This window comes from Phodopus roborovskii, unplaced genomic scaffold, assembly GCF_943737965.1.
Source record: "Phodopus roborovskii unplaced genomic scaffold, PHOROB, whole genome shotgun sequence".
Classification (NCBI taxonomy): domain Eukaryota; kingdom Metazoa; phylum Chordata; class Mammalia; order Rodentia; family Cricetidae; genus Phodopus; species Phodopus roborovskii.
Genome location: NW_026125562.1, coordinates 2,875,549 through 3,019,727, shown reverse-complemented (window position 1 = coordinate 3,019,727; position 144,179 = coordinate 2,875,549). Strand labels below are relative to the sequence as shown.

At 42.8% G+C, this 144,179-nt stretch overlaps 3 protein-coding genes across 3 annotated transcripts; 1 reads left to right on the top strand and 2 right to left on the bottom strand.

The window, feature by feature from the left end:
* The first annotated feature begins 6,702 nt into the window (after nucleotides 1-6,702).
* Nucleotides 6,703-41,688, top strand: Aknad1 (AKNA domain containing 1). The gene is made up of 12 exons (XM_051177702.1): nucleotides 6,703-6,786; nucleotides 10,514-11,612; nucleotides 12,809-12,848; nucleotides 12,992-13,137; nucleotides 13,422-13,484; nucleotides 23,163-23,281; nucleotides 31,373-31,470; nucleotides 34,395-34,517; nucleotides 34,610-34,717; nucleotides 37,532-37,610; nucleotides 40,634-40,763; nucleotides 41,428-41,688. Exons 2-12 carry the CDS (start codon nucleotides 10,623-10,625, stop codon nucleotides 41,560-41,562), a joined length of 2,031 nt encoding a protein of 676 aa, XP_051033659.1. The 5' UTR covers nucleotides 6,703-6,786; nucleotides 10,514-10,622; the 3' UTR covers nucleotides 41,563-41,688.
* Nucleotides 41,689-50,583: 8,895 nt separating this feature from the next.
* On the bottom strand, nucleotides 50,584-96,394 carry Stxbp3 (syntaxin binding protein 3). Its single transcript, XM_051177701.1, has 19 exons — nucleotides 96,226-96,394; nucleotides 86,635-86,684; nucleotides 86,076-86,157; nucleotides 84,064-84,140; nucleotides 79,982-80,060; nucleotides 79,294-79,394; nucleotides 75,650-75,804; nucleotides 72,665-72,755; nucleotides 69,528-69,652; nucleotides 65,068-65,163; nucleotides 64,900-64,957; nucleotides 60,977-61,042; nucleotides 59,792-59,872; nucleotides 58,449-58,587; nucleotides 57,788-57,894; nucleotides 56,398-56,490; nucleotides 54,724-54,809; nucleotides 52,092-52,243; nucleotides 50,584-51,247 (listed from the first exon to the last, which is right to left on the bottom strand). Exons 1-19 carry the CDS (start codon nucleotides 96,272-96,274, stop codon nucleotides 51,153-51,155), a joined length of 1,782 nt encoding a protein of 593 aa, XP_051033658.1. The 5' UTR covers nucleotides 96,275-96,394; the 3' UTR covers nucleotides 50,584-51,152.
* Fndc7 (fibronectin type III domain containing 7) lies at nucleotides 96,347-142,489 on the bottom strand. Its single transcript, XM_051177778.1, has 11 exons — nucleotides 142,301-142,489; nucleotides 141,779-141,797; nucleotides 134,331-134,585; nucleotides 133,039-133,299; nucleotides 129,321-129,575; nucleotides 124,870-125,124; nucleotides 123,292-123,549; nucleotides 121,907-122,161; nucleotides 119,357-119,611; nucleotides 114,067-114,327; nucleotides 96,347-96,504 (listed from the first exon to the last, which is right to left on the bottom strand). Exons 1-11 carry the CDS (start codon nucleotides 142,487-142,489, stop codon nucleotides 96,347-96,349), a joined length of 2,421 nt encoding a protein of 806 aa, XP_051033735.1.
* Nucleotides 142,490-144,179: the final 1,690 nt, after the last annotated feature.

Sequence of the window (144,179 nt, the reverse complement as noted above, 5' to 3'; positions counted from 1 at the left end):
AAAATGACTAAAAGCTTAATATTCCTATATAATAGATACATTTTTTGACAATGGTAGGGATTAAATTTGTGGTCATTGGGATGCTAGACAAGTGTTCCTACTGCTGAGTCATACCCCCCCCAGCCCTTTTTAATAGCTTTTTTTGTTATACAGTTTAATTCATTTTGCTCTGTGTGCACACGTTGAATTGGTGGGCACCCCTGTGCCATGACACCTGTGTGAGGGCCAGAAGACAGCGTAGAGAAGTCTGTTCTCCTTTCATAATGTAGGATCAAACTCAGGTTGTCAGGCTTGGCAGCCAGCGCCTTTATCTGCTGGACCATCCCATTGGTTTCAGTTACTATTGTTTTAAAGCTAGTATTTATGAGACATTATATGACAAGCACTGCTCTAAATCCTATGCGTGTTAAAGCTAAAATAGACACAGCCCAACCCTAATGCACTACATTAATTTGTTTATAATGTTCCCAATATGTGGCTGGCTTAGGATGGCTCACGCTGGGGCGAGGGTGAAGGATCAGTGAGACCAGGACTTTGGCTCTGTAGTAGTGGCTTCCATTTCTAGGTATGACAGATAGTATAGGAAGGAAGCACACTTTCCTCTTTTATTCTTAGAGGGATTGTGGGGAGCAGAGGAAACCCTGAATGTGTAAAGGACAAATACCCCAGTGCTTCAGACCCTAGAAATTGGTAAAGCCTTCCTCTGATCTGTGTGGGAATGTTGACAGTGCCCAGGTGTGGCCTGGAGCTTCCTTCCCCAGCTGTTCACAGCCTGAGTGATCCCCTGCAGAGACATTGGAGCTAACCCTCCTGTCCTGCACACAATCAACTCATGTGCTCATTCCTGGCTGCTATGCAGTAGGTGCAGTCCACACAGTCCCAGCTTTTCTGTGTCTGTCCTTCATTCCTGCAGAACCTCTGTCTGCTTTCCAGGACCAAGCTATGCAGGACTCGGCCAAGAATCTTTGAAGTCCAGCTGTCACTGTCATTTTATAAAGTAGAAAAATAAAGATCAGAGAATTTAGGTAACTTGCACCACATTTTAAAACTAGAAAGTGCTAATAGCGGGGTCAGACCCTAGTCTGGATGTTCCCAGACCCTGTCTGTCTTCCTTGAACAGTGTTTTTGGCAATTGTGATGTTTTGAGTAAGGAAGAATTGATCTTATGAAGTTGACATGTACACTAATGGAAGCCAGGACATTATCAGACTTTCACCCCTGTAAACAAGGCAGCGTAGCCTCTCAGGGGGGAGGTTTCTTCTTCCAAGTATAAAGATCTTAAAAAAAAAAAAAACAAAAAAACTGAGGCACCCTTCTGGGGTATGCACACATAAAGACAGACACCTGGTCAGATCAAGCTAGATCAGGCGAGGAGAAGACCATGCATATATTGTATGTATTTCAAGACTTTGGGGTGGCTGTCCATTTCCTAGAACCATGCAAAGGGACCCTTCTCTCTTATTTATTTCTTTTTTGGGACAGGATCTTTGAGATCCCAAGCTGTCCAGAAAGTCAGATTCACTTCCATTCAGACTCCATATGTCTGGGATGGGGAGCTAGTTCCGGGGTTAAGAGCACTGGCTGTTCTTCCAGAGGACCCAGGTTCAATTCCTAGCACCCAAACCAGGAGGGTCACAACTGCTTGTAACTCCAGTTTCAGGGACCTGATGCCGTTTTCTGGCTTCGAATGGCACTGCATGCAGGCACACATACTCAGGTGTACACACACAACAACAGCAACATATGATTTTTTTTTAATATGTAAAAGACACAGGGCCTGAAGAGATGGCTTATAGCACTGACATACTCTTCCAGAGGATCAGGGTTTGATTCTCAGCATCCATATGGTGGCTCACAATCATCTGTAACTTCAGTTCTAGGGCATCTAGCACCTTCTTCTGATCACCACAGGTACCAGACATGCCCTGTATACAGACATACATGCAGGTAAAACATCCGTACACATATAATAAAGCAATAATGAAATTTTAAGAAGGTATAGCTTCAGGCTGGGCATAGTAGGTCACACCTTTATTCTAAGGAGAGGTATGCAGATCTCTGGGGCCAGCCTGTTCTACATAGTAAGTTCCAGGATAGCCAGAGCTACAAAGTTAGAATATATATATGCTGTCCAGGAGATATGCTGTGTCTAAAAGTCATCCTGTGATTGACTTTTGTATTTGTGTTTTTGTGCTAGTGTAGGGCTGAAGATGTGGGCTCAGTTGCTAGTGGGCACAAAGACCTGGGTTTGATTCCTAGTGCCTGTAATCCCAGCACTCTGGGGGTGGAGGAGGAGGATCAGAAATTCAAGGCATCCTCCGCTACGTAACGAGTTTGAGGCCAACCTAGGACACATGAAACCCTGTCTCAAAACAATGTACAATTTTAATTTTAAAAAGTAAACCTTAGTCGACCACAGATGTGTTCAGCACCTCATACAGAATATTCTAATGAAGGTGAAATGCAGATAATCTTTTCCTAGGGTGGTGTGCCATGTGCATTTCTCTTTCTGTTATCTTTTGCCCTTTGAGTTCATTTTCATATCGATTTGTGTGGTCCATCTTCATTGTACAATACCAGAAAAATGCGGGTGTGGCCAAGGAGGCAGGGTTCATTTCCCCCTTTTCTCATACAAGCACATTGCCTGTGCCTGTTGACTTCCTCCCCAAGTTATTTCATATGTATTGGACACATACACTTTAGCTTCTCCCCAAGTTATTTCAGATGGATGGAGGAACCCAAGTTATCTCGCAAATAAAGACTGTTTTTGCATCGAAGTTGGTCTTGTGGTGGTGATTCGGGTTCCAGACTTTGGGTGTAACAATGTCTTATGTATTGTACACATGTACTTGTTTTGCTTCTCTCCAAGTTATTTCATATGCATTGAACACATACACTTTGGTTTCTCCCCAACTTTTTTCTTAAGTACTGAATGCACCTCTTTAAGCCTCTGCCACTGCCCTGCTGGCTTTCAGCTTGTTTATACTCAAAGCTCTTTCTTATCTTCAGGTCCTATACTTGTCACCTCAGCCCGGAATAGTCTGTCTCTTTGCATAGCTGACTTTGTGTCTCTCTGGGTCCTCGGGTTCCAGCCTAAGATGCTGGTCCTCAGAGAGCTCTTTCCCACTTCACAAGAAAGCCCTTCCTCTCTTTCTAATGTGCTTTTCCTCAGTAGTCTTTCCCTAACCTATTTCCCACAGCACTCACCACCATTCACAGTAATATATAACAGTCTAAACTCACATATGATAATGAAGGTTTGTAAACTCATTACAACAGTATCAGGCACATAGCTATATGGCAAGAGATTTAGTTGGTTGATTTTTATTTGTTAAGATGGGGTCCAATGTGCCCCAGGCTGACCTGAAATCACTCTCTATATATATATAGTACAGGATAATCCTCTCCTCTCTCTCTCTCTCTCTCTCTCTAGGGTTTCTCTGTGTAACAGGCTATTCTGGAACTCACTTTGTAGACCAGGATGACCTCAAACTCATAGAAATCCACCTGCCTTTGCCTCCTGAGTGCTGAGATTAAAGGCATGTACCACCACTGCCCAGCAATCATGGATAATCTTAAACTCCTGAGCCTCCTGACTTCACCTCTTGAATGTTAACACTACAGATACATGTCACCTTGCTCATTTGATCCTGGGGATCAAACCTGGGGCTTCATGAATGCTAGGCAAACACTATACCAACACTCCTAGAACATACAGGATTTCACTATGTAGCCCTGGCTGACCTGGAACTTGCTATGTGGAACAGGCTTGTTTCCAAGTTGTGATCCTCCTGCCTCTGCCTCCTATGTGCTGGTGAAGTATCTATCAGGCCAGTGACAGACTCTGTCTTAAACTAGTGGAAGGTGCCTGTAACATTCATGCACGCACACACACACACACACACACACACACACACACACACACACACACCCTCTGTACCGTGCACATCCCCTCATATGAATCTATGTATACCCCATAAACATAACTTTATCGTGAAAATTATTTTTAGAAAATCAATTGCTTTCCAAGTGTTCCTTGAGCATGGTCAAGGCCCATGGGCTATGGTTCAGGTTGGACCATCTACGGTAACAACAGGGCTACATGAACAGGAAAATAAGATAAAAAGACAGCAAAGAAAAGGTGTCTCCAAATGCTGGTTTGCTCAGTTTCAAAGATTTTCAAAATATTCTCCAGACAATGTTCTCTAACAGCTGGTCACCACACTCATGCCCACTCATGGAATGACCATGGCCCTAAGCCTGACTATAAATAATACATCCACCTGGCTCTCGAGGGAGGATTGGATTAATCTGTTGTTCCATTGAAGTTTCCCTGCTGTCATGCCACAATGACAAGATGAAGCTGGGCCACCACACAGAACGAGATACAGTTACAGTTATAGACACCTCATTCGTGGGCAGCCCATAGGTCTGAGATCCACTTAACTGGTCAGATTACCAGCTCGGAATCCAATGCAGACCTCACAGGGAAGGTCTCGTCACATTACCTTTGCAAATATTTTTATCTTAGAAACATCATAGACTGGCACAAAAACCCCTGACTGTCTGACCCCTGGGTGTGGACTGGGACTTATTTTTGGACCAGCTGACCTTTTTCCTTCATGGATAAACAGAAATCCACAGCTAGAAATAAAGGCAGAGGACATAAAAGTCTAAGAGTGAAACCAAGCGTTTTTCTTACTGCTCTTAAAAGAAGGACACAAAGTTTAGACTGCATCAGAAGTTCCCTGTGGCTTTTCAGAGCAATCCCTTGCTTAAAAGGACACCACAGTTTTGAAGGGCAGCGTTTGTTGTCATTCAATTGCAACCAACTTTCAGTGATTGAAAGAAATAGAATATGATTTTGAGTTAAAGGCTGGCTCGTCTGCATTGCAAGGCTCTTCACTGTGCGATGTTGGGACCCCAAGATGCAGGTGAGTTTCTCTTGCTGCCACCCTGTTTTCCCTCTTGGTGGTGACTGTCACTTTGCTTCCTCTGAGAACAGGGAAGCATGTGTCCATCACAAAATGTGATGGAACAGGTCCTCAAGGCTGCTGATTCTAAGTCTGTCACATTCTAAATGACAGTATAGGAAAGAGAGAGAGAGAGAGAGAGAGTGTGTGTGTGTGTGTGTGTGTGTGTGTCCATCACTGCCTCCAATAGTTAGTCTTATTTTACTTCAGTCAGCACAGTTGACCTCAGAAGTGTGGGTTTAGGATCATGAGGGGGCCTTGGCTGAGATAATGGGTATCTTATAGGGAGGGGAGGAGGGAGATGAGGTTTAAGTAGAAGTTATTCTGGCTTTCTCTTCCACAGCTGGGCCACAGACATCTTTCCATCTACCTGGCTCACAAAGCAGGGAGTAGGGGTTACTGAGATCAAAAGATGGCCATGGAACTGTATCTGGTGGTATAGGGCCATGTTTCCAGCTGTGAGGGAGGCTGAACAGGAGAATCACAAGCTCAAGATGGTTGCAGGTTGTAAAATGAGTCCCAGGCCAGCTGGGTAACTTACTCAGACCCTGTCTCAAAAAATAAAATGAGGGCTTGGGTTGAAGCTTTGTCAGTAAAGGTGCTGGCTGAGTATACATGAGCCCCAGGATTCCATCCCCAGCATAAATTTGTCATGAGGTGGCACACTTGTACTCCCACAACTTGTAATCCTCCCAAAGTGGGTGGAGACAGGATGTACTGGCTAGTTTTATGTCAACTTGATAAAAGCTAGAGTCATTTCGGAAGAGGGAACCTTAAGAAAATGCCCCGGCTCGGTTGTCCTATGGGCAAGCCTGTGGTGTGTTTTCATGATTGATAATTGATGTAGAAGGGCTCAGCTCATTATTGGCATCTTTAAATATTGTTCTATTGCTGCAAAGAGACACCACAATCAAGGCAACTTATAAAAGAAAGTATTTAACTGGGGGCTTGCTTACAGTTTCAGAGGGAGAGTCAATGACCATCATGGTGGGAAGTATGCCTCCAGATTCTTGCTGTGAGTTCTTGCCCTAACCTCCCTCAGTGACAGACCGTGACATGAGATTTATAACATGAAATAAACCCTCTCTTCCCACAAGTTGTTTTTGGCCATAACAAAGACAGGGGAGAAACAGAAGTTCAAGGTTATCCCCAGCTATGAAGGCTGGGGATATAACTCAGTGGCAGAGTACTTGCCTAACACGCACAAGGCCCTTGGTTCAATCCCCAAGTACTACAGTACAAAACAAAAACAATAAACCCATGACCTAGTGATAAAAACAGTCCTCCCAGGACATGAAGTTATGTTATATTAAACCTACCTAGGAAACAGAAGAAATACTACTTGCCAGCTGGAAACAAGGATCAGCGACCAACCTTTGCCTCTACACTAAGTAGTCCTCTGTCCCCAAATTGAAGATACCTTTGATTCCTCAGAAACCAGGTAATCTAGCCATCCTCTCTTCTATGGGCAAGTTAGTGGGCTTAGGCCAGCATTTCATCCAGTTTAGATTTTTTTTTTTTTTTTTTTTTTTTTTTTTTTTTTTTATGCTGTAAACCACACTGGGAAGAGCACATACACAACTCTGCTAAGGGCTGGAGAGATGTTCTCACAGGCAGGGGCACTGGGGCTCCTGTGTTCCGTAGAGTGACTATGAGCCACCACTGAGCTCACAATGCTCAGGTCACCTGTGGGGACAGTTGTGGCTCCACATGTTCTGTTGGGTTCTGATTAAAATCTCTCAGAAGACACCTTCAGATTCCAAGACTGAGCTGGGTGGTATCACGAAGATGTTCCGGTTCTTTCCAGCCACCTGTAAGGGTCTTGTTGTGATGCTAAAGCAAAGGATGTGGGGTGTCTTTGTCTAGGAAAAGGCCCTGTGAGGTTCTGGATGTGCACACAGGCAAACAACAGTAGTTCTGAAGCTGTTTTTCTATGTATAATGAGGGAATTCCTTGGGCTTCTGGCTCATCTTTGTGAGGTCTTTCCCTTTTCTTTAAACAGTGTGTGTGTGTGTGTGTGTGTGTGTGTGTGTGTGTGTGTGTGTGTGTGTAGAGAGAGGGGGGGAGAGAGAGAGATCCGTGTGACTGGCTATGTTGTGTGGAGTCAGAGGACAAATTTTAGGAGTTGGTTTTGTCCTCTTCCATGTGGCTCCCAGGGTTTGAACATGGGGCTTGGTGGCAAGCATCTTTATCCACTGAGCCATCTCATCCACCCTTTATCTTCCTTATTGTTTATCATCCGACTGTCTGCCTGCCGTCCTGCCTACCTGCCTGCCTGTCTGTCTGTCTGTAGGGTCTCTACGTTGTACTGGAACTCACTATTTAGATGAGTCTGCTCTTGAACTCAGAGATCCACCTCCCTCTGCCTGAGTGCTGGGATTAAAGGTGTCCGCCACCACACCCATCACCTTTTATTTTTATTTTTAAACTTGAGCTTGGTGCACACCTCACACGCCTTGTATCATGCCGTCATCTACAAGTCCTGTGAACTAGGCACTCTAGTTTCTTTCTTTCTTTCTTTCTTTCTTTCTTTCTTTCTTTCTTTCTTTCTAGAAGAAACAGATTCAGAAAAAGTTAAATAAAAACCAAGCAGAGTCACACGCCTGTGGACCCAGCTACTCAGGAGGCTGAAGCACAAGGACCAGTTAAGCCCAGGAGTTTGAGGCCAGCTGGATATAAAGAGTTCTTATCACAGGACAGCAGAGAAGGAGGAAGGAGAGGAGAGGGAAGTTAAACACCTCCAGATGCCAGACAGCTAGAGAGTGGAGGACAAATCCAGGGCTGATTTCAGCTCTCTCATTGTGTCATCATCTCTACCACGGAACATTTCCTCCTGCCTTCACCTTGGTCTGGAGTAATGTGGAATTCTGCTTATACAGATGTGCCTTCCCTCACCTGCAGCAAGCACCCATCTCTATATAAATGACAACGTAGCCCTATGGTCCTGTTCTCTTCCTCCCCTCCCCAAACCAGTTTTCACTTTTTAAAATCTGGGCTCCGTAACACTGGCATGCAACTACAAACTATGATTTTTGATGTTTTCCAGATGCCTTAAGCTTGTGCTCATCTTTTAGGGAAACTTAGTTCAGGTTTTTTTTTTTTTTTTTTTTTTTTTTTTTTCCCTAAATGTGTTATTTCAGCCTTTGAGGTTAACTAATAAATCACAAGTTCTTGGACATAAAAATCTGGATGCGGAAGGACCTCAAAGATCTGTTCACCTAACCCCATCATCAGATGGGTGGGGCCAGCCAGTGGTTATGGTTACCCTTTGTCAGGAGAACTCAGGACCTGACTGGTGATTTGGGAGCAAAAGCTGAGGTGGTTTTACTATTTCTAAGGTGTTGTTCACCAATCAAAAGGAGCTGTCTTCTAAATGGATGTTGCAGAGTTTCTTTAGCATAAAAAGGGATTTGTACCCAGTGGCAGCCAGCTGTGCCCTGAAAATTTTTCAGAAATATCCCCCAAGACACTTGGCAGCCACCACTCTGCCCTCTGGGTTGTAGCGGCCGCTAGGGACTTGCTGAGGCAAAGCCTCACTGGCAAACCAAACCTTCTGCCCGGGTCCCAGTAGAAGAGGGATGTTTGGCTATGGCCTGCCTTCCAGGGTCCAAAAGACCTCACCTAGGCATTTTTCTGTCAATCCTATGCCAGTGGTTCTCAACCTTCCTAATGCTGAGACCCTTTAATACAGTTCCTCATGTTGTGGTGACCCCCAACCATACAATTATTTTCACTGCTACTTCATAACCATCATTTTGCCACTGTTATGAGTCTTAATGTAAATATCTGATATGTAGGATATCTGATATGTGACCCCCAAAGGGGTCGAGACCCACAGTTTGAGAACCACTGTTCTATGCTCTCGAAAGACACAAGAGGAAACCTTTGGGAGACGGCACAGTAGAAAGAGCACGGAGACATATGTGAGGTGAAAGAAGCCAGGCACGGAGAGACAAGGACTTGATCCCATCCGCATGTAGAATCCAGAAAAGCTGACCTGAGGCAGGGAGATGGCTGAGCCTGTAAAGGTCCTGCTACATGGCTCGAGGACTTGAATTTGACCCCCAGCATCCATGCAAGAAGCCAGGCATGCTGTAGTGTCCTGCAGTGCCAGTGCTGAGGAGGCAGGCAGCACGGAAGGATCCCCGGGGCCGATCGCCAGCCTGTTCATCAGCCTTGAGCACCAGGCTCAAGGAGAGATCCTGTCTCAAAAAACAAGATAGAGAGTGGTTAAAGAAGACAACTGTGTTATCTGCTGGCCTCTACATGCATATATATACACGTGCAAACATATCCCCACACAAACATATACTCATTCAGTCAGTGCACACATACACACAACACATCCACAACACACATACACACACAACACACACATATATAACACACACATACACACAACACACATATACACAACACACACACACAACACATACACATACACAACACACACATACACAACACATACACATACACAACACACACATACACAACACATACACACAACACACACATACACAACATATACATATATATAGGCACACACACAATACACACAACACACATACACATACATGTGCATGAAAATTAAAAAGCTGGTCCCATAGAAGCAGAGAGCAAAACAAGGGTTAGCAGGGCTATAGCAGGTGTAGGCAGGACCTGGTCAATGGTTACAAAGTTACTCTAGGAAGGATAAGTCCTGATCTTCTATTGCACAATGAGGTACTTAACAACGATAAATATTTCAAAATAGAGGAGAAGATTTTTAATATTTTGCTACAGAAAATAATACATGTTCAAGGTGATAAATAAGTTACTGTTAGGTCCACTGTGGTGATGCATGCCTTTAATCTTACCACTTGGGAGGCAGAGGCAGGCAGATGTCTGAGTCGGAGGCAAACCTGGTTAGTATAGTGAGTCCCAGGTCAGTCAGAGCTAAACAGTGAGACCTCATATTTTTTAAGTGCTACTACTTCATATCAAAACATCACATTGTGTGCCACAAATATTTATAATGTGTTAATTAAAAAATAAAATACCACTTTACAAAAGACAATTGAGTGGAGAACTTGAGTGGCCGTGTGTGAGCTGAGTCAGCTTCCAGAATCACATGACTCGGAGACATCAGGAATGTGTAGATAAGCAATGGGCAGCATATGTCAAGTGACCTTTTACCTGTGTTTCAAGCTCTCACTCTGAGAGAACAAATCCACACTTGATCTTCACCAAAAGACTGAGAAATGATGAGAACAAATGCCAAATAGTACCTCCTGAGAGAGCTTGATAAGGATATATCATTAAGTACAGACCACACCTCCTCAAAATTTAATGGATAAAAACTATAACCTTCCCATCATTCTTTTTCTCAGTAGCATTTAGGATGAGTTATCCTTTGGCTGAGATTTCTGCTTTCAGATTTGTAAATGAATTTCTTTGAATGAAACACATCTGTTTTTGTTCCTGCATAGAAAACAGAGTAAGCATAGCTCCCCACATTATTCTTCTGTATTTACTAATGAAGCTGTTTTCTCTTCTGACAGCATAGAACACACAGTGGGGAACATTCAATGAAAACCAGGCAACATATTGTGACCGTTAAGAACACTGAGGCCAGGCAGCAGAGGACCACAGACATCAGCCCACAGCATCATGGAAGAGGCTGACTTTTCAGAAGACACAACCTATAAACAACAAGAGGACTTGCCTTATGATGGGGACTTCTCTCAGATGAAGACGTGCAGTTCTTACAACTTTACCTCAACAAATGACACTCTGGCTGTCCCAGAAGAAGTTGTTTTGTCAGAAGAGCCCCAGGAAAAGGGTGCATGCTGTGAAATGTGCCAGAAAGCAGCTGTGGTCATGACTTCCGATAAGATCACTGAAAGTGTTGTCAGCAACGGGCACCATAAAGATAAACAGTGTGCCTTGGCTTCTTGTGTCCCAGCTAGTAAAGGAGAAGCCTCCAAGTCACACATTTCAGATATTTTACTCCATCATCTCTCCAGGGAGTACTTCTTGAGGGGGCAAGGCATTGGCTATGAAACTCTCCCAGAGACCTTGAAGGCTCACAGTCTTGGTGGTGCGGCTATTCTTACAAACGTCATTTCATGTTATGCAAAGAATTATTGCCCCAAAGAACAAACCCTGGCATCCACTGACCAACCCAGTCCCAAAAGTGGTGCAGAAAATAGCCATAAGCCCAATTTCTCTCCAGGCACAGCAGGAGAAAGCACCTCTCCTTTAGAAAAGCCAGTGACTGCTGGGCAGAACAACCATCAAGAATATCCAAGCTTTTTAAATAGAAATAAAGATCCAGGTGATAAACAAAAAAACTGCCAAGGGCAGCAGAGACAGCTGACTGAAAAAGCAAGTTCAGGCACCCGGCTCAAATACAGCCAAGGTCAAGTGCATTACCAACTTCAAGACTTTTCTAAGGTTGCTCCCAAAGTGAAAATCCCTAGAAATGCCATAACTAATAAACTACTCACAATAGTTAACCAAGCCAAATGTTCTCCTAGGTTGAGAAATAAATCAATAGTTGTGCAAGACAATTTAGGAACTATGTCTGTGCCAAATTGTGTTGAAAAGCAACAATCAGAGCAAAACAGGAAATTTATTGAACTTTCACAACAAACTCAGGTAAATAAGAGTGGTCCCTATCAATACTGACCCATTGTGGTCATTCTAGGGTGGTCACCCAGGGTGATCATCCATGATGGTCATCCTAGGTGGTCATCCAGGGAGACCAACCCAGGGTAGTCATCCCAGGGTTTGCTTATACACAGAGCTTGGTTGCAGTTCTGAGGTTTCATTCATTAGGACTCTGGGTTATCCTGGGCAAGTGAACAGGCCTCTCAGAAGCTCAGTGGTAACCTCATGAAAAAAGAATCAGAAGCTGGATTCAGAAAAATAGGAAGATAAAATCCAAATTCCTCAAAGCTTCTTTCTTTTTCTTTTTCTTTCTTTGTTATTAGGTTTTTTTTTTTTTTTAAATTTGGTGTGTGTGTGCATGTATTTAGTTTATTTGTTTCTTTTTGTTTTGGTTTTGTTTTTCTGTTTTGTTTTGCCAAAGTCCCTCTATGGTCCTGGTTGACTTGGAACTCAAAATGTAGACCAGACTGGCTTTGAACTTACAGAGATCCTCTTGCCTTTGCCTCTAAAGTACTAGGAATAAAGGTACGTGTTAACATGCTGAGCCTCCAATATATTTCTTTTCTTTTTATTCCAATATATTTCTTAACTTCATCTAAATTAAAAAACATTGTTTGAAAGCTGCATATGTTTATATAATAATGGTCAGAGTCGATTTTGAACAGTCATTTATCTCTCTGGCATGTATGGGTTTCTCAGGACCCTAAAGGTGAACCACTCAAGAGTTTAAACCCCTGTCCAGTCATCCTGCAGCAGTAGGAACCATGGCCATCTTGATGAGTTTGTCATTAATGCATATTGTATTATCACTAGTTCGGCTGCTGTGTCTGGTATTAAGAAGAACACCAGCAACAGAGCTTGACAGTGGCCCTTGCCCTCATGGAGTTTATGTCTAGGAGAAATGTTGACATGTTCTACATGCTAATGTCAAACACAATCACAATTCAACAGCAGCCCCATAAGGCACATTCTCTATTGTTCCCACTTTACCGCCAGGAAATTTGTAGGTCTACAGTAATGAGCAATTGCCGGTGTCACCCAGTCAGTGCTACAGTGTCACCATGAAATTCAACCTCAACGTGGTGTCACAGCTTGGACCATAGCATTGTGCTGCCTGCATTCCGAACAACAGTGTCATTGCTTAGTCCCCACAAACAATGCCTTCTTACTCTTTAATTTTGCAGATGGAGCCTGCCACACACACCTGCCAAGAAGCTCTCACAGGTAGCAGCTTACACTATTATTTGGAGAAGCATTTTGAAACCTTAAAAAATTATGCTGATTGTTACAGACTCCTAGTTGTAACTTTTAATAAAACTGTGGTAAGTAGAAGTGAATGGTAGCCAAACTTAGCCTTTTTTGCATAGGAGTCGAATTTGAGAAATGTCACTTGAAGTCGATCCCAACAACCCAGAAAGATACTTCCCTAAATTCTTACATATTTCAAAAGATCTTCCAAGGAAAACAGATGTGCCAGAAACTGAAAGAACAGACTGACCAACTGAAGACTAAGGTAAAACTTAAGTGTGTGTGTGTGTGTGTGTGTGTGTGTGTGTGTCCTTACATCCCCATGTGCACGCATGCATATGAAAGTCAAAGGACAGCTTACAGGAGTTGGTTCTCCCCTTCCACTCTGTGGGTCTCAGGTCATCAGGTTTAGCTGAAAGTCCCTTTGTGCACTGAGACATCTCACTAGCCCCTGACACCTTCAAAGTCTGTCAATAGCAATAGAAACAAGGAACCTCAAACTGAAGAGGGCATACTGTGAATGAAATATTGCATCTTTTTCAACTGCAGGTACAAGACTTTTCCAGACGAATAAAACAGGACTCTCTCTGTCATTTGCAAGACATAAGACTGGTAATGAACTTAATCCAGTTTTTTAAATCTTTACTTGGGAATTCCAATGGGCAAATGCAAAGGCTCCCACAGAACTGGGTAGTCCGTACAGTGGTAGGAGAAGAAAAAGGGGAGGAAAATGAGCCTTTTCTGGAGCTTACTTTCTGGAGCTACATGGTTTAGAATTCTGTCTCCATATGTATTTATTCTTCTCTTCTTCTCAAGGAAGTTATACTTAGCTCTCCAGTCACCTTGTGATAAACCCGAGACCTTGGAATGTTCCAGAGGAGACCATGAAAACCACTATAAAGGGCAAACCTGTCCAGAATGGTTGGGGCCTGGTAAATTTCAATTGCAAAAATAGCTGGTATCTGGTAACTTGACATGGAAGACCGAAAACACTTAGAAATGAAGCTCAAATCTTTCAGATCCTAACCACATACTTCTACACCCTTGCCTGTTTTCACAGCCAATCAAATGACTAATTAGTGTTGTCACCATAACAGCTTTGTTGTCATAGGAAATGGAGGTGTAGCAAGGGGGCAAAAGTTGAAAATGGACAAAACACACGAGCTAAAGATGTGGAAGATGGAGTTTAGGCCACAGGGAACAACCAGAAGACCTAATGTAGCCAAATTCTGGGCAAACTGTGCTACAGAAACCCCACACAATTTATGGGCCAAACCCAGGAAAGGACCTAGTGATTATCTGTTTACTGATTCATACATTCATTTATTCATCATATTAATTAACTGCTCTGTCATTCAGAAAACACTTGTTGGAATTTTTTTTTTAATGCCCCAAGCACCTGGGAGTTAGAGAAACTCCTCCTTTGCAAGCGTCTTTTATTCTACTAGAAGCTGTTGGTGAAGAGACCATTAGAACGCAGCTTATGGGATGTGACAACCGATGCCATTGCATCCTAATGGAAGTTCATCCTTTGTCATTGAGGGAAGACTTTGGATGGTCCTCAAAGACACCATTTGGGTATTACAAGAGGAACACAGTGAGCTTGGCAGAACAGGGGCGAGAATCTTCCAGACCAAAAAGAAACAGAAAATGCAATAGCACAGGGGCCACACACAACTACTGTGAAGACCTGTGTCCCCCCCCCCCCACACACACACACACAACTCATCAGGTCAAGCTCAGAGTGCACACGAAGACTATCAGGACAGTCAAGTCCTGGAAGGGCTTGGATTGCATCCTGAGTTTGATGGTGGAGAAACAGGGAAGGACTTGAAACCAAGGATAGCAGGCACTATGGGCTGAGACTGTAGGTAGGGACTGGTAAAGAATAACTTGACAACACTGGGCAAGCTATAAGGATCTGAACCCATGCTGCAATGAGGATGGAGAGGGTGTGTGTGACAGAATTAAATGGAAAAAAACATCAAGAAAAAGAGATGTGGATAGTGATAGAATCCTGGTTTAGATAACAGAAGACAGAAATCAGTGGAGTAGCCAGTTTAGAAAGGGCATGGCAAGCAGGCCAGGAATTAAGTACAGCTTAGGAGGTTCGAGGTCCCCTTAAGGACCTTCAAATGAGGAGATCTAGCTGTAGGAAGTTAGAGCAATGGATCTGGCCCTCAGGGGTATTTGGGTCAGAACAGAGGCTTTGGTGGAATGGTTGAAGTTATGGTGTGGATGAGATGCCCCCAGACAACAAAGAGAGTCACGGGGTAATTGGCAAGGGCCAAGGACAGAGTTCCAGGTGACAGGGGAGCCTGGGATGAGGTGGGGAACAGTGACTCACTAAGGAGACTCGAGGAAGGACTCCCAGGGTCAAGCAGACCTGAAGGAATGTTGCAGCCAGGAGAAAGAAGGTTGTGAGAAGCAGGAAGTGGGCAACATGGCATCATGAGCGCAAAGAAAGAAGGAAAGTAAGATATGTGTGGGTTTAGCAAGCCAGATATCAAAAGGGCCCTTGCCAATCTTGGAAGCTACATCTAGAAGCCAGAGGGTGGGGAGCTAAGGAATAAATGATTGACAAAGGACGGTGTCCAAATGGAAGAAAGCAGACTTTTGTTTGTTTTTCAAGACAGGGTTTCTCTGTGTAACAGCCCTGGCTTTCCTGGAACTCTGTCTGTAGACCAGGCTGACCTAGAACTCACAGAGCTCTGCCTGCCTCTGACTCCTGAGTGCTGGGATTAAAGGCATGCACCACCACTGCCTGGACAAGAATGCAGATTTTTAAAGGATTCAGCAAAGCAGAACTTATTTGAGTCACTGGCCTTCAGGGGTTTCAGTTCAAGAAATTTCTTTCTGCTTGTACAGGCTAAACAATCCTTCCATTCCTAGTGGACATTTACAGCTATAGCTCCTCAGGGGGTCAGTCTGAGAGCTGCAGGCCACAGTATTCAGTGCTAGAAGAAGGGCTAAAGCCAACCTTCTCAGAACAATGTAGAGGAAGGCATTTGGACTTCAGATATATAATGTTAGGCATATGGTAGCATGTTGTCCTTAATCTCAGCACTGTTAGCAAATTAAAAGAGATAAATCATGCCGTCTTCTGAAATATGATTTAAATACCAAAACCCATTTTGAACTTTTAGGCCGAGTCTTAGTGTGTAAACCCAATAACCTAGAACTCATTGTGTAGAGCAGGCACTCCTTGAACTCGAGATGATTCTCCTGTCTCTGACTCCCATACACGGAGGACTATGGGCATGCACCACTATGCCTGCCTTCTCTTTCCTTCTTACCTTCTTTATTTTGACCTTGTCCCCTCTCATCGCTATCACTGACATTTTCCTGCTTAGAGTTCCTGATGGCTAGCCCTCACTCTTTGCCTCAGGGTCTGTGTTCATCTTGTGGAATTCACTGTGAGCTCTACCTTACCCCACGTTGATACTCACTCAAGCCTACTAGCCTTCCCTAATTCCTCACTTGGGTCAGACCTGTCCCACGCCTTCCACCTTCCATCCGAAATACCCCAGTGACCTCCGTGAGAGCTCACAGGATCAGTCAGCATCCTGTCAGGGACTGGGTGGTTAATAAAGGAATTGCTTTACAACAGCCTGGACAAGGCTAAGGGAAAGCCATGAAGAAGTGGGGAACTACTTCACACTCCCCCCCCACCCCCCCCACCCCCCGGCCTGAAGGAGCTGAGGAAATGCATGCCCCGGGGCCTAGGGGAGCAGCTGCAGCTACAGGAGTAGCTGAGGTCCGTGGGTTTTGGTAGAAGGGTGCAGCCAATGTGCCTGTGATGGTGCAAGAGTAGGAGAAATCAGAGAAATCAGGACTCTCCCTCATCTGTAGGAACTCCTCTCCCCTGCTGCCGTCTTCCTTTGGCTAAAAATAACTGAGGCCGGGGCAGAAGGTCCTGATATGGCAGTGCAGCCAGGGCCAGCCTCCTGCAGAGAGAGACACAGGGTGGCTGGCTATAGAGACAAGGGAGAAACATCTACCAGGTCAGCCGTTTGTGTGTCCATTGGTCAATAGGTTTCCAAAGTCATGTTTATTCATTTGCAGTAGTTTTTAAAAAAGATTATTTATTATGTATACATCATTCCTCCTGTGTGTATCTCTGTAGGTCAGAAGGAGGCACCAGATTTCATTATGGACCTTTGTGACCACCATGTGGGTGCTGGGAATGGGAATTGAACTCAAGACCTCTGCAAGAGGAGAGAGTGTTTTTAGCCTCTACACCTTCTCTCCAGCCCCAGTACTTTTTTTTTTTCCTTTGAGGCAGGGCCTCACAATGTAGCTCGGGCTGGCTTGAAACTTGCCGTACAAACCAGGCTGGCCTTGAACTCACAGAGCTCCATCTACCTCTGCCTTTAAAGTCCTGAGATTAAAGGAAGATGTATGCCACCATGCCCAGTGATTTCTATATTAATAGGAATTTATAATAACAGCAGTTTGACTTAACGGGTTTTTGACTCAACGTGATGTAAACATGATACCCATTCCATTGATGGCTAAGACTGAGGGTGAGGAGCCCACGGATCTGACAAAGGAAAAATGTTAAAGCTTAAACAATAGCCTTTGTTGTCACATTAGACACTTTGAACATTCATACTGAACTTTCCATTTTCTGTGGAATCATTCTCTTCTCTCTCCACTCTAAATAATTTTAAAATTCATTCCAGAACTCCAGGCTAAGCTTATTTTTATTCATTTCCTGGTATGAATTAAAGGAACCCATTGAGTAGACTTAATATCTGTCAGCTCTTTCCACTCATGGCATTTAACAGGAAATCTTGATGCCAGAATATTTTAACGACTGATGTTTGGAAACAGCATCCTAAGGTATTTTTCTCCAAGGCACAATTTTACTTTTTAGAAAAACAAATGAAAGCTATCTATGTCAATGCTGCATAATTAGGGTTTAATACTGGTTTTCTCACCAGAGGCTTGTTTTATATTTTTGTTCCTGGGGGAAAAATTTGCCACATTTCTGCTTTTTAAAGGAAATTAATAGAGTAAGTATATTTGTTTTCCAGGGAATCTCTCATTTTGACAGCCATTTTCAAGACAGACCTCTGTCTGAAATTGAGACCAAAGTTATACAATGTTTATTTATATCCTAGCTACAACCACACTGTGTCTGCTATGAATATAAATCAGAAGGGTTTGAACTGCAATTATATCCCATATACGGGAGAAGCTCTCTACAGTGGGATGAGGGAGGGACCCAGACTCCAGTCTTCCCCCACACTTTTTGAAGCCACATCAGGACAAGCAAGGAATAGCTTGAGATGGGCTCTCAGCCTCATCTGGGCTAACCCAACAATGGGTAGCACCCCATGCAATGCCAGGGTCTTGCAGAGTGCAGAACCTTAGCAGAGGTCCACCCAATGGCTAATGTAGATGATGTCTGTCTGCAGGGGCAAGAATTTGGTAAATTTGTTGAGAAATCACTTGCTCCTTCAGCACCTGTGCTCTTATTACCTTTTGAAGCTAGGTGTGATGCTGCAGCCTGTAATCTCAGCACTCAGGCTGAGGAGACAAGAGGATCAGGAGTTCAAAGACAGCTTGGGCTACATAGTGAGTTTAAGGCCAGACTGGGCAATATAGGATCCTATCTCTAAATCAAAATAGTTGCACATACCCATCACCCTGCATTTGGGAGAAGAACACAAAAAGATTAGCAGTTCAAGGTCATCCTCAGCCATTCTGTGAGTTCCAGACCAGCCTGGGCTACATGAGACTCCATCTCAAGTAAAGAAATGGATAAAAGGACTTTAAAAACAGGATGTATCTCAGTGACAGTGCTTACCTAGCAACACACACAGATTAATATGCAAAAATAACTGTGGATCGGATTAGTCTTGCTAGTTAGGATAAATCCAATAGGCATTTGTTTTTTACACATTAACAAAAGATACTGTAGTCAAGAAATTAGTCTACCTCCATCAATCTTTCGCCCCTGATAGTTCCAGAATCCAATCTTGTCTTCCATTTTACAGAAAAGATCATAAATCCCCTCCACAAATGTCTTTCCTATTAACTCCATGTCTTTCTTTATCACCATCTGTTGTCTCCAGGCATGTCCTTTACCCCCCCCCCACTTTATACTACCTCACTTTTTCTTCCCATTGGAGCTTGAATCCAAGGCCTCGTGTATGCAGATGTGGTGGTTTGAAGGAGAAGGTCCCTCATAAGTCCATGTATCTGAGCATGTGGTCCCTAGATGGTAGCTCTGTTTGGGGAAATTTAGGAGGTGCAGCCTTGTTGGAGGAAATATGTCATTGGAGGCAGGTTCTGAGAATTTAAAGACTTATATCATTTCCCATTCACTTTACTGTTGGTTTTTTGTCTTTGCTCTTTTATCTTCATGCTTGTGAGAGCTCTCAGTTCCAGCTGCCATGCTTGCTGCTTGCAAGCATGGACTCTGTCCCTCTGGAATTGTTAGCCCAAATTAGTCCTTCTTCCTGTAAGTTGTCTTGATCATAGTGTTTTATCACAGCACCCGAAAAGTCACTAATAGCCCAGACAAGCACTCTACCACTGAACTGTGTCCTCACTTCTTTGTCATAGGTGTAGTCTCTTCTTGCCCCTGATTTCTATATTTTTAAACTGGTGTGTGTGTGTGTGTGTGTGTGTGTGTGTGTGTGTGTGTGCGCGTGCACGTATGTATCGGTGTGGGTACATGAGTGTCATGGCATGCATGTGGGGGTCAGAGGCCAACTTTTGGGTTCTCCTTCCTCATGGTTGAGACAGGATTTGTGCCAGGCTGGTTATTCTAAAGGTTCTGGATGATTCTGTTCCCTCCCCCTCTCCCCCCATCTCACCACAGGTGCTCTGGGTTTACAGCTGTGAGCACCATCACATGTACCCAGTGAAGTCTCAGGTTGTCAGGCTTGCAGGACAAGTACTTTTTCCTAACTGAGCCACCTCACCAGCCCTGATTCCTTCAAAAAATTTCCTATTTAATCCAAAGTCATTTAGCTGAGTGTTGGATAAAGTGTGTTCTTATATAAACATGTACATATGTTCATAACAAACTTGTTAGATTATTTGTGGATTTTTGTTTGCCCTCCTATACATTCACATAACAATTAATTTCTTCAGAATCACAGCTCTTAGAACTGTGAGAGTTGGGGGCGGGGATGTAGTTTGCTTCTCATGCTCACTTGGGTTTGATTCTCAATGCAAAACTGGGTTCCCCTTCAACAACTCAGCAGGAAGACTTAGTGTCCAACTTGAGCACTCTTTCTTAGCAGTGGGCCAGACAGCTCAGCAGGTAAAGGCCTATGTTGTCAAGCCTGATGACCTGAGTTTATAACCTGGGACTCAAGGATAGGAGAGGGCCAGCCTCCAGTCCTCGGACCTCCACCCAACTGCTGTGTCACACTTGCACACAGATACAGGTACAAAACTTACATGTACAAAATAATAACAGGAAAAAAAAGCAAACATGAGTGACCTTGACATCATAAGGTCCAGAGAAGCAAGGTTAATCCTGCCAGGGTGGAGTAGAGATGTTGGAAGCAGTCAGTGAGGATTGGAGCCTGGACTGATGACATGAAACTCTAAACAGGATGCTACTCTAAACAGGGCAGATATGCATTTTCCTTTCTGCCTGGAGATACAAATGGCATTGCCCAGGGTCCTATTTATGAGCTGTCTTCCTTAGCTTGACTTAGCCTACTTAAGTACCTACTCAAGAAGTGGGCAGTGTAATCTTCAACTTGGAGATGCTACTAGAAGACATTAAAGGGAAAAGTGATGCACATGGGTGCCCTTGGGCCCCTTCTCTTTCCTGGTGCTCTCCAGTCATTTTGGATGTTGTGGCATCTGTATCCTCTTCAGCTTCAGATGACGTAATACAGTCGCTTACAGCCTAATGTGGCACCAGGAGAAACGCTGTTTATGTACATGTAGACTCTCAACTCTTGTGGGCTTGCTGGATTCTGTCTTAATCCTTGACTTGCCAAAGCCTCATGAGTCATATTGTTTAAAATGGAACCAGCTTTTCATGAATGGAAGCTAATTCGAGCTAATTTTTGAGACACTGTGTTAGTTTAGGATTCAACACTGCAGTTCAAAAATGACAAGCCCCTAAAGAGCTAGCTCTTCTGAATGAATAACAAAACTTCCTCTGTGGATCATGCCTGGATAAAGATTTTTTTTCCTCCTCATAATTTTAGGCTGCCTCTTTAAATATTATTTTTAATTATGTGTACATGACTGTGTGTGTTTGTCTGTGTTTGGGGGGGGTAATACCTGAAATTAGGCACTGTAGATGGCCAGAGGCATAGGATCCCTTTGGAGCTAGAGTTAAGGTGAGATACCCGATGTGGTTGCTGGGAATTGAACCCAGGCCCTCGGGAAGAGCAGCCAGTTCTCTTAACAGCACAACCATCTCTCCAGCCCCCTATAGTCATGCTTTTAAATAAATAAATAAATAAATAAATAAATAAGCAAGCAAGCAAGTTCAGTAAACTAGTGATTTCCTGAGTCCACTTGTGTGTCTGTCTCGAAAATTAAATTCGTTTGGATTGCCTATGTGTACGGCGGGTTTGAGAAGCAACCACCAGTAGCTTCCTACGCCTTTTGGTTTTTAGTTTTTGTACCACAAGTTCCTTATCAGTTGAGCCCTCGTGTTTAACTTTTTTATGACAGGGTTGTGCTCTATAGTCCAGGCTGTCCTGGAACTTGACACAAAGACCAGGTTGTCTAACTTGGAGTGGCTCCTGCCTCTGCCTCCCAGAGTACAGGGATTACATACATACATTACATACATACATTACATACATACATACATACATACATCAGCCACCACACCCAACCCAACCTTTTGTTTTTGTAGCCTCAATTATCAGACCAATTCAGACGACCTTAAGATGCTGAGAAACTGAGTCATCTAAATAATTGCCTTCGACAGACTCCTTAGTTTCATGCAGTATTAAAGACCCAGCCTGAAGCAGATATTATATTAACTCTTCCAAAGATGTATGTCTGCCTCCTCCAGGCTTCCGGGCTAAATCTCACTTATTCAAAGGTCAGCTTCAGAGGGATGCCATTGTATCTGCCCTGCACCCCCCCTCCACCCCCCACCCCCAAGCACAATTCCTTGCTCTAGCCTTTATGCAATCTTGCCTGTGTCTGGCTTGTTTTGTGCATTGACACCCTAAACACCTAACATGGAGTGGGGGCTCACATCAGAAGCCCTGAGCCCCTTGGATAACATCAATCTCAGTGCTGCCCAAGAATGCCACCACTGGTAGCATGGTACCCTGCTAAGCCTGAGCCTGATGTCCCACTGGGCCTGAACCTGAGTTAGCAGTGGGAAGGGCCTGCGTAAGCCCAGCCATTGCCCAACAAGTCTGCATTTGCTTTTTATTTGGTCCTAAATTCACAGCAACTGTTACAAAGTGATGAGAGCTATATACTCCAGTAAATAGTCCTAAGAGAAAGTCTACTAATAACCCTATTTGTTCAGAAATTCATTCTCTCTTTCTCTCTCTTTTATTTAATTTTTTTGACATAGGGTTTCTCTGTGTAGCTTTGTAGACAAGGCTGACCTCAAACTCACAGAAATCCACCTGCCTCTGCCGCCTGATTGCTGGGATTAAAGGTGGGTGCCACCCACCACCCAGCTTTAATTCATTAATTTTTATAGAAATTACTGGGAGACTCTAAGTGCTTTTGTAGGATTATAGTATAGAATGGAAAAATTGCCTGCCATGAGCATGCTTGTGCCTCAGTGAGGAAAAGTCACATTTACAAACTGAATCAGAATGACTACAGAACGATAAAAGGGCTTTGAGGGGTAATAAGACAGCCTGCATGACCCTGAAACCAGGCTGCCTTAGTTCAAATATTGGTTCTGTCATTTGTCAGCTTTGTGGTCTTGGGACAGTTATGTAACTTCTCTGGGCCTCCATTCCCTCCTCTGGAAAATGGGGATAACAATGCCTGTCTGGCAGGGTGGTTAGCACACCTAGGTGAGCTAATGTATGTAAGGTACTTAAAACAGGGCAGGGTTCAGAGTAAGCAAATCTCCTGGGTGTTAGCTTGTCATACCTATTAAGTAATGGACTGAAGTTAAGTGTGGAAGGCCAGCATCCTAAGGGACAGATGGTGGCCAGGGGCATTTAAACTGTCCTAAGGTGAGATCCCAGCAAGATGAAGAAACTGGAGCAAAGGACAGGAGGCAAAGACACCTTGGGGTGTTTGGGTGCTGACCTGATTGAGTCATTTCCTAAAGCCTACAGTCGTAATGGCTCCTTCTGTGTGTTCCTGCAGATGACCAAGGAGCACACTGGCTGTCTTCCAGGACCCTGGAGCTCAAGAAGTGGAGTGACAGGGCTGCCAAGGGCACAGGAAGTCACCTCCAAGGAGCTCAGTGAGCTGGCCCCAAAGATGTGAGTTCTCTCCCAGGCACCTCCATCACTTATCAAGCCTGAACTGGGACAGGGATGGGGGCTCTGCCTGCATCCATCCACACAGCCCAGGGGCACAGGGCAAGGGTCTCACACTGCAAAGAATGACAAAGGTAGAGTAGCTGTAGGGTATCCGCATGACATTGTCCATGGCTGTCTCCTTCTACAGGTTCAGGAGCACCGAACTAAATTCCCACAGGCCCTTCACCAGCTGGAGAAGGAAGTTCAAAAATTAACATGCACACTGCTTTTTCTTCCTTATTTAAAAAGCAAACAACACCCAAACCTACTTACCTAAGTAGATGAAGTATGGATCTAGCCGCCCAGGAATAAATGGATCACATGGCCATCACCTGGTTCTCCCTGCTGCTCACTCTTTTGGCTCCTTAGTTGAAATTCCTGTTGCCAGGCCTGTGGTGCATGCCTTCAATTCTAGCTACTCTGGAGGCTGAAGCAGGTGGACACAAATCCAAGGCCTGCCCAGTTTGCATGAGTTCCAGGCCAGCACCTACCTTGAAATTGCAAACAATTGGAAAAGACTGGGGATGTGGCTTGGGAGGGGCAGGGTAGAGCGCTGGGCTAGCATGCATGGAACCCTAGGTTTGACCCTAAGTGCCCAAACCCTCAAGCTCCATGGACATCATGATGGTCTAGGTGACCAGCTCACTGGCTTTCCCTTTTCCTTTCCTCCTTCCATCACATGCCTCTTCTCCCTTCCTTTCTCCTCTGTCCTCTTCTCCCTCTCTCTCCCCTCTCTTCTTTTCCCTTCTTGCCAGGGCTCAGGCATCCTAAACTCAGTTTGTCACTGAGCTCCGCCTCAGCCCCAGGCTCTGTACCTCTTGTGCAGCCTAGTGTTCCAGCTAGTGACATTGCTGTCAGTGATGTTTTCACACCCTTTCAGTTCTGGAGGGACTTGGGGTACCTGGACCTAGACCAGGGCTTTCTGTACTTAGGAGTCATCCCACATCTTACTGAAAGATGGGCATTGATTCAGTAGGTCTGCTATGAGCCTGTGCTGCTGTGGGTGGTACCCACAAGCTCCCAGGTGGTACCCATCTGGAGATGAGCATTTGAGTAAGCAGGATCCAGAGGTTATTTTACTGTGAGTGAGTTGGAAATACTTGGATTAAATGTTCTGGCTCTATATAATGATTAGTCTTCTATCGCTGTGATAAAGATTATGACCAAAAGCAGTGGGGGAGAGGCGTGCAGGAGTGGTGGTGGTGATGGTGGTGTAGGTGGTGGATGTGGTGGTGATGGTGGAGGTGGAGGTGAAGGTGGTGGTGGTGGTGGTGGAGGTAGTGATGGTGGTGATGGAGGTGGAGGTGGAGGAGGTGGAGGTGGTGATGGTGATGGAGGTGGAGGAGGTGGAGGTGATGGTGGTGATGGTGGTGATGGTGATGGAGGTGGAGGAGGTGGAGGTGATGGTGGTGGTGATGGTGGTGATGGTTGTGGTGATGGTGGTGGAGGTGGTGGTGGTGGTGGTGGTGATGGTGGTAATGGTAGAGGTGAAGGTGGTGGTAGAGGTGGAAGTGGAGGGTGATGGTGGTGATGATGGTGGAGGTGATGGTGGAGGTGATGGTGGTGGAGGTGGTGGTGGAGGTGAAGGTGGTGGTGGAGGTGAAGGTGGTGGTAGTGGTGGTGGAGGTAGTGATGGTGGTGATGGAGATGGAGGTGGAGGAGGTGGAGGTGATGGTGGTGGTGATGGTGGTGATGGTGGTAGTGGTGGTGGTGATGGTGGTGGTGGTGATGGTGGTGGTAATGGTGGAGGTGATGGTGGTGGAGGTGGTAGTGGAGGTGGTGGTGGTGATGGTGGTGGTGGTGGTGGTGGAGGTGATAGTGGTGGTAATGGTTGTGGTGGTGATGGTGGTAATGGTGGAGGTGGTGATGGTGGTAATGGTTGTGGTGGTGATGGTGGTAGTGATGGTGGTGATGGTGATGGTGGAGGTGGTGGTGATGGTGGTGGAGGTGGTGGTGGTGGTGATGGTGGTGGTGGTGATGGTGGAGGTGGTGGTGATGATGGTGGTGATGGTGGAGGTGGTGGTGGTGGTGGAGGTGGTGGTGATGGTGGAGGTGGTGGTGGTGATGGTGGTGATGATGGTGGTGGAGGTGGTGGTGGTGATGGTGATGGTGGAGGTGGTGGTGGTGATGGTGGTGATGATGGTGGTGAAGGTGGTGATGGTGGTGGTGATGGTGGAGGTGGTGGTGATGGTGGTGGAGGTGATGGTGGTGATGGTGGAGGTGGTGGTGATGATGGTGGTAATGGTGGAGGTGGTGATGGTGGTGATGGTGGAGGTGGTGATGGTGGAGGTGGTGGTGGTAATGGTGGTGGAGGTGGTGGTGATGGTGGTGATGGTGGTGGTGATGGTGGTGGTGATGGTGGAGGTGGTGGTGGTGATGGTGGTGGTGATGGTGGAGGTGGTGGTGGTGATGGTGGTGGTGATGGTGGTGGTGATGGTGGAGGTGGTGGGTTTCACCTCACACTCCATCATTGAGGAAGTCAGAGCAGGCACTGAAGCAGAGGCCATGGAGGAGTGCTACTCACTGGCTTTCTCCCCATGGCCTACCCAGCCTACTTCTTTATGTAACCCAGGACCTCCTGCCCAGGAATGGCACCTTCCCAAGCGGCTTGGCCTCCACATCAAGCATTAATCAGGAAAATGACCCACGAGCCTGCCTTCAGGCAATCTGATGGAGGCATTTTCTCAGTTCAGATTTCCTCTTCTTATATGACTGTAACTTGTGTCAAGTTGATGAAAATCAACCAGTACTAACTGTAATAGGCAGGAAATAATACTAATACAATAATTTGGTCGGGAGCTCTGCTTTATAAAGACTTTTTGCCAAAGAGGAATATTTTAGGTAGATGAGGCATGCGTGGGACAAATGACAAGAAACATAATAAAACCCAGGTCTCCCAAATTGTTTGAGGACATCTCTGTTCTGCTGTTGAAATGTAGTTTCAATGTTAAGTATAGGGATGACTCTGTGAGCTTAGCAGTAATAAAAGGGGGAAAAAAAGGAAAGTGGCTGGGGAACTATAAATATGAGAGCCAGACGTGGTGGTGCATGTACAAAATCCCAAGTTTTCAGAGTTCGAGGCAGGAGGATCAGGAGATCAAGGCTAGCCTGTGCTTTATGAAACCCTGCTGAGAGAGAGAGCAAACAAGTAATGTACTAATTATAAAAGTACTCTGAAATGATAACAGTACAAACAAATTTCCCACCAAGGAATGGTAGCACATCCCTGTAATCCTAGTACTTGGAACAAGAAAGATCAGTCCGTAGTGTATAGCCTTCCGGTCTTTGACTTCTGAATTTCATTCATCTCTTGTCAGGAGCATTATCTTGCTTGCTTCTGTCTATAGTTAACTAGTTTCTTAGAATCACATCCTAGCATTGTAGGGACTGGATCACACACTTGACCTTCTCATGAGGCAGGTAGGTGTCAGTGTGCAGGGCCCACCGCTACATGGGAATGCTAGGCTCTCTAACTCCAGCCCACTCCAGATAGTCTTTTCTTCCCAACCTTTGCTAGCCTGGGAAGTAAAACCTGGTATCTTCCTGTTCATTTCTGTTTGACTGTGAAATTTGCTAGTGTTCCGTTGTTTATTGGCTACTCACTTTTAGACACCAACCACATTTGTAATGGCAAAACCTCAGTTATTTATTCATTTTTTTTTTTTTGTTTTTTTGTTTAAGGAGACAGTTGGGAAAATAGGAAGAGTGTATATTGTTGGTGTGGAAATCTTAATTCTGTTCAGGGATCCCACAAGGAAGCAGCTTTGGGTTAAGAACACACTGGAGTGAGTCACACTGTCAGTTAAGGGTAAATGGCAGCTCAGCAGCTTACTGTTCGGTGACCTTGTCAGGTTCTCTTGTATAATAAATAGTATATCCATCATTAAAGTGGAGATGGCAGAGCTAGGGTGACAGAAAGTCACAGATAAGGGTGCATGAGGAGCATCTGGAAGACCTCATACTATCGGCATTTCTCTCCACACAGAAAAAAAAAAATGAGCAAATAGGATGTGAGCTAAAAGGTTGTAAATAGGAGAGGAAACTAAAGAATAACTGTAGGAGATGCGTTCGCCTCCTTTTATACTAGAAATTAGCACATATTGCCCCCACTCGAGGTTTTCACTAAGTTATTGAAAACATTTTCAGGTGATTATCCTTGATACTGAGAAAGGTGTGGTCAAGCTGAGCCACCCACATTGTTGGCAGCTGTGTAATCCAATCGTGAAACTTGTAGAAAGCAATCTGGCAAGTGTGTCATCACACAAACACGCTCAAAACCTTTGGCCCAGATGTTTCCCCAGGAAGTAATTCAGAATGTGGAAACCTCACGTGTTCAGTTATGCTTATGCCAGTATTGTCTGTAATGGTGGAAAGGGGACATTTTTTTCTGTTTACATGAAGGATGAGACCACAGTGAAACTACACGGCAGCTCTTGTAGTTAAGTTGTGCGATTGTATGTGTTTAAGGTGTTTGTGTGTTCCCATCACTTAGGCTATAAGTCATCCCTAGATCTCATAGTAATTCATGATTACATTTCTTTGAAAAACAAAACCCAAACCAACTTTGAGCTGGAGTACCCAGTAGTCAGACTGGTTTAAAAATTCTCTTCTAGGGGCGATACCTAGAAGCACTAAATGCCGACTTAAATGTGATCTCTGGAACCCACATTTAAGACAGATGGAGTGGCTCTCCTACAGAGTTGGGAGGCACGGGAAGGAGAGTTGCTGGTTAGCCTGGACTACACAGAGCAGCCACAGAAACAAGAGACCAGTTTTCGAGGCCAGCCTGGTCTGCACAGAAAAACCTTGTCTCATACAACAAACAAATTAATAAAAGAAAGAAACAAAAAGACCTGTCTCAGTACGGTGGAAGGTAGAATGTGTCTCTTAACACTTCTGACCTCCACACATACACTGTGGCAGGTGACACACGTGCACACGCATACATTCCAAATAAATAGCAAAACAGCATCTTCTGGGGTAGGGGTGTAGATCACTTCCTTGACATGCATTCATTCCATCCTTGTACCAAAAGAAAATCACCACAACTTCCCAGTCTGTTCATATTGGGGTGGTGGGTGGAGGACTTTGAAAATAAGGGGGAGGGAAAGTATTCTATCTCATCTGTACTCCAGATTTCAAAATGTTTTCGGAGGAAGAAAGAAGCATAAATAAGACTGCAGCTTCCCTTCCCCAAACCAGGCCACCAGAGGCTCTGTCCACAGCGAGAGACATCAGAGCCAAGTGTGGGTTCTTTCCTCCCATCCCCTTGGGCCCACTTCCTGTCTGTAAGAGCTACCTGGTAATTGTTTCTGGTCCTGATGTGGAGAGGTTGTCCCGGTCTGAGCTGTGTGCTGGGCTGCGCTTTGTGGCACAGGAGAATCCAAGCAGTGCCTGGGGAAGGCAGGCGTGTGCAGACATGATGGCACACCATCCACATCGTGCTTTCTGCTGCCCGCTCGTTGGTGTGTGAGGGCTTCTTGAGGATGGGTGGAAGGCTGTGATGAAGCGAGCATGTAATCCAGTGAGCATGGATGATAGCTAAACAAAGCCACTGGCTAGCTACAGAAACCTGGTCAGCCAGCCTTGCGGTCCAGTAGGAGACCCAGTCTCAAGGCTGTAAGGTGGCCAGCAGTGGTCTCTGCAAGCATGTGCATCTGCATACGCATTCATGTGACTGCAGCACACAGTCTTTCCTATCGGATCTCACTTGAGCCCCCAATCTCACGGAAACAAGCCTCATTCCTCTTCCCAGGGCAGACCTTTGAATTTGTAAGGAAGAAATCCTCTATCATTAACAAGCTGTAAGCTGCACAACCCCCATCGGAACAGCAGTTGGCCCGTGTGGTCTCAGGGTATTTGTTTGCGGCTCCTATCAGTTAGGAGAGGCACCACCTCTGAGTGCAAAGCTCAGCTGATTTACCAGGAAAGGTCAAGAGTCAAGAAGGGAGGGGCTGTTTTGCAACCACTATTAAAGTACATAATGGGCTCCAATAAGAGGATGACAAGGTCTGGAGGACGGTAACTTCCTGTTAGAAAGTGCTCCTCCATGTGAGCCACCTGCCACGAGTGCTTTATTAAGTTTCTGGCCCTAGAAAAAGTCAGCGCGGGGCTGGGCTACAAAGGACTGTGCATTGCCTGGGATGGACTGGTACTTCAAGCCTTTGTGGTGGACTGAGCCTCTGAACTGTCTAAGCACAGGATGCCACGGGAGCTTGCTCGCCTGCCCGGCAGCCCTCACTTATAAACTTGTGATCTTCAGTGTACTGAATTAATTAGCAATCCTGATTTGGGATCTTTTAAAAAGGGTTTTATTATGCCTAGTGAAATATTTTGACATTTAGAAAAGATTCTGATTGCTGGACCTGGTGACACACCTTTCATCCTAGGAGAGGCAGGGAGATCTCTGAGTTAGAGGCCAGCCATGTCTACATAGTTTCGTAAATAAATAAATAAAGTGTTAAAGTACCAAATGTTTTCCAAATTCCTAAGCTACAGCCTACAAAAACCTGTCAGTTCTGGCGGGGACCAGTGTTCCAGAGCGAGCATTTAAGATGGAGAAGGTGGGAAGAAAGGCACAAGCCAGTGTAAAAGCACTCAAGTAACTCGGCTGTGGGAAGTCTGAATACACAAGACTCCCGAATTGAATCTTGGTAACGTCTGTGAAGGAGGAAAGCTGTGAACTTTCCGTTAAAAGCCTTCTGTCCTTTATGAAGTTTGATGATACACAAATTGTAAATTGCCTAACTGTGGATACACTGATATGGGAATTGGGATTGGAGAGTCTTTGTCTTGCTGAAAAGCTGCCTTTCCCGGTAGAATTGCTCTTGGCTGCTCTGTTTGGCCGGAAGATCTTAGTACAGACAGGAGTCTAAAGGCAGCAGAGAAATGTAATTGATGCATTGGACTCTGCTCACTTGAACCACATCCAAGTTTTCCACCCGGAGAGCAGATGTTCACAGGCCCCAGAGGCGGAGGGTGGAGACAGAAAATGAGGTGTGAGAAAATACATGACTCAGGAGGAGAGCGTGTTTTTCCAAGAGGAGGAAAGGGCTGGCAAGGGCTTTCCAGTCCCAACCTCAGGAACCCCAAATGAAGTCCCCTCTCCACTACCAACAGGTTTAGGCACAGCTGGACCAGCATGTGTTTGCTCGGCTATGCTTCAAGCCTGTCCCTTGTGTGCCAGGATGTCCTGGACGCCAGGATGTCCTGGACACCATGCCTTTCACACTAGAGCACACACTTTCCTCCAGGGGCTGTTACTGTATCCCGGAGCTGAGCAAAAGCATTTTTAGATGCTATTAGCAATTAAAACTCTTTTGGAGGAGTTAGAATCCGGGTGGAGGGAGGCTGACTCAACACAGGCCAGAGAAGTCTCCCGATTGTACTTGTGTGTTTCTGACGCCCTCTGGTGGCCGTATGCTATTAAAGTAACTCCAGGCTCCCAGCCATTGGCTCCTCAACAAACACAAAACCCACTTTGTCTTGGACTTAGAGGGTCAGAGCGATGTAATCCAGTACTAATAATGTAAACACACTGTTTCTCCAGATAAGAACTGTTCTGAGACAGGTGAGGTGGCTTGGCCTGAAGTCCCAGTACCCTCGAGGTCAGAGGCAGGGTTACTGTTACTGGCCAGCCTGGACTAGTGTGCGATCTTGTCTGAAAAACAAACAAAAATTCTCCACCCCACCCAACTCCATCCCCAAACCTATTTGGGCATAGCATTATGAAGAAAAATCCAATTCTTATAATTCTATACTTCAATTTCCTTTTTAAAATATGTATTCTTTTAATATTTTAAAATTGTGTGTACGTGTGTAGGTATGTGTTGGGGCATATGTGTGGTCAGAGGTCAATTTTTAGGTATCAGTTTTCTCCCTCCATAATGTGGGGATCAAACTTAAGCCCCTAGGCTTGGTGGCGAGTGACCTTACCAACTGAATTATCTCACCGGCTTGGAGAAGAATATCAGAGAAATTTAGCACTTTAGTGTACCCATACTAGTACTATAATTTTGAGACCTCATTTTCTTTTGTTTCTTTTTTCTTTAGGAAACAGAAAGTGGAGAAAGGGAACCCCAAAAGAACCCACTGCATGAAGTTTTCCAGTGCCACCCATGTAAAAACACTGAACCAAGACTCACCTCTCGGTAAGCCGGAGGGGCAGGGTGCACATGGTTGGTACAGCTCCCCCTCTATGGGGTCTGCTCACAGTGAGCAGTGAGCGCCACCTGCCATCATCATGGTCATAGCTTGCCATCCACTAGGATGGCGTTTGTTTGGTTTCCCTTTCTTTTCCAAAATGTGAAGAGCTAATAATGGTTAAGCAGAGTGAAGTACCAATCCATGCCTCTAGATGGACTCTGTGCTAGTCATCTCCTCCCTCCAGGCAACACCCATGGCTGCCCTGGTATGGTTACCAGCCCCATGGGAGCTGCTGGCTCATTCATTTCACAGAAGCCAAGAAAGCTGGGGATGGGAACAGCTAAGAGAGCGAGAGTGTCTGAGCCTTAATAACTGTAGTCATAAGATCCTTGCTTCAAGTAGAGAAACGTACTCTGGCTAAACTGCTGAGGGTGACCAGGAGGCCTGCCTGCTCAGGCTGCTCCTGAAGTGCTGGCATCGGTAGAACCAACCATCCTCGTGAAGGCCAGAGGGCTCATTTGGCATGTTTATGAGCATGGTCCCTGATCCCAGAGCCTTTCCTGCCACTCCGCATTCTAGTAGTTCCCACTTGGTTCTAAGTTGACCTCTCTGAGGATGGTATGTTTTCAAATAATAGCTTTGGAGGGCTGGAGTGGTGGGTCAGAGGTGAAGACTGCTTGTCCCTCTTGCAGAGGATTAGTGTTTCCCAGCACTCAAGAAATCTAATGCCCTTTTTTGGTCTCCATGGACACTTGAGCACACATGTGCATGTGCACCCACACACACTTGCACACATGCGCACACACGCGCGCACACACACACACACACTCTCTCTCACATAAATGAGTATTTAAACAATAGGCTTTAGGAACTGAACACTTGCTAAACTCAATGCATATACTGAGAGTTTTCAAAGCCTTTCAAGGATGTCCTTCTTTACCCAACAGTATTGTACTATAAGGATAGAAGGCCAGCAATGTAACACGTCCATAGGGATGCGGTCTTAGAACTCAGCTCCCAGTACGAAGCCATACCTACCAAAGCATAAAATGAGGACACTCTTCTCACTAGCTTTGGGTTTTGGAAAAAAAAATTTTTTTTTACTTAAAATATACCACTCTGTTAATATAAGATGAATTCATTACTTTTACTTATTTTTCAAAGGGAAAGTATTGCTATGTTGCCTATGCTGTCCCCAAACTCCTGGAAACTCCGCTTCAGTTAGGTAGAGGGGATGACAGGCAGGTGGCCCTGTGTCCACTTCTTGCTGCTGTCACTGCTGGGGTAGAGGATCGAACCCAGGACCTCACGTGCTAAGTAAGGGCTCTGCCACTGACCCACATCCCAGCCCCTGTTATTTTTAGATAAAATAATAAAGTATTTGTAATGTCTGTAATGTCTTAGTTTAAACTGAAAATAATCCTTGGGACTAACTGTTCATTTAGCCTTAGGAAGGTCTGGACACTGAAATAATTTACACTTTACATATCAAGATACCTTTTTGAGTCTATCTGAGATGGGGGGGCTAAACAGTCTATGATGGTTTTTTTTACTGGGGAGACTTTTCATTTTTTGAAACAGGGTCTCATATGGCCCAGGCTAGCCTCAAACTTCCTATGTAGCTGAGGTTGGCCTTGAACTCCTGATTCTTCTGCCTCTTCTTCCCAAGTGGTAGCATTGTGGGCTTGAGCAACCATGGCCTGCCTTGGGGAGAATTATTTTATGGTATATAAAATGGTTCATGTTCTCATATATAGTAGATAAAAACCACACTAATAAAGTTATTTTTAGCACCCCCTTTTAAAAGACATATTTATTTGAGGCAGGATCTCTCTACATAGCCGTGGCTGTCCTGGAACTCACCATATAGACCACACTGGCCTCAAACTCACTGAGATCCACCTGCCTCTGCCTCCACAGTGCTGGGATCAAAGGTGTGCACCACCACACCTGGCTGATACTTGCTTTGAAAGGTGGCACTTGGGCTAGGGAACATTTGTATAATACCGGGGGTTCCATCTGCAGAACTACAGAGGGAAGGGAAGATCTTTTATTCTTCTCTCCTTGAATCTGGGTTCATATCTAACAAAATAAAGAGGTAACAACAATCCAATAACCTCTTTCTTTCTTGGGTCCCTTCTCATAAGGAAGCTGGCTGTCATACCTCAGTGACAAGCACTGAGTCTCCCTGTCAAGTACTATGTGAGTGATCCATTCTAGCTTTCAGTCACTCTCAGCCCTGACAGACATCCTTCTAGGGGACCCTGTGCCTGAACCATCCAGCCCACTTGCTCCCAAATGCCAGAGCCATATATATATATTACAGATAGAACAAGTGTAAAAAAATCGATGTAGACATTTTCAGTCACCACAGCTAATAATTGGCAGAGCCAGGATTCATCCCTAGGTCTTTAATTTGTGATTTATGCTTACAAGCTCTCCTGCCTGACCCTGCACTTCTAAACACCCTGATCTTCCCTGGCATCTCCACAGCCCACAGTGTGCCCAGCAGGTTCTAGATTAACCCCAGCTACAGCATGCCCTCTGCTCCTAACGCCTCAGGACAGGCAAACTTATCACTTGAATTTTCTTGTGAGTTCATGGATATTACATAGGAGGGAATTATCTTTGCAGCCATCCGGATGACAGAACAAACAGTCTTGGGCCTAAGGGGATCTGAGATGAAAAACTTGAGTGTATTGGGGACAAATCTAAAACAAAAACAAAAAATGAAAACACAGCTACAAATGTAAGAGGATCCAATAATCCAGTGGACCAAATTCTCACAATGGTTCGGATCTTTCCTGTGTGTCTGTATGGCCTGGCTATGTCTGGGAACTTCCATATCAGAAAGATCTCCGTTGTCAGCAGGGATCTGAGATGTTCCACACTTCCTGACTATGCCCAACAAACCTGTGTAGCCTCTTAGGTTCTGACCCGGGGCCCAGCTTCCCTCCTGATTCTGGCACTGGGCTACAGAGAAACAAATGTGAGGACAGTGGCAGTGAGGCTAGGAACTCCCAGAGAGTCTGCACTGAAGAACCACCAAGAGGCGAAACTGACTCGGGACTCCAGACGGGTGGGTAGGGACAGTCATCATTCCCAGGCAAGGGGCTGTGTTTTCAACCTTTCTCTTTTATTTAGAATTTCATTACAGATACGACACTCCGGGGCAGGATGACTTAAATCACAGTGGAGGATATACCTCTGTCCAGTCCCACTCCTTACATGAAAATAAAATGTCTTCATCTTGTAAGTACATCTCCTATATGACTCTATCTGTGACATCTCCTGTGTGGTCCTATCTGTGACATCTCCTGTGTGGTCCTATCTGTGATAATAACCGTGTCTCCCAGGGCCTCTCTAGATGACTGCATAGGCTTTCTGCATTTACTTGACACTTCCAAATTCAGGTCTGTATGTGGGTGACAAGAGGCTGAGCAGGGGCTGGGAACTGGGAAATGGTGGTGGAGGGCTGTGAAGTTAGTGACCACAGTCAAGTCAGTAGCAAGCAGATACTCTGAACCAATGGGTGGCTGACTCTACTATTACCATCCCTACTCAGTGTGCCCAGAGGTTTGGCACTCCTTAGACACACAGTTGTTAATTTCCAATGCAAATACTTGCAATCTTTGAGAAAAATTGAAACCCCAACATTTATTTATAAAGATGAATAAGGAAGGCACAGCACCTGTCTCCTAAGAAGGCCCTAACTGAAAGGGACTTGGGCCCAGTAAGGAAAGCTCAAAGCAAAGGCCGTAGGTGCTAAAAGCAAGGCCAAAGGATGCTGTGGGGACAGGGCACAGGGAAGAAGATGCATCTTGTTCTACTCCATTAGCCAGCTGTGACTTCTCTGACAGAGGTACATCTCTTGCTCCATCCCTCTAGAACTCTCTCTCTCTTAGGCAAGCCCCAGGTAGAATGTTTCTCGATTTTCGCAATTGCCAATGCCCAAGACCAAAGGATGCATTTACTTGAGATAATCAGCGGCTCCTTCCTCTCCCACCCTCCCCAGGAGACAAATCCTCCAATTAGATACATTCTTCCAAAGCGAGTCACCATGATTCTGCAGAAGCCACATCACATAGTGGATTCTTCTCTATCTTCTTGGTCTTTGGGGCTTTCCTCCTCCTCCTCTTCCCACCCTCCTGCTCCCCTCTCCCCCTCTCTTCTTCCTCTTCGATGGTGTCAGGGACGGAGCCTGGAACTTCACACATGTAAAACCAGCGCTCTGTCACTGAACTGTACATCCCAGCCCCGGACTTCTGATACACACAGTGGAATGCCACAGAGTCACTGAAACAGGTCCTGAACTCCCGGAGGAAACATAGCAGCCTAAGGGGACACAGCACAGGAAGGCAGCTTTCCTTCAGTCTTGGAAAGGAACCTTTCAGTACAGGGAGCTGTTGACAATGGCTGTCAGGCATCTCATAGGAGAGGTTCAGTGTCGATCTGCAGACTGGTCTAGAACTGAATCCCATGACGCTGTACTCATTTCAAATTCTATTTACAGTAAATTCCCAAGCTACATTTACAGACAACTGAGATTCCCCCATAAGTTATCATCTGTGTTCATGACCCAACACTGGTGGTCCAGCTGCCTAAAGCCGAACCTTTTGGCATTCACCCTGTCTCCCGTGTTCCAGGAACAGTCTGCTGTTTTCTTTGTCCAGTAGAACCCTCTGGAAGGGAGCAGAGCGTCACTATGAGGCATTAGCGACTAAGGCAGGAATGAAGATGAAGAAGGGGAAGGGCGGGGTTCCTAGACAACCGAAGTGTTAGCTACTTTTCTCACTCCCTTGAGGGAGGATTCATTGTGGTTCATGGGCTGAAAGGGTAAAGTCGACCACAGCGGAGAAAGCATAATGGTGTGAGTGGGGGAAGCCAAGTGCATCTTCAGAAAACAGAGCCCTGGCTGGAAGCAGAGCCACCCCTTACGCCACAGCATCTACCCTTCAGTGAGCCACTTCCTCCAGGCAAGTCCCACCGTCACTGAAAGCATCTCCATCCTAAGACATCCATCACCCGGCAACCAAGCGTGAAAATGCATGGCGCCTTACGGGTGGGGTGGGAGTGCATCTCGCACTCTTTGTAACACACAGTGCAGGCTTCTTTTCTCCCCGGACTCGTCCCTTCCTTGCCGTCTTCTTGGTTTCCACAGTGACTTCCCACGTTTCCCTTCATCATCAAGTTTTTCTCTTAATAATACAATCGTCAGTTTCTGACTCCTGAAGTTGGTGGAGGGTCTACAATTCGTTTGGGTTTCACCTCTTGGAAACTGTACCTCCCTGTGCACAGCTGGAAACAATGCCAGGCCGCACAGTGAGCTTCCAAGGAATATGAATGCCTGGTCTCTTACCTACTAATAAATGAAGAAATATGGTGTATTTAGTATTTTGAGGCAGGGTTTTACTTTGAACCCCAGGCTGGCCTTGGGCTTGTGACAACCCTCCTGCCTCAGTCTCTTGAACTCTAGTAGTTTTATGTCAGAGTTTCATGTTGGTTATCATGGCTCACACCTGGAGCACCAGCACTCAAGAGGACTGCTGTGTGTTCAAGGTCAGCCTGGGAAAGAGAGTGAGACTCTGTCAACAAACAAGAAAAAGGCCAGCAATATGACTCAGCTGGTAAAGGTGCTTGCTGCTAAACCTGCCAATGTGATTTCAATCCCAGGTACTCATATGGTGGGGAGAACAAACTCCTGCAAGTTGTCCTCTGACCTCCACATGGGTCAGTGGCATGTGTGCACCACACAAAATGAATCAATAATGTAATAAAAATTTAGAGATAAAGTTGTTTCATGAATTCAGAATTCTTGGAAGAATGCTTTCTGTGTTCCTTACATCACAGTTAAATTTTTATGAACTATTTCATCATACTGTAAAGTTGAGTAGGTAATATATTCCCCACCATTTGGAGGGTTTGTTTTGTTTTGTTTTTTTAGGCTCTCACTATGTGTCCCTAGCTGTCCTGGAACTTGTAGTGAATACCAGGCTGGCCTCTAATTCAAATATCTGTGGTGCCACCTTTGATACTCTGAATTTAATCGCAGCTAACATTTTTCAGCTTGTTCAACATCTAAGTGGACCTGTTTCCAGGGAGTAAACTCAGAACCCTTTCAAGACGAACATGATTCCACGACAGGGTGAGTAGTTTATTATTACTAATAACAAAAGTAGAGTCAGGCATGGTGGCTCACATCCATCATCTCTAAACTTGAGAGGACAAGGCAGGAGGCTTACCAAAAGTCTGGGCTCTGAGGTTGGTTTGAGGCCAGTGTGGGGTGCAGAGTAAGACTCTAAACACACACACACACACACACACACACACACACACACACACGAGTTTCATTATTCAGGTGCACATACTGTACCATTAACTACCTAGACAAGATTGCTTGTCCTACTCTGTTGCTGGTAGAGCTGGACCTATCAGGCGTTACTTCAGTCTTGTTTATTCAGCCAATGCTTAAGCGCCAAATGCAGAACATTGTGCTCAGAGCTGACACCTGGAAAACAGCAGCATCTGCCCTGGACCTCCCAGGCAGAGCTGGGAATGCCAGAAAGGAGCATGCTCGCAGTGCTGCTGACTTGATTTGGGGGTTTGGGAACCTGAGCTCAAAGGAAAAGTATGGATGAGGACATGGGGGTAGACGTGAAGAACATTCTAGACTAAGGCTTGTTGAGGAGAAAAGGCCCTTGGGCAAGTTCAGCAACCAGCCAGTGTGTCGTCTGTCAGGAGCCCAAAGGGAGTGGTAGGGCAAGATGAAGCAGGTGGAGGCAGGCTTCTTCAGGTTCTTCACAACAATAGGCAAACGAGGAGCTTTTAAAATTGGGAAATGTGTAGAACTGTAAGAGACCAGTGTAGAGTAGGCACAGTGGCTTGCACTTTCAGTAGGAGTGCTGGCTAGCCTGGGTAACGATGAGTTCCAGGCCAGTTGGAGGCCATCTCATAAAACAAAACATCAACAGTAAGAAATCACTGTAGCCATCCAGGTGGGGTCATGTAGGTCTGTCAGGTCATGTGAAGTAGGGACTAGGGCTTCTCTCCTGTCTCTAGGTTAAGGCAGTAACCCTCCATGGGGGATGTGTTCGCAAGGTGTGGAATTGGGGTGGGGGGATGGGAGGGTGGTCAGGGTGCATGTGAGAGGGCAGAGAGGGTAAAAGGGAGGGAGAGGGAGAGGGAACTGGGATGCACATGTAAAATAATAAAATAAATAAATAAATAAATAAAAAAGAAATCTCTGTAGCTAGTGAGAAATGAGCGGTAGGTTAGAGACACAGACACCAGAGCCCAGAGGTCAAAGAGGCAGCGAGGGGAGAGTCTGCTGGGATCATGGCAACTCGGCTCAGGGTGATGGAGAGAGAAACGGGTGTCAGGAGCCTTTTAAGTGGCAACAGTCCAGGCTCTTCATCTAGACACATCCAAGCCCGAGCCTGCCACCCAGAAAAGTCCAGTCATTTAAAATACAATATTTGAAGTCAGGCATGGCAGGGCTGGCCTGCAACCACAGGTCAGAGGCTGAGGCAAGAGCATGGGTGAGTTTGAGGCAAGCCTGGGCTACACAGCAAGCACCAGGGCAGACAGGGCTACATAATGAGACTGTCTCACAAAACAGACAGAACCACCAAAACAAGGGGCTGAAGCTTGGTTTCCAGGACCCACACTGGGTGGATCACAATAGCCTGAAACTCCAGCTCTAGGGTCCTCTTCTGGCTTCTGTGCCTCCCACCCCAACACACTAAAATAAATAAATAATTAAAAAAAAAAAAAAAAAAAAAAAAAAAAAAGCAAACCAACAAAGAATGTAGCTGTTGGAGATTCCTTGGGTTTATGTTGTGTTGTTTTCTTTGGAAAGGCTACTTACCCTCCCTGAACCTTTATTTTCCTGAATGTAAAAATGGGACCGATAGGACCAGATTCACCAAGACTACATGTAAAACACCAAGAACGAGACTTGACTTCAAAAGTCTAGTGCGTCTCAAAGTGAAACAAAGTGGGACGGGGACTTGGTGGTAGGGCAGGAGGGGGCTGATGGGAATGGCAGGGGACTAAGAGGGGGTAGAAGGACAAGTGTGATCAGAACGCATTATACAAATGCATTACGTACATGTATGAAGTCATCGATGCATTTTAAAAGACAAGTGAAGTAATCAGCAATACTGTTAATCCTGTTCAAGGCACTGGGTAACTCCATCTGGGGAGAGGACTTCAAATCCCTGTCCTCCCCACTACACCACACTGTCACCCCCTGCCCAGTGTTTTTAATTAGTTGGGGGACCCTGAAGCAGAATGTTTCTCATGTGGAGGATGCTCCAATGTGCTAAGTGAACTGCAGAACAAACTCATGTGCAAGTGACAGGGACAGAGGCTGTGAGGTGACATGCATTTGAAGTGACTTCCTGGAGATGATACTGCACACAAGGTCTTAGCAGAGGGACCAAATGCAGGAGGCGCCACAACAGACCTGTGTCCAGGCAAGTGCAGTGGCAGCTGCTCTTCACAGAGATTAAGGAAGCAAGCCACTCAGAGCTGTGCGGTAGACAACCTGAACACCAGTGGTCCTGTGCCATATCTATCACATGCAGACTTAGTGTTCATCCTCAGAGGACAGTAGGTAGTGTAGGGGCCCAGTGACTTAGAGGCACACTGCCTTCATTTCCCCAATGCTTTGGCTACCTTGCTATACACTATCACTGGTGCTTGAATGAACTCAAGCCAAGGTATTGTAACTGGCATTTTTTGTGTATCTTTATGAATATGCAGAGTAGAGAGTGGCCTCAAAAGAATGACAAGCAAAGAAGAATCTCTTTGGAGTCTTGGCTCTTTCTGTTCTGGAGAAATACACATGCATGCACACACACACACACACACACACACACACACACACACACACACACACACGCACGCGCGCGCGCGTGCAGGCACAAGCACATCCCCCCTCCCCAAAGAAGAGCAGCTCTGGAAGGATGTGCTTCATTGGCTATAGCAACCACTTTTTCCTGTGCTTGACCCCATGGACCATGAGTGCTATGAAAGGCAGGTCCCTCTATTACAAACACACACACACACACACACACACACACACACACACAGCTGTCCCTGAGCCTAGAGAGAATGCATGTGGGTGGTGCCATACACAGGTAACAATGTGCTTTTGTCTTCTAGAAAACATCCCAAGACTTACCTGACCTGTAACACAGACCCTGCAACACCCTCACCCCACCTCTGTTTCCTCAAGATTCCTGGGATCCAATCCTTATGTGATGGGAATAGCGTGGAAGAAACGGAATCTAAGGTGAGGAGTGAGAAAACCCTCGAAGTTCAGACGTATGGCCTTAAAGAGCACAAAAAGGCTAGCTTTCAAGCATTAGCATATGGGCTTTCAGAAATGTTCTGCTAAAAGCAGTCCTTGCTCAGCACTAACTGGAAACATGGGGCCTCAACAGCCACATGATTTGCATCATTCCTAAACAGGATCCAAAGGAATCTTCCTGGAGACAGCAGTCAGTGGGTGGTACCTCTGCTTCAGGATTCCCCTGGGCCAGCCCTGAAGGCCACAGTCAGGTTCCATTGACCTAGGCTAGGGGTACCAGCTGTTTCCTATGTTCAGACTGGTAACACCAGCCCCTGGGTTACTTTCATACACATGTGTGTCCCTTTGATGGCCCCTAAATTCTTCTTTCTCTCTGCAGCAGGAGCAGGCCAGCAGGCTGTTGGCCTCACCCTCTGATTCATGTTCATCAGTCACGTGTTGATTTTTTTTTTCTTCCTTCCCTTGACAAATACATTCCATCCCAGAGTGGTTTCCTAGGAGACCAAGCCTCAAAAACAGAAATAAACTGTGTGGAAACAGAATGCTCCAAAAATTCCATCTTGTAATGTTTAATAATGAGTAAATCCAATTATCAGAGACATCAGTAAGTTTTTGTAACTAAAATATGTGGACTTTCCCTCTGTAGATTTTAAACTCGGCTTTGGATCATGCCTTAAAGACAGCAACCATATTGAAAAAAACCACTGACCAAATGGTTAAATCCATTGCAGAAGACCTCGCCAAAGCACATCGATGCAGGTACCAACTAAAACCCTGCTAATGTGACCAAAGGTCATATGTTTGGTCTTCTTCTCCAGAGTATTTTACTGAGGACACAATGTAGGAAGATGGCCTTCTAGAAAAAACACTAAAACTGTAAGAAATGAACCATACGAAGGGCTTAAATGAAACAAAAAAAAAAAAAAACAAAAAACAAAAAGCAAACAGCCCTCTGGAATTTATATATTTATGTGAAAATAAATCTATGTTCCTCCTAATTCACAATACAATAAAAACAACAAAAGAAATATTTTTATCCATTAGTCTGGAAAGTTTCATAAAATTGGGTCAGTGAGATGGGAAACAGACACTCTCAAATGCTGCTGCAAGGCAACATGACACCATTCCCCAACTTACAATGGCTCACATCCTGATAAACCCATAATGAAGTCAAAGGATTTCAAGTAAAACATGCTAGGAATAAGCTGACTACATAATTGCTTAGGGACACTACGTAAAATACCCACTATTTCTCCTTGCTAGTGCACAGCTCTCTGGGAGTCAGGGGGCTGCTGCCCAGGGGCAGGAGTGTACTCTGCTGTTTTATCATTGGCCTGGGGAAAGATAAAAATCCAAAAGTGAGGGCTGGGGAGATGGCTCAGCAGGTAAAGGCATTGGCTGCAAAAATGTGACAACCTAAGTTAGATCCTAGGGACCCACTTGGTAGGAGGAGAGAACCAAATTCTGAAAGTTGTTCTCTGACCTGTGTAACACACACACACACACACACACACACACACACACACACACACACACACAATAACATTTTAAAAATTCAAATTAGAGAGCCAGGTGGTGGTAGAGCACACCTTTAATCCCAGCACTGGGGAGGGGAGACAGAGGTGGGTGGACAGATCTCTCTGAGTTTGAGGCCAACTTAGTCTAGAGTTCCAGAACACGTTCCAAAGTCACACAGAGAAACCTTGTCTCAAAAAGCCAATTTAAAAAAAAATTCAATTGAATGCATATCAGTTTTATACTGTCATTTAGTTGGAAAAAAAATTGTAAGTTCAACCATTGCTAAGTCGAGAACTGTATTTACCAAATTCCAAAAAGCACTTAGCTGGCCAGCAATCCATCTGCTAGGAACTTGTAGGAAAGTCACACAGCTCACAGCAAGCTACCAAACACATCCAAGAAGGGCCACCATTCACTCAGGGTCCTGAATGCTAACTGGGAGTTGTGGGGTCTTGGAACAATGACCACCACATCATCTTGGGCAACACAGTAAGTTGTACTTCTGCAAAGAGGTGTGTAGCCACAAGCCAAGCAGGTCTGTATCCCGTCCTGTCAGTCCTGTTGAGTTTCTATTTCTAACGCAAAGGCCTCTCTCAGTGGCCAGAGCTGAGCCCTCACACGGTGTTAACTAGAAAAGGGATCAGCCTAAAAGCAAAGTGTAAGGCTAGCCCAAAAGAGATGGATGCAAGGCAAAATGGCAGGGACGTGTGCCAGACGGTGTATTTACAAATTTCCTTGAAGGTGAAACTTCTCTGCATCATTCACCAGAAAGGACAGTATGTTTCCTTTCCCTTTCCCACAGTAGGTAAGGAGGGATACTCTGCAGACACTGGGAAGGATGAGACAGAGAGCAGTCAGTTGTGGTGAAGTGTGGAAACCTGAAGGGGTTGAGAATCAGCTGTTACTGCACCTGGGCAGGCCTATGAAGGCATTTTCAGAGACTGTGCTTAACCGTGGTGGGAAGAAATTCCCTGAATGCCTGGCATTCAGGGCCTTGGGCTGAGGAGCAGGAGCAGTCACCCCATTGATTCTTGGATGAGAACAGTGTGACCAGCCGCTGTCAGATGTCGTCCTCTTCCATGGTAGGCTGGAGCCCTTCTTACACCATGAACCAGACTACACCTTCGTACTAGAACTTGCCTTTGTCAGAGTGATGAGAAAAATAACTAATACAGAAACCAGGGACCGAGAGGCCGGGCTGCTGCTGAGGTAAACCTTTGGAACTGGTTTGAGAGAGGAGTGTGGAGTCTGGCGTTGTTGGCTACAGCAGCAATAGAGTGGGATAGCAGGGCTTGTAGTGTTCAGGTGGGCGAGGAAGAATCCCAGGATGCTGAGAGGAATGTGGGCCGTGGGGTTTCAGAGCAGATTGAGAGATCTTGTCACATTTGCTCTAGAGTCTGGCGGCATTCTTCCCGTGTCCCGAGAACGAGTGAGGTGGATGAAGGAACTGAGACACACTGTATGGGTTAGCCGTCCTGCGCTGTTTAAATGTGCCGAGAGTGTTCTGGGTGAAGAGGACTCCAGGATGTTTATTCAAGTGTCCTCCAAAGCTCCCTGGCCTGAGTCTTCCCATGTCAGTTAGACTCTCTAGAAATACTCTCACAGACATGCCCACAGTTGTCTCATAAACCATTCCAAGTCCTGATAGGCTGATGATCAAGATAACTGTCACAAGTCCTCCCTGGACAACGTGACACCCAAAACACTCTCTTTTTAAAGTATGGCATTCCACTCCTGGTCCCAAAAGTCTCATGCATTTAGTCCATTCCTAAACATCCCCAAACTAGAGTCACCTGAGAGGAGGCTCAGCTGCTGAACTGCCTCCATCAGATTGGCCTGTGGGCACATCTATGGGGTTTTTCTTGATTAATGTTAATGATTCATGTGGGAAGACCAAACGCATGGTGGGCAGTGTTACCCCTGGTCAGGAGGCCCTTCATTGTATAAGAAAGCAGGTTGAGCAAGCCACCAGGAGCAAGTCAGTGAGCAGCCCTCCTCCATGGTATCTGTCCAGTTCCTATCTCCAGGTTCCTGTCATGACTTCCCTAGAGACTGTAAGCCAAGGAAGCCTTTTCTTCCCTAAGTTGCTTTGGTCACGATGTTCATCATAGCATTTAGTGAGCTGAAGTAAGTTCACCAGAGAACACACATGGACGTTCTAAAAGCTGAATAGAAAGTCTGTCACCTGTCAGCAGCTGCAGGGAGGACATGCCCAAATCATGCAGCCCTAATCCCACAGCTGTCTTTTATACACAACAACTACATCCTGTGTGGCATGCTTCTGTTAGCAAGACGCAGAACTACAGAAACCAATAGCAAGGTTAGTACATCTAGGGACTTTCCTGGGTCCTGGAACCATGGACCAGGTCTTTGATGGATTGGGTCTTCGTTCCTGTTTGGGCTGGTGTTGGGTTTTAAGGTCAGAATGGTGTCTCTAACTTGGCATCAGTTATGGTAAGGTCTGGGGCCCTGTTATACTAGAAGACAACTGTTATACCCATTTTGCCCCTCTCCTCTCTTTTGGGATGATGTTTGCTCTACCCTAGTGTATACCTGAAGTATGTAACTTGCTTATTTTATAGGGGCTTACAGTTAAAAGAGATTGCTTTCAATCTCAGAGGAGACTCTCAGAGAAGCCCGGTCAACCCAAGCTGACAAGAAAAAGTCCCCTCTGCTTCACCACGGAACGACACTGGGACAGGACTTTGAGGGATGGACTAAATGCATTTTGTATGAGATGAACTTGAGACCTGGGGGGTCCAGGAATGTTCTGATTTAAAACAATGTGTTTGAGTGTTAGGCTGACAAGGGGCAGGCTTGTGACAGTCAATCTTGATTGTTAACCGACAGGACTTGGAACTGCTTAGGAGACAACTTCTGGGGACGTCTGTCTGTGCAGGCATTTCTCGAGTGTTTAAATGAGGTGGGAAACCCACCCTGAATGTTACCCCATGGGCTGGGGTCCTGCACTGGATAAATGGAAGTGCACAGAGCATCAGTAGTCATCACTCTCTGTTCCTGACTGTGGCTGCAACATGACCAGATGCCTCACATTCCTACTGTCATACTTCCTTGCCTTGATAGGCGAAATCCTCAAAACTTTGAACAACATAAACCCTTCCTTCCTAAGTTGCTTTAGTTAGGTGTTTTGTCAGGAATGAGGGAAAACAAGTAACTAACACAACAGCAAGAGATACAGGCATCTAACATCCGTGCAGGCTCCATTTTTTACAGGGCTTGCGAATTTTCTAGAATGATGCACAAAAACCTTAAGTGAATTATATGGAGTAAAACTGAGTTTGGGAGAAGAAGGACTTTCTACTTCCCGTCCTTTACTGTTCTGTGTGGGGCTCTTGTGTTATTTCTTTATTAGTTTGCTTTCTATTGCTGTGACAAAACATTATGACCCCAAACAACTTTCGGGTAGGGTGGGTGGATTGTTCATTTGGCTTACACTTCCCAATCACAGTGTTAGAGGTTAGTCAGAGCAGGGGCAGAGGCAGGAACTTCAGAGCAACACTGCTTACTTACTGGCTTGCTTTCTTAGGCAACCCTGGACGACCTGCCCAGGGGTGGCATCACCCAGAGCGGGCTGGGTCTTCCCACATCAACCAACCCTCACAAAAATGGCCCACAGACAAGTCCATGGGCCAATCTGGAGGAATTTCTCAACTGAGGGCCCTCTTTCCAGGTGACTCTAGTTTGTGTCAAGTTAACAAAAACTAACGAGAGCTATGTTTATGATATGTTTATAGTAGAGGCGTTTAATGATCTCTTGAACTCAAGAATATATAAAGGGACAGCCCTAAATAACATTTTAAAACTGTTTATCAGGGGTTGTATCAGTCAGGGTTCTCTAGAGAAACAGAACTTAACAAATGAATATACGAGTATCACACTGGGTGGGATGATGGGTCAGCTCGTGGTGGGAGGAGTGTGGCAGAGGCTGTTACTACCATGGTCACCCAGGAAGCAGATACACAGCGGAACCTCAGGCCAAGGATCAGCTTCAAAGGCCCACGCTCCCAATAGCTTGTTCCTGTTAGGTTGGCCCCACCTCGTAGAGGCTCCTCAGCTTCCCATAATGGCACCAGTAACTAGGGAGGAGTATTTAAACCATGGCCTACAGAAACCCTTCAAATTGAGACTGCAACACAGGCAATGACCTAAATGGATCTGGGAAAGTGCCAGGCTCTGACTTACAGGGGTACTTGCTGATTCGGTAACTTGGCCTGTCTCTCCTCAGAGCATATGTGCATTTAACTATAACTTGACAATCCATTTTGTATGCCAAGTATCATTATCCCACCCTCAAGTTTAAAATTGCACCCTTCTGGGCTAAGAAAAGGTACCTTCTGCTAAGCCTGGCAACCTGAGCTGGATCCCTGAATCCACATGGCAGAAAGAGCTGGTCCCACAGCAGTACTCTGACCTTCCTCCACAAGAAATAATAAATAGTTGAAAATTTGAAACTGTACACTTTGTGCTGGAGAGAAGGCTCAGCAGTTCAGAGCACTGGCTGCTCTTCCAGAGGACCTGGTTCCATCCCCAGCACTCACATGGCAGCTCACAGCTGTCTGTAGCTCCAGTTCCTGGGGATCCAAGCCCTCTCTGGCCTCTGTGGGCACAAGGCATGCACGTGTTGCGCAGCCATACATGCACACAAAATACTCGAACAAATTAAAAGAGTAAAGCCTTCCAGAAGTAAACTCTTCTAGGTACCTCTTTTTATTCTTTAAAGATTTACTAACTTTACATGTAAGGATGCTTTGCACCCTTGTATGTAAGTGCACCATGTGCATGGAACAGTCACTTATGTGGATGCTGGGAATTAAACCCTGGTTGTCTAGAAGGTACATGCTCTTAAAAACAAACAAACAAACAAACAAAAAACAACAAAAACAAGACAAAACAAGCTTCTAGATTCTTTGTGGATTTTACATCATGTACTCCAATCCTACTTATCTCTCCCCAGCTCCTATCATCTGCCCTTTGTCCTTACACCTCCCCTGCTAAATCAAAACCAAATTTAAAAGGAAACCCAAAAACCAAACAAAACAGAGAAACAAAAAAACAAAACAAACAAAAAACCACAACGACAAAAAACCCACGAAAAAAGAAACGTGTGGCAGCTGTAGCGTGGCCCGTTGAGATGCTAATGCAAGTGTTCACCGTCAGAGTCATTGGTCTGGCTGGAGGCCTATGGTTTCTGCTGCACCAATAATGGGCTCCTCTTGGATATCCTGTGTCAGGGAGAACCTGATGTTTTGGATCTGGAGGTTCGTCCCCTTCACATGCTCCAAAAGCTCATAGACTCAGCGGATGCTGGGGTGTGGGTGGTAGCTGGCTTGGTCAGCTCACTGCCTGGGTGAGCTCTCCAGCACTGCCTCAGCTAGTTCACCCAGGCAAGGTGCAGGCCCAGCTCTCCTGACTGCTATGGGGGGGGGGTGTAAGGGAGGGGCAGGGTCAGCTCTCCTGCTCTCAGGCCCTCAGGGTCGGTTCTAGTGTGTGGCCCAAGTGAGGTGCATGCCTGTGGTGAGGGGTGGGGTGTTGGGGGAGTCTCCCTGGTGGCATAAGCCCAGCTCTTCTGCTGCAGTAGCCGGGGGTGGGGAGGATGGGAGCAGCCATCCCAGGGACAGTGAAGGGCAGGGCTGGCTCTGGTGCTAACAGAGGACATGGACATCACCACACATCTCAACTTCAGCAGCAGCAGACCCAGACATGGCCCTCAGCAGCAGCTCAGGCCAGAACCCAGTGGCAGCGCAGCCCACCCAGATCAAAACGCTCTTAACCTCTAAGCCATCTCTCTAGCACCATCCCCTATTTTAAACAGAAAAGGGACTTAAGAGAAAATTAGCATGACATGGACTGAACAGCTTATACTTAGGAATATATAGGTATATACATGCATACAATAACAATAAATGAAAAAAGAAGCCATGAATTTGAAGGAGAGCAGGGAGTGTTTGGAGGGAAGGGAAAAATGTAATTACTATTACAATCTCAAAAAGAAAAAAAGAATTAGATCCTTATAAAACCACTGAAAAATCTAGATACAGAAAATAGGAATTAAGGTTACTGTCCTGCTTATGAGTAAGAGAACAGGAAGTGAGTGCTGCCTCACAAGCAGGAAGCAGGCAAGGCACTAACACTGGGTCTAACTGCTCCAGACAATTGGCTGCACCTCAGCTGCAGAAGATGGCCCCTGTCTCCCCTCTGTCTTTCAAATTTTGACAAAACAGATGCCTACGAATGACAGACATCCACTTCAGAGTCTGTAAAGCTTCACTTGTAGCATTTCCTCTCAGTGGTATGGTGGGGGGGGGGGAGGTAAGGCACAACAATGTTGACTGCTAGGAGCCAATACTGAACAAGCACATTCATACATTAACATCCTTCCAGATGGATGAAATTAACTACAAAGAGTCAAAATGATCTAGAAGACACTGAATTTATGATCCTAGAGTGAAATTCTGAGGCCAAAAGAGAAAAGTTATGAATGTTTGTGTAACGATTGTGATGGTTGTTCTTGGTTATCAACAACTATATCTGGAATTCCCTAAAACCCAGGAATGGCTGTAACACCGTGAGGGATTTTTGCTTAACTAAATCACTGAAATGGGAGGACCCACTCTGAGTTGGGTCGCAGGACCTGGGTCTCTGAGTTGGGAAGATCCACCTCTAATTTGGGCCATACATTCTGCTGGCAGCCTATATAAAGAACAGGGAAGAGGAAGCCTTGCTCTTTTCCTGCTCAGAAGGATCTGGAGCTGAAGGTCAACCCAGCTAGATTAGTAAGTTCAAGGCTAGCCAGGGCTATATGAGACCATCTCTCACTCAAGAATTAAAGAATGTCCATCCTTTAGCATGTGACTGTCTTGTTTGCTCCAGACTATTTCAAATGTCTCTACTCTGATTAAATTAAGGGAATTATAAGTTTCACTTTCCAAATAACAGCACTGAGTCCAGACAATGTAGCCAAAACTCCATATCTTTATAATTCCTGTTTTTATTTCCTATATAAATTGATAAATTCTCCCCATATTTAAGGGCTTTGACAGTAATTCTGTCTATATTTAATCTACAGATACCCTCCAAATTGCGTCTTCTTTCAACACAACCATCATTCTGGCCAAATCTCTTCAACTGTTTTTGCTTTAGTAGTGAGGGTGAAGAGAGACTTTGGTAGAAGAGAGTCTAGTTTGATGGGTAGTTGAGTGTCAATGGCAGCTGATACAAACCTACGTTTACGGGCTCTGAAGAGACCAGCACTGCTTGTGCTGATTTCAAGCACCCTGTTGACTGCTGGGGAGAAACAGGTTGCCATACAGCCAACAGCGATGACTTAAGCTCATGCCAAATCCTGCTCATCTGAAGTAAACTGCTCTAACTTCATCCACTCCCCTGAACCTACCTAGATCCATGGACATTCTCCAATATTGTTTTCATTTCATATGTCTCTTAGGTAAGTTGAGATATAAATTGTAATTTGAGAAGCAAGTAGAGTCTTAGCCTGGCTGTCTAGAAGTACAAAAGCCAGCCCATCAGGACTACTTCTTCAGGATCCTGGCATATACTGAAGACCAGTTGAGACATTCAGTCTTGTGAATTGAACAACTAGTGGATTGATGGACCAGCTGGACAAGAGGTGGGGAGGAGGGAGGGACAGAGTGAGAGAAAAACAGAGAGAGAGAGAGAGAGAGAGAGATCCAGTATATAAGTTCTGTACTTTAGAGAACCCTGACTACTACAGTTGTAAATAGTGCTTGGATGTAGCTCAGTGGTAGAACATTTGCTTAACATGGGTGAGACCCTGTGTCAATCCTCAGCTCTGGAAGAAAACAACAACAAAGGCACTAACAGTCTAAGCACACACATGCTGTGCCACCGGTAACAATCTCCATTATGGAAATGGTTATACAAGTTGACAGGGGTTCGAAACCAGAAAGTGCAGTAAAAACAAAAGTCTGAACAAGAGCAATTCAAAGTTGGACTGCTCCATGGTCAAGCAGAGAGCTGAAATGATGCTCCCTTACATGACACCCACACCCACAGACCCTTCTATATCACCAAGCCCCCCCCCCCCACTCATACACACACTGACACACACCTGCAGACCCCATCTATCCCAAGCCTCTCACACTCACTCCTGCAGACACATCTATATCACGCAGCCTCACACTGGTTTTGAGAATCATTAGGTACTGAGTTGATGGGAACTTACAGGCTTTTTCTTCTTTCTGGCTCCAATTCAGAGTCAAAAAGAAATAAAAACTCAGAAAAGTTTGATGACTATATATTTATTTTCTTAGAATGTTCATGATTATTTTTGGTTTCTAACTTGAGCAGACATGATCTCAAACATATAAAACTGTGCTCTTTAGAAGTATCTTGCAGGTACTATACACAGTGAAATCATATTAATTGGAATTATTTTATACATAAATTTTTTGACTTTCAGTTTTAAGAAATTGCACTTATAAGAAATAATTTTATCATACATACATTTACAGTTTTTACTTTTATAATCTCTTCATTCAAAATCATTTTGCCCCTGAACACTGTATTTCAGCCTAAGTGTCCAGTCAGTAATTAGTATTTATACAGGTGGCTATAAAAATCACCCATATCTTTTAACTGATTAGAAAGCACTTTAATGTCATATCTTGGTCAAAGCAGCAACAGTATTTAAATTATTAGAAATGGCAAGTCCAATAATACATAAAGTCCCTTAAGAAGTATATTTGAAAAGCACATTACCCCATAAAATATTTACACTGTTTAAGTTATGACAGCAATATCTTCTGTTTTAGCTGAACATATTAACAAAACCTCCAAACGACAATAAAAAAGCTACTCTTCCTTAAGAAAGGAAACTTTATCCTTTGACTTATTCAGCATCTTTATGTCATCCAGCAGCTTTCTGGGTGTTAAAATGTGTGTGGAACCTGGTGGAAGAAATAATAAATTTTCAGAATTAAAAAAATGCCTTTGGCTTAAAACCTTGTCCTTCACATACACAATGTTTGGTGTGCTTGAACAACACTTCTACAGCATTGTTACAAAAGCCCTATCAACTCTCGTTACTAAGCACGCTCAGTAACTCTTCAGAAACACTGCCTTCACTAGGGTCTGTCTGACTTTGCTATGGCTTGGCAAGCAGTCAAGAGAAAAACGAGGAATTTTCCCTATCCTTGTAACAGAGATGTAGCAGTTGTCACTTGCAAGCAGAAACTCTCTATGCAGTAAGCAGTGCTGTGATCCAAGGCCTGTCAGACAGTTCCTGCAGCTCTCTTCACTGAAAAAAATTCTAATTGGCTTTATTATACACACTCACACATGCAGGCACATATGTGCCATGACACAGGTGTGGAGGTCAGAGGACTCTCTCCTGCCATTATGGGCTCTGGGACTGGAGCCTGTCAGACTTGCCTGGCAAGCAATTTTTACCCACTGGGCCATCTTGCTAGCCCAGGCTGGCTAGCAAGTCAGTTCCACACAGGCCTCAACAATGTTAGATACATACACATGAAAACAAATACTACTGAAGTAAAAATGTTTTAATATATCACAAAAGCATTCAATGAGCACAGCAGATATCAGAAGATGTAGTTTTAAAGGAGCAAATTCAAGCCCCTAAACAAAAGAATATTTTAAAATAAAATTATCAAAATACCAACTAGGAAAAAAACTGAAAATTTACAAAACATGTTTTGTGATTAATTCTTTTCCTGCACACAAGAATATAGTTTGCCTTAAACATTTTAGAAACAGAGAAGATGAAAGTCTTACCAATAATAACCTCACAGGATTTATGAGCCTGAGAAACTTCATACGCACAACGCATCTCAGAGTATGTAATTCCTCCAATTACAAAAATAATCAGCCTTGATCCATTTTTCCGGTCCAGGTCCAAATAGTTAGCTCTGGGTTTTTGGCGAGCACTAGAAAGTAAAAAATAAAGCTACCATGCCATAGGCATTCCTAAAGTCACACTGTATGTAGCCTCAATCAAACTCCCCTTTGGAAGCACCCGCCTTGGTCTTAATGAAGTATATAATCATGGAACAATTTCACCACAGTTAGAAAAGGCAGCACAGCCCCACTTCACATTCCAGGTTGAATAATCACTCACAGTTTTATTTGGGAGGATGAGACAGTAGGACAAAGCGTTTAAGGCTGGCCTAGGAGATGGATGAACGGATAAGTATAGATACATAAAACCTTATTTCCAAACACTAAAATAATGCTAGCTCAGCATTTTTACTTAGAAAGCTAACATTACTTTAATGTTTAAAATACTTTCTAATTTTCATTTTGTGTGTGTATTGCCTACATATGAGTCTGTGCCCCATGTGGATGCAGTGCCTTGGGAGGCCAGAGAGGAGCGTTGGATCCTGTGGGACTGGAGTTCCTGACAGTTGTGAGCTGTGATGTGGGTGCTCTAGAAGATCAGCCAGTGCTCTTAATCTCTGAGCCATCCTTCCAGCCCCCTCTTTTACTTTATATTACCCCTGAAGAGTCTATTTGTTGGAATTTATAGGAAATCGGGGTGTAGCCTTGCAAGAGTAAGAGCTGAGGACAAGCAGGGAAAGAGGACAGGGGCTGACTAGGACCTCGCATGGCACTGGGACAGCTGGGACTCCACAACAGAATGATGACCAAACGCCATCACATCTGTCAGAAACTGAAGAGGAATGGCCAAGAAGCGAGGAATAAGGAAACAAATCCTCAAGGATATGCTCTGTAGGCTCTGCTGGCCATCAACTACTTACATGCAGGGAGACTCAAGACCGTCTGGGTAAAGATGGGAAGGAGAAGAGCGGGCCTGAGAGCTGGCCATGGTAGACTGTATTCCTTAGGCCTCAGTGTGATCAGTGGAGGATGGAAGGGACATGCCTGAAGCAATGACAATGTCTGCCCAGACAACAGCTGATCGCTAAACTACACAGACAGAAACAACCGCTAAGCCAAGCTGAAAAATAAACTCAAAAGGGTTACATGGCTCTACACAACAAGAAAGAAAAAGTCTACACTTTAAGTCTACACAAATTATACCAAAAGGGGTTAGATGATGAGAAGGTTCTGAGAGTATTACTCTTGCAGAGGACCTGAGTTCAGTTTGCAACTCCAGCTCCAGGGGATCCAACATCTTTGGGCTGTGTGGACACGTGCACACACATGCACATACTTCCCCAACATACACATAATTAAAAATAAATCTTTAAAACCTCACCACAGAAAACAACTCAAGAGTCGCTCTACATCATTACCTAAAAGGTCCAATTTCAGTGAAATGTAGATATGCATAAAAACAAGGTGATCAGTACTGTGGTAGAAAGTGGGTTTAGTAAGAGAAGAGCAAAGCCCAAAGCACATCATATATGTCTACATGGTATGTGCAACTGTGTGAACGTAAGATTTTAAAAATGTCAAGTTCATGGATGCAGTCTCAGCAGACAGGACAAGAGCGCTGACAGTGACTTAGCGATGACGAGCTTGCCTAACCCTAGATTTTACCTTCAGCACCACTGACTAACAAAACAAAAGGCAGACATGGAAACTACAAAGAACCAACGACGAAAGCAGATGTGCCACACAATGAAATACAGTCAGCAGATGCACTAAAGGAAAACAGGTAGAGACAACTGAAGAACAAAGGGGAAAGCAGAGCTCTGGCAACTCTGGGACAATGGCAAATCTTCAGAACCCAGGAGAGAGAAAGGGACCAGGAAACAACGAAAAAAACACTCAAAAATACAACACTGAAAACCCCCCGAATTGGATGAACATGAAAGAAACACAACAAACCCCCAGGTAGAATAAACAAGAGAGAACTGCATGTTGACATAACACAGTTAAATTGACAGAAGCCAAACATTAAGAGAAGACCCTACATGGGTCATGAGATGGCTCCTTAGGTAAAGAGGTTTACTTGCTGCCAGGCCTGATGACTTGTGTTCAATTCTCAGGACCCATGTGGTGGAGGGACAGAACAATCTCCTATAAGTCTTCTGACCTATGTACATGTGTTGTGTCGTTTGTGTATCCATATACAGAATTAAAACAAAACAAAACCCTACAAGGCACAATTCCATACATTACATGGGGTAGAAATATAGTTAGAAGAAAGTATATACATATGGGTAAAAGATTAAACTCAGACAGATGAGAAAAATTAGAGACTAAATCAGAGCACAAGTCAGAAGGGAGGTAGGAAGGGAAGCTATGATATATAAGGAAAAAGATGTGTGGGGAGGTTTTATGAAAGTATTCTGTATTATAAAGTATGCTTTCCTAAGTTCATTTCATTACGTTATATACTTTACTATATGCTTCAAAGGGAACACTTGTGCAGCATTTTCAATTATTGGTTGATAGTGTTCTAGCACAAACATTTTAGTGACTTTTGTTTATAGTTTACCTCACAGCTCCAGAGCCATTCCACACTGCTGGGCACCGGGAACAGTATGGCCATTCTTTGGAATCTAATCTATTATCAATGGCATCCTAGAGAAGAAAATCATCAAAGCATCAAGAAAATGTAGTATCAGAAATCTGTTTTGTATGCAGTTCTAATGAACATTAAAGATGCATGGCCCTTCTTTATACCCATAAATCTTACTTGCAGTAAAAATCCATATACTCGGGCTGGAGAGGTGGCTTAGTGCACTTACTGTTCTTCTGAAGGACTGAAACTCAGTTCCCAGCACCCACATCAGACAGCTTACACTGTCTGTAACTCTAGCTCCATGGGATCCAATGCCTCTGGCTTCCATGGGCACCTATACTCATGTGCACATACCCAAACACATACAGGCATAATTACATGAATAAAAATAAATTTAAAATTGAGTGTACTAATTTACTCACATATTAAACCAACACGTACTTAAGATCTGCCTTTCTTTATTGGAGGGCCTGCAATGGTATGAGAACCTTTCAGCTCTAGGGATGCTAGAGGTATCTAAATGGCACTCAGGCCGCTGTCCTTCAGAGCACCCAGGCCATTGTCCTTCAAAGCACCCAGGCCACTGTCCTTCAGAGCAGTTGCTCTGAGACACAACACACATATAGACAGTCACGCATTCAATGTGTGGTTTCTGGATTTAGCATGAAAAACCTTGTTACAGAGTTTGAACACGTTTATTTTCATTTCAAAAATAACCAGTTAAGAAAAGCTACTTTTGCATGATCATTGTTAGGTGTGAGGAACTTAAACTGTAGAAAACAAAGTCTAACCGCTTTCTGTTTGTTGGATGTGTTCATGCATTTACAAATGATATAAAATTAGCTTGGAAAAGCAGAAAAATAGTAAAAGCATTAGCACCCAAAGGAAGGTAGAGTCAGAAGTATAATTACTCAAAGGAAAGCTGAAAAAATGTTTTTTTTTTATTTGAGCTCCTAAGGCAATTTATAATTCCTATAAATTAATATTATTTTCTAAAAGCAAACAACATTAAAAGTATATTTACTTCATGACTCTAACAATAAAATATAGTGGGGTGTATGGTTTAACCACATACTTCTTGGTTATGGTTTTTTTTGGACAGGGTTTTTCTGTGTAACAGCCCTAGCTATCCTGGAACTCACTGTGTAGACCAGGCTGGCCTTGAACTCACAGAGATCCCCCTGCTTCTGCCTCCCAAGGGCTGAGATTAAAGGCATGCCCCTCTACCCCAGACTTAACTTTTGACTAAGACATATGTAAATGTCATTGTGTTCATGTGTCATCCAAATTAATGTTACATAGTTATTTAGAAAAAAGCAATGTTTTCACTGAAGTATGTGCATTCACATATCTATCTATCTATCTATCTATCTATCTATCTATCTATCTATCTATCTACCTACCTACCTACCAATCAATCAATCAATCAATCAATCAATCAATCAATCAATCAATCAATCATGGTGAATTTTTCTGAGATCCTTAAGACTTCAAAAGCTTCTTTGCTATAAAATCCCACTAGATAAAGCTTCCTTTTGTGGTCTCTCCAAGCACTGCAGAAACTTGTGCATGTGAGCTGTGCTTACACTGACAGATGACAAAGAGGAATGAGTAGACAGAGATGGCGCTCAGTTACTGGGATTTTACCTCCATGATGTCTTTGATAAAGGGTGTCCACCGGGAAAGCTGAAAGGTCTCTTCTGCTGAACGGTCTTTTCTCACTGGCTTGGCTTGTTGGGACTAATAGAATTAAAAGGGACAAATCATTTCATTCAGTAGTGTAACTTACATTTCCTAACAAAGGTTAAATCTGCATTGCATTAACTTTAACAGTAAAACTGCCTACTTAAAAAAAAATAGAAATCACAGCAGGTTGGCACATGCTGGGTCACTGAACAGTATTTGTACCTTGGTACTAAATTTGTGTCAGAAAGTGTGAATTTACATAAAAAAAAGTCTTATAAAACTTTGTGGGAAAGAGTGGGGTTTTAAATAGAGTTCTTTCAAATTTTACTCTGAACCTTATTTTTGTTTACTCATTATTTATGTGTAGTATTGGGGACTGAACCAAGAACCTCAAACATACTAGGTGAGTGCTAAACCACCAAGGTATATGCCCAACCCGAGCCTAAATTATTTTCAGAGAATGTAATTTTTTTCTGTGCTGTATAAATGGTTGGATGTAAAATTCAACCATTGGTACAAATAAATCAAAAAAGAGAAAAGTAGCAAATTATAATAGAAGCTGAAAACAAAAAAGAGAAAAGTAGCAAATTATAATAGAAGCTGAAAATACAATTCACTAGAAAATATTTATTCAGATTACCTAAGAAAACAAAATATTGGAGGTGGGCATGTAGCTCAGGTGATAAGAATGCTTCCCTAGTAATTCCCAGCCACACATACACTGGGGGGTAGTAGCACATAACTGTAACCCATCACTTGAAAGTAGAGACAGGAGTTCAAGGTTATCCTTCATACATAGTAAATTTGAGGTCAGCCTTGACTACATGAGACTTTGTTTCTGAAAATGAAAACAAAAACAAAACAAAAACCCTGAATGTTTACTTAATAATCAAATTCTGTAAGATGAAGTCAAAAATGTGTATAAGATTCCCATAAACAAAGGTAGAATGCAAATACCTCATGGTGCAATGGCAGTGAATGTGACTCCAAAAGTAGTTAATGCATGCACACGCCACAGACACACACACACATTTACTTCAGACACACACACCCATACACTACAGACGCACATACATACTCTACAGACACACACACACACATATACAACAGACACACACACCCATACACTACATACACACATACATACTCTACAGACACACACACACACATATACTACAGACACACACACACACTACAGACACACACATACCACAGGCACAAGCACACACCACAGACACACACAGCACAGGCACACACACACCACACATACCACAGACACACGCACACACCACGGACACAGATACACACACCCATACACTACAGACACACACATACACACACACTTCCTTACTGGAGGAACAATGGGGACACCAAGGTGACTCCAGTTCCGAATCATGTCACTGTCATCTTCTATCTTTACATTGTGGATCAGTCTGTCCAAATTTTCTTCAGTTGTTCCTTGAGGAAGTAAAAGCAGGAGTGGACAGTCAGATAACTACTGTAACTAATTCTAGGTTTGAAGTAATTAATACAAGGACTAAAGCTTAAAAAAAAAAAAAATCAAACCTGCATCCCCTCTAGTCTCCTCTCAGTTTCCTACTTTCTTTGTATTCACCTGAACTACTTACTTTTAGGTTTTCTGACTCCCTTATGGTGAGTAACATGCTGGTTATTAAAAAGTCACTTGGGGCTGGGGAGATGGCTCAGTGAGTAAAGGTGCTAAGAGTGCCAACCTGGGTGTGGTCCCTGGAAACCACATGGTGGAAGGAAAGAACAGAACCTCAAAATGCACCCAAACTGCAAGATCACAGAGCAGAAACCATGTGGGTACTGGTCAGTGATGGTGGGTGCTAAAATCTGGTCATAAAATGACCTCTAGTCACAAGCCATGACATGTATATTATCCACCACAAACATATAAATAACATGTAACAACTAAATGTAAAGAGGATCTAGTGATTTTAGAGTTAATACTTTAATACATTCACAGAAATGAGTAGGCTTTCCATTACCATTAATACCGAAGATATAGAGCAGGACTGCTCGTATTTTGTCACAGTTGTCATGGTTTTTGTTGAGCAGCACTGGGAGGAGCACCAGCATGGAGTCCTTCACCCGCTGCCCTTCCGCATCTGTTCCAAGCGCCAGGTCCTTAATGACAGTAAAATGCAGACAGTGCTCCACAATCCAAACTTACTTTTCTATTACTTTTTATCTATTGCTAAATTGTCAAATTTTGGTGGAACACTGATATTTCACAGGAAATGTATTAGCTGCAAACTATTCATTGCACAAAATACAAAATGTCATAAAGCAAATCCAAGGGAAAGAAAGTCATGTATACCCAAGCTAGCCATTGTGGCAGTCAGAATGGGGGTATGTGCACTTCTGATGTGCTCAACCTGTTGGATGTGCGCTGGGTGCAAAACAATGGATTTCTGAGTACTTGTGAAAGTAGAAACTATCTCATTAATAGTTTTTATGTTAATTACACATTGGAACAATATTATGAACATATTGGGTTAGGTCAAATTTATTATCAAAATTAATTGCACTTTACCCTTGTAATGAGGCTACCAGAATAGTTAATTGTTCATGCAACTTGCATTCAATTTCTGTTAATGTGATACTCTAAACAGCTTAGGAATTGTGTGTGTGTGTGTATACACAAAAAATGTGCTGTGCAGAGTTCTGCCTGATAGTACTCTCGCAAAGCATCCTGAGAAAACCTTGACAAGATGCTCCATAATTTAAAGAATGGCACAACCCACACACAAGTCCACAAAGAAGGAGGGCTGAGTTGTCAATGCTGGTGGATCTGGAATGACTGACCCCAGAGGGTCATGTGATACGGTTTTGTCCTTTGATGCTTTTGAGAGGTGGAGGGAATTAAGAGTAGGGGCCCAAGGAGGTCTTCCAGTCTTTGGGTTGTGCCTGTGACAGGGACAGTGGAATTCCTGTCCTTTCCTCTATCTCAGCTTCCTTCTACCAGACATCCCCGTTATGATGTGCCACACCTAAAAGCAGCGAAGCTAATTGATCACAAAACTGTAATCTCAAGTATTCTCAACCAAGTGTGCCGTAGCACCAAAACCAAATATAACCAACCAAAACCGTAAGCCAAAACAAGCCTTTTCTCATTTGAAGTTCATTGTTTCAGGTATTTGTTATAATATCACAAAGCTGAGAAAGGAAGCAGAGAACCGGGCATCTAATACTGCCTAGGTTAGTCTCCTCCTTAGAATCTATGATTGTGTGGAGCTCAACTGCTGTACTGAGCGGAATAGTTACATGCTAGCTTATACGTCGTTCTGGAGTCTACTGCAGAAGTGGGTGTTTCTGGCTCTGTACATACCTGCTCAGTTTTGCAGAGTTTCTCAATATTCAGCTTAAACTTATTCATGCAATCTTCAGCTAAGTTAAGATGGACAACTTGCTGAAAAACAGGAAAGTGATTATTTACAACATTTTAATTACTCTTTATGTAACTGATAATATTTAACTTTAAAAACCTATTTCAATGGGTGTATGCCTGCAAGTTTGTCTGAGTGTCAGTTGTGTGTGCCCAGAGGCCAGAAGAGGGCATCAGATCCTGTGGAACTGGAGTTACAATCGACTGGGAGCCACCATGTGTGGACACTGGGATCTGAACCCAGATCCTCTGGAAGAACAGCCAGTGCTCTTAACTCTGAGCCTTCTCTTCCAATATTAAAGTTTTAGGATGGATGTAAGTGCAAGAAAGAAACATGCAATGAAGAGAAACGGCTCAAGAAAGGAAGTGAGAACCAGTGTAACCGAAGAGGTCAACAGATAGACAGCAAAAAACAGTGCTTTATCTGTGTGGAGCCAAAGAGCAATGGAAATTTGGATAAGGAAAAAAAAGTCAACTCCCAAAGATCAACAAAAGGTTTCTTTTATATTACTGGTTCTTATAAACATGTGGAAAGGTAGTTAGTTATTTCTAGGAAAGGCTGGGCTAGGATGTGGCTGTGGTTCACACCGACAGTATCAGCAATCTCAGGGATGAGGTCACCATCTGACATAAGCCTGGGTCAGAGTGACTTCCAGTTCAGTGAGACTCAACTCAGCCCTACCAAAGATGGACAGACTGATGGATAAATGGACAGATGGCTGGAAGGAGAGAGCGAGAGACAGAGGGGAAAGAATGGAAAGAAAGTGATTTATCTGGATTTAAATGGTTTTAAATCTAATTTGTAACGATTCATTTAAGGAAATGTATGGATTGGGGTCAATCACTAGAAACAAATAAAACAGCCACTAGATAATCTCACACTGAATGTTTCTGTGAGGTTGAGAAATACTAAAATTATTCTGTTTAGCTGTTTAAGACAAAAAAAAAAAAAAAAAAAAAGTGGGGAGGTTTAAAAATACAGATGATGTAGATAGGAAAGTTAGTGGCTAGTTTGGTCATTTCTTAGATCTACAGTAATGGTTGGGAAGACAACTACCAGCAACCACTCCAGGGACACTGCTAAGCCTTACCTTGGGAGCAGGCAAACAGTCAAAGGCCACTGCTTACCTTTGTCATCTGTTTTCGGAAGTGAGGCATCTTCTTCATCAGCTGGGTGAGAGCACTAAGTGACGTCTAGGAAAAACAACAAACACAACAAAAGACAAAACTAAGCAAACTCATGACTCATTTATTCCACATTATAGCTTCCAATCCAGAACTTATTTATAAGTTCTAATATTCAGCTAACTTAATAAATGTGCTGTTTTACGATAACATTAGGGGCTTCTGAATCTATCACACTCTTTCCTGTAGACAGATAAAACAGTACCTTCTGGGCAATGGACAACCAGCAAGATGGAGAAATCAGAGCAGGTGGTCACTGAGCTCAACCTGCCTGTCCCCCAGGGATGCTGACTTCAGGGCTACCTAGGCAGGTTTCAGAAGCTCAGAATTACAGAGAGAAAGGGGCCAGCCAGAACATAAGATAAACATGTGTGCAGTAGTTGTCTTTAGCGCCCTACTCTGCACTCAAAGGCCTGGTGTAAAAATCTAACTAGGTACTTAAGCACAGATACAGATTGCAGAAGAGTCTCAGTGCTAAGACATGGAACATGAAACAAAAAGATTTAAGCAAACACTCCAGACACCAGTTCACGTCTCAAATAACCAAAACCAAAAACAAAAGAAGAAAAAACCTATTCTAAATCCACTGGGATTTAGCTAATGTTGAGAAGAAAATAACTCTAAATAGACACAGTAGGAAAAAAGTTAAAAATTAACACTCTAACTATCCAAATCAAGAAGCTAGAAGAAAAGTTAAATCAGACAAAGTTGAAGGACATTAAGACTGCATATAAATAAACTAAATCTGTTACAGGCTGTTGTAATAGAACCAGCAGATGGCTCAGCAGGTAACCTGCTGGCCATGATGGCTTGATGATCTGTGCTTAGTCCCCAGAACCCATAAGCAGATGAAGAAGAGAAGTGAATTTACTAAGGGCTCTGGCCTCTACATGCGCACCATGGCACAACACAAACATATTGTACACACAGTAATAGATAAAATGAACCTAAAGTAGAGAAAAATCAACAAGTCCAAAATATATATATATATTTGCAGTACTAGGGATTAAATCTAGGGAATCATTTATGTTAGACAGGTATTCGACCACTATTGGAATATTAAAAATATTAAATGTAAGAGCACTGAAATAATATGAGAAAAGCAAATTAATAATATCAAGATTAATAAGCAGAACATTAGCATACAGTCTATTCACACCAAAAGACTAAGAAAATAGTTCAAAAGTATAGTAGACAAATTCTTTGAAATGTAGTTTCTCAAAAGTGACAGAAGTAAAAATTATAAACACACGCACGCACACACGCGCACGCGCACACACACACACACACACACACGTGCATGCACTAAAGAACTTACATTAACTAAACTAAAAACTTCGTGAAGGATACTCAATCCTCAATGGTGAATTTAAATCACAACAGAACAACTAAGTTACACAAATCCTTTCAGGATAAAATGAGAGAATCACAACACATTTCATAAGAGTAATGTTATGAGTAGCTATTTCCCCCACCAGCCTGGTCCTGCCTCTGCACCAGCCCCAAATAATACACAGAGACTCTGTATTAGATATAATGCTATTGGCCAGTTACTAGTTTATCGGCTAGCTCTGTCTTAAATATTAACCCATTTCTATTAATCTAAGTATTTCCATGTGAGAGGGGCTGGTGTTCTACTCTCTCTGTCCTCCACGATGAATCTCCTCCCTACTACTTCCTCTCTCCTCCTAGTCCCACCTATCTTCTCTTCCTATTGGCCAACAGTGCTTTATTCATTAACCAATAAGAGAAACATATTTACAGAATGACATCTCCCATCAGAGTAACATAATTTTTACATGGAAATTAGACTAGAAAGTTACAGAAGAGTGGTCATGTTACAGGAAATATTTTTCCTAGACAGGAACCAAGTGCTTAGCAAACAGAATCACCAGTACTCAGGATAAGGCATCATAGCCAAGTGGAGTTCATTTTACAAAGACAGCTGGTTCAATGTTACAAAAACAGTAAATATAATTCATCACTTTAATAGAAAAAAAGGAGAAAGAAGCCAAGCATGGTGGTACACACTTTTAATCCCAGCCCTGGGGAGGCAGAGGCAGAGGCAGGTGGATTTCTGTGAATCTGAGGCCAGCCTGGTTTACAGAGTGAGCTCCAGGACAGCCAGGGCTACACAGAGAAAAACAAAAATAAAGAACAAACAAACAAAAGAATAAAGGAAAACAAAACACAATATTGAAAAGGTAGCTGATGAAATACAAGAACCAAGGTAGGATGCACAAGTATAGAGGCCTTGCCTAGCACTGTGTCTGCTTGATCCTCACCACAAAAATGAAGAAAACAAAACATTAAAGGTCTGCTGGCAAGAAGAAAACAGAACTGCCTGACTCTTATAGGGATGTGATGAAACAACCTACACTGAGCATAGCACTTTGGTGATGGAGGTTGAGCAGGCTTCCCCAGCAGGACACAGACAGGGAGGTTCCCTTTCAGCAGCTGTCCTCAGCTCCTGGGATTAACCAGAGCCAGGACGTCTTAACTCCTAAGAAAAGTAGTTTCAAGTCTATGAAAGTTAATCTGGAAAGAAGAGATGAACTTTTCTTTATTTGCCAGTTATATTATTATACAAAGTATTATAAAAAAATCTAATTTTGCTAGGCAGTGGTGTCTCACACCTTTAATCCTAGCACTTGGGAGGCAGAGGCAGGCGGATCTCTGTGAGTTCAAGGCCAGTCTAATCTACAGAGAGAGTTCCAGGACAGCCAGGGCTACTCTGGGAAACCCTGTCTCAAAACAACAACAATAATAACAACAACAAAACAAAACAAACAAACAAAAAACAATGAAACAAAAACAAAAGGCAAAAAAACAATCTAATCTTTAAAGTAAGTATTAGGATTAAGAAAATAAGATGATTAGGATCAATGGATCCATAGTAAAAATTTACAAAATCATCTATATTTTATATGCTAACAAAATAGAATTTTAAAACTAATGCTGTTTAGAATAACACCAAAAAGAAAATGTGTACTAACATTAGACTGAAAATAACATGGGAATGTGTGTGTGTAAGAAAAAACAGGCTAGTACACATTAAGACTTGAGCACTAAACTTACGTAGTAGATATACTTCAATACTAGAGACCTCAACTATCTGAGCTGGCATGGTGGCACATGAATTTAATCTCAGCACTTGGGAGCAGACTGAGCTCTCCGAATTCATGGCCAGCCTTGTTATGAGCTAGCAAGGGCAACATAGTGAGATCCTTACAAAACAAAATAAAACCCTTCATCTATGCACTGATGAAACTAACTAAATGGTCTTTAAAAACTAAATTTTAATGGCAGTAACACAGATAAAAATGTTACTAATTTTAAAAATGAAGTAATGGGTACATAGGTGTTTCTCTCTTTCTCTCTTTGTGTTAGAATGATCCCCAAATAGAAAGTTAACAGTAACTTTCACCATTTTCATTTTTAATTTTGTTTATAATTTGCCTTTGTAAAGCCAACAAGATGGCTGAGTGGGTAAAAGCATTTGCTGTGCAAGCCTGACCACCTGAGTTTGATCCCTGGAGCTCATGTAAAGAAAGGAGAGAAACCAACTCCCAAAAGTTGTCCTCTGACCACCACATCACACACACATCACACATGCACATATACCACATACACAGACACACACATGCACACACACCACGTACACACACCAAACACTTGAGCACACACACCAATGACCTATGCGGTACATAGCTGCAATCCTAGCACCTAAGTGATGGAGGCAGGACCTCCTGCTCAAGGTCATCCTCAGCTGTGCAGTGAGTTTGAGGTCAATTGAGGTCAGCCTCCTGAGCCACTGCCTCTAAAAGTAAAAGCGCGCCTTTGCTGTCCCTTTGAAAGACTCTTACCTTCCCCTCTGTAGCTTTCTTGGTTGACGAAATTTCCTTCATAAGTTTTGGAATTTCCCTGTCAGATATGTGAAAAAAAAATTTCTAAGTTAGTTCTTATAAAACTATTTTAAAGTTATAATTTAGTAACTAAAAACTACAGAATAAAGTTAGAATGGGCTCACATACTCCAACACAACCGCGATGTGCCGGTGCCGGACTCGGACCCACAGGTCGTCATCTTCTTCCAGAACTGCCTCCTTGTCCTTCCCATCTGTTCTGTACCTAAACAGACAGAGGAGAACACTTTTGGATTCTCTTCCTCGAAAAGTAAAAGAAATGTTTTTCTAAACCATTTTGAAACACAAACAGACTCAGTCTGTTATGTGAGGGGGTCAAAACCCAAAGCAGATTAGAACCCTTCTATTAGAAATTTAGAAAAATATCATTTTCCTTTCAGATGTTAGGTTGTAATCTTGGCAGAACATCATCTTACAAAGCAAAAAGTCAACATCTCACAGTCTGCTCTAGAAATAAGCGTAGCTAGGTGGAGTGGCACTTGGAAGGAAGAATTAGAAGGATTGGAGTCAAGATCACCCCAACAACAGTGCTCAGGGCCAGCCTGAGTTACATGAGACCTTGTCTCAAATGCAAAGACTAATCAAGCAACAAAGCTGAATATACAAGCAGTTATGTCTTTTAATTGATTAAAATGATTGTGATATGCTAACAATGTATGTGGGATGCCCTTTTGTATGCTGTGGATATGTTTTACTACCACTGGTTAATAAAGAAGCTGATTAGACCAATAGCCAGGCAGAATAGAGCCAAGCAGGAAATCCAAGCAAAGATACAGGGAAAAAGAAGGCAGAGTCTGGGAGATGCCAGTAGCTGCTGGGGAAGCAAGATGTAAGGTAACAAGCCACGAGCCTTATGGTAAAATACACGCTAATAGAAGTGAGTCAAGTTGTAAGGGCTAATTAATAAGCCTGAGCTAATAGGCCAAACAATTTGTAATTAATATTAAGCCTCAGAGTGGTTATTTGTGAACTGGTGGACAGGAGAAACCTCCAGTTACAAACAACCCACAGTTCAACCATCAAACATCCTTTAAGAGCTATTGTTCCAGCTAGCATGCTGAAAGTGTTTGGTACAAAATTCACAAAAATATCACCTGCGGCTTTACTCCTAACCAACCCTACAATCCTACCTCCTTTAAAGAATAGGAAGAAATGAGAAAAACTACTATGGCTATAAAAATACTGTGATAACTTTACCATGTTCTACAGCAGTAGGCAGCAATTCAAAATGCAGATATCCCTCTTCCATTTGTGGAGGTAGGAAAACTCAACTGTCCTTGGGAATGTCAATTTCCTGAGGCAGATTAGGGACTATACAGCATTTTCTTAGTTCTGAACTCTGGACAATACATACTGATTTCCTTTATATGAAAGCAGTAACTTCCAAAACCCCCCAAATTATAGGCTTCATTTAAAAACAATCTTCCTGTGTGGTCTAAGACACCCAAATGATAAAATGGCTGTGTTTAATTACAAGGCTGACCTCTGGATGGACAGACACCCTTTGTCATGCAAATACCAGTGTCTACTTATGTAATACCTTTGCCATTTAAGTGTTTATTAGCAAAGCAGTAGCACAAAGGCAACACTTTAATATAACAACAATCCAGTAGAGTAAATTTAAAGAGGTCTGAATAAGCAGAAATTTCTGTTTCCAGCAGCAAAACTTGTGATGGAGGTCAAGCAGGGTGGCACACACCTTTAATTCCAGCACTTGGGAGACAGAGGCAGGTAGACCTCTGTGAGTTCAAGGCCAGCCTGGTCTACATAATGAACAGGGCTACACAGTGAGACCCTGGGAGGATACATGTGATGGAAATTATCAGGGAGGTGAGTCCCACTAGTATGCTGCACATAGGGGGGGTGAATAGCAAGCAATCAAATCAAACTAAAATGGGGGAAGATAGGTGATGTGAGGCTTGGAGACTATTATATCTACTTTGCCTTTTTCTCTGAAGAACATAGGAAGCCATTCAAAGGTTCTGATATGCACTAGCCTGATTTTTACTAAGACTTTCTTTCTCCCTGGACTTGGGGAAAACTTAAGAGGGCCAGGCCCAAAGACAGAACCAGAGCATTGGAGATTTAGTTAGAAGTCTGAAGGGAGACAGTGAGGTGGTGGTCAGCATGGGCAACAGCATGAGCTTGAGGTTGAATCTGGTGTCACAAGCCAGCTGGAAAAGTAGGTCTTTAAAGTGCAGTCATAAAGATTTACTACTGAATTGAGAGTTTGGAATTTCATTGGCCATGATTGAAATTCTGACCTGAGGAGCTGCATTTACTGTGGGAGCACTGTACACTTTGAAGGGGGCCACAGGAACTCAGGTGGACACACAAGTTTAAGATGCTCACCAGACATTTCAAATGAAGATATTTATTAGGGAGTTGATATGAATCTGAAGTTAAGGCAGAAAGCTCAGTGAGCCAATGGCCAACAAACCTGAGGCTAACTGTACTTCTCAAGGTATATATATAAACAGAGTCCCCAAACTGAACACTAGAACATTCCAATCCTAAGAAGCAGGGATTAAGAAGGAATCAGTGAAACCAGACATTTGGATTTAGCAACACAGAGCTGAAATTTCTGGGATGGCTCACTGGATGAAGCACTCACAGTTCTAGAAGGCTAACAGGCTGGATTTTTGGTTCAACCACTGCGACCCATGGAGGAAGGAGAGAATCTACTCTGCATGACTGTCCTCATAACTCCACATGCATGGTAGGCACATGTACACCTGTGCGCGCGCCCACATATACACACACGAGCGTGCACGCGCGCACGCACACACACACGCGCACACACACACACACACACACACACGGGAAAAAAACCGCAATACTATTTTTATTAGTCATATCCTATGAAAGACAGATGGATCACAGGGAGTTTATACTCTCACATCAGTCTTCTCTCTGAAATTTCGTGACTCAGTGAAAGAGGGGATGGCTGTCTTTTTAAAAATTAACTACCTTCCTTACTCTCAAGCAATTAAACCTTCATTTGCCAGCAACCTAGGTGAGTACGGTCTAACACTTCTGGCAAGCATAGTACCAAATTCTCCATTGTCTGATACCAGCTTCTTTACAAAATCTACTAACAATGCAGTGTGGAGACCTATAGAGTAACAGGGGTATAGATAATACTGAAAATTCCAAACAAACTGCACAAAACAATTTCTACAATAGAAAAATAGCTCTATTGATTTCCTGGCTAATACTAATACACACAATAAAGAAGATAATAAAATAAAATTTTAAAAAAAGGATTTAACTGGAATACAAATAAAAACACAATTTGAGAAAAATTGCAAAGTACCATAATTATCAATGGTTTCCTTTATTTAATAAACATTAATTAGGTTATTTTTGTGGTACAATGAATTTAAAGTAGAGCCTCATACATGCTATTTCTTCTTTTTATTCATTTATTTAAACGTAATTTTTTTTGTTTTTTTGTTTTTTTTTGAGTTAGGATTTTACCAAATTGCCCAGGGCTGGCCTTGAACTTGTGATCCTCCTGCCCAAGCCCTCCAAGCAGCTGGAATTATAGGTCTGATCCAGTTCTGCTAAATTAATATAAACAAAAATTTCATAAAACTAATACTCATTTTTTACTATTGCAAATCTGTCTGGCTTGAGTCCTGCCATGTAGCCCCAGCTGGCATCAAACTCATGATTCTGCTAAATATTTCCAAATGCTGGTATTACAGGTGTGTGCAGTATGCCTGGCTTCAAATAGCTGAAAAATGACTATTTGGATTCAAATATCACATCTAAAACACAGTGAGTGTGTGCATAGATGTGCAAATTAAGTGATGGAAGTAAAATGGCGTCTTAAGAGAAGCTACCTCACTTCACTTACTTGCCCTTACTCTAAAACTAATGACCTTACTTAAAGATTACATCAGTAACCATGAAAATCATAAAGTTGTCCCTATTCTTAGTAGCTGTTGTCCTGTGTTTTTGGTGTCTTTTAAAATAAATTACATTAACAAGACATCTTTTGGTATATGGTTTAGAATAAACACAGCCTAATTACTTTGAAGATAATATATAAGAAATATAATAATGGGGGACTGGAGAGACACCTCAGTAGTTAAGAACACTGGCTGCTCTCCCAGAGGACCGGGGTTCAATTCCAAGCACCCACATAGTAGCTCACAATGGTCTGTAACTCCAGATACAGGGGATCCAACATCCTCACACAGACATATATATATGTAGGCAGAACATCAATGCACATAAAATAAAAATAAATTAAAAAAGAAAAGAAATATAACAATGGGCCTGGCATTTACTCTCAATGTTAAGTGAAGAGTTCTCATTCAACTTGTTTAAATGCACCTCTATTGAAGAACAGTTAAAGAGGCAAATCCACGTAAAAGCTCTGCAGCAAGCTGCCCATCAGCTTACAAAGTGAATACTTAGACAGGGTTAAAGTTACAGGAGAGTGAGAGAAAGAAGGTCTCTGAATAAACAGATTACAGGTCTTTCAGATTTCTGCTGTCATCGTAAGTCATTAGACAGTCTGTCTACACGCCCTTTATAAGCCCTTCAATTTATACTTGCTTGTATGTATCATTCTCAATTGGTAGTAGATCATATGCCATTGCCTGAAAGGTCAGTTCATGCAGGACAGTGGACACAGGATCAAAGCCACGGTCAATTATTAAGAGCTGGGAATGAGTTTTACCCTAGAATAACAAGATAAAATTATCTTAAGAAATTTCAGTGTCTTTATGTGATCACATCTTTAATATTTTAAATTTCTAATAATTTTAGTATTTAATAAAAATTTAATTCTTTCCCTCAACAAAAATACACAAAACAAAACAAATGGCTAACTTCCTTAAGATGTAATTAATATTGAAACAAACAAAAACATGAGTGGCATAGTAGGGAAAAACAAGACTACACAACTAACATTTTCATGATTAAATTAAGAGGCTATATACATCAATATAATATTTTCTAGTATTCTTTGAAGAAGTAACAACTAGCTTTCCCTAAATATTTTCTTCCTTCCTTCCTTTCTTTTTCTAGGCAGTATCTCACTATGAGGCTAGCCTAGGCTGACTTTGGATTCACTATCCTTGCTCAGTTTCCCAGGTGCTGGACCTACAGATACAGACTACTACTATGCCTGGCCAAAGTTATCTTCATGTCCATTCAGTTACACAAATAACAAGGCTGACATAAACTATGAATAGTAGCTACTACTAGTTGAGTTCTTTGTGTTAGACATTTGCTAGTCAAGAAAGACACATTTTATTTCACAGAGGTACTACCTCAGAGTTCTTCCAGCACCCCTATAGACAGACATTATCATACCCAAATGACAAAGAGGCCATTAAAGCTTACCATTAAGTTAGCTCTACTCCAATGCTTGTACTTTGAACTATTATACTATTTTAAGAGTAGAGATTATATTAGGAAGGCAGTAGTGGCACACGCCTCTAATCCTAGCACTCGGGAGGCAGAGGCAGGAGGATCTCTGTGAGTTCAAGGCCAGACTGGTCTATAAGTGAGTTCCAAGGTAGCCAGGACTACACAGAGAAACCCTGTCTTGAAAAAACAAAACAAGACAAAACAAAAAGTAGAGATTATATTAACGACAACTAAGATTATAAATCATAATAAAAACCCTGTCAACATTAATTAAAAAAACAACACCAACCATTAAACAGTAGGTGAGTAGCAGTGTTTGGAAATTCTACTATGAATGTTTGAATCTCTCCAATTCTTTTTTTAGGGGGTGAAAGGGGTGGCAGTAGTGGGAATCAAACCCAGGTTTCATGCTAGGCAGATGTTTTACCGCTACGCTACTATTCACTTTTGATTTTGAGATAGGCTAGCCTTGAGCTCACTTTGTACCCCAGGCAGGCCCTGAACTTGTGGTCTTCCCTCCTCAGCCTAGGATTACAGGCTTCTACCAATCCTGGTTCATACTTCACTCTTAAAAGCTAACTCTTTTGCTTATTAGTCAAAGAAGTAAGAGGTAACTAATTACAATTTTTCCTATATATTTACACATAGCAGACAGAGGTAAACCACTTTAAAAATATGTCTCCCAATAAAGGTGAAAGGGTAAGGTACAATGATAAAGAGAATACTTTGGAATCAAATCTGGGTTTGAGTTCAGCTGTGGTGAGTTCCTTGTATGTCTTCGGCTAAGTTTCTCAAACTTTCTTATGTTAGTATTTGCTTGGTAAAATTATATAAAACAACAGAACCCCTCCTTTGTGAGACTGTTGTGAAGGTTAAACACATTACCATCAAACAAATATACATGAGCTGAGAGTCTGCAGAAACACACAAACGAAAAGGCAGTCCTGGATATTTATAGAAAAGCTTGGGGATATGAAAGACCATGGTATCACATGGCTTGAACAGTCAGGAAAGGCTCTGAAAAAAAGGTAAGCCTTCAGCAGGTGCTTGGATAAAGAAAGGTATCAAGCAACTGAAGGATGTGTGATTTCCCAGGAGAAAGAGTAAAAAGGAGGGAGGGGGGAGAGAGAGAGGAAAAGCATTTTGTCTTTTTCCATTGAAGCTGTATAGGACTAAAGAGGTATTTATTATCATTTCTTAATTTAACAACTACTTTTATTCACTATCTCCTATATTTATTAAGCCGCTCTAACCTCCGTAACAGCTTTCACTAGACCTCCAAGCCAAAAGTCACTAACTTTTCAAGTAGCCAGCATAACCTCTAAATTGACAACTTCTATTCATGTTAATACTGAATTTTACCTTTTTAAGTCTCTACCCAAGAACCCTGTTGCTCTTGCAATATTGTTATTATCATCTTTATTATGCTGCAGTCATTCTTGAAGCTCAGGGCCTCTTCCTGTAGGATGCCTTCTAAGGCTGGTTTAGAGTATCACAAGGCCTTACTTGTGTTGCCATTGTATTCTGTGTCCTCTCAAGCCACTGGCTGCACAGGGCTGCCAATCAGTGGTTTCCTTGGCCACCTCCTTTTCTGAACTAGGATAGTTCCTGCCTTTATGCTCTAGCTATTGTGATGCAGCTCCTCTGCCTCTGACCACTTGTCCATCTCCTTCCTCAGTCTCTTCCTTCTCCAGCCACACCTACATGCTGGCATTCCCCAGGCCCCAACCTTAGTCTTTGATTACATTACATTATTTTTAGAAGACAATAACAAAGATTGCTATTTATTACTCTTACATGTACAAAATTCATAGATGTTACCTCACCTTATTCTCATACTAATCAAGCAAAGCACACATTATTTCATTTCTGCGATGAGAAACAACTCAAGGTTGCAGAGCTAGTAATGATGGGAATCCCAGTATTTATTAAATATTAACTCTGTGGAAGGCATTCTGAAGACTTCATATACATTAACTCACTTAATCCTTTCATTAGCTTAAAAATAGGCATTATTATTTCCACTTTATAGAGACAAAAATTTAGTTTAAAGAAGATGCCTCACTTAACAATCATTCATTAAATGGCAGAGCCAAGATGTGGCCCCCACTGCTGACTTCAAAGCCTCCAGCCACAACCCCCCCAACCTTACTGCCGAACCACACCATCCACTAAGGGACCCAAGGACTCTCAGATCACAACTTAAGACCCATTTTCATGATCCCCAAATCAATACTAAAATATCTACAAACACAGGCTGCTCTGATTTATAAAAGAAATACTGATTTTATGTAGTCATTATTTGCTGTTTATATTACCTTTATTATGCCTTTTTCATCCATTTTGTAGTAGTCTTCAAGTTTTTTTTCAACCAGTTGTGCAAGCTTACTGGCATTCTCTAGAGGTTTACTAGAAATGGAAAAAATGTTTTAACAATTATCTTTCAGGACACACTTTGCGATATTATAAAATTAAATTCTAAAATAAGGTTTTGAAATTTTATGTTTATAAAGTGCAAAACTTTACAAATATGGAAAACTTCAAATGATTCACATAATTGCCACAGCTTCAGCATGTGCTCCAGATATTTTAATATGAAAGAATAAAATATTACATACAAAGTTTCCATTCCCATATTCCCTCCCTCCATTACTACACTGGATTCTATATATTCATTCCTCTGAAAGTAGAAGGACACTGAAATCATTCTCAACAAATATGCTTGGTGCATTTCTTGATGTTCAAATTTCTCTAGGTACACTGCATATGAAGGCATGAATCCTGGGCCAGAGGTATATGCATTCTCAACTTTGCTTTCCAAATGAAGTGACAATTATACACACTCCTAGCAGTGTGGTATTTCCTCACATACTCTCTTTTACTCAGTTTTCCAATATAGTTACTGATGAACTCTTGGATGCTCCCTCTTATAAAATGGCAGCACTGGGTGGAGATATTGCTCAGTGGTTTAAAGAGCTCACTGTTCTTGCAGGGGACCTAAGTCTTGTTCCTAGAACCCACAACAGGCAGCTAACTGCCTGAACTCCAGTTCCTTTTCTGGCTTCTGGGGAACTGCACACATGTGCTGTACATAAATTCATTCAGGCACAAACACATATACATAAATAAAAGTAAATAAATATTTAATAACAAAAAATAAAAATGGTAGCATCATACTTTAAATTTTAACTTCTTGATCAGCAGTATTAATATATTTTCTAAACCAATATGGAAAATGTTGGAAATACTCTTCAACTAGCACACTAACCTGAAAAATGAAGAAGGGGTGGGGTTTAAGAACCTTTTGATTTTATGTTTTAAAAATAAAGGCACATTTACAAAGAGTAATTTTTTATTTATTTTTATGCTGAAAAGTATTAAAAGAAATAATTTGGACTGGAGAGATGGCTCAGTGGTTAAGAGCACTAACTGCTCTTCCAGAGGTCCTGAGTTCGATTCCCAGCACCCACATGGTGGTTCACAACCATCTGTAATGAGATCTGGTGCCCTCTTCTGGCCTGCAGGCATACATGCAGACAGAACACTGTATACACAATAAATAAATAAATCTTAAAAAAAAAAAAGAAATTTTATTTTAGAGTTTACCTTAAAAGTTTATACAGCATAAAGGAGCATTCTGTGAAAAAACAGGTGGAATTTGTGTATTTATGATGTGTGTGGTATGTGTGTGTGAGCATGGGTAAGTTCATCTGTGTGTGTGTCTGTGGAGGTTAAAGGTTAACACTGGAGCTTTCCTGTCACCTTTACCTTATTTTTTGGGACAGGGTCTCTCACTGAACCTGGAGCTCACCCTTCTAGCTAGACTGACTAGCCACTCCATGAGTACACGTGTGTACCTCTACAGTCAGCTTGCACAGCAAGTATGTTACCCATGGAGTCATCTCCCAGCCCCAGAACCTTTAAAGCTATGGCTATTATTTCATTTATTGTTATTATTTTTTTTTAGTAAATCAAAACATGTCCATACATAGCTATTAGATTATAAAATGGTTTGTATTTACTTTTCTGAGCATAACAAACCATCAATGGTAGAAGCTTAACAGACACTAAACTCTAACAAGAGGCAAACCACTTATCTCAGCTCCACTAAACCCAGATTATAATTAGCATACTATTCACAAGTTTTCTAATTCCCAAGGTAAAAAGCTTGTTTGGTGATGTCTGAGTTAGAGATTTATTATACTGCTTTAATAATTAATAGTAAAATTTTACTGTTTTTTTACATTTGTTTGTGGACACTGACATGGAGCAGTGCAGGTATAGAGGTCAGAGGTCAGCTTGTGATAATTGATTCTCTTCTTCTACCACATAGGCCCTGCGGTTCAAACTAAGAGTAATGGAGCCTTGGTAGCAAGCCCCTTTATCTGCTGAGCCATCTTGCCAGCTCCCAACAGTGGATTTTAAAATGCCTACATTAAGAGTGATGAAGCATACAGTAATACATAAAGTTGCAATTAAATGGCTTACCAATCAACTGGATAAATGCCAATATTCAGATAAAGAACCTGCTCAAGAAAAAGCCAATGATACACTCACTACATGTAGTAGTAGAGGGTAGTCACCATCTTTCTTACTAATTTACAGGTGAACTCCTTTCATGCTAACAACCCTGTGAGAAAGCTATTATCATCATTCCCATTTTATAATTATAAATTCTAAGACCAGGTTAAACACAGCCAGTTGCAGGGCCAGGATTAAAACCCAAAGTGACCAACAACACACACAATAGATGTCTCTTAGAAAGTAACACTGGACAAAAACACTATGAAACAAACAAACCTGATACATAAAATGAATGCACTTTACAATAAGCTTTGTTTTCATAAAGAAACCAGCAATGAAGATACATAGTATAAAAGTTGAACTTCACTTTTTTTAAATTCTAAAGTTTAATTAAAATGCCCACTGGAATCAAATACTAGAAATGCTTAGATACTGTAACAAGTGTTTAGACAATATAGCCATTTAAATTTGGTGGAAATTTAATGATAAATCATTAAGTGTCAAGATTATAGCCAGTAAAACAGCCCTTGAAGCATTTCTTACAGTAGTAAAACAAACAAAACTTTCTATAAATAAATGAAACCAAATTTAAGTTCTGAAATTCAGCAAGAGAGGCTTTTAATTACTCTGCAATCTGAAGCTACACTTCTGATCTTCCTCATGCAGAGCCTGGCAGCTGTACAAGGGAGCTGTACTCTGCAAAGTGGTACAAGAAGCAGCGCCGTGGTGCTTTCTTTAAGCCTTATCACAAATGAAATACATACACTGCTGCACCTTACCTCTTATACCTCACTCCAGGGTTCTCGTCCAGAGTGGCACACACTGTCACTATCTGTTCAGCCATTGCCTCCATGACTGCTTCTTTCCTGCTGGCATTACTAGGGTCCGGACTGTAACAGTAATAGAACGCGTCTGGTACATCAAGAGTATAAACCTAAGTTAGGTCAAAAAAAGTTATACTGTCAGTCTAGAGACTCGATTCTAAAAATGTATCAGGAAAAATACAGCTGTGACTGAGACACTGGGGACAAATGCTTGCAGGCTGTCTCCTGACACAGCTGTCTATCTTACTCAGGTCTCACTGCCACATCTTTCTTCCTTCACCTCGCCTCACTCTCCTCTCCCGTTTCTCTGACTCACTCCTTCAATTATACTGACTGCATTTTACAACCTGTGCAATGAGAATGGAATCTGAATCTGAAGTAAGAAGTACCAAAACGAAAATATAAAATGCCTGGCAGAAAGAAAATTTAAAACATCTTAACCTGGTACAGAATAATCCAGAAACTTCCCAAGGCTGATAAATACATCTCTTAATTATTTAGCTTAGAATCACATCCTTAAAGACTTTCTTCCCCAACCACAAGTCACTGTGAAAGACAAAGGACGTAACATACATGCAATGAAATCTCACAGATACATTCACTCACTCAGCTAACAACGAAGAACTGGGCTAGCAGCCCACTGTTACAGACGGCAGGAGTTGAGAGTTCCCCAATAAACTAAGTTTACAGCTTTCAAAAACAGTGTAGAGATGAAAAAGTAACAAATATAGGTTATGTAACAAGTTATGCATAAACTTCCTTGCTTTTTCTTTCACTCAAAATCATTTACTTTCTGAACATAACCAATGACCATAGACCTGTATCAACCCAGGGTCTCTTTTCTTAAAGGCTTAATTGCTGTGCATATACCAACCAACAAGCACTCTGCATATCAACTGTCACCTGATAGTACACTATCCCACTGCAACAGGTAATGTTACTTGCTAAAAATGTTACTATCTTATACCTAAAAGACTTCTCTCTATGGCAGCAACTTCTACCCTTTGGGGGTGGAATGACCCTTTCACAGGGGTCACTTAAGACCACTGGAAAACATAGATATGTACATTATAATTCATAACAGTAGCAAAATTACATTTATGTAGCAATGAAAATAATTTTATGGTTGGGATCACCACACTGAGAACTGTGTTGAAGGTCACAGCATTTGGGGGTAGAGAACCATGCCCCATGGGAACATATTTCCTACCACTGTCTTGACTATGGAATGTTAGAAGAGACGTGTATCATACAAGAAGCTCTAAGAACCAGTGTGTGTGTGTGTGTGTGTGTATGTGTGTATGCGCGCGCGCACGCACGCGCACGAGCACCCACCCATACATGTGTACATGAGTGTGATGGAGCAGGGAAGGTAATAGCTCAGTGGTAGAATGCTTGTCCAATATGTTCAAGACCCTGGGTTTGTTCTCCAACACCTACCAAAACCAAACAAATCCCCACAACAAAAAAGAATGTCAAGAGCAACAAGAAACAATTGTTTGGTTCCAACATTTTTTCTTTTCCTGGCTATATCTCCATTGCCTTCTTCAGCTTAGGTCCCAGAATACAGAAGGTGTAAAATAAAAACCCAGCAATTTCAATGACTTCACAGTGGCTTCCAAGATTCTACTTTTCCTTAAAGACTTCAAGATCAGGCCAAAGTTTTCTGCACTATCTTACGCACAGCTATTATCTTGAGGGAGCTGGCACCTCTTGTCGTACACAGTCTCAGCCAACCTATGGACTTATCTATTACACCAACACTTCTTGTGACCCACATTCCCATGTTCCCACATCTTTCTGCTTCTGTATCTTTGCATTCAGGTTATTCTTGCCCTAAAATGTGCCTCTTGATTACTACCATGTAAAATTCTGTTCATCTTCAAATGTTTCCCCAATCTCCAGTAAGCACTTCTCTCGTGGCTGACTGTGGCATGTGCCCTCAACAAATATACCTCCCTTACTTTACAGTAACGACTCTAGTTCACTGGGAGTACAGCTATATATGCCCATCTAAGACATGTTCAGTTTCCCATGTGCTTGGTGTAGTCATGGAACTAAATTTTAGTGAATACAGTATAAATGAAGATTTTTATTTCATTCTGTCTCTACTTAGATATCTTCTGTTATCCTGCTGCCTCAAAAAGGAATATAATAATTCTATAATCATCCGGCTCATGAAAGGCATGCCTAAGGGAAGAGGCTCCCAACAATTCTGTAGAGCTACTGTCTAAGGTTTATAAAGACCATTTCCTGACTTTTTATGCAGAAAGAAGTACATTTTCACTGTTTAGGCCACTGAAAGTTTTGATTTTCCTGCTTTACTAAGGTGAACCGACTCCTAATTGATAGAACTTTTGAATACTTTGCATCTCTTTCATAGTTCTCAAATGAACACAGACCAACCATTAAGCTCATCATTTCACAGAAGACTGCCTTGAGTGTAGCAATCTCTACTTGGAACAGAGACTTACTCTGTGGACCAGGCTGGCCTTGTACTTGTGATCTTACTGCCTTTGCCTCCCCAGTGCTGGTATTTTAGGTATGTGCTATCACAGCCTGCCCTGAAACAATACTATGATTACATGCTCAGATAAGCCTCGGCTACTAGCAGTAGGTCACATGCATTCCCAATATGTTTTTGTTCTCATGATTTTTCCAGATCAATTAAACTTATTAGATAAAGCAAGTCACAGTATTGGACATTTGTAATCCTAGTACTTATTAGGTACAATAAGACACTATCTCAAAATAATTGTTGTAAGAAGCCGGGCATTGGTGGCACTCGTCTTTGATCCCAACACTCAGGAGGCAGAGACAGGCGGATCTCTGAGTTTGAGACCAGCCTGGTCTACAGAGCTAGTTCCAGGACAGCCTCCAAAGCAATACAGAGAAACCCTGTCTCAAAAAACCAAAAAAAAAAAAAAAAAAGTTTATCAAGGAAGTAAATTAGGAAAGAAAATTTAGAAAAAAAAAATACATGAAGAGAACCTTAATTAACCATAATTCACAGACTGGTAGTAAACTCTCTTTGTATACATAGACATCTTCTGCCATAATCCACCAACTTAAGTCATGTTGTTATGAAATTCCTTCCTAAAAACACAGCAACTGTAGGATTTGAATGAATTCTGGAGCTAAAAATTATCTGTTGTGAAGCAATGTTCTGGAAGTGTCCACAGCACTTACATTATACACTACTATTTATATCACACATGATTAGAAGCCTGTGGGGTTTTTTTTTGTTTTTTTTGTTTTTTTTTTTGAGACAGGGTTTCTCTGTGTGGCTTTGGAGCCTGCCTGTCCTAGAACTTACTCTGTAGACCAGGCTGGCCTCAAACTCTCAGAAATCTGCCTGCCTCTATCTCCCAGGTACTGGGATTAAAGGCATGTGCCACCACCACCACCTGGCCCCTTCTTTTCATTATTAATGTTGTATTCCAATTTTTGTTCAAGTTTCTCCATTTATTATGGGAATATTTACTTGTAGATTGGGCACAACATTTACCAATACATAAAACATACTCAGATCATGCTTTAGCATCATAATTCTGAAAATCCATTATGAACAAAAATTAAAAAATAAAAATAACCAGTACCTGAGATTCATGAGGAATAAAGGAAATGTTTATTTCTTTACATCTTCTTATTGACTTGGAGCAAGATGCCTTAATCTTGTTAAAGAGGCTGTCAGGGCAAACTGAGGGGGAAGCACAAGTCCATAAGTCTTTATTTCTTTTGAACAAGTTACCCAACATGCAGTAAAATTTAATGTATAGCGTCTGGATTTTAAAAAGCAAACTGCTCTGCAGATAGGCGATCACTACAAGGCATGAAACAGGGGAAATAATAGGCTAAATCTTCTGTTGTTTTTCGAGATAGGTTTTCTCTGTGTAGCCCTGGCTGCCCTAGAACTTGTAAACCAGGCTTGCCTTGAACTCACAGAAATTGCCTGCCTCTGTTGGGATTAAGTCTGGCTTCAGACTCCTTATTGAAATGCAGTTAAGTTATGGAACAGAACATAAAGCATAAATGGCTCAGGACTTCTTTCCTTTTTTATGCTTTCCCTGTAAATGTATACAATGGGGAAAATATGATAGTTTTTTCTTCTATAAAATATTCCAAACAAGAAGGCTGTTTTCTTTGGTTCCTTCCCTAATCTTTTTTCTGATAACCGGGATTCTGATTAAGATTCCAAAACACTCATACATGTAAACTAAAAAGCAGACACTCTAAAATTAACAGGATGTTAAACAGTGAAGTAATAACTTTTCGAAAGGCACTTACAGTCAGTGAAGTATAGATATGCAGCTTTATATTTGTTCTCAGATTTACTTCCAAAATCACGCAAGAAACAATCTACAGACTTAAAAAGAAGTGACATGTTAACACATATTTTTATTAAATACTGACTTAAACATACTAGCTTTGAAGTAACCAAGTTTACTTTGTTTCAATAAAATAAGCTTTTACTGACTAAAAGTTTACCTTACAAACTGACTTTTTAAGATAACCATTTTTCCAGCCAGGGATAGCTACTAAGGCAACAGAATAAGGTAACAAGTGAGAAGGTAATATAAACACACAAATGCTATTATTGGCAATGAAGAAGTGTAGGGCACAAACAACAGATGACAAGATTATAGAATGACAACAGATCAATGAATTGAGAAGCCAAGGTATCATATCATATCATATCAAGCTGGCAGTATCATATGAAAATGAAATCACTAAGACTTATCACTGGACAAGTGTTCAAAAACCATGTTAGTAAGTACAGAGCTAAAACTGCTAAGACATTACAATAAGACTGAGAATACGGTAGATGTCTCAAGGAGGAAGAATACCAGGTAATGCAGTTGGCAGCATGTCTTAAGGTGGTAGTTTTTAAAAGGAAGATAATCAGGGCTACTCAGTAGTTAAGAGCACCTGCTGCTCTTGCAGAGGACTTGGGTTTAGCTCCCATCACCCACATGGAGCTCACAAATGTCCTTACCCCAGTGCCAGGGAACTGGATGCCCTTTTCTGGATCTGCAGGCACCATGAACATATGTGGTATGTAGACATACATGCAGGCAAAACACACATACATCCACTCCTTCATCTCTGTTCAGAAAAGGGCAGGCTTCCCATAAATATTGAAAAAACACGATATATCAAGTTGTAGTAAGTCTAAGCACCTCCCCTTCTATAAGATTGGGCAGGCAACCTGGTATGAATAGGGTACCAAAAGCCAGCAAAAGAATCAGAGTCGGTCCCTGTTCCCACTAGTTTATCTACTCCACGAAAATTATAGCTCAACAGGAGCTCTGTGAATCACAAATTCGGCAAAGAAATTATCATTTTAATATCATTAACTTCTTTAAAAAAAAAAGATAATGACTTGAATGGAAAAATTAAAACAACAAATTAATACTCTCTCCTGTCCATCTGATGCTTCTTCTCTTGCAAAACTACATTTCTGTAACACTACACAGATCTATTGTAAGTCTTTGATGATTAATTTTTCTTTATACTTTGAAGATACTCCGTTTGAATCTGACAGACCACTAATTCAAATTCCTGGAGAGTACCCTTTCCCTCCATCAGCTGTTTTGACAAGCAAACCCACTCTGGGCTCCAGGAAGCGTTTCAGAGCTACTGGGTCTCTCCATGCTCTGCTACTTTTCTGTTCAGGACAGCAAACTCTTCAAGCAATTCTTTCCCTAGCTGGACATTTTTATCATTTCACCGGACTTCCTCTTTCTGGCAGCTGGACCTCCTTAGGTGTGTGGCTGAATGCCTTTCTTTATCAATCACATGGGAATTAGACTCAACTGAGGGATGATCCTAAATACAGCCACTTCCGCAGGAGTAGGAAGGCAAACAAGTTTTTCTTCCCAAGGGCAAACCACCAAAGCAAAGCACACAAAACCACTAAGGCCCTTCCGGCACAGATGACCTCCCCTTAGACTCTTCAGCTCTCCTCAAGTCTGTCAATGATTCTCATCTAGGAACCCTGATGCTGGTCTCCCGTTCTCCCAGCCCAGAGAAGCAAATCTCACAATGTGGGTCTTCACAGTGCTCCCAAAGACTCCAAGGCCTCATTCACCTGCACAGAGGCCTGTAGGGCCTGCAGGCAACAGCTTCAAGGTGAGAAGAGATGCTAAGTTGGTTGTGGTTAGGCATGAGGGTCATATCAGGTACTGCCTTCTCTAAATTATCTGCTACTTTACTGAGTATATAATTGTGTATTCTTTTGCCATGGAACATTAAAACCTAAGTCATTAAATCTATACAAATCTTATTTTTAATGGCCACATGGTCTTTTGTACTACTTTTTAAAAAATTAATTCTCAGAATTTAATCAATTTATTCCTATCATCTTAATTTAACCTTTTACTTCAAACAGAACAATTTTAAAAACTTCCTGAAAATGGCAAATCCATTTTCTTATATCAGTATAAGAGTCAGCCAGGTGTTGGTGGTGCATGCCTTTAGTCCCAGCACTCAGAAGGCAGAGGCAGGCACATCTTTCTGAGTTCGAGGCCAGCCTGGTCTACAGAGCTAGTTCCCGGACAAGCTCCAAAGCAATACAGAGAAGCACTATCTCAAAACACCCAAAAAAAAAAAAAAAAAAAAAAAAAAAGAGTATATGTCAAGTTTTGCTTCATTAACCATGAATGGCTAGAAAAACTAAGTGTGTGTGAGCTCACATGCACAATCCTTTTGACAATTTGCTAGGTGAAAAGTTATGTTTTTTTTTTCCTTTTTCTTTTCTTTCCTTTTCTAAGACAGGGTCTTACTGTGTAGCCTGGGCTGGCCTAGAACTTACTATGTAGACCAGGTAGGCCTCAAACTCACAGAGATCCATCTCCTCCTGCTTTCCAGGAGCTAGAATTAAAGACATGAGCCACATGCTCAGCTAAACATGGTGTTTTTAAGTTGCATTTTTTTTCTAGTCATTAATTTTTTTCTTATAGTACTATATAATGGATAAATTATAAAATAACACTATATTCCTAGCAGTCAATATGCAGATATATCTTTTGTGCACTGTTTTTCTGTTTGCTTGCTTCCCTACTATCTAATAGAGTTAGAAGTGGGAGTGAAAAAGGGTGTTGGAAAATGCCTTCTGAAACATTACAAAGAGCTGGGCATGATATAATCCCAGCTTTCAGGAGGCTGAACCAGGAGGAGTCTATGAGTTCGAGGCCAGCCTGAAGTCACTATAAATAGTGACTTCCAGGCCAGCCTAGGACACATAGTGAGAACTTTCTTAAAAAACAAAACAAAAAAAAAAAAAAAAAAAAAAAAAAAAAAAAAAAAAAACAAAAAAAAAAAAAAAAAAAAAAAAAACCAAGAAGATATTATATATTAAAAAAAAATGAACCCAATACTATACTTGAAGTTTGGCTCAAGAAGCAGTCAAGTAATATTTGCCAGAAAAAAAAAAAAAAAAAAAAAAAAACGAAATTTCTTTGGCATAAAAATACACATATAACTCTATATACATAAACATGTACACTATAGAAAAATCACTGAGATAAATAGACTTACTGCTCAAGGCTGGAGAGGTGGCTCAGAGGTTAAGAGTGCTTACTGTTCTTCCCAAGGACCCAGCACCCACAGGGGAAGGAGGACTTTATAATGGCCTGTAATTCCAATTCCAGGGAATCTGATGCCCTTCCCTGACTTTCACGGGTACCAAGCATGCATATGATGCACAAATTTACATGTAGGCAAAACACTCATACACATAAAATATAAGTAAATACAACTTAAAAAAATAGTTTTAAAGACTTATTTATCTACATTTCCATCTCTTCCAAAATTAAGAGTCAACAGGAACTATGTGAATCTCAAATGCTGCAAAGAAACTAGCATTTTATATCATTAATTCTGCTTTAATATATAATAGCAGAAAGGAGTTCTTTCCTTACTCAATCTTACTGGGAGGATACAAATAAAACATCTACAGACAAACTTTCATAAATAAAGCAGTTAATAGAAGTAATCTTCTAATAAGGCATATTTAATACTTAGTGAAGAAACTGTTTGTGTGTTTCAATATCGAGGGCTGAGGGGTTAGAGAGATGGCTCAGCAATTACAAGCATAGCTACAAGTTGCAGAGGACCTGAATTCCGTATCCAGGCACCCACACGGGGCAGCTCACACTGGCCTCAACTCCAGTTACAAGGGATCCAACCCTCTTCTGGCCTTCATCTGCACACATGTGTAAACATACAAAAAAGTAGAAACACTACCATGCATACAAAATAAAAACCAATTAAGAAAATGTTAAGATCAAGGCTTGATGAGTGAAAGCACATTCTACCACTGAGCTATACCCCAGCCCAAAATCTTCCTCTCAAGACTAAATACTCACTTTTGATGTTGGAGAAATAAAATAAAGAGCTTTCATCTGTCTGACGGGTTCACGATTCTTATAAATATTCTCTATAACTGACAACAACAAACAAAAGTTATTTGATAGGACCAAAGTTTAAAATATTTTAAAGTAAACTTCATTGTATTTTCCATTTATAATAATAATAAAACACATTTATATATATTTGGCTTGTTTCCATTTGCTAAATTAATAAATCCTAAAAGAAAAAAGTATCTTCTCTGAGACTATACGTGGGATTGTGTCAGCATGGGAAGATGACAAAGCAGAGCTTTTATAGGTGGGCACCAATGTGATAAAATTTAAGATATGTTCTTTAATAAACATGCTACTATAATAACAAATATGAAACCAGCCCAGAAGTCTATACAATTGACATGTATTATTTGAAAACTCTAAAAGCTACTAAGATCCTGTATCCAGAAAAACAAACCACCAACTCTCCCTACCCACAAAAACACCTCCAAATGAAAAATCTGAGAGCCGTCCTATGTACATACACTACTATGTCCAGTGAATGGTGTGAATGCTAATGATAGTGCTATACAAAAAAATACAACCTCTCCAATCACTAAAATGTGGATGGATGTTACATTATTTTAAAAAGGGTCCTCAACCATGACAGGAATTATCTAATTCCAAGTTTTAAAGAGGTTTTGCTTGATTTCATCTCTCATCTATTTGCGGGGAAGAGTGAGTTATGGTTTGAGGTGGGAGTCTCATGTTGCCTAGACTTGCCTCAGACTTGCCAAGAATGACCTTGATCCTCTTGCCCACACCTATCTAGCACTGGAATTGCAGGTATGAACCAGCATGCTCAGCGCTCTCCTCTACTCCTTACAAAAGCAAAACAATACTGATTATTTTCACAAATGACCAACTGGCAGGACAACAGTCAATGCTGAGTGCCATCCATGGATGGACCCTGGGGAAGCTCTCTGGAAATGTGGAAATGCAACGGCTGGCTGAAGAGAGTAAGTCTAGGGGTCTGTGAGTGACATCAAGAACATCCTAGCGGTGTGCTCTATGAAATGCTTCTCTGAGCCTTTTCTGTGGTCAAGTACGTTTGGAAAACTACCCAGGGATTCCATCTACTCAGGGAACTTACATACATAATGGCACGTGAATAAGGAACTGTTTTGCCTTGTTGAATACTATTTTCCAGGCTTACTGGTCACACAATATTTTCCTTGAATATCAAGAATTCAAGGACACCATGAACCACATAAGACCCTGCCTCAAAACAAAATAACTCCCAAAACAAACTCTCTCTCTCTCTCTCTCTCTCTCACACACACACACACACACATACCAGTAACTATTAACAATGGATACATAGTAAGAAACAATGGTCTATAAAAGAATTAAAGTCCCCTACAGAGTATAATAGCTCTGCAATTCCATAGTATCCTCACATATTTATCAAATGGTTCTCAGTCTAGTTTGTATCTAAACAGCCTCTAAGAATTTAAAAAAGTTATATGGCTTAATATTTTTGGGGCCAGTGAGATAACTCAGGAAGTAAAGGCACCTACTGCCAAGTCTGATGTCCCAAGGTCAGTTCCCAGGACTCCACAGAAGACAGAACTGACTCCTGAAGATTGTCCTGTGACCTCTACATGTGCAACACACACACACACACACACACACACACACACACACACACACACACACAAAATGTGATAAAATTTAAAAACAAAAAAATCTATTTCTTTTTTAAAACATGCTATTATAATGGCAAATGCAAATAGTATATACAATAGGTAATTCATAAATATCAAAACATAAATAAATATAATTTGGTTAGGATTTCTGGAGAATACTGAATTTATTTCCACATCTCACAACTGAGGGGTGACAAATCTGTTAAGGCTAAAGCTCTAAAAAAGAAAATGTAATATCCTCGAAGGCACAATTACTAGCTAAGAAACCTTGATACTCGAACTTCACACTCAGATGCCAAAGTTTTCACGAACAGTGGCAACACTTACCAGTTATCCCCTCTTCTAGAAGGTCTGTCATTTTGCAGCATGATGACAGAAGCTTGGTGGTAAACTCATCCAACAGCATTACCTTAAAATAAAGTAAATTGAGAAAGAGCATAAGCAGCTGACTGTCAAGAATTAACAAACAATTAACAAGATTTTAATAATTCCTCTTCAGCTATATGTATTGGTGGTTTACTTTCTCAATATACATACATGTAAGTATTACATACAAGTAAGAAAATAAAAATGTTTCTATTTTGAGACAGAGATTGTTCATTTTAAATATAGTGAATATTTAACATCAAAATTTCCAAAAATGTAATTGTAATTTATAGAATTATTGCTATAAAGCACTTAGCATTTGCAACTGTGGTATGATGTATTATGATTCCTATCCTCTAGACAAGGAAACAGGGTAATGTTAGGAGACTTGCCCAAGGTACTACAGCTTAGAGGCAAAGTAACATCTGGAAGTGCTGGTCTAGGCTTATGACCTTAAGGAAACACCCTAAGTACAATATTCTGAAACCCTCCATAGAGGAGCAAATTACATCATTTCTACCTTCCATTCGCCTTCTTTCCTGCAGTCATCGAACACTGCTGTTTTTATCTCTGTTAAGAAGAAAAAAATAAGTTTAGTAATCTAAAGCAATGATTAGAAATGTAAGATGATATAAAAGGTTCAAAATGACTGTGAAAACTTTCAACTTGAAATGTGTGGAATCACATAAACACTACATATTAAGCTCTAAGTAAAAATGCAACCATATTCAAAATCTAACCTATAAACTATAATATATTCTAAAACCTAAGTGTATGAACATATCCAGAAAATATTATCTGATTTTGGGTTTCCTTCATTCTTAAAGCTTAACTGGCTCATAGCTAAATTCTATCTGAGAAGCAAATTTGCATAAATAGTTTTCATCCTCTTACTCTCTTGTTAAAGAATACATGTATACTGGGGCTGGAGAGATGGCTCAGTGGTTAACAACAGATGACGCTCTTGCAAAGGACCTGGGTTAGGTTGTGAGCACCATATCAGACAGTTCATAATCACCTGTAACTTCAGTTTCAGGGCATCTGACAACTTTCAAGGATGACCTTGAACCAATTCCCCAGCCACCACTACTTCCCAAATGTTTGGATTATAGGCATGCACCACCATGCCTAACTCTAAAATTTATTTTAGACTTTACTGTTTTTAAATTTGTAAGTCTTCAGGGAATACTTTTGGGAAGTTTACCACCAAGTTTTTGACACCATTTTTTTTTTAAAGACAATTCTAACCATCTAATTATTAAGTGTTACTGTGGTATAATAAAAAAAAAATATGGGGGGGGGGTGCTAGAGAGATGGTTCAGTGGTTAAGAGCAAGTACTACTCTTATAAAGGAACGAATTTAGTTCCCAGCACCACACTGGGTGGCATACATCCACCTGTAACTTGAGTTCTCCTCTGGCCTCCACAGACAACTAAGCTTTTGTAGGTATACCCACACAAGCATACACATAATTAAAAGTAAAATTACATCTTCCAAAAAAAAAATATGGTCTTTGTTTCTAGTTCTCGGCATAAATCTAAAAATCCTTGAAATTTCTTATATGACAGAGAATCTATGCTGGTGACATGACCCTTTTAGCTTCAGCAAGCAGTTGGTCATCAGAAGGACTAAGCTATGACTTCTAAGGAGATAAAAGGGATTAGAGATTGTGTTCAATTACCAGTGGCCATCAATTTCATCAGTAAGGCCTACATAATGAAACTTCCATAACCCACCCACTTTCTGAGTCACTGAATGCAGAAATGTGTAGCAATGATGACACACCCAGCTCCACAGGACGGGAGCTCCTATGACCCAAACCTTCTGGACCTCCACCTAGAGACTTCAACTGGCTGTTGATTCATATGCTTTAGAAAGACAACAACAAAAAACAATCAACAACAAAAGAGCCCAGTTTGGAGTAATTTAGAGTTTGTAAGCCACCAATTACTGAACCTGAAAGGGATAGCAGAGTATAGAAAGCCCAGACTGTAACCCAAGCCTGGGAAGTGTGGGAAGCTGCTTGCTATTGTCATCTGAACTGGGGGCAGTCTTATGGGTCTGAATTCTTAACCCTGCCAATGTTAGCCCTAAGTAGTATCAGAATTGAACTGACTTACAGGATATCCCATCAGCATGTAAAGAGTTGGAGAACTGGTTAGTAAGAAGGAAAAATAACATATTTGCTGTGAGAAGTGTTCCAAGGAACAGTAGTTAATACACATCACAAAAGTTGTGCCCTGGGCTGGCGAGATGGTTTAGTGGGTAAAAGTGCTTGTGCAGCAAGCCTGATCATTTAAAATGATCCCCAGATTCCAAGATGGAATTTCGGCCTGTGCATGCCTGCACTATCTTACACACACACACACACACACACACACACACACACACACACACCTACCTGCATGGAATTTCAAAACTTGTGATCTGATTTTAACCAGAAGACTTCTGAAGTGTTAGGAAACATCAATTAAAAGTTGGAATGTGGAGTCATGGAACCTAAATGCACAGTAATAGAATGACAGAGGCAGAAGAATTCAAGATTATAAGATTATCATCAGCTACACAGAGTTGGAGGCTGGCTGGGCTACATGAAATCCTATCTCAAACCAAACCGAAACAAAGCAAAACAAAACAATGGAGGCTGAGGAGTTTGTCTTGTGCAAACACAAGGAAACGATTCTCATTCCGAGCATTCGTGTACAAAGTCAGCTATGGGGGAGTGTCTGTACGTAAGTGCTTGGAATGGGGTGGAGAATAGACAAAAGAGGACCCTGGAGCTCACTGGCCAGCCAGCCTAGATGAATGGATAAGCTCCAAGTTCAGTGAGAGAACCTGTCTCAAAAAATAAGGTGCAGAGCTACGGAGGAAGAGACACCTGCTGCCAACCTCTGGGCTGTACCCATCACACAGGTGCATACATGCACCCCCCCCCAAAGATGGATATTAGATAGACAAAGAAGTCAGGAAAGGCAACTATATATTGCTTACTAGGTAGATTATGTTATAGGGGAATAACAGTAAAACCCCCTGAAGTATTGAACTATAATTAAATCAGAAAGCAAAGCTTTCTAGTGCATGACAGGCAAACATGAAGGCTATTTTAAGGCAGAGCTCAGACACTGAGAGACTACTTCCTTTCTGAGCCAGCTGCGTATACTGCAAGCAGAAACTGAAGACACTGCATGTTTCCAGTTACCCTGTTCTGCTCTAAGAAGTGAATGCTGTTGGAGCGAGGTCATGTCACTAGCTTTTGAAACATTACACCTGCACTGCCCTAGATGACAGGACCTAGCCATGGAGCCCTTGAAACAGAGCTAGTAGTAGCCAGGCACTGTGGTTCATACTTGTAAAATTCTGGAACATGGGAGGCTGAGAAGGAGGACTGCTTTAAAAAAAAAAAAACAAATCACCTGAAATGTGCAAAGTTCCTAAGATAGAAAATAGCACAGAAGAGAGGGCTGGGATATGACTGAGAGGCAGAACAGAAGCAGCAGGTATGAAGCCCGGGTTTGATCCCTGGCATCACCAACACAGGAGAAACAGACAAAGACTTTAAAGTCTATGAATGCTTTTTTTCCTTATTTTATTATTTCTTATATTAAATAATTTTGATTGTATCAGGTTAAATAACATATTACAATTAATTTCATCTATTTCTACTATATTTTTAATATGCCTACCACAAAATTTTAAGTTACCTCATCTAGCTTGCATTATAGTTTTACTGTATAAAAGTATAACCTAAGATGCTAAAGACAGCTCCACAGTCAGTGTCAGTATCTTAAGAATAAGTGAGTTGTGGATGGAGAGAATAGGAGCCCTGATAAAAAGTGAGACAGGATCACATAAGCTGTGAGTAGAGTGAAAGGAAATCTCATCAGCTAATATTACAAAACGTACAAGTACTTCCTTTATATACTAATACAATGACAATCATTTAATCTTTCCAACCTAATATGGACCCCAAGACTGAATCCTTTTACCTGTGCTCTGCCTACTCCATACTCACCCTCAGAGTCCATCACTCAGCCCTTCAGTTTTCGACAGTCTTACAGACCAGACCACCTTTTCTGGACTTCAATCAATCACACGATACAGGTTAAGCACTTACACACTTCAGGTTGATATACGTCCATAAAAACTGCTCTAGACTTATTTCTGTCATTTTATTGTCATTTTCTTGGTCACAGCATTCAGTTATTTTCTCCTTCCCCTACATTCAATTATTCAGAATTATTAATTGTTCTTTGGCAACTGCCCATTATTTTTGCTGCCACCGACATCAATAATACCCTGATTCCTAACGTCTCTCACTAAGCTAGTGTAATAGTCTCCTATCTGGCTTACCTTTTTTCTACCTCCAATCCCTTTGTCTTCAGTTTTTCACATCCACCTTGAAAAGCCCTCAAATGCTCACTCTGCACACTGAGGAAAATTTAAACTCTACCACTGAAGACACTCCACTGACTGGCTTCTACCTACTCTCTAAGCTGGTCCTCCATTAGCCCAACTACTATCCCAAAAGAGACCCATGAAAACCAACTACCCACCTGTTCTCTTGGTTTCTCTTGAGGTACAAAAGGAAATATATGTATGGTTGTAATTAAAGGCAGAAACAGTGAAGAGAGAAACGCAAGAACTATGTTAGTGAACATGAGCAATGCCAACCAACATCTACATATGACCTTAAGTCACAAAGAAACTTTTGAGAACACAGTAACAATGTATTAGAAAATGGAAATAACCTATGAATAACTAGAATTTTAAAAGAAAGTCACTTTAAAAGCTAAACAACAGGGGCTGGAGAGATGGCTCAGAGGTTTAGAGCATTGACTGCTCTTCCAGAGGTCCTGAGTTCAATTCCCAGCAACCACATAGTGGCTCTCAACCATCTATAATGAGATCTGATGCCCTCTTCTGGTGTGCAGATAAAACACTGTATACATAATAAATAAATCTTAAAAAAAAAAAAAGCTAAACAACATGGAAATCATAATCAATAATCAATAAAAGGAAAAAAACCTGCCAGTTCTAAAAGGTCTCTATTTTGACAGGAAAGAGGTAACTATTTTCTAACTGCTTTGCCTCATCTTAATTCACGGCTTCATGACTACTATATGCTGTGGCCTAGATCCTGATCTTTAATTCAGCTCCTTTATCTACTTTGTATACCTTTACATTTCCAAATGCCTGCCAGAGGCCTAAACTAGCACCTAAAATCACCATATTATAACTCTGAACTGCTTTCTTCCCCCACAGACTCACCCCTTCTTTTCTTCATCAATAAACAACATCATTACTTAGTCTCCTGGAACAGACTGTCAGTTTAGGATGACTTTAGCCCCTAGCTAACTGCTATTCCTAACCATCTTCTCTTTACCACCTTTTCACAGTTCCAACTTTCCAACCAACACTACAGTCTTACTAGATCCCACTCCAAGTAATTTCTCAAATGCATATCCCTTGCCTTTTATGACTTCATCCTGGTTTAATAATTAAATTATCTCAAAAAAGAGGTTTAGCATATACATATTATTCTGTTACTACCCTCTCTGTTAAGACACATCATGGATAGCTGCCATATGAATAAAATGTGAACCAAGACAACTTATTCTTTTAGTAAGTTAGCAACTTTTTAAGTTACTACAAAGAACACTGAAATGCCATATTTATTCAACTATTCTCTCATGCACGGTTGCTATCAGTTTCTAGCACCTACAGGGAGGTTTATAACCATCTGTAACTCCAGTTCCAGGGAACCCAGCATCCTCTTCTCACCTCCACAGGCACCAGGCAAACATGCAGTGCACTTACATGTATGCAGGCAAAACATACATTTACTTAAAAGTAAAAAAAGAAAAAGAACTTTAGATGGCTCAGTGCATAAAGGCACCTGCTGTCATACCTGTTGACCTGAGTGCAGGCTCTGGGACCACAGTACTGCAGGTTGTCTTCTGACCTCCACACATGTGCCACAGTGTATGCACACACATACATGTATGCACAGAAAATACATTTTTAAAACCTAATTTAAATATCCTTTGATAAAAGAAATGTTAACTATGCGTGCATATTTTTTTTTATCACTTTTAGTTACGGAAAAGTCCATGGCAGGACTGCTGGAATCACGTAACTGTCACTTGTCTCATCAAATGTCACCAGCAGCTTTCTCAACAGGCTGTAATTAATCATGCTCCCTCTAACAAGCTTTCCAATTGCTACATGACGTCAATCACCCGAGTCTGTCAATGTAATGGGTTAAAAGGGTATCCGGTCTTAATTTGCACTTCTCCAAGTCAAAACCAGACTACACCTGCTTCTTTATTTCCTCTGCTCATTTTTATATTGGGCCATTATATTATTAATCATTTTGTAGACTTTCTCTATATATACATTAAATCTGGCTGATAGTTTCTTCAATCTTACATATTTAGTTCAAAAAGTATATGAAACCAGAATCTATGAAAACTAAGGACTACTGTAAGAACTCAATACAAAGGCAGGCCCAGCATATAGCCCAGTGGCAGAGCCCTTGCTTGTCTAACACACAAACACACATGTGCACACACACACATACACACACACACATTCATATGCATATACACACATACCCCTACGGTAAATACAAGAGCAAACAAAAAAGTGCTTGTATGCACGTGAAAACTAATGAAAAGTTTGAAGGACTCTCTCTTAAAACATCCTATAGATCGATCTGTGTGGTGCTTACATGAGCAAAAATATCACCTAATTGTACACTTACCATTAATATAACTTATTACACTTAATGAAATTTTAAAGGTCATTTCCCTTCAGAATAGGAACATGAAATGGCTTCCTTTTGGCATTAACAAACTGCAAAAATGCTGGTGTCTGCTGTTTGAGAAGAAGGGTAAAGTCATCTTTAATGATTCTTCATTATCCAGAGAATGCCTAAACCATTTAACAATTGGCTCCACCCTACCTTTTGGTCTGCCTGCCCCCATCCTTTGTAGCAAATGCCTTGCACTGTGTGTGGTGTATATAAGAATTCATGCTGGTGTGTGCTCACGTACTAGAAGGCTGGAGGTCAACTCCTCCATCAATCACTCTCAGCCTGATTCTTTGACAAAGGATATTTCACCGAACAGGCTTTGATATGACTAGGTAGCTGACTACACTGTCAACCTGACTTTTACATGAGTGCTGGATTTTCAAGCTTAGGTCCTCTAGCTTTTGAGGCAGGCTCCTTATAAGCCATCACCTCATCCCCCTCATTTTTTTTTTTTTTTTTAACCGAGTTTTAAGGTAGCTCCTAATGGCTGATTCCTTATCTTTAGATCTAAGAAATGTCACCTAGTCAGATAAACTTTTCCTGATGTACCTATTTGGTGTGTCACAAACTGAAATAATCGTGTTCATTCTGAGTTTTCTAATTTATGTCCTCTTAGTATCCACCTGAACAAAAGCTTAGAGCACTGGTAACTTTCCCATAGGAATTCAATGCTGTATGATGGGAATCTCTGAGGTAGGAACAGGGGAAAATTTAAGAAACTAAGTCATTATTTAAAACAAAACCAAAAATCCACACTACCTATCACATTCTGCTGGAGACTATAAAAAACTTACAGCCCTAGAAGGCTGGTGAGAGCTAACAAAGTATATACACAAAGCATAAGACCTGAGTTTGGACCCACCAAGTACACATAAAAGTAAGGCATTTGTAACCTCGGTTCTGGAGTGCCAGAAACAGGTTCTCAGAATTTACCAGTCTAGCCAAGAAGAGTTCCAGGTTCAGTGAGACTTTGCCTCCTAAGGTAGAGAAAATTAGATGAAGACGTCTGACATTGACCGCTAGTCAATGGGCATTGGAATTTGCACATGCACACACACACAAATTTAAAGAGTTCCATCTCTAGTACTGGCATAAAACCAGGTGTGGTGGGATTTGCCCATAATGCCTAGCACTCAGAAGGAGAAAACAGGAAAATCAAAAGTTTAAGATCATCTGAGTTTGAGACCAGCCTAGAGTACATGAGACCCTGTTTCAAAAACAAAGTCCTGTGTGGTTGGTACACACCTTTGGTTCCAGTACTCAGGAGGTAGGTGGAGATCTATGAGTTGAAGGCCAGCTCAGACTACATAGTGAGCTCCAGAAAAGCCAGGAATACACAGTGAAACCCTGTGTCAAACGACTGAAACCAAAACAAAGCAACAATAACTGTAACAAAAGCCAAAACAGATCCTCATTCTTTTAATGTCATCTTTCCAGACTGGGAAACATTAGTCTCCTTCCTGTCTCTCTAGATTTGTTTGTCCTAGTCATTCTTCACATGAATCGTGTCATACCATGTGGTCCTTCGTGACTTTTTAGTTAGCATGTTTCCAAGATGCAATAGCATAAAACATATCAGCACTTTACTTATATTTATTGAAAAAAGATATGTATCATTTATGCATGCATTATTCAGCCATGCACCAGCCTGTGGAAATGTGAGCTATTTTTATTTTTTTAGCTATTTCTCCAGCCATATATATATATATATATATATATATATACATATATATATATATATGAGTGTGTGTGTGTATATATATATATACACACATACATACATACATACACATATATACACACACACATACATACACACACACACACACACACTTTGTGCAATGAACACTGGGTTATTATCATCTTGTCTTTTGGTTGTATTTCTAGTTATATAAGCTTAAGAGAATATTTTACAGCCTTAAATCTTTTCCCTCCATTCAACTTATGCATATTTTACTCTCCATTTGGTGAGTCTGATATTACCCAAAGTCAACATTAAGAGGGAAATTCTGTTATGTTTATACTTTCCCTCATGCCTAGTTTTCACACTATTGATAGTAGCATTACTAGCATTATGCTATCTTTTTCTCATAATCCCTGATATAATGTACCCTTACAACTCAGAAATAATTTATACAACACAATTTGCCACCCATTTTCATTTGAGAGTCAAAACAGCCCAAGTCAGTTCTCTCCTTACACTCTGTGGGTCCCAGGGTATCCAATTCAAGTCTTCTTCGGCAGCAAGCACTACACAAGTCCCCAAACTAAATTTTTAAAGGATAATTTTGTACTTCACAAAATCTTATTATACACTTTAGTTCTTCTAAATGATAAACACTATAAAACAGTATATGTCTGTACTGATTTAGATTTTAATTTTACAGAATTATTTACAGAATTACAGAATAATTACAGAATTATACAGAATTCTGTTAACCAATTTCTCTTCTGTTCCTTATTCACCAAGCTGGAATAAGAAACACTAAGACGTTACTCCTTTTCCACTACGAGACTCCAATTACTTTGAACCCAGAGATGCCAAACAGGGAAGGACCTTCCGCTTTGAGGCTTTCATTCCTCCTCTAACCTGACAGGCCTAGGTTTGTTGTACTTTTAATAAAAGCCGTGATTGATAGGACAGAGCACCAGTAACAAACAAGCAGACCAGTTATTACAGTGAAAGAGCAGACTATGCAGGGAGCTGACACTAGATTGACTTGCGTAGTCCGCCACTCCTGTGTCAAGAACTTTTTCTTGGCAAGTCGTCTTCTCTAGGAACAGTGGCTGTAGGTTCTCTTGAACAGCAAAGGCTGCCGTTTTTAAAGGGCAAGACCCTAAAAGTGGCAGTAAAACCCTTGATGTGGTAGGAAAACCCATGATCGTGGGCACTTAAGGGGCCTCTGAAAGCACAAGGACGAGGGCGGGATAGAGAAACAGAGCTCAGATTGTGTTGGGCGGGCGGAGAGACGTCCCCGCCTGGTGGAGAGGGGGGAGTGGGATGCACTGTCCCCGAATGGCGCAGGGACCCGGGAGGGAAAGCCGGCCCGCGTCAGGTCGCCGAGGGTGGGGCTTCGCCGCTGAGCTTCACCGGGGCGAGCCATAGCCGAGGACCGGGAGAAGGCCGCGTCTGGCCACCCCGTCCATCCCTGGTGCTGGCACGAAATCAGACTCGCCGGGCAAGCCGGAAAGAGTCCTACCAGGTCTCCGTGCAGCTCCCGGAGCGGCTGCAGCGGGAGAACGAGACCCGGTGACGCTGACCTTTCCCATCTCAGCCCTGACCCCTCCGCACTCACTCCGCCACACGACGCTCTTCAGCCCCCGCTCCGTCACTGGCGGCGCCATCTTCCCCAAGCTGTGGAGCCGCCGCCGCCGCCGCTTGCCACTCGCAACCTACTTCGGCCCTGAAACCTGCACTCAGGGGCGGGCCCTTCCCCTCGAGGCGGGGAGGCCCCGCCCCCTCCGTAGGCCGCGCCCTCTGGTGACGTCATGAGCGTCAACAAGGGCGCGTCCAGTTTGCGCCAGGACTGAGGCTGCGTAGTGTGGGCAGAATTCTATGATCAGTCTGGCGCCCCCTGGCGGAAACCAAATTTCAGTGTCCAATTAGGCATCAGGAAACAAGGCTGTGAACACAATTTATGCAACTATGAATATATATATATATGCGCGAGGGTCTTTTCTTTTTGTATTTTAAAATTATATGTTTCATGTTCATGTACGTATGCACATGCGTGCATGCCCAGGCTTGCACGGGAAGGTCAGAAGACCTCATCTTTTTTGGAATCGAAATGAAGTAAGGTCTATCTCATGGGCCCAAATATGAAGACTTTTTGCTTTACAAAATAAATTTTCCTCCAAAGCTATGCAGAGAAATCCTGTGTGGAAAAACAAAAACAAACAAAATTAATTTTCATTACAGATGGTTGTGAGCTACCATGTGGTTGCTGGGAATTGAACTCAGGACCTCTGGAAGAACAGCCAGTGCTCTTAACCTCAGAACCATCTCTCCAGCTCCCTTCAGCCCATCTTTTTTTTTTTAATAGTTTATCTTTATTTTATTGGTATTGGTGTTTTGCCTACATGTATGTCTGTGTGAGGGTATCAGATCTTGGAGTTCAGACAGTTATTAGTTGCCATGTGGGTGCTGGGAATTGAACTCTGAAAGAGCAGCCAAAGTTTTTAACCTCCTAGTCCTCTCTCCAGCCCTCTTCAACCTATCTTAACGCCCATATCAGATAAATTAATTCTGATTTCTGGGCAGATGTGCTCCTGAGCAAGATTAGTGCCTAAATAACTTCCTCCTGGCCTGTGACCATTGCCACCACCACCACCCCAAAACCTGGTTCCTTCATGAACAAAGCTGCTGCCATCCATTTAGAGATCATATCTCTGTGATGAGAAGCATGTTAGATCTAGCATCTCCAATGACTCAGAGTCATTGGAGGAGTGCTGCTGGTGGTCTGGCAGCAGGATGGTAGGATTAATGGCCAAGGATTTATCAAAGATCAGTCTGACCTTATCTAAAAGAAGAGCTTGGTACATAGTCAGACAGGCATTTGACATCCACAGATTGGTGCCATCCCTCAGTAGGGTTTCCAGTGTGTGTGGAGCTGTTAGAGTTAGAATCTATCCCAATGCGAGTTTGTCAGCTTCTCTTAAAAGAATTGTGGTGACTGCAATGGCTCTTAAACAAGTGGGCCTTCTTAAGGCTACACTATCTGCTCTCTTTGAGATGTAAGATAGTGGCCTTTTGACCCAAGGTCTAAGTCAGGAATCCCTTTCTTTCATGGAGGTAAAGATGAAAGGGCTTGGGTATATCAGAGAGAGTTAAATCAGGAGCCTGTACAGGAGCTTCTTTTAAGTTCTCAAAGTCCTATTCATGTTTCTCAGTCAATCCCAAACATGTGTTGCCCCAGGCTTTAGAAGAATACAAGGGTTTGGCAAATTCAGCAAACCCAGGTATCCAAAGACAGGAATAGCTCCCAGAAACTCCTTAATTTGTTTTTTTTGTGGTTGGAGCTGACATTTGCATTATGTCATCTATGGAGGCCTGGGAATGCAGTCTTTTCCCTTCTCCCAGTTCATATCCCAAGCAGGTAACCTGGAATGAGCAAATTTAGATTTTCTTTTTAGAAACTCCATAGCCTAATTGATCTAGAGTTTCCAAAAGGCCTCGAGTAGGTCTCAAACAGTCCTCCTCATCTCTAAGGGCCAGTAATAAGTCATCCACAAACTGAAGCAAGGATACATTGGGGTACTTACTACAGAGGAGACTTAAATCGTAGTTGAGCGATTCATGGAAGGTGATGGGTGAGTTTTTGAACCCTTGAGGCAATGTGGTCCAGATTACTTGCACTGATACCCTCGTCTAGGGTTGGCTTGTCCAAATGTGACAGGGCGATGGAGAAGAATGCATCTTTTAAGGCCAATGTAGTGTAGACTTTATGCTCTGGCAGTAATAGACTGAGCAAACTATAGGGATTTGTAACAGTCAGATGAATGATTTCTACCAATTGTTCATTTCCCTGAAATCTTGTACTGGTATTTAATCTTGGGTTCCAAGCTTTTGGAAAGGGAACAATGGGGTGCTCCAAACTTACTGGCAAGGAGTAAGTACACCCATGTCAAGAAGACACCTGATGCAAACCTTCATCCCTTCCCTGGCTTCTGAACAGATGCTTGACTCAAATGGGAATAGCCCCAGGTGTTATTTGTACTATGACAAGTGGCACATGTTTGGCCAAGCCAGGAGGATTGTTCTCTGTCCAAACTGTAGGAATTTCCTAGATTGACATCTTTTTTCATCCCCCTGCCAGAGAATAGGTTGGACTTGGAAAGAGTAGATACTCCTCACTTGTTGGACAGGCCTCTAGCAGGGCCTCCTAGTTGCAACCCTGGAGTGTATCCTGAGAACATTAATGTTGCCTAGAGCTTGTTCAAGAGGTCCTGACCTAGTCAAAGGTAGGGGCTTTCAGAAATAAAGGTGAAAGAATGAGTCACAATTCCTTATCCTAGGTTAACAGTCTGGTTAGTGGTTCATTTATATTCTTAATATCCCTGGGTTGCCCCCTTTATTTCCATTTTTTTGTAGGCAAGGTGTCCTGGAGCTCCCATAATACCAAATGGTTAGCCCCCATGTCTACCAGAAAATTTACAGGTTGGCCCCTGATGGTGAAGATTACCACAGGCTTCTAGAAGCCTAGTTTAAAGGAATCTTGGCCTTGTCAATCCTCCAGACAGGATTGGGTTGGGAAGGGAGGGCTACTTGTTTTCATTTGGACATTGGTCCTTTTGTAAAAGGAGTTTATGGGCAGAGTTGAACATGGCTGGGGCTTATAGTGTAGTCACAGTGGTCCAACCCATTTTCTCTGCCAAAAAGATCTTTGTTGTCTCTTCTGTCGAACACATTTGGGGCTATTTCTAATAGTTATGACCTGTTCTTTCCTGCAAATTCTTCTTATATCTTTCTATGTATGTTCACCTTTTGTATCTTTCTATGCCAGGGTCAACTGAGCAACAAAGGCCAGGTTAATCACGTTGAGATTTGCTAGGTCATCTGGGTCTATGGGGTGTATAACTGATAGGCGCCCAGGAGATGTTCCAGGAAAGCTGAAGGCCATTCATCTGGGCCCTGTTTCACATCTGCTAAGTTAGTGGGCTTTCAGGCCACTGGTTTCATTTCTTCTAAAGAACCTAGTGGTTCTAATTGAGTGACCTCCTACATTTCTTTGTGTTGTAGTCACATTCTGGTCTCCATGGTGGCAAAGCATGGTCAATTGCCTCTATCCTCTGGTCATCTGTTACAGAATATTTGTTTAACTATGCAAAGATATGTTGCACTTGTTTAACTATGTAAAGATGTGCTGCATTTGTTTAACAATGTAAAGATGTGTTGCTGTTTACTTTGCCCGCTTAAGGTACCTGATTGGTCTAATAAAAAGCTAACTGGCCAATATCGACGGAGGAGGTACAGGAAAAACTTCCAGTCAGGGAGAATAAGGAGGAGGAGGAATTTAGGCTCTGAAGAAGAGAAAAAGAAGAGAGAAGAAAAAAAGAAAGAGAGAGAGACTCCAGGGAAACACCAAGGGCTACCCAGCCAGACAGGGAGGAAGCAGGTCATTCAGAATGAAAGAAAGGTAAAAAGCCCTGAGCCAAAATGTTGATGAATAGAAACATGTTATTAAGTTAAAAGAGCTAGTGGGACAAGCCTAAGCTAAGGCCAAGGATTCATAATTAATAATAAGTCTCTGCCTTTATTTGGCTGCTGGTTGGTGACCCAAAAAATATTCCAATTACAAATGGTACCTAGCATGGGGCCAGAATTTCCACATAGGAACTGGGCAAGATGTATCCAATCTGATCCGAGGGACAGGCCTTACTGAGGGTAACATTCACCACCTCCCAGGCTGTCTGAGAATTAAAAGTGCCCTCTGGGGACCATTAATTTCAAATGTGGGGCCTTCAGTTTCACAGAATGTTTGGAGGCAATTCGTGGTGATAGGATAATCATATTCCTTCTTGACTATAGGGGGGTAAAGTTTGTCATAATTCTTTAGAACACAGGGTAGAGGGCTGCTGGGCTTTCCAGTTATTACCCATACTGTCCTGTCCAGTTACTCCAAGATAAACCAATTAGCATAGAACACAGAAAATACAAAAGAATGAGACAGTAAAAATGTGGCCAAAGACAAGACAAACAAGACACAAAACCAGATCAAGAATCTCAGATAGGCAGTACAATGTCTTGCTTTTTGCCCTGGATGGAAGAGTATTGGGCCTTGTCATATCCCTCCTCACTCCATATCTGGATCCTAGCAGAACAAAATGTCACAGAAAATTACTATGACTTACCAAAGGAGGCCTCCACTGATGCTTGCTGCTTTTCTCGGCATGGTAGTTCACGCTGATAGTCTAAGAAACCAAAAGCATGCCTCGGAGCCTTGGAACTTCTCAAGGTGCACACCTCCTGAGGTGACCCTTCAGCCCCAGAGTCCTGGAGTGAAGGTCTGGCTTTAGAATTTGGACGGGTGGTCTTATCTCACTGGGGCCTCCAGAAAAATGTTACTACTAGTACAATTTTTGAGCCATATTTGAAGTAAGCTTTGTTTTACTTGCATGTGTACCAGAGAGCTAACCAGTGATTGTCTCCTAAGTCAGGTTAGAGAGAAAAGTGCTGAATCTGTTTCCCAGGACCCCTTTAAGGAATAAAATTGCAAATCAGGTTTACAGAAGGGAGACAGTAGGGCAGTTAGGAAGAACAGAAAAATCTCAAAAAACAAAAACCAGTCATTATCATATGGTCACTAGTTACTGAGGGTTAGAGTGTCGTCAAAAACAAGTTAAGGCCATAGGTTAGAACAGGTCAGGTTCCAGGAAACAGAAACTCAGCTCTTACAGTAAATGAAAATTTATTTTTAACAATACAACAAAATTTTTCCTGCCTTCAAAATGGAGTCAGGCAGGTTCCTTAGCATCCTGTAGTAGTCAAAAGAGGGTTGAAACATTGAATTCTTTAAAGCCAGATGTGATGACTCAAATCTGCAATCTCAGTATGCGGAAGATGAAAGCAGGAAGATCAAGAGTTCAAGGTCATACTTGGCTACATACCTAGTTCCAGGCCAACCGTTAGAGTCACAGTTATGTTTTAAGCTTTAATTACTATGCCTAAGAGATCCATGAAACAAAAATGCCTCTGACATATATGCCCCTGGCCCAAGGACAAATACTTCCTGAAATGCTGGAGACTATCTTTTATGGGAGATAACAAGCCACAAGTGCTGGGTGGTGGTGGCGACAGCACATGCTTTTAGTCCCAGTACTTGGGAGACAGAGGCAGGAGGATCTCTGTGGGTTCCAGACCAGCCTGGTCTACAAGAGACAGCCTCCAAAGCCACAAAGAAATCCTGTCTCAAAAAAACAAACAAAAACAAGTCACATCTTTTCATTTCCCTAAACAAGTTTGTTTGACGCAACTGCACCTACACCGGATGTGCTTGATCACCCAGAGGCAGGAGGTATGAACGCAGAAAATGTCAGGATGTATGCTTTACCCTGATTGGACCTGATGGGAAATGTGGTGAATTGTGGGGTTTGCCTTTTTAAACCTCAAAAACCATGACTAGGGGCCATTTTCTGGAAACCCAGAGATGGACCTGGCTAGAAAGTCCATCAACCTGACCAGTGTTTAATTAAAACTTCCTTCAAATTTGACTTTAAATTGTGGTAGTGGTCTTATCCTAGACTGGTAGGATTAACATGACTAAGACCAGAGATCTTGCCGCCCCCTCAACCTCCACTGCCCCCCAAAAGTGAATTCATTAAGAATATAAATAAATGAATCAAGAAAACAACATTCTGTCATTCATCAAGTTTGTGTAAAAAATTCAGGGGGGGAGATTATCAATGTTTTAAGATTCCAAATTATTGTTGAAAGCTGATTAACAGGAATTGACCTGAGCTCAGTCTAAGGCAAGTTAAGCAGCAGCCTACTTGGAAACCAGTCTTGGGACCTGAAAGTGAAGCAGTCAATCAGGCCAGTTACTGAGTGCCCTGACAACCATTTTTTGCACTGGCAAGCAGAAGCATTCCCACAGGACTTTGCAAAGAGCCAATAGTTCCAAAGATTCAAACTGGTCACATGGAAAAATGGTTAGTAAGTACTATTTCTAATAATGTCTAATATTGACTGAATGCTTAGTGTACACCACACACCAGACAAAGTGGATTATCTCTCTTATCCTCAAGCAATATAGAAATAAGGAAGATTATCATGGAATAATAAGGATCGGGAAAAACAGATAGGCTGAATAGATGTTTATTCAGGGAGAAATAACTTACGACAGAGACAGCAGGTTCCAGTCCCAAGGATGCCTCTGGATGCTCTCTGTCTCCCTCCCGACAGCAAGAGAGCACTCAGGGATCCCTACCTCAGAACTAGTTCCCCCAGATCATGTCCACACCAGTCCCAACCCCAATGGGCATGGTCAGCGCAAAGGTGTGGACAGAGTGAATATCTCAGTACAGAAGATGACTTGATGCTGCTCATTACCAAGGTTTCACGGCACGGGCTGCAGTGTGGAAAGAATCATCTTGCAACGATACACAAAAAACAAAGCAGGGAGTGGGGGAAAAACTCTGACAGGGGAGTTTCATCTGTTTGAGGTTTTTGTGGCAATAGAAGCTGGAACCTTAGCTCCCTTTAAACCTCCTTTAAATGGATTCAGTTGCTCACAGTTTTAAATATGCGCGCCATCTTTCCCACTCCCTTGTCAAATTTAAGTTCTGCTTAGTATGTATAGTAGGGTGGAGTCCAACCGGTAAGGAGAACCCTAATGGAGCAAATCCCTGAGGGTCAAACAGAGAGGAAGAAGTGAGGCAGGTGAGATACAGCCATGCTGCACACTTCAAGCGACTAGGTGTCAGGAAATGACACACAGTGCCCTTCAGAGTTTGGAAGTGTGGTCACAAGAGGTGTGGTTATGGCATGTGTCCCTAAAGGCCCATGCACTATAGTGAAACAAGCATAGGGCCTAGGCATGCACACATACACACTGTGCAAATTCTAGGTGTGATTCTTACTATCAGTGTGGATGCAAGCCAGTTATTATCTTTGTGTGTTGGGGAGGGACATGTGCGTGGGAGGGAGCATGTGTGTGAAGAAGCCAGAAGCCAATGTCAGGCGCCTTATTCGGTTACTTCACCTTTGTTTTTTGAGGTGGGATCTCTCACTAAACCTTGCAAGGAAAAGTATTGCCTAAGGACCCCCAAAACCAACTTCTCAACACAAAGAAGATTTATTTTCCACAGAGGGACAGAGAACAGGGCTAAGGGACAAAGACAGGAGGCAGAGAAGGGAGAAGGGGACAGGAACAAAGGAAAGGGAGTAAGGGTATTTGCCCTGGAGGGACAAAGGACTACCTCTGGGTAGAGAGGAAACAGATATGACACATAAGAAAATGGCAGTTTATAAAGGTACAAGGGCAAACCCCTGGGCGTTAGAATGAGGAGTTAAATTTTAATTGGGCATGTTAATTAGGTGAGCCAGGGGAGGCTTTTGATTGCTGGATTTCAATAATTTGATAGTTGGACTTTGGTAGTCAGCCTCAGGAGGAGGCATTGGCCAAAAAAGGGAATAGACCTTGGGGGTTAGCTTCAGGAATGTAATCTAATAGATTTTAGCAAGGCACAGGGAACTGGGGAGAAGGGCAAGGCCTGCAGAAGCCACATGCTCAAGTGGGCTTGTGTCCCGTCACACCTGGAGCAAACCAGACCTCTTTGGAGTGACCAGGCTGGTCAGCAAGTCTCAGTGATCCCCCTGTCTCCATCTCCCCAGGACTGGGATTACAGGCACACAACATCATGCCCAACTTTTACCCAGCTTTTGATCTAAACTCAGGTCCTATGCTTACTCACACTTTACCAACTGGGTTACCTTAGCTCGTGAATACTTATCTAAAACTCTTCGAAACGCAGCAAGATGAAAATCTTTTTTGCTGGCTTGGGAGTGAGAGAAGTGAGGGTGAAGAAGGTTGAGTACATCATGTGACATCTCAGGATGCGCTAGGACCTGATGCCATCTGGCTTCCAGATCATAGTACTTCTCTTGCATCCTATTATTTGCCCTCTCAAATTCCCTGGTTTTGCATAATCTCCCTGAGCTGTTTCTCTGGGTCTCCTCTAGTTGGCTCTCCCACACAGATTAAAAAGTGTGTTTGGATTCCTCGAATATGACACAGCAGAATGAGAGCAAAATACACCAGCACTGGCCAGAGACTAAAAGCTGCACAGGTCACAAAGCGGTCAGACAGATAAAATAGCTTAAATTTCGGTCACCCACCTTTTACCCCATCTCCCTTTACCCAATGCCGGTCTTTTTCTCCAGCAATTGATGAATATATCATAATAATCTAATGGAGAACTTTCCATAAACAAAACATTGATGTGCAGATGTAAGCAATGGCATTCCTGAAGTGTTTGCATCTGTGGACTGTGTGAACGTGGGCGAGTGCCTTGACTTTCCTGGGCCTCTATTCTCCATCTGCAGAAAGAGGATGAGGTTCTTACCTAGCTTGTGGGGTTCTATGGAAGTAAAATGAATATGCAAAAAGCTCTTAGTGGTGTGTGGCCTGTGCGTTACCTATACTAAGTAAATTAAGTAACACTAATTTTTGCCCCTGCCTAATGTGTATTGCCTTTTGTGGAATTCTGGCCATCTCATCTTGGCCTTAGACACATAGTTAAGCAGATATAGCCGATCCTGCCCTCACATTTGGTCTAAGCTGTTGTGTCTTCCAGTCATCCATAGATCCAATTCTGAAGTACCATTCTGAAGGTACCTCGTTGTCAACTGAGTGTATCACATAATGTCACATGGGTGCTGGCCCAAACAGTCCAGAATATGCTTCTGCTTCTCTTCCTCCAAGCCTTTCCCACCATGACACAGACCTCCTCTGAGCACTGTGGGTCTCCCCGGTATTTTGTCACGGACCACAGTTCTCCACTGTCACAGGATCCCATTACTGAAATCTTACTTCGAGCACAGAGTTTCCCAACCTTTCACATGTCAGAAGCGCTTGTTGAGCATGGGACAAACAAGCCAGCCCGACAACTATTTCCTGGCCTGGTCCCATACCTAGTAAATTCAAGTCTCCAGAATGACAGCTGGGAATCCATATGAGAGACTGCTGTTCCTTCACTGGTATTCAGAAACAAAGGGAGGAAGGGGACCCGTGGATTGGACAAGGGAGGATAATGAAGGCTGAACATGAGCGAAGTATAGTAATTTACATGTAAGTTTTTCTTAATGACGCTTATGTTGCTCATTAACAAAAATTAATTCATTAAAATATATTAATAAATTGTTTTTGTTTTGAGACAGGTCTCTCTACATAGCCATGACTGTCCCGGAACTCACTATGCAGTCAAGACTGTCTTGGAACTCATTATGTAGCCCTGGCTGTCCTAAAACTCAGAGATCCACCTGCCTTTGCCTCCTCCTAAGAGCCAGGATTAAAAGCATACATCACCATACCCAACTAAAAAACAATTTTTTTTTTTTGAGACAGGGTCTAACTATCTAACTCTTGTTGGCCTGGAACTCTCTACATAGACCAGGCTAGCCTTGAACTCAGAGTTCCATCTACCTCTGCTTCCTGCGTGCTGGCGTTTAAGATGTGCACTATCATGGCTGGCAAAAACATTTTAAGTGAACAAAACTCAACTCTTCCATTTGTGCTCTCGAAGCATTAAGCACAGCCTTTAGGACAGGCTTAACTCTGGGGAAGATCTCTTTATTAAGGAGTTCATGGGACCCCACCCTTTACCTTTGAAGCATTGACTATCAGTAGATCCTATGAAAGGAGGAATTCTATCTTAGTTGTGTAACCTCTACTGAGGCCACCTCACCCCAACAGATACTTCCAAACCAGATGGCCCCTACAAATCTTGATGGGTCGATAAACAAACCAGACCATCATGAACATGACAGAGATTTTTGTGGAGAGTAGACAGGGACGGTAGGGAAGTGGGAAGTGGCTGTTCAGTGTGCAAGGTGTACATATGTGAAATTATAAAAGAAAGTAATAAGCGCTAGAGATGGCTCCTTGGTTAAGAGCTCTTGTCACTCTTGCAGAGGTCCTGGGTTCAGTTTCCAGTGCTCATATGTCAGCTCCATGTGAGCTATAACTCCAGCTTCAAGGGATCTGATACTATCTTCTGGCCTCCATGGGCTCACATGTGATGCATAGGCATTCATGCAGGCAAAACATTCATATACATAAATAAAAATAAATCTTTTGAAAATAGATACTGTAAAGATCTCTTTATCAGTGACCCATTTTGCATCTCTGATTTATTGAGGTATTTCTGCATGTGTGCCTGGCTGGCCTTGACTTCATGATCCTCTTGCCTCATTTTCCTATGTGTTGAGATTACCAGAATATACCTTCATACTTGGCTTTCTGGTTGGTCTTACAGTCAAAAAACAAAACAAAACAAAACAAAAAACAAAAAACCTCTGTGTTGGATGTTGGCTGGTTTCCTTGGAATACAGTAGAGATGTAGGAAGGGAAGCGTGCTCTCTTCCTTGCTTGCTGCCTGAATAACTTCATGCTCCAGTTCCCGAGGGCACTGTTTTAAAGCTGCTTCTGAGCACACACATTCTGGACTCTAAAGACATGCTTTTTTAAATGTTTTTATTTCTTTTATAAGTGTGGGTATTTTTCCTGCATGTGTGTCCGTGCACCACATGCATGACCAATGCTCTCAGAGGCCAGAAGAGGGTATGGATCACCCCACACACATACAACAAGAGTTACAGATGGTTGTGAGCTACCATGTGAGGGCTGGGAATGGAACCCTGGTCCTCTGCACAATCAGCCTATTCTCTTAACCACTGAGCCGTTTCTTCAAACCCGACAGCCCCTCATCTAAGGACTAAGCACCACAGCCGTGTGCTCACGCACATGAATCTAATACATACTATTTTTAAGTTAGGTTTCTGGCATTAAACAGATAAACATTGCTCTAGATACAACAGATTTATGTTATATAGCATTGTTTTTCCTCTCCACACATGGAAAGGAGCCATTATAATGTGAGGGGAGCATAGAGAACAGGCTATAAGATGGATGGACCCCTGAAAAGCTGTGTGTATGTCAGTCTGCCATGGTCTGAGACTCTGTCCTTGGCTGCCACACCAACTGACATCTTTGCTGGCTCTGAGAACTTGATGGCAATCTTTCCAGCCAGGGGCCTATGGTTCTGCTTTCCAGCAGATGTTTGCTCATGCTCTGACTCAGTGAAGTCTGCAGGCAGCTCAGCTTCCCCGGGAACTTGTGCCGAGGGCGTTTGTTATCCACGTTGCCCTAGCAGCTGCTGCTATACAACTCCAGGTAAAAAGTCCAAACTGAGGCCTGTCTCAAGAGTTGATGCTGTCCTCCTGAGGGTGGCCTGACTGTTCTGGGGGTACAGGTCCATCTTTCCTGGGTGAGTGGGGGAAGCCATACGGCAAGCTGTTGGGACGCTCATGAACAGGACGTGTTAAAGTCTATAATGGAGAACTGGACAAAACGGTGAATGGCTGTAATTCTAGCACTCGGAGGCTGTCAGCCCAAGCTACATGGGGTTGGGGTGGGCAACATTCTGCACTGTGTCTGGACATGAAGCCTCCTAACAAAATTCTGCTAGGCAGAGCTTTGCTTGCAGGTTCTGACAGTGAGCTGACTCACTCTGGCAGCCTTCCAAGGGACTGTCTGGATCATTCCTCTGTAGAATCCTCTCCACAACTCATCTTGAGCTCCTCTGCAGCTGACGACACACTTGACCTTGCCCAGTCAATACAGAGTATGAATTACTTCTTTAAAGGCCAGTGGTGCTTTTCCCTACCCTACAGCATTCTGTGTTCTAATAGCTTGTTGCTGTCGCTGCTCAATAACCATAAAGGGACTCTGTAAGAGAAATGAGAAGAACTTTTTAAAAGGAGGAAAGTTTTTGCTGTGGAACTATATGGAATTAACTCTCACTACCCACCTTGTGGGGGTGTCTGCTTTTACCTGGGGCTCACTGTGTCGTTCCTCTTCCCTCTGTAAATCACTGAAGGGGCAAGGCAGAGGACACAGGCAAGATCATTACATGTGCAGACATTGGCTTCAGCACTGAGAGTTTATTAGTGTTGCTGGTCAGAGATGGCTATGTCTATAGCACCTCCCAGCAGACAGGGAGAAAAGAGAGCTACCAAACTGCTCAAAGTGGCCTGGAGTTTCTGCCTGGCCAGTGTGACTAAATGCCCACTTCCTGAAATGAATTCTCCAAGTGAGCTCACACTACTGCCTGGACGAGGGACCTTCCTTTCCCTTGCAGTGTCCCCTGCAAGCTCCTCCACTTCAGCCATTCAGGCATCTTCAGAAGGGGTGCATAAACCCTCAACTGTTAAGCATGTTGTGGGAGGAAAGTCCCCAGAGCTCCCTGGGTAGGGCAGGGGACACAGAGTGCACTGACATCTACCTGTTGCTTTTTCCTCCAACTAGGCATCAAGTTTCCAGCAACAAAGGAACTATCCTTAGTTACAACCCTGAACTTGATACTGCTTCACCTTGGTGGGCTTGTTAAAACAGAAGTTGCTGGGCTCAGCCTCAGAATCTCCCAGTTACTAGATCATTGTCCAAATCCCCAGGATCGCTTTTCTCTTCTTCCTTCCTTTCTTTAGACCAGGCTGGCCTCGAACTCATAGAGATCTACCTGCCTCTGCCTCCAAGTGCTGGGATTAAAGGTGTGCACCATTGGCAAGAGAGCATTTCTAAAAGCTTACCAGGAAACACCAGAAACAAACAGGAAACAAACTCATACTTTGAAAACCAAAGTGTTAAGGTTAGAAATGTAATTACATTAGAAGTGGCACATTAAAATGTTAATGTTTAGAACATAATAGAGAGTTATGAGATGAAATTGATCCTGAATTAATAACTACCACTTACTAATTACTCCAGGCCTCTCACTGTGTCCAATTAATTACATTTCATTTATCCCTTATTATGTTTTTTGAAGTGACTATTACTTCAGTTTTCAAATGTGGAAAACTAGCCTTAGGGAATGTAATTCGACTAAGGGCAAATAAGGACAACAGGATTTGAATCCAAAACTGTCTCTTGGACAGTCAATTCAGCTAGTATTGTGATGTAAACCTTTAATTCCAGCACTTGGGAGGCAGAGGTAAGCAGAATGCTGTGAGTTTAAGGCCAGCCTGATCTATATAGGGAGTTTCAGGCTTGAGGCTACATAGTGAGACCCTGTATCTCCGACTGACCCCTCAACAAAAAGGTAACTCATGGGGTTGACAAAATTTAGGATAATCTAAGAATCCAGAAACACCAAAAGCCTTAAGCAAACAGAATCCATGTCAGGGAGCCCTAGGCAGCCAAGATCCTGATCTGACCAGTCCTATGTTAATGGAAAAGAATGATAAAATCTATAAAGTCTTCTTAGATATGATTTCCATAGTCCTGCAGAGGCTGTCAGATGACTTACTCCGAGACAGGGAGGGGCTGATTCTCTCATCTGTGATATTCAAAGCATGCTCAGCTCTCACCTCATTAGCAGTGTGGGGCCTCTGCCCCTACCAGTCACAAAGTGCCTTTGATAGGGCACCTGGGAGCTTTACTCACAGCATGGAGACGCCCTGCTTACATCAGCAGTTCTCAGCCCTCGGTTCCCTTTAAAATCATCAGAGGGGCTTTTAAAAACCTGGTCGCCCAGCCTTCATCTTAGAACAATGATGCTAGATCTTCTGGGGCCAGAGCCCCAGCAACATTTAAGGTCTCCAAGGAATTTTAATGTGCAGCAAGGCTGAACCATCTTCTAAAGTATGTATGAGGGGAGGGGGGATAATCAGCTGCCCTCTAAAACACATTCCCATTTTTCTCTGGGACTCTGGAAGTCTAAAAAGACTTCAACATCTAAAGGAATTCATCTCGGTTTGTGCAATGTGAAGGGCTGCATCCTAACAAGGGAAAGGCTATGGGGGAGCAGGACACTCTTGCATCAAAGAAACACTTGGCATTCTTAGTAATTATAGCATTAGCTTTGATCATAATTTCATTAAGTAACTACAAAACACAGCATCACAAATTCTCTCCTATCTCTATCCACAGTGTGGGGAGTGGATCACTTACCCATCCCAAGTGTACTTCCAGAGCAGGTAACTGTAAAAAAAAAAAAAAAAAAAAAAAAAAAAAAAAAATATATATATATATATATATATATATATATATATATATATATATATTAAGCACTGAAAATACAGTCATTGATGCAATTATTTATGGGGTGTGTGCATGAGTGCAGGCCTGAGGCTGATTCGGGATGTTTTTCTCTGGTATTCTCCACCCTTCGTGTTTGAGACAGGGTCTCTCACTAACCTGAAGCTCATCGATTTGGTTCAGCTGGCTAGTAAACTCAGGGATCTGCTTATCACAGGCCCCCCCACCAAGTACTGGGGTTTACAAGTGTGTGCTGTCTGCTCAGCTTTCCAGGGATCCAAACTCAGGTCCTTAACGTTGTACGGAAGGCACTTTACCTACTGAGCACTCTTCCCAGCCCTACTCATGTATTTCAGATGGAAACGCTATACATTTAGAACAGAAGAAAAGAGCTGGGCGTGGTGGGGCACGCTTGTAATCCGAGCTACTGAGGCAGCTGAGGCCAGGATGGGCAATTTAGCAAGCCTTTGTTTCAAAATAAAGTTTTAAAAGAAAACTAGGAGAAGGCCTGGGGGGCAGTGCGGGGGGTGGGGTGGGGGTGGGGTGGGGTAGGGGTGGGGTGCTAGCTCAGCAGTATGGTGTTTGCTTAGCAGGTACAAAGCCCTGAGTCTAATCTCCAGAACTGCAATAAATAAATAAACAAACAAACAAATAAATGGAAAGTCGGCCAAAGATAAAGAAAAAACTCAAATAAGGGAAGCCGATGTTCAGGTAGGCAAGCATAGTGAATGGTTTGGCAGCTTGGGACTTTACTAGGTTCAGGCTGGACACGTGGTCCCCTCTTCTGGTGATGCGCTTGGCAGGCTAGCTCCTTTGCCTGCTGCCTGTGCAGATTGTGCACACACACCCCTCTCCAAACTTTGCACCTAGCAACCTCAGGCCCACATTTGCACCAAGCTCACGTACACCCCTCTCTGACGATGGAATGGGTTTTTCCTCTCCTAAGAACAACCAAACTTGGACAGTTTCCATTAAAAAATATTCCAAATGTATCAAGGAAAGGATGACCTGGACTGAACTGGTTTGGGGTGAATGAGCAGTGAGGCAAACTATGTCCTCCAAGTGTGCTTTTAGGAAGGGTACTCCCATTTACCCTTCGGTGTCTACACATAACTGAGCCTGTACACAATTTAGTGACTTGCAGAGAGAGAGCTGTTGGAGAAAAGGACTTGGGAGCCGTTGAGTCTCAGTTTCCTTATCTATAGCTCAGAGGCAGTAAGGTCTGCTGAATCTACTTCAATCAGATATGTGAGGACACTTGTTAAATTGTGAAATATCCAGCTAACTTGGCATGTTGGTATTGAGTGGTGAGCTTGTCTTCCACAGGGCTCATCTGTACTCCGAGAATAAACTCTCTACTCAGAAGGCCATGTCCTATCACCAAAAGCCATCTTCAACTTCTTGTCACTTACATTGAATCAGAAAATGAAGGACAACTTATCAGTAAAGGCTCATGAGCCATCTTTTTTTTCCCCTGTGTTCAACTACAAAATTTCAGGGCCTCATTACTGCTTTTCTCCTCTCTCTCCTCTCTCTCTCTCTCTCTCTCTCTCTCTCTCTCTCTCTCTCTCTCTCTCTTAGAAGTACATGAAAAATATATGACTGTGCCCTGGGCAAGATAACAGAAGGTGCTGGAACACAGAACAAAGAATTGCTAATGTCTCCTGCCAGCTCTGGTGAGATGGCCTGGCTGACAGCCTTGGTTTGTGATCAGTCTGTCATATTTCCAGCCCTAATTCATGATTTATAAATTCCCTTTTCTTTGATCCTCAAACTTTTCCTTCATCCTCATTCTCAATCTGTGCAAATAAAAGTTCAAAACTGATTTTTTTTTTTTTTTTGGGTTGGGTTTTTTGAGACAGGGTTTCTCTGTGTAACTCTAGCTGTCCTGGAACTCACTCTGTAGACCAGGCTGATCTTGAACTCACAGAGAGCTGCCTGCCTCTGCCTTCCGAGTGCTGGGGGTGTGCGTCACCATTGTCCAGCAAAGTTCAAGTCTTTTAATGTCCAACACAACAAGTTGTGAAATGACATCTCTAGACTATGTTTAAAAATCTGTCCCCCAAACTCCAATCACTTTAATTCACTTTACTATGAAAATATTAAGTGTTTGGTCTTTTTTCTGAAGGGCAAGCAATGGGCAGGGAGGGGCACACAGGTCTACATTAAATAACAAAACACAATTCCAAAGAAGTTGGCATTCCTGCAGCTTGCAGACAATCTACACGTAGCAATTAAGTGGGATTGCCCTGCATCTTACTTCACAGGTCTGAGTTGAAAGTTAGCTTTAATATTTTCCAGGTTTGCTTATTTTGTGTATGTGAGAGTGTACACCAAGCCATTTTATGTCGAGGTCGGAGGACAACTTGCAGGTGTCATTTCTCTCCCTCTACGGTGTGCTGGCTAGTTTTGTCAACTTGATACAAGCTAGAGTCATCTGAGAAGGGAGGAAGCTCATTTGAAAAATGCCTCCATCAGAACCGGCTATAGGCAAGCCGGTAGGGCATTTTCTTCATTAGTGACTGGTGTGGGAGGGTCGGGGTCACTGTGAGGGGGGTCAGCCCTCAGCTGGGTTTTGTAAGAAAGCTGGCTGAGCAAGCCAGTAAGCAGTGCTCCTCGGTGGTCTCTGCATCAGCTGCTGCCTCCAGGTTCCTGCTCTGCTTCAGCTCCCGTCCTAATTTCCCACTGAGACAGAAGTGCAAGCAAATAAAGCCTGTTCCTCCACAGGTTGTTTTGATCATTGTGTTAAATCACAGCAATAGAAACCCTGACTAATACACAATGTGGGCTCTAGGGATTGAACCCAGGTCATCAGGCTTGTCTGGCAAGCACTTTTACCCCCTCTATGGGTTAGTTTTTATTGCCAGCATGACATAATTTAATTCACCTGGGAAGCAGCAGTCTCTGTGGGGAATTTTCTCCATCAGAGCGGCCTGTGTACATGGCTGTGAGTAATTGTCTTTTTTTGATGATTGATGTAGGCGGGCCCAATCCACTGAGGGCAGACAATCCCTGGGCAGGTGGACCTGGGCTGCTGGAGAAAGGTAGTTGAACCTGAACCTGAGAGCAAGCCAGTAAGTAGCTTTCCTCCATGTTTCTTGCCTCGACTCCTGCTTGAGTTTCTGTCCTGGCTTCCCTTGATGATGGAGTGTGACCTATAAGCCATGCAAACCCTTTTCTCCCCTCAGTTGCTTTGATCATGGTGTTTATCATAGTAACAAGCATCCTCGCGTATCCCCTGAGCTTCCTACCAGCCCAAGGGTTAGTTTTAATCTTCCTTTTGTGTTTTTCTTTTGGGTGCTGGGGCCTTGTGCATGCTAGGCCAAGTACAGCACCACTGAGCTACACTTCAGCTCAAAGGTTGGCTTTAAAGTAAGGGTTTACCTGAATATATCTTTTTTGGGCAGAACGTTAGCTTCAGTCCTGTTTCAGCAACTGGTGAGACCATCACAGTGTATACGTCCCCACAGGGGATGTCGGTGACATCACAGAAACTTAGGCCAGAACTTGGGACACATGTGAAGATGCCTTTGGAGCCGTAGAGGTCAGTGCTATAATTGGCAGAGCCCCTGGAGGCTTGCCAGTGGATCCGGATGCCATTAGGGCCCAGCCTATATAATTTGACTCCCAGTGGGCAGCAGGCACCTACAGGATAAAAAGAAGCCCAGAATTATTTATTTCATCATCACACGAGCACACCCTTATTTATAATTATTACAGTAGAGTCCTCTGCATAGAACAACTAAACTCTGGTTAGAACAAAGCAAGGTTTGAAGTGTGTTCTTCTGGTGCCGAGCTACACGATCAGAAGTCCATGTGGGGAGGGGGAAGGGCTATAAGTATAGAACACTGGTGAATCCAAGGTGTACAGTCAGCAGAGATGCTGCACTGCTTAAGATGCAAATGAAGAGTCAAATGCACACAACCCTAACAACATACAGCATGGTACCCTGTTTCATTCGACTCTAGTGGGAATAAACTTGAATACATCATTGTGTTTACCTAGCAGCTGTGAGCAGGAATGCACCTTGGAAGCAGCCACCTCTGTGACAGACCAGTGAGCAAGTTGGCTGGTCTGAGCTTCATCTGTGCTAACTGATTAGGTATTCTGTGGTTCTGTTCCCCAGATATTTTGAGTGGGCGGCATGTTAGGTATCAATCAGGGCATCAGATGGTGGAGTGCCAACTAAAATAAAGATTATATTGAATAAACTTTTGAAATTGTAAAGGAGAGTGAAGCACATTTGCTTTGTGCATTCTTCCCCAGCCCCCCCTCTCTCTATGTGTGTGTGTGTGTGTGTGTGTGTTCATTCACTTGAGACTGGGTATTGATATGTAGCTCAGGCTAGCCCCTAAATTCGTCTTCCACCCTCAGTCTTTCAAGTGCTGGGATTCTCCATGTAGGCCACTATGCCCAGCATGATTGATGGTTTGACTGGCTGATTATTTGGGAGGCAGTTTGAGACAGGGTCTCATTCGCTATGTAGTCCAGGCTGGCTTTGAAATCATGGCTATCTGGTGAACCTCTTTGTCTCACTTCCTGAGTGCTGGGATGCCAGGATCAGGAGCCGGATGTGACAGTTCACACTGTCAACTTGACAGGCTCTAGAATCACCGAGGAGACAAGCCTACAGGCATGCCTATGAGGGATTATCTAGATGGTTAGCTTCTGGAAATGTCTGTAAGAGATTGTCTGGACTATGTTGTAGGAGGTGGGAAGATGGGAAGACCCACCCTAAGTGTGGGCTGTACCAATCCATCAGCCAGGAGCCTGGACAGCGTTAACAAAGGAGGAGCCAGCAGAGCACAGGCACCACCTATCCCATTCCTGCCTTCAGACAATGTGACCAGGTCCTTCCTGCCGCCACGGATTCCTCACCATCAACTGTGAACTGAGAGCAACCCTTCCTGCCATATTTTTAAAAGTGAGTTCATGGTTTATTCCTTCCTTTTTAACTCTGTGTGTGTGTGTGTGTGTGTGTGTGTGTGCGCGCGTGCGCGCGCGGCGTCTGACTGCAACACCTACAGAGGCTGGATGGAAGAGCAAACCTGGAGTTTGCTCAACGTGGGTGCTGGGAACTCAGCTCGGGTCCTCTGGAAGAGCAGTGGGGGGGGGTCTTAACTTTTGAACCATCACTCCAGCCCCTTAAGTTGTTCAGATTTTTTTTCATTTTTCTAAACAGTGTTTATCTGTGTAGCCCTGGCTGTCCTGGAACTCACTTTGTAGACCAGGCTAGCCTCAAGCTTAGAGATCCACCTGCCTCTGCCTCCTGAGAGCTGGTATTAAAGGTGTGAGCCACCACCAGCACCTGGATTTTTATCAGATATTTTGTCAAAGCAACAAGAAAACTAATATACCTTCTTATATGTAGTAAGATATGTAAAATTAAGTTTATATTTTGTTATATTGTGTGAAATCTTTCCACTTATGATGTATAATGCACATTATTTTTTACCATATTCTATGTATGTATACTTTTCTTGTATTCAAGACATTTTGTATATTGATACAATTTGGGATATTTATCATGCTGCCTTTATAGTTCTACCTCTTGTCTAAAACCTCTATTTTAGGGATTTATATGTATGTATATGTACATAGTTATATTGTTTAGGTATTTGTTCCTGCTTTGCTCAGGGAAGTTTTAATCAGTTTTTTAGCTAAGTTCCTGAGTATTACAGATTATCTTCACTCATGTTTCCTGTACCTATGAGATTAGTCAGATATAGATGCTTAATCTTCAATCACTTCATAGACATGCAGAACATGGCATTTAAATGTTTTAATATTAGTACTCCGTTGACATGAGACACTGTTGCTCCTGACAGCACCGTGCACTTTCCCGAAAATATGTTGGACCCTGTTGTTGCTCCTGCTGGAGTTCAATCTCGCCTCAGCTAATGGCCTGTTGGGCAAAGAATTGCCCCCACCTTGACCACTGATTTGGACATGCAGTCCTATGTGCGTGCAGGAGACAAATATAGAAGACTGCTGGACCTTGCCAAGTCAGGGTAAGACAGCCATTCTACCTCCCTGCTGTTGTTGTGGTCTGTCGAGTTCTCTTGGCCTTAGCCAAATCTGGATGTACCAACGTGGCTGTGAGACCTAGGGTGACTGTCCAGGTAGCTTGCTGTTTCTGTCCTTGCTGCACCTTTTCTAAGTTGCCCATCCGCACTTCCTGTCTACCCTAGTATCATTATTTTCCTTCTCAGGTCTTGATGAGGTTGAAGATTAAACTATCACAACTATTATTCTCTCTTCCTAGTTAGATATATTAGGTACTAGACTTACGTTTTCCAGCTTAGGACACTCTATTGTAAACTCCATTATGCCCTCACCCTAGGACTAGATATGTAGGTCGTTTTGTTCTCGATTTTCCTTTTCTTAGAGCACACTTGTTATTCACTGTTTTGTATATAGTTTTGTATTAAGCCTAAATCTTTTCTTTAGACTAAAAGGGGAATTGTAGTGGGATATTTACTTTGTCTCCTTCTGTGGCACTGACCACGCCCATTTGGGGGGGGTGGAGCCATGGGCAGAAGTGACCTGTGGAAGGAGGTCGGAGGAAGAGCCAGGGAATGCTCTCTTGCTGGCAGGACTTGGACAGGAGAGCATCCAGTGGAACTTGCTGGTGTTCATCTGTCTAGGTTGTAAGTTATTTCTCCCTGAATAAACATCTATTTGGCCTATTTGTTTATCCTGATCCTTATTTAACCGCAATAGAAAGTGATGGCCAAAAGGAGGTATAAACCAGCTCACACTCATACAGAACATTGTGGATGCTTTCAAGGGGAGGCTAGGGAGATGCTGTTACCCTTATTTTTTTCTTACCTAAAAGGAACTAGAATCGTGGAAAATAAAGGCAAACTGGATTAAAGGCAAACTGGATTGTAAAAACCCATTTTTAATTTGAGCACCCAGTTAAGATATTCCCTACTGTCTCTTAGAAGCCAAAATTATATTTCAACCCCACTGCCCCAGGCCCAGGAAGAGATAACTAATAACCACCATGCAATTTCTCCTCTTGCCTGGAAGCAGTCTCTGGAGTTTTTTCAAAACAGCCCTCCAAGCAGCTGCCTCAGCAGGTTAGAATTACATAAGAGGGCGTCTTTGCTAGCCCTGCTCTGTTTGCTGTTTCTTCCTGTTATGCCCGAATGGCTTGGCATTTGTGGAAAGAAGCCTTTTCTCCTTTCCAGCCTGTTAAAATGATAAACAACAGAAGGCTGCAATGGTTCAGGAGAGAGAGAGAACACAGTGTGACAGCAATGCCTGCTAGGTGGAATATATACTCTACCACTTTCTAGCAACCCTGCCAGGCTGAATTACCCTTCATCATAGAGATCAGCCACATTAAACAAACAAACAAAGAAAACAAAACAAAAAAGCCATCATCCCTTTAGCCCAGACTTTTAACCAGGGAAGCAATGCACCAACCACTGAGAGAAACCTCTAAGCATTGAAATTCCAAGTCAACGGAACTATACACACAACAGAAAATGCTCTGCATGAATAGGGCTGGGGAGATGGCTATGTCTGCCACACGTGCATGAGTTTGATCTCCAGCATTCATATAAAAACTATGCTCTGGATGGCAGGTGCCTATAATCCCAGTACTGGGGAGGCATAGACAGGACCATCCCTGGTACTTGGTGTCCAGCCAATCTAACTAAACCAGCGAGTTTCAGACCTGGTGAGAGAAGTTACCTCAACAAATAAGGTGACAAGCGATTGAGAATGACTGACAACATCAACTTTTCCCCACTGCACACACACTAAGAAAGCAATCCAAATTTGAAGAAAGCTGGGTAGAGATGCACCATCTTCTTCTTTTTTTAAAATTATTTATTTGTTTTTATTTTATGTACACTGGTGTTTTGCCTGCATTTGTCAGAATAAGGGTGTCAAATCATTCTGAGCTGGATTATAGACAGTTGTGAGCTGCCATGTGGGTGCTGGGATTTGAACCCAGGACCTCTGGAAGAGCAGCCACTACTCTTAACCTCTGAGCCACCTCTCCAGCCCTGCACCATTTTTTTTTTAAATGGGAAGAATGGATTGGGCCTAGACTAGGGGTCATGGAATCCTTAGCAATTGTGATAGTTTCAATGATAATGACCTGCTCTGGCCTCCTATATTTGAATGTTTGGTCCCCAATTGATGGAACTGTTTTGGGAGGATTAGGAGGTGTGACCTTTTTGGAAGAGGTATGTCACAGGGGGTGACTTTCAGGTTTCACAAGCTCGTGCCTTTGGATCAGAATGTAAAGCTCTAGTTACTGCTCCAGCGCCATGGCTGTCTACTTCTCTCCATGATGATCACAGACTACAAACTAACTCTCTAAAACTGTAAGCAAGCCCCCAATTAAATGCTTTCTATTCTATTGAGTTGTCTTGGGCTGGGCAGTAGTGGCACACACACTAGGGAGGCAGAGGCAGGCAGATCTCTGAGTTCAAGGCCAGTCTGGTCTACAGTGCAAGTTCCAGGTCAGCCATGGCTACACAGAGGAAACCATGTCTTGAAAAAAAAGAAACAAAACAAAACATAAACAAAAAAAAAAAAAGTGTTGCCTTGGTCATATTGTGTCTTCACAGCAATAGAATGGTGATTAAGTGACAGCAACAGAACAGTAATTGAGACACAATCCTCAAGCACTAGAGTTTAGAATTCACTTACTGGAGGAATAACTTTGGTAGGCACACTCTGCAGTCAGTCCAGTGGGGCTAATGGCCTTTAGTGCCACTGTGTAGTTGATGCCGCATGCAGTGCATCCCAGAAGGCAGTGGTTTTGATTGGTGTGGCACTTAGACTGTCCGATGTGTGACTCCAGCACTGTCACATAGGTTTGAGCCACTGTCCCCATAGTCCAACTCACATTGATTATGGACTGGGTGACCTGAGCCACTGTCACACCAGCTGGACAGCACGGCACTAAAGTGGAAAAAATAAAATAATTTTGCTTTTTATTCCACAGATTACTTGTAGAAGATAATCAATAATGGGATTTTGAGGCTGCACTTTGGGTAAAGCTCTTGAAGAGAAAGCAGACAACCAGAGTTCAATCCCTGGGAACTCACAGTAGAAGCAGAGAAGGTCCTCCAGAGCCCTCTGACCTCCACACACATCCTCCCCAATTATATATATATATATATATACACACACACACACACACACACACACACACACACACTAATAAATAAATAATACAAAGAAGGGCACTTTGCTCATGTTTCATTCAAACTCCCAAGTTTCTCATGCTTTCTCTTTTTAATAAAAATTTTCACTGGGTGGTACACACCTTTAATGATGCCAGCACTCAGGAGGCAGAGGCAGGTGGATCTCTGTGAGTTCAGGGCCAGCCTGGTCTACAGAGCTAGTTCTAGGACAGCCAGGGCTATACAAAGAAACCCTGTCTTAAAAAGAAAAAAAGAAAGAAAAAGAAAAGAAAGAAAAATTTCCTTTGTTCTTACCATTTGATACATCTTGTAGTATCAACAATATATAGTGAATATTTTCTCCAAGAATATAGCACCCTAGAATAGGTATACCACCACCACTGCCTGGCTGACCTTAAACCTACCTTCTAGTCTACCTTCCTCCAGCTCCTTGAATGCTAGGATTACAGGAGTACACCATCACACAGGTTTATGTGGTGCTTGGAATCCACCCCAGGGGTTCTCACATGCTAGGCAAGCATTCTACCAATGCTAATGATATCCATATTAATGGAAGTACTTTGTTAGATGTCTTTTGGGGAAGCATTACAAAAAGGTCTTCATCTGGGCGGTAGTGGTGCAGCCTTTAGTCCCAGCACTCGGGAGGCAGAGGCAGGCAGATCTCTGTGAGTTCAAGGCCACAGAGTGAGTTCCAGGATAGCCTCCAAAACTCCAAAACCACCGAGAAACCTTGTCTCAAAAAACAAAAAACAAAAAACAAAAAAAAAACAAAAAAAAAAAAAAAGGTAAGATCTTATTGTGTAGCCCTTGACTGGTCTGGAACTCACTATTTAAACCAGGTTAAACTCATAGAAATTCACTTGCTTCTGCCTCCTTGGAGCTGGAATTAAATGTGTCTCTCATCAAGTCTGTCTAATAAATGTTTTCCAAATACAGTGGTCTCAATCAATAATGGCTTCCTGTCATGGAGATATTATTATGCACCAGGCACCATGATAAGTGATTTGCAACATAGTTAGCTTAGTTCTAGACAATGTTGGCCTTTAATTCTAGCCGGTGAATCACCAATTTCAAAGCCAGTCTAGTCTACAGAGCAAGTTCCAGGACAGCCAGGGTTACACAAAGAAACCCTGTCTCAGGGGAAAACATGTCTATTACTATTACTTGCCTCTTATTGTTTAGGAAACTAAACTCAGAACACTTTTTAAATATTTTATTTTTAATTTTGTGTGTTTGTGCGTACATGCACATGAGTATAGTTGCCTATGGAGGCAAGAAACGGGTGCTGGGTACTGAAGCTAGAGTTACTGAAGCTAGAGTTACCCTGATATGGGTGCCTGGAACTAAACTCAAGTCCTCTGCAAGAGCAGTAAATGCTTTTGAACCACTCTGTCAACTAAATTTAGAACATGATTTTTAGAGAAAAATTTGAAAGGAATCAACTAGATACAAATAATAAATCAGCTCACTTAGTTTCTTGTTAGCTTTTTTTTTAAATAAAATGATTTGTTTGTTTTATGTACAATGATATTTTGCCTGCATGTATGTCTGTGCAAGGCTGTTGGATCTCCTGGAGGTAGGATTGCAGACAGTTGTGAGCTGCCATGTGGATGCTAGGAATTGAACCTGGGTCCTTTGGAAGAAGAGCCAGTGTTCTTAACCACTGAGCCATCTCTCCAGCTCCCTCATTAACTGTTTTGACTGTCATTTGGGATAATATAAATTCTAAGGAAGGTTTCTGCAGGGTAAGCATATTTTTCCTTGGATGTAAATGTCAGGCAAGACAAAGAGAATGCTGAAGATATGCTTACAAAATGTGCAAAATGACAAAAGTTTCCTTTTTCCTCTAAGACTGGGACTCTTTGAAAGCCACCAAGCACTGTATTTCCATCATACTTACGGAAGATTAAATGTTTTCATTAATAAATTTAATCATTTATTAATTATAATTATCTTATTAATTATTGATAATTTTAAAATAAATTAAATTAATAAAATTTGTGTCCTAGAGCAAGTCCTAAGGATCTGCTTAGTCAATGTTGCTACATACCTGTCTCCAGGGGCACGCTGTAGCTGGGCAGGCTCTTTCCCACTCGAGTTTCGGCCACAGCGGTGACAGAGAACATGGAGCCACAGGGCAGGCCCCCAATCATGCACCTCTCCCCTGTGCTGCTACACTGGAACGTGCCCTTCTTCCCCTGGACAGTCACTGTGTAAGTGGCGCCTTCATTAGCAGATTGCCAGTGCACATTAATCGTGGAGAATGCATCCTTGGAAATATTTTTTATCTCAGGACTGCAGGGAGCTAAGAAGTGTTAGATTATTCAATTAAACACCAGAGTCAAAAATATCACACGTGCCATTTGGTCTAAAATGGATTCCTCTCCCTGCCCCACCCCTACCCTCCACAAAAAGACCATCAGGGCTAGGGATGTGGCTCAGTTGCCAGAGGACTTGCTTAACACATACTAAGCCCTGGGTTTGGTCCCTGGCAAGCACACCTTGAATCCCAGCATTTGGGAGGTAGAGGCAGGAGGGTCAGGAGAAGGTCAGGTTCATCCTTGGTTGCACATTGAGTCTGGGCTATATGAGACCCACTTCATAAAAGAAAGAATACATAGAAATGGAACCAGGTGCGGTGGCTTATGCCTGTAATCCCGGTGCTTTTAAACTGCAGCAGGATTGCTGTGAGTTTAGGGCCGCCCTAAGTTAAGAGACCCTATCAAAAAAAAAGTGGGTTTGTTTGTTTGTTTGTTTCTAACAAAGATCATCCGGTGGGGGCAGAGGTAAAAGATGAAAATGATGAATGTTAAAACACATTATGCATGTTTGAAATTGTGAAAAAAAAATATTCTTTCAAAAACTCAAACTACAGTGTTCAATCATACATGCGTATAGGTCAAATTCACAGAACCTTTTTTCAGAGAAACGTTGACATTGGCAAAGGGTATTAGGTTCCTGCAGTTTTGGGACAAATGGAAAATAAAACATTTTGAACTTCAAAATCCAAAATAACCAGGACAAACATCTGCGCACCTCATGGAGAGAAGGCATTCTCCAGTGACACCAGGAACTCAATGGCTGAGGTCAGTAATCTCTGTCCAAACCTTCCTGCCTTTCTTTTCTCTTTCCGTTTTCTTCTCTGCCTCTCTTCAATTCAATAATACGTGTGTCGTCTCATGAATGCAGTACCCACCGAGGCCAGAAGAGGGCATCAGATCACTGGATCTGGAGTTGCCAGTGAAGCTGTGAGCCTCCTAATGTGGGTGCTAGGAACAGACCTTATATCCTCCGTGGAAGTAGTAAGCAGTACTCTAACAACTGAGCCACCTCTCCAGCCCCCTTTTATGTAGGTCTTGCTGAATAGCCATCCTGAGACACACAGGGAGGGTGATGATTTAGACATCAGAAAATGACAGCATAGCAGTACCATACCCGTGGTGATGGAGTGGGAGGAGCATGACAGATTGCTGCCCCGGACCTCGCTGAAGGAATACACTGTGATGTTGTACTTGGTGTCACAATCCAAAGCAGAGAGGGTACAAGCAGGAGCAGTGTCGTTGCACTCCATCACACTGTACCCAGCTACGGCCTTGGTTTCATAGAGTTCAGCACCACGCACAGGAGACCAGGCTATTTCCACTCTGTCACTGGACACCAACACTGCGCTAATGTCATTAGGACAACAAGGAGCTGAAAGGCGGAGCCCAGAGGGAACCAGGGTCAGTAGAAGGGCATTGCAACCAGAGGGGGATATTGAGTCTCGACCTCCCTTTGGCCAGACCCTCTGCCACTGCCCTCCTAAATGACTGCAACAGGACTGATCAGTTCCAACCTGGACCTCATTCCCCTTGCACCTGGGGCAAATTCTCGGCGTGACACCCAAGAGCACACCAGACCTTTCAGGTCTACACCCAACCTTTGCTCTCAATTCTTTGTCTAGAAGACTTTTGACCTCTCTGCTAGAAAACCCGATCTCTTCCGCCTGGAAAAGTGTGTAGAGATAAGGATTGCCCTAGTAACTCTTACAAGAGACCGGAAGCACCCTACTGACATATATTTAGCTCAGCTTGAGATCTCTCCGGGGTTCTTTCCCATGTGCATTCCATCCATTCTTGAACTCCGGTTTGAGGCCACTCCTGTGCTTGTTGGCAGCCTCTTCTAAATTCCCGAAGCACCAATTATTCAGATCCCTCTTCCTGGTAGAATTTGCCATAATCCGCCCTTAGAATATATTATAATGATAATATTCTATAAATAATTCATTTCAAGGCTCCCACTCAACCATTCTCTAAAGATCTAGTATCTCCTTTGCTAATAGCGCTAAGATTAGCCCTGATGACAGAGAAGCAAATAAACCATAGTCCATGCCCCATGTGTGATCCAAGCCCAGAGGACCGGGATGACAGCAATGGTAACCAAGATAACAGATGCTAATAATGGTCCTAAATGATGCTAATACATACGTTTACGTTCTGCTTTATCACACACAGAGGCCTTTCCCCACCTGTGTTGTTATTGTCCCATTTTGCTGAGGGAAGGGTGCTGAGGGAAGGGTGCTGAGGGAGTGGAGAGGCAATGTCATTGTCTTACTGTAAGAGTGAGTTAGAGAGTCAAGTTTGGCCTTATTCTCAGGTGTCCTACTCCAACGCCCTCCATATCACGTAGCGCCTTGGCCACTGTGTCTGTCATGTCCAGGGAAGGACTGTGACCCTGAAGTGGAGGGACTGTATCCCCCCCAGAACCTCAAACAGGCCTGAGGTTTGAGTCAGAACTTTGTGGAAGCTTCAGCTTTTCAGGGTACTCTCTCTCCTCACCCCTGCACTCATTCATGTTACACTGGCTCTCCAAAACCAGTTCGTCCCTACTCTAGAAAGGATGGGAGACAAGAGATTTAATAGCTATGCTTAAACCTAGAATGACTCCCAGATGGGGAATGGGTATGCACAAGAGGTTGTTCACCCTGCTGCAGAGTCTACAGAGCCCCCTTCCCTGGCAGCAACTGTGACTTACCTGTGGTGTAATTGAACGCATCCCCCAGGGGGCTCTGCCCTGCTTCATTGTAGGCAAATACACTAACGAAGTACGTGAAGCCACACTCAGCGGAGAAGCGGCACTGAGTGAGGGAGGTGTTGCAGTGAGCTTCCAGACCGTCGTCACTCTTCACGAAAGCCACATAGTAGTCACCCAGCTCTACATTAGACCAAGCCACAGACAAGTGACCAGGGGGGTCTTCTTGGATTGTCACTCTTGCAGGTGCACAAGCCACTGGGAAACAATCAAAAGGAAGCATTCATGTGGCTTTGTGTCTTGGCAGTTAGTTATCTGAGATGCCAGGACAACCCAAGTCAGCAAACTCTGAGTTTTGTAACATTGAATTTGATGCAGAACCATGAACCAGAAACATTAGAAGACATTTTTATAGAAAAAAAGTCTATGCTAAACACCAATGATCTCTCCAAATTCTTTCATTATGACAAATGTTGTTTCAAATAATAGGCCATTGGAAGAATTTATTTTTTTGAAATGGGGTCTTATTATTCCAGGCTTCACTAAAACTTACTAGATATCCAAGGATGACCTTGAACTTCAGATCCTCCAGACCACACCTCCAAGGTACTTGGATTACCAGTGTGTACCTCCACATCAGCTTTTTTCATGTGCCTGGAGACCAGACCCAGGGCTTTGTGCATGCCAGGCAAACACTTTACCAACCATCCTGCATCCACAGCATAGACCATGGGAGTTTGAGAGCCAATTTAAGATATGTGGATTTTGTCTGGTATGGTGGTGTATGCTGTTAATCCCAACATTTGGGAGGCAGAGGCAGGAGGATATCTGTGAGTTTGAAGCCAGCCTGTTCTACAGAGTGAGTTCCAGGACAGCCAGGACTACATAGAGACCCTGAGGAAAAAAAGTATAGATTTTCATTTTTAAAATATTTATGGGGAGATTTTGACTTTATTCAGAGATGAAGTCTATTTGATGTAAGCCAAACAATAAATAAATAATGTAAATTATCCTTTTCAAGATAAAAATATACTCATGTTTTTTTGCTGACACTTTCTTTTACTCTCACAATAGTTATCATTTTATAATTGAGTAAAACGAAGCCCACATAGGGTAACTGAGTTGCCCCAGATAATATAGCTAGAAAGGCAAGGTGTGGTGGTTTGAATAAGAGCCCCCTCTATGTTCATGTTTGAGTGGTTAGTCATCAGGGAGTGGCACATTTGGGAAGGGTTGGAAGAAGAAGTATGCCACTGTGGGTGGACTTTGAGGTTTCAAAAGCCCTTGCCAGGCCCACTTCTCTCTCCTCCAGTGGCCTGTGAATCAGGGCGCAGTTCTTAGGCACTGTTATAGTGACATGTGTGCCACCAAGTTCCCTGCCATGATGATAATGGACTAAGCTCTGAAACTATAAGCCAGTCCCCAGTTAATGCTTTTCTTTTTAAGAGTTGCCATGGTGATAGTGTCTCTTCACAGAAACAGAGCAGTGACTTAAGACACACGGGTAACTGGGTCTTTCTGGGGACTTCATACAAAGCCTTTATAGAGTGGGAAGTTCTAATTGCAGCCTTCTATGCACTCAGTGACAGAACCACATTCTCCAGCCTAGTCCATCCCCAGAGCGCATCCCAAGCAGGTAGGTAGAGTGCTAGATGCTCAGACAGTACCAAATCAAATGGTAAGCACAACTCGGTGTAAACCAAGGAGATCTGCTCAAACGCCCTCATATCTTATTTCATGCCATAGATGCTACACTCTCTCTTCCACAGACATGAACACCTTGGCTAATGTTGCTCATGTTTTGTGTCAAGGCAATAGTTCTTTTATCTAAGATCAGCATAGACTGGCATCTTCTGAAAGAATGACTTCAAACCAAGGTCATCCATTCAACCCATAAGCTTTCAAAAGTTTTGTCATCTCTAATGTGAGTCCTCCTAAAATAGAGTCCCCATTTCTGGGCCCTGGGAAAAAATAATCCTTTCTAAATATAGTTTTATGGGTAAATCAAGGTTTTCTCATGATCAGTACTGACTGCGTGTGTCATACACAGACTACAGTGGTAACTCCTGAACCAATAAGGACAGGAGTTGAAAGTTGGAAAGGCTCTTTTGGTAGCACTGAAAACTGACAACAGGTTAAAAATCAATTGGGAAGCTTTTAAAAACTATTCTATTGGACTCTATTCCCAGAAATCCCGATTTAATTGACCTTGGTGGTACCTGGGTTTTTTAGATCTTAAGAATGTTCCCGAGATGCTTTTGCTGTGCATTTGAATTTAAAAACACAAGATGGTTCTTTCCTGCATTACACAAATGTCTATGTCTTTGAAGTGTTTATCTTTCCCTTTGCCCTCAGCCACTCTGTCTTCAGAATCACTTTTATTGTACCTGCTACACAAACTTATAATTGTCAAAAGAAAAGTCTAATCACCGAGCGTGTGTTGGTGACCTCAACATAACTCTAAGGAGCTGTGGGTCTGAGGGTTTGACTGTGTTTTCCCCTTGTGGAAGACAGAATATCAGCTTGGTGAGAGGGATGTTCACAGTCCTCTTCACCTTAGACATAGTTCTGACAGTTAACTAGAGTGGACATTGTTACATTGTCCTCATCCCAGAGGATCGCTATCAGGCAAGTGTGAGCAGAGATCTCAGCTGCTCGTCTTATTATCAGTGTGCACCAGAAGAAATAGCCTTTAGTGTTTCAGAGCTTCCATTTTTGTATCTAAAAGGAAGAGATAAGCCAGACCTGATGGTGCGTGCCTATGACAGAAGCTCTTGGGAGATGAAAGCTGGAGGATCAGGAGTGCAAGGCCAGACTCAGCTACCAAAGCCAACTTGAGCTTCATTAGACAACAATAAAAAGAAGCAGCATCTCACAAAATTATTCTAGAAGTTAAATAGTGTGATTATGGTGCCTGAGATGCAGTAGATCCCACTAAATGTTAGTTCCAACTCCCTAGACACATAGATGCTCTAGATGGAGCAGCAAACCTCCATCTATATATCTTTATATATAATAAATTCAGGGAAATACTGAGACACATTTAGAACTAGAAATCTCCTACCTTAGTTTGTTTTTTGTTTGTTTCTTTGTTTTTGTTTTTGTTGTTGGTTTTTTTGGGGTTTTTTTTTTTTTGGTTTTTTGAGACAGGATTTCTCTGTGGCTTTGGAGCCTGTCCTGGAACTAGCTCTGTAGACCAGGCTGGCCTAGAACTCATGGAGATCTGCCTGCCTCTGCCTCCCAAGTACTGGGACTAATGGCTTGTGCCACCAATGACTGGCCCACCTTAGTTTTTTAAAATAACTCCTACCACGCCTTAGTCATGAAACGTATCAAGAAGAGATAGCTAGGGGCTGGGGAGATAGCTCAGTGGGCCAGGGTACTCTCTTCTGCCATGAGGACCCGAGTTTGAATCCCTAGAATCACATAAAGCTGAGTATGGCTGCACATGTATGTGATCCCAGCATCTGTGGATGGAGACAGGCAGATCTACCAGACTCACTGGCCACACAGGTACCTTCTGGTTCAGTGAGTGATGGTTGAGTCTTTGCCAAGGCAAGAGAGCAAGAGTGACAGGGGACTGACAGGGGAAGATACCTGATGGCCTGCTCTGGCCTCTGTGGGTGCACACATGACTGTAAGCTTCCTCATATTTACGTGTATGCAACACACATTTACACACATGAGTAAACACTTTCTTATACTATGAAGAACTGTAAATAACAGAGTGGACCTTAGAATTTTCAAATCTTTAAAAACAGCAAGAAGTTATAGTGATGACCACCTCAGCCCCAGTTGGTGTAAGAGACTCTCTTGAGCCCGGGAGTTCAAGACCAGCCTGGGCAACATTGTGAGACCTTGTCTCAAAAAGTAAAATAAAAGCCTGTGGATAGTGATAGGAATCTTCTTTGCAATGAATGACACATGCTTCTTTGCTGGCATCATTCACTCAATGAAGTCCCTAGCTTAATACTTTCTTTCAGGCCAGGGTTAGCTTTCTTTTCCCTACTCTTTTCTAGAGAATGTTTTATTATTATTACTATTACTCCATTGTGTGTGTGTAATGTGGTGGGGGAGGGCGCAGGAGCATGAAGGTGGAGGGCAGACTGTGGACTTGGCCTCTGTTCCAGTGCCTGGTTTGAACTCAGGTTTGTGCAGCAGACACCTTTACCCACTAAGCCATCTCCAAAGCTTCTCTTTTCTTTCCTTCAGACAAAGGCTTGCTACATAGCCCCAGCTGGTTTGGAACTCAGTACGTTGCCCACGCTGGCATCAAACTCATGGCCGTCCTCCTGCCTCAGCCTGTGAGGATTACAGATATATGTCCATCTTAGGTCAGGCATTGTTTCTCACTACCTCCGGAATATTCTAGAACCATGCTGGGTATTTCTTTTCCCCTTATGGCAGCCACTGTGGTCACCAGCCCTGCAGGGCTGTCCTGCTTTTTCACATACCAGTCTTTAGGGTCACTGCAGAGGACCTGCTGGACCCAGCATCATTACTGGCTGAGACAGAAATCAGGTACTCTGTTCCACACTGCAGAGAGCCAATGCTACAGGAGCTGAGTGCTGTGCTGCAGCTGCGGTGGGAAGAATCGCTGGACGCCATCACGGTGTAGGCGAACGCTCCTTCTGTTGGCGTCCATGAAACAGACGCCTTCAGGGCCCCGCTGTCAAAGAAGACTTCAACGTTGGCAGGGGCACGGGGACCTATATTTTTGAGAAACAAGAACCTATGTAAGATTAAGCCTCATAATACTGAGGCCAGGAGGAGACTGAGACCTTAGTAGCTGGGATAACGTCAAGTTGTTCAAAGAATGAAATTGGGACTTAGTGTATATGGGAGTTAGTAACATAATGGCCGTTACTGTGCAAACTCGTTATTAGCTATGCAAGCTTTGTCACATTATTTCATCTTTTTGTTTGTGAAAATTGATACAAGAGCAGTATTTAACTCACACAGCTGCCATTTAAAAGTATTCTTTGAATGCATGAATATACTACTTAGCAAGCAGTGAAGAATGGCATTGGAGAGGCCTGAGATGGTGGTATAATTTCAGCCCTTGGGATCCTGAAGAAGGGACATTAGAAGTTCACACTGACCTGTGCTACTTTGACTCAGAGAGCAACCAAACAAGAACAAAAGGAGCTTATGCATGTGAAAGATGGAGAGGGTCATATAAGTATGTTGTCACATGGTAGGGCAAATGTTTCTCTATTATTGACCCATGTAGCTAAACGTACCCCTTCTTAGGCTGAGAAAGCAGCTCAGTAATAAAGTACTTACCAAGCACGGGGGTGGGGTGGGATGGGGGACACAAGATTCAATCCCCATCCTCAAGCCCCCATATTTTCATTTTTAACCTCCAGTGACTTTTACTCTTGGCTTGTAGCTCACAATCACTTCTAGATAAGCAAATGTCCCATTCTATTTCAAAGGATAGGGAGACTCAAATATAAGTTCACACATGAAGGTAGGCTTTTAGTGCCCCCCAAATATCCTCCCATTCTTACAAACATGCCTCAATGTCTTCATTGTTAAACCATTTACAAACCTGGAGGACTGGGCCAGCCAGATGGCTCAGCTGTGAAGGTGCTTGCTGTCAAGCCTGACAACCTGAGTTCAGAATCCACATGATGGAAGGGGACAGCTGACACCCGAGAGCTGTCCTCTGACTTCCACATGTGTGCTGAGGCATGAAACACACACATGCAGAAGGTCTAGAAAACTACTTTTAAACAAACAAACAAACTGGAGGGCATGTGCTTATGAAGAAAGGCTGTTGGCCTCAGTTCTCCTGGGGGATCTGTGTTGCAATGACATTTTAGTGACCCTTAGAACACTCTGTGGATGACTTCCATGGATCACATCCTCTCTACACTTGGTCACTCACTGAGGAGACTTTGACAGTTGGTGGCTTCTGGAGTAGCACAAGGCAATTAATTTAAGGGCGTGGCCCCTGGTAGGTCTACAAACTCCAATGACGCCACACCCAAGAGCATATGGGCAGCACAAATTGGACTTGCTGGACTTGTTTCACACGCATTGGTGTTTTGCCTGCATGTATATCTATATGAAGGTATTAGATCCCCTGGAACCATGTGGGTGCTGGGAATTGAATCTGGGTCCTTTGGAACTACTTAACCACTGAACCATCTCTCCAGGCCTTGCTGGATTTTTTTTTTTTTTTCTTTTTCTTTCGTTCTTTCCTTTTTTTTCTTTTTTGAGTTTTCGAGTCAGGATTTCTCTGTGTAGCTTTGTGGACCAGGCTAGCTTGAACTCATCCAGATCCACTTGCCTCTGCCTCCAAATGCTGGGACTAAAGGCATGTGCCACTACTGCCCAGCTGTGCTGGATTAATTTTTAAGGGGAGGGTTGGCTGGAGAGAGGGCTCAGTGATTAAGAGCACTTGCTGTTCTTCCAGAAGATGGGGGTGGGGTGAAGACTCCCAACAGCTGTATGATGGCTCACAGGTGTCTGTATTTCAGTCCCAGGTGATCTGACACTCTCTCCTAGTCTTAGGCTACAGAAATGCATATGGTGTAGAGATATACATGCAGGCAAAATATCTATACACATTAGAAAAAAAGGACACAAAGTTGGGGATGGGGGGGAGATGGGGCTGGGAGGAGTTACGGGAGCAGTAGGGGCGAATATCAAAGTATATGTATAAAATTCTCAAAAACTAACGGAGCAGTGCGGCACACACCTTTAATCCCAGCACTCAGGAGGCAGAGGCAGGAAGGAAAACCGAGACTGCCAAGATGGTTACACAGAGAAACCCTGGCTTGAAAAACAAAACAAAAATTCTCAAAAACTAATAAAAATATTATTCAAAAAGAAAGCAGGTGACTGTCTGTTCCCATGCCCTGGTGTAGATGCTTCTTCCTACACACACTGGGCCCGTGTACACTCTAGCAAAGTTCTCCATTATGAATGACGATAATGACTGAGTCATGCATCTTTGGACAGGGTTAGTTCTTGGGAAGCAGGAATTGCTTCCTTTCATCTTGTACTCCCAGCAGCTAAATGTTCGCAGGAAGAAAAGGATGAGGAAAGAGAAGTGAAGTGGGGGAGGGGAGAAGAGATGAGAAGAAAGGGAGAGAAGGGCCAGGGCAGGCAGGCAACTAAAATTCCCAGGAAGGCTGGTTTGTCACATTGTCACAAATACCCTGATGCACCAAGTCAAGCGTGAATCACCTTGGGGCTGTTCGCCATCCTTTCACTATAGACTATTACCTAAGGCAAACTCTTTCTTCTCCCCTAATTCCGCCTGGCTCCTAAATAAAGAGACTCCCATTCCAAAGTCCACCCGTAAGAGATAAAGTAGCTACTCTGGTTAAGTTGATGAAGGTCTTGCATTTAACACACACACACACACACACACACACACACACACACACACACACACACACACACACGAACAGGCTTGCTTGCTTGCTTGCTCTCTAGCTCCCTCCAATTCGTTAGTTTCACTCTGGCAGCTGAATTTGAACTTCCGGTTTTCACGCTTAGGCGCACCCCCACCCCATGTTCCTGGAATGGAATGCTGAGAGAACACATTACACTCCTACTGGGCAGTCCACAGCTAGAGAAGGGGTGGTGGGCAGCCCCGCATCAGCTTCAGCCTCGTGCAGAAATGTTGGGAAACCGTATCTGAAATGCAGGCTCATGTCAGACACAGGAACAGCGGGAACTCTTTCTGTGACTGTCACTGGATCGGGGCTGGCTTCAGGTTGGCACACACTCACTAAATGTCCGTTTGAAGGATTGAATTCCTGTTTGCCTCAGTTCTTTTTTGTTTAAACTGTGGGCTTGAACACAGGAGGGGAAAAAGCAAGGGGTGTTTTAGTTGATCCAACAAGACCAGGAAGGCACAAGGAAGGATTGGTCAACCTAACAAGAGCCCTTTCCTTCTGTGATCTGGAATGTGCTCACTGCAGTGGATTTGGCTATCAGAGGGGGAGGCACTGTGCTCCACATCACTCAGTGAGCCTTTGAACTGCTGCGGAGGAATAGTCAAGGCACTATAAATAACCTCATAATAAATTTAAACAGCTGTTACCAGCTGCTCCCTACTCATCACTTAGCATTGCTCTCCACGGCTGCAGTACCCAGCCCCCTCATTAATCAAAACTGAGATTGCTCAAGGCTGAGCTGAGGAGTCCTTACTGGTTCTCAGGTTGCAGGTGGAGTCATCCCCAGGGATTCCATTGGCATTCCATGCATAGGCCTTGATAGTGTACAGAGTCCCAGACTCTAAGCTGCTGAAGGTCAAGGAGGTGTTCGTAGTATTCTCTTTCCAAATTCTCCCCAAGCCATTGGCTCTCATAACAGACACAGAGAAGCCAATTGCCATATATACGGCATCCCATCTCACAAGGATGGAGTCTGGACTTGGAGAGCCAACTTTCAAAACTGGTGCAGCCAACACTGTTAGTAAAACCAAAACGAAACAGTGAATATGTGTTATAAAACTCTGTAAAGAATAATTCAAGTTATTGAGGAATAAGTGAATGCAGGTTGATTTCCCATATTATTATTATAATGGCAGAGTTCCGTTTAGTAATTGCTAATTGGAGGTAAGGCTGTATCTTGGTGGTGGAGTGCTTGTCTTACATGATAGAGGTCCTGGGCTCTTTCTACAATATGATTTTAGAAAAGCTACTGAAATGTATATTAATAATAAATGATGTGGCAGGAAATGTGGAAACTCAAGCCAGGAGTAGCTGATGCACACTCATAATTAATCCCAGCACTCAGGAAGCTGAGGCAGGAGAATTGCTTTGAGTTTGAGGCTGGGTTAAGCTACCCTGTCTCAAAAAAATCTGAGAAAAAAATCTAGAAAACACAAGGCAATATTTTCAACTTGCAGTTGATGAGAAGTTAAAGTATCCATATACTTAAATAAGGAAAATGTTTATACTGTTTTAGTGTGCAAATTACTTTTTCAATGCTGAGAGTGAACTCAGCCTTGTACATGTTAGGCCAGCACTCTACCACTGAACTACATACTAGTCCCTGCACATAGCTTTTCAGATATATGCCCCGGTGTGACTTTATGAAGTGAATTGAATTCTGATGGCAAATCCCAAAACTTTAATTTGTTAATGTATCTGCTATGTGCTTATTGTGATGCAAAATCTGTTCTATGCATTCCCTATTTGGCATGGGTAATAACAGAAATGATTGTTCAGGGATTTAAAGGCGTTCTACTTTTAAAGCTACCCAGAAATGGGTTTTAAATTTCAAAGCAAAGTACTAGGCATCTGAGTGTCACTTTCTCCACAATTTGCCCAGTTGCAATAACAAAAACAAACAAACAAAAATTAGTGGCTTTTTCCTCTGGGCCTTGCATTGTTGAACTCATGTGTGCAAAAACCACACAACACATTTGCAGTGTTGTTAAAATTGATCTAAGTCACAAGGAAATACTCATCAGCGTGGGCATCCAAGTTATCTACCTGTCTTTGCCTGCTTTGGAGATGATGCCTGGCTTCGTCCAGAGGCACTGATGGATCTGATGGTGATTTGATACAAGGTTGCAGCCTTCAGGCCTGTCACAGTGCCTGGGGAACTGGCCACAGTGGTCTCGATGACTGTGTCCCCATCTTCAGCTGTGAGCAAGTAACTCGTGGCCCCTGGCACAGTAGTCCACTCTACAGTGATACTAGTGCTGATTTTTGAATATGCCTGATCAATAGTTGGTATTTCAGGTGCTGAAAGATATTTTGAAGTTGTACATTAGGCAGGATATGCTACAAGGATGACATCTTTCACAACTTCCTCCCTAAACTACGTGTCTTCCCATGAACATAAGCTTTGACTTCATTTTCCAGAGAAAGAAGGAAGGGAGTGGTGTGCAAGCCTGTGGTCCAGCTACATGAGAGGTGGAGGCAGGAGGATGAAATTAAGGCCAGTCTGGACAACTTAACAAGACTCTGTCTCAAAATTTAAAATAATAATGATTATCATTACAGTCGGTAGTGGGATGTGGCTCAGTGGTAGCACTTGCCTAGCATACATTAATAAGTTCCTGGACTCAACGTGCTTTATCACAAAAAAGAAAGAAGAGAGGGGCTAACGCCAGGGCTCAGGAGGCAAGAAGGCTTGTCAGCAAACCTGATGACCTGAGTTTGATCCCTGGGATCTGTATGTCAGAAGGAAAGATCTCACATCTGAAGTCCTCGTGTCTACATGGGCATTGTAAGATACAGGTGCACACCACACACACATACACACACACAGAGGCATGCGTGCATACTACACACATGCACACACTCACACCACACACACACAGAGGCATGCACACACACCACATACATGCACACCACACACAGGCACACCACATACATGCATTTATTCACACACACACACACACACACACACACACACACACACACACACACACAAGAAAATAAGATAAAAAATACAAATTAAAAATAGAGACAGACAAGAAAAGAGTGGGGAGAGCCGGGGGAACAACTGTTTTCCAAAAGACAGCCCGAGCATAACCCTCACTTCCCAGCCCCTGCGGACCCCTTGTGCATCCTGTGCTTTTAAGTGAGTTAAGTACTAGTGGGAAAGGATTGTGGGAAAGAGCTCTGAGGAGGGGGGTGGGGAGGGAGACAATGGAGGGGCTTTACTCCACAGGGTTCCACTCTGGTTTGGTACTCTGTGAGTTTCCAAGGCCGCTTTGTCACTGAGCTCCCTCCCTGCCCCCACACAGGCACACTGCCTCCAGTCCAGCTGGGCGCTCTTTCACTGCCTGTGGCCACATTCTCATGACTCTGCACATTTCCCAGCGGGCTCTAATCTAACAGAGGAAGGAGGAGAACCCAGGGCTTTGTTACAGTTGCTCCACGCTGCTCTGTTACTATCAGAGCAGAACAATTTTCAGGTTCTTCTATACACAAGAAAATGAACTTTGTTCTTCCTTTGCCTACCAAAATGCATGCCTCAGTGTAAGGCTTAGACACTGAAGCCCTTCTGGGGTTGTCCAAAGTTCATCATAGGAATGTTTATGTCATGAGCACACAGGAGAGCCCTTTGCTTCCTACACAGGGTAGAACATTCAGTGAGAATCAGATCTACCATTTCCGAAAGTCCACAAGCACATGAACATGCGCACACACACACACTACATTCTCTCTCTCTCTGTTTCACAGACACACACACACTACATTCTCTCTCTCATGCACACACATAATACATTCTCTCCCTCTCTCTCTCTGTCACACTCACACACACTACATTCTCTTTCATACACACACACTACATTCTCTCTCTCTCTGTCACACACACACACACATTACATTCTCTCACATACACACACACACACTACATTTTCTCTCTCACACACACACTACATTCTCTCTGTCACACACATACTACATTCTCTCTCTTTACCTCTCTTTCTCTCTGTCTCACACACAATCTACATTCTCTCTTTTTCTCTCTCACATGCACACTACATTCTCTCACACACACACTACATTCTCTCTCTCTGTGTGTCTCTCTCTCTGTCTCTCTGCCTCTCTTTCTCTCTCTCCCTCTCTCTCTCACACACACATACACATACAGTCTTATAGGAGACCCAAGCAGAAGAGATCAATAAACAGATGCTGGGTTTTCCCCGCTGACACTCGCTCTCCACCTTTTAGTGTTAATGTGGTCCACATTCACTGTATGACAAATTCATAGCTGAAGGGCAAGCCAAACATGGTGATATGTGCTTTGTAACCCAGCACTAGGGAGGCTGAAGCAGCAGAATCTCAACTCTGAGGCCCAACTGGGCTACATAGAGCCTATCTCAAACAAACAACACAACACAACACAACACAAAAAACACACCACCACAACAACAAATCAAAGCCAGGTATAGCATGCATGCCTGTAACCCCAGTACTTAAGAGGTCCTCCTCAACTATACAGAGGGTTGGAAGAGGACAGCCTATTTGCAACCCTCTCTCGAAAACAACCAAAGAAATCCAAAACCAGTTAATCAGCCAGCCAGCCTCCCCAAACCAACCAAAGAAAAAGATTAAGATGAAAACTACGGGGCAAGAAGACGAAATAAAAGCCCAGTGGTTTGCCAGCATCAACTATTCCAAGTTTCCCTTCTGCCAAACCCCTAGGTGCACAATGCAGACAACCTTCCCTTTCTGCCCCAGTCACTAGTCAAGAGCTCACGTTGGCGGCCACTCAGAAATAACTGGGCTGCAAAAATGAACAAAGTCTCCACTGTTCATTGGCCAGAGACTTCTGGAACATCATCCAGGAGTATCTCTTTGTCACAGAAAGAAAATCATGCTGGTCATCTATTCTGGGGAATGGTGGGGGCCTGGTGGCCTTTTGCCAGTAAAGCTGATTCAGCAGGAAGAGTGGATGCCCCTTCTGGCCCCTCAGAACAAAAAGCCCCAGTAGGGCCTCCCTCTCCAGCCCCCTATCTCTCATCTGCAAGCCCTCCCACCCCCCCCCCCATGAGTCATTTCCCTGTGCTCTGCGCCTTCTTTCTTCTCCTTTTCTGGTGTCTCTCAACGCCTTCTGTTTCCCCTGTCCCACAGTTTATCTCAACTCCTGTGACAGATAGGCCTGCTCATTGGAATGGACAAACTTCCTGGGAAAATGACCAGCTGCAGACATAGAAAGCCTGATGCTGCATTCATGGAGAGGAGCTAGAAGGCCAGCATGCACAGACCATCTTTCCACAGGCTGCCATACTGCCTGAGGACGCTACACTTTTCCCCATTGAACTGAGCAATGGAGGAGTCGCACAAGAAGTAACGTGCGCAGAGCGAAAATCAGAGTTGGAAAAATGGAAGGGATTTGGATTCAGGAGCTCCAGGCCTGGCTCTGTTTTCACTTTTGTGTATGAGTACATGTGAGACATTTAAGGTATCCTAGTGTACATTCCCTCAAGCTGGGGGCACTCACAATACCTGTGCTTTAGGAATTACTCTGAAATGTGTAAAATAGCTATAACTGATGATTATTGTAGAGATCAAATAAAAGTATATATAAAGGTACTTTGAAAGTGTCTCATTCCCACTGTGTGTGTGTGTGTGTGTGTGTGTGTGTGTGTGTGTGTGTGTGGCTTTGGGAAAGCCAGATAATATAGCACAGCCATGGAAGGGTTCCTGTGAAAGTAAGACACTGGGGAGTCTGGGGTGAACACAGGCAGGAGAGAGACAGAGAGAGGGAGACAGAGACAGAAAGACAGGCAGACAGAAAGACAGAGTGTGCCTGATTCACAGCTGGCTCTCAGCAGATTGACTAGTGCCAGCCACAAAAGCAAATCAACTGAACCCTCTCCTCTAGATGGGAGCTTCTCAACCTTCCCAATGCTGAGACCCTTTAATACAATTCCTTATGTTGTGGTGACCCCAACCACAACATCATTTTTGTTGCTACTTCATAACTAGTTTTGCTAGTTATGAATCATAACACAAATATCTGTTTTCTGATGGTCTTAGGTGACCCCGCAAAAGGGTCAGAACCTGCAGGTTTTGAACCGCTGCTCTAGGAGATGGGAAGCAGATTCCCAGTGCTCAGGGCAGGGAGTCTATCGGAGCCTGGTGAGCCTGATGGAGGAGCAAGTGTGACCAGCTGCTGTCCTGCAAATGAGTGTGAGTGCCCAGTCCTGGTGTGGCAGGACGAGACCAGGTGGGACCATACTTTAGGGACATTTTTTTTTTCATGGAAGGGATGGTGGGCTGGTGCTGTGACTTGTTTCAACAAACCTTCAGAGAACAAAAGAAGCAAAGCAACTCTTGGGTGGCCAGCCATGTGTGGCTCAGTTGGTAGAGCACTTGCATAGCTTGCACAAAGCTTTGATTCCATCCTCAGCACTCACAAACCCAGTGTTTGCCTATATCTTAGTACTTAGGAGGAAGATGTAGGATATCGAAAGTTCAAGGTCATCCTTGATCACATAGTGAGTTTTAAGCCAGCCCGAGGGTCACAAGGCTTTGCCATAGAATAAAATGAACACAGGACTTTGGGAAGAAGACAGAGCCTGAGAAGGGGCAGCTGGAAGGGACGAAGCTAATTCTAGGAGGCAGACACCTATCTGCACTGTTTCTCTTTTGAGAACAGGTAGAATCTATTAATAAGAGGTCTAGAGATTCTGGTTGACAGGGCTTACTTAGTTTTTTTCCTCTCCACCCTTAGTGCTAATGATTGAATGAAAGGGCTCACACATACCAAGCAAGCTTTTCCCACTGAGTTTACCACCCCAAGCTAACTGATGATTCAATTATATTATCATTTAATACTAATGTGGGGGCTTTTGTTTTGTTTATTTTCTTTTGCCTTGTTTTTCTCTCTCTCTCATCTTTTTCTTTTTTTTTCTTTCTTTCTTTTTTTTTTTTTTTTTTTTTTTTTTTTTTTCCAGTTTTTTGAGACACTGTTTCTTGGTGTAACAGCTCTGGCTGTCCTGGAACTTACTTTGAAGACTAAGCTGTTCTCAAACTCAGAGATCCAACTGCTTCTGCCTCCCAAGAGCTGGGACCAAAAGTATGTGCCACCACACCTGGTTGGTTGTTTTCAAGACAGAGTTTCTCTGTGTAGCCCTGGCTGACCCTGTCTTGGAATTCACTCTGTACACCAGGCTGGTTTTGAACTCACAGAGATTCACCTACCTCTGCCTCCTGAGTTGTGGGATTAAAGGTGTGTGCTACCAGGCTGAGATTTAATAATGTTATTTTTGTCATTATTAAAATCTGAGGAAGAATGATGGAAATCATGAGTCCTATCCTCTCCATTCTCTCAGTCTTAGAGAGAGGGGGGAGAGAAAAGGAGAGGGAGAGAGAGAGAGGTTTGAGAAATAAAAGTGTCAAGTGTCACTCCTTTCTTGGATTGATGAAAGAGAAGATTTTATTCCCAGAATGTGCACACACTGATGCATCCAACGTGAAGCCCTTTGATTCTCAGCATCTGTGAGTTTGACCAACTCAGAGAATCTAAATCAGCTCGAAATCCTCAGAACCTAGACAGAGATTACCAGGAATGCCAAAGCCCAAATAGAATCAAATACACACACCCAAGATGAAGCCTTTTACACAGTACAAATCAGACACAGTCCATCTATTGAAAAACCAAGATGAATCTATTAACAGCATCACTGGCATTGAAATCTGGCCCTCCTGATTTCTCTCCAATGGGGTGGGTCATGTTGGAAGGAAAAGAAAAGGTCTCAATGGGTCCTGGGTTCCCTGGGACTTTGTAGGACACAGTGAAGCTTGCTAAACAAAGGGCAGCTATTTATTTTTTTAATCACTTATAAACCAAACAGATTAGTGTGTGCATATAAGGCTGGCTTCTCAGGTGATTGAGGCAGAATTGCTTAAGCAGGCAAAACCAGGCTGGTCAACCTAAGGACTCATCTCAAGTGAAATAAATAAAACAAACAGTAAAAAAAAAATTAGAAATCATTAGGAATGTGGTTTAACGGTCTTTCTCATAACTTCCTGGATAATCACAAAAGTCTCTCAAGAGTAACATAACTCTGATGGGCTGGAAAGCTGGCTCAGCAGTTAGAGCACTTTGTCAGAGGACTCAGGTTCAATCCCTGGTACTCACATGGTATTTTACAACCATCTGTGACTCCAGCCCAGGGCATCCAACATTTTCTTCTAGTTTCTTCAGGCACCATGTATGTGTGTAACACGCGGACATACATGAAGAAAACACACCCATGCACATAAACAAATTTTAAGTGTTTAAAAATCATTAGTAAGAATAAAGCAGGAAATTATTTTTAAAAGCCAACTTTATAGTTGGATCTGGTGGCACATGCCTTTAATCCTAGCACTAGGGAGGCAGAAGCAGGAGGCCAGCCTGAGTTCCAGGACAGCCAAAACTACCCAGAGAGATCCTGTCTGGAGACACAGAATAATAATAATAAAAACAAAAAACAAAAGCCACAACTGGATATATATGGATTTTATAAAATATTAAAATGCAACCATATACTTAATGTAAACATTCTTATTTCTACTTCATTTTTTAATGATGTTGGCATTTAATAAGTTGTTCCAGTGTGTATTAAATCACTCTGAGAATTTATCTCTAACAGAGTTGATTGTATATGGTTTTTGCAGATAATCTAAAGCCTATTCAACATAAATTGCTATCCTATTGACTTAAGATTTCTAGATTATGAGGCAGAAAAAATTTCTAGAAATATTATTGTGGCCTCCAGTCATTTATTCAAGAAAAAAATGGCGATTGAAATCTTTTTTAAATAGGGACGCCTCTTTGCATTTCTGAATCCTTGTATTACTGTGTCGACCTCAGCATAAGGCTAGATGTACAAAGCTCTCCAATCTCTCTCTCTGGTTTGCTTTTAGTGTTTTGCTTTTTTGAGACAGGATCTCCTTCACCCCAGGCTTGCCCCCAAGTTACTATGTAGCTAAAGTTCTGGAACCCTCCAAGTTCTGGAATTACAGGTGTGCACCAACATACCGGAAACAAAAGTTTTTTTTTTTCTTTGTTTTTACTTGGTGGAAGATTTTGAAAGTATAATTTAATACAGCATTTATGTTTTTTTCTTCTAATGTTCCAAAAGACAAGTAGGAAAGTTATATAAGTAGATTGTTGTGGTGCAATTTTAATTTTTGACTGGAATGATTGTCTACAGCTAACTGGATGGAAAAAATGGCATTGTATTATAGTTTTCACTAGTTTCACCTTCAAAGGACTAATTTCATAAATATGATCCAGTCAATTTGTCTTACTAACTATGGACTCTCTGGCATTTTTTACATGACCTTAGCACCCACTATGTGTGCTCAGAAAAATGTTGCTACCCACCCTCCGGGATAGTCTTTATAGATGTGACTAGATCAATCAGCAGTGGAAATTAAAATCAAATATAAGAAGGGAAAACTTGCATGTCAGAAATTGTTACCTGTTTTGGATGAAATAACCTGAAAGGGAAAAGTTAGACAGTTATTAGAAGAATGAGGAAAAACAGCATTTGGGGAAAAGAAACAAACACATCAACAGGACAAAGTAATCACAACGTTTCTGTCACAGTAACTTCCCAGTTCATGTGAGTGCTTGTCTCATTTCCTAGCACTGGAATCTATGCTAAAGAACGCTGAAAAGGACTCAGGCTGCCTACTACTAGACTGTGTTACCATTTCATTTTTCCCTTGAATCTGTCTATGGACCTAAGTCAGAAGCTGATGACAGATTCCCCCCCCCCCCCCCCACCCAGGAGTCTTTGTTCTTCTCACACAATAACCTTGTCTCCTTTCCTTAGTGAAGCACGTTACATCTTAAACACAAAACCGTACTGTCTTCGCATGATTTTAAGGTATTTCTAGTTACATCTCCCTACTCCTCAGCCCTTCATAAAAAGAGAAAGATAACACATGGGTATCTTTTCCCCAGAACTAGTTGTAGGTAATTGAAAAGGCAGACTCACCGTCTTCAGGCAGAGGAGAGTGAATCCTATCAAAGACAAACCCTTCTCTGGTCTTCCAGCCATGCTGTTAGACACAGCACTCTCATAGACAGTGATCTGGGTCCTTCTTGGCTCCCAGAAGCACAGCACTGAAGGTCGCAGACTGTGGGGCAGCAACCCTGGGAAACAGACTCTGAAGTCGCCTCTCATCTAGTGCAGCTCTTACCTGTAGTGAGGGTCACTGGGGACTGGCAGGAACAGATACTGCAAAGACTGAAAAAAAAAAAAAAAGAGTTGGAGAAAGCCGTGCCAGGCAGGCCAAAGAAGTTCCTGTAACTTTGGTTTCAAGGAGCTAATACAATGCTCTCCCTTTTAATAAATCTTACGCTGGGCAGAGTGGCATTTAATCCAGCACTTGGGAGGCAGAGGCCAGCCTGGTCTACATTGTGAGTTCCTAGACAGTCAGAACCCTGTTTTAAAAAAAAAAAAATTTTTTTTTAACAAAGTTGTAGAGAAAACTATTGATATAGTAGAGTGATTTTAAAATCAGGGATTCCTGTCTTATTTTAGCCTTTAACTGATGCTGTGTATTAGTTAGATTTTGTATATTTTAGTCAGCTTTTTGCCATTGTGGCCAAAAAACCTGACAGAAACAATTTAAGAGAGAGAATGTTGGTTTTGGCTTATGATCTCCAAGGAGTCAGTTTAGATCCACCTGCTATGGAAGGACATTCTGATGCCCTCAATGACATGATGAGTCTGAAGCCAGCCTGGACTACATGAGACACTGTCTTAAACACACACACACACACACACACACACACACACGCACGCACACATGGGCATGCACGCATGCGCGCGCGCACACACACACACACACACACACACACACACACAGGACTTGAGTTTGGAGAGATGGTTCAGCAGTTAAGAGCACTGACTGCTCTTGCAAAGGACCCAGATCCAATTCCCAGCACCCACATGGCAGCTCACAACCATCCATAACACCAGTTTTAGGGCATTTTGTACCCTATTCTGGCTTCTGTGGGTACCAGACACACACGTGGAACACAGACACACAAACAGGCAAAATATCCGTGTACATAGTATAAATTAAAAATAAAGTTTGAAGACTTAAAATGCATAAGTAAATGGACTCAAGTCAGATGTGAGGGCATACATTTTTAGTTTGAGCTACTCAGAAGGCAGAAGGATCTGTTGAGACCATTAGTTTGAGACTAACCTGGGAAACATAGTGACTGACTTGAGTTCTTCACAAATTGTTAATCTATTGATAAAAGTAGACTCAAAACCTAAAAAGTATGTCAGAGATGAGAAAATGTGTATAAGACAATATTTATGATCTTGAATTTGGCAGATTTTCTTTTTATGTGTATATGTGTGAGTGTGTTTGTGTGTGTGTGTGCGCGCGCGCTTGTGTGTTATTCTCAGAACCTAGTAAGAGGACAACTGAGGGCTGGTGAGATGGCTCAGCAGTTAGAAGTGCTTGCTGCTAGGTCACATAGCCAGAGTTTGATCTTAGAACCCATGTAAAAGGGAAAGAAGAAACCCAATTCCACAAAGTTGTTCTCTGATCTCTACACACAGGCTATGGCAAGTATAGTGTCCAGTTTGATCTCTTTCTTTTTGGGGGGTGGGGTTTCAAGACAGGGTATCTCTGTAACTGCCTCTGCATCCCAGGTGATGGGATCAAAGGCGAGTGCTACCAGTTCAGGTTGATTTCTATTGCTGACATAAATACATGATCAAAAAGTAACTTGGGGAGGCAAGGGTTTATTTGGCTTACAGTGCCTCATCTAAGGGAGGACAAGACAGAAACCCAAGACGTGGAGGCAGGAACTGAAGCAGAGCCATGAGGAAGCAATTCTTACTGGCTTGT

What these genes read in the sequence shown, in the direction of transcription:
- Aknad1 (XM_051177702.1), top strand. Translation starts at nt 10,623, where the DNA reads ATGGAAGAGGCTGACTTTTCAGAAGACACAACCTATAAACAACAAGAG. An exon ending in ATTTGCAAGACATAAGACTG is followed by an intron (nt 13,485 to 23,162) that starts GTAATGAACTTA and finishes GTGTTCCTGCAG; the next exon opens with ATGACCAAGGAGCACACTGG. An exon ending in GAACCAAGACTCACCTCTCG is followed by an intron (nt 31,471 to 34,394) that starts GTAAGCCGGAGG and finishes GTAGCCTCTTAG; the next exon opens with GTTCTGACCCGGGGCCCAGC.
- Stxbp3 (XM_051177701.1), bottom strand. Translation starts at nt 96,274, where the DNA reads ATGGCGCCGCCAGTGACGGAGCGGGGGCTGAAGAGCGTCGTGTGGCGG. An exon ending in TCTAGAAGAGGGGATAACTG is followed by an intron (nt 84,141 to 86,075) that starts GTAAGTGTTGCC and finishes TGTTGTTGTCAG; the next exon opens with TTATAGAGAATATTTATAAG. An exon ending in ATGAAAAAGGCATAATAAAG is followed by an intron (nt 69,653 to 72,664) that starts GTAATATAAACA and finishes TTGTTATTCTAG; the next exon opens with GGTAAAACTCATTCCCAGCT.
- Fndc7 (XM_051177778.1), bottom strand. Translation starts at nt 142,489, where the DNA reads ATGAGAGGCGACTTCAGAGTCTGTTTCCCAGGGTTGCTGCCCCACAGT. An exon ending in TGCGTTCAATTACACCACAG is followed by an intron (nt 123,550 to 124,869) that starts GTAAGTCACAGT and finishes TCCGCCTTTCAG; the next exon opens with CTCCTTGTTGTCCTAATGAC. An exon ending in CTCCCACTCCATCACCACGG is followed by an intron (nt 122,162 to 123,291) that starts GTATGGTACTGC and finishes AACACTTCTTAG; the next exon opens with CTCCCTGCAGTCCTGAGATA.